This window comes from Lissotriton vulgaris, chromosome 9, assembly GCF_964263255.1.
Source record: "Lissotriton vulgaris chromosome 9, aLisVul1.2, whole genome shotgun sequence".
Classification (NCBI taxonomy): domain Eukaryota; kingdom Metazoa; phylum Chordata; class Amphibia; order Caudata; family Salamandridae; genus Lissotriton; species Lissotriton vulgaris.
The window spans coordinates 652,331,913-652,476,091 of record NC_141697.1 but is presented as its reverse complement, the minus strand read 5'-3'; the positions used below and the strand labels follow the sequence as shown (position 1 = coordinate 652,476,091).

At 47.0% G+C, this 144,179-nt stretch overlaps 1 protein-coding gene across 1 annotated transcript; it reads left to right on the top strand.

Moving 5' to 3' along the window:
- The first annotated feature begins 58,516 nt into the window (after window positions 1-58,516).
- On the top strand, window positions 58,517-115,546 carry PPP1R14B (protein phosphatase 1 regulatory inhibitor subunit 14B). Its single transcript, XM_086938354.1, has 4 exons — window positions 58,517-59,537; window positions 109,575-109,658; window positions 110,082-110,114; window positions 115,071-115,546. The coding sequence occupies exons 1-4, from the start codon at window positions 59,322-59,324 to the stop codon at window positions 115,137-115,139; spliced, it is 402 nt and encodes a 133-aa protein (XP_086794480.1). The 5' UTR covers window positions 58,517-59,321; the 3' UTR covers window positions 115,140-115,546.
- Window positions 115,547-144,179: the final 28,633 nt, after the last annotated feature.

Sequence of the window (144,179 nt, the reverse complement as noted above, 5' to 3'; positions counted from 1 at the left end):
TCTTCGCTTTATTGAGTGATTCGTTCGGTGCTTATCTGTCGTAGATATATTTTCACCTATGTCAATAGTTGACTCAGTGGTTTTGGGATGGCTCCCACGTGTCGGGTCCATCCCGATCTCACGTGCTACCCTGGGACTTGAGGTACAACGCCATGGCAGGTCAGCAGGCATTAGGGTGCCAGAGAATACAGGGGATGTGGTTGGTCCGGTTGGTTTTATCCGGCATTTTAGTAAAGGCAGTGGTTGTATCTCCCCGTTATGGCTTAAAGTGTCAGGCCACTAGGTGACATAGCTCTCCTGGTTTCTCAACCTGTCCGAATGTTACCTGGTTTCCATGCCCAAAGGTTGGGGGTATAATGCTCGCTGGACAGCATTTTAGTACAGCTGCTCAAGGGAGTGTAGCAGCAGAAGGCATGGTGGATGTAGTTTTGGGGGTCCACCAGGGATCGCGTTCTGGGTGTGCGAGCTGGAGTTGCGCGGCGAGGAAGGTGGTTTCCGGACCATCCTCCTGGTGATGTACCTTCAAGAGTGAGCTCAATAGCATCAAAACAGGAGCTTGCACAGTCTTAGCATTTCAAACTGAAGCAGGGTCAATGTCCAAACACCACTCAAATTGTTGGGTTTGTCCCGGAGTGCTTTGTTCCCTGTTGCTCCTACAGGTAGTAAGACCTGGGCAAGGTTCTCGCGTTGGTTGGCTACATGGTAGTGCGGTGTAAGTCAGCTTTACAGTTGCTCCTGTATCCAACTTTGGAGAATAAACGTTCACTCCCCCCCCCCCAACTTAAAGCACGCACCCTATAAACTTTGTGGGAATTGAACCTGGCATAATAAAACATGATTCCTTGTGCAATACCCGTACTTGTTCTCAGGAAAGACGTCCAGTGGGAACAGGGCTTGGCACGCACCGACTGTGAGTCTGCTTCAGGAGGAGGGCCTTGGTCATTGGGATGTGTAGGCCAGTTCTAGGTATTCCGCTGGGACCACAACATGTGTATTTGGGCGGAGGGGCCTGTGGGTATCCTTGCTTATTTACCCTGGCTTGCACAGCGTAAGCCATACCCTTATCCAGAATTGCGGTGGAGAGATGACTTTGCGGTTACTGCCACTGTGGAGCTTTTGATGTTTAGTTATCGTGTCACGGCAAATATTGACGGTCGGCTGGGGAAGCTAAGGCGTGCGTGATGTCGCCTGGGCGCACATTGATTATTAACATCTTCTCGATTGGTAATGCATGGCCTTCTCCAGGAGGCGCGAGGGCTCTGCCGTTTAAACACAGCATTTGGAAGGTTTGAGGTTAGGATTGCATACTCGTGATCAACAGCACATGCAGTAGTTTTATCAGCTGCCCTTGGGAGAAACTTATTGGGGAGCCCCTGTTTAGAGCAGCCTTGAATTTGATACAGTCCAGCTCTTTCATGCCCACTTTAGGAAAGTAACTGTCAACGCACGGACTACCTCTTCCAATTTCTAAATGTGTTTTCTACCACAAGCAAGTTCCAAGCGTGTTTTCAAAGGGTAACACAGCAACAGCTCACTAATAATTAAATAATAGGTGAGCGGAGCGCTGCGGGTCGGTAGTGCGACCGTTGGTGTTTGAATTTGCTCTCACAGTTTGAGAAGAATAAAAAGAAACTTATACTTGGTAGGCACCAATTTATAAGGAATGTGTACCTCCAGCCAAGGTCACATGACTGCAGATTATGGGAAGGCAGGTAAAGACAGCACCTAATTTGAGGTTCCCTCTTAGCAAGAGCTTTTGCACCGTGTTGAGTACAGTATTTATTGGGTGCTCTGTGCTCACAATCCTTCTAAAAATATGGTGCTGGTTAGAACCGGATGCATCTGAGCGCTTTACATGAGTAGCAGACCATAGTTGCAGGTTACATCGTTACAAAGGACACAGTATCAGAGCACAGAGACATAGCTACATATTCGGTCGAGGCAAACAATAAGGACATTGCTAAAGGGAAAGAATAGCCATGGCAAGCGATTCAGGCAGATACTACAGAGATGTGCGAACCATGTTGACAACATTTAGCTGCTACAGTAGTTTAGCTCCAAAATGTCTGGTTGAGGCCGCTAAGCACTGGCAAGTGGCTTCAGCTATGAGGGAAGCACCGCCCCTTTAGCCTGGGCAGTATGGCGACTGTGGGAGTTGACACCAGTAAGTGCACTGTACTTAAGAGGTTGGGGGCACAAGGGGCAGCGGCGTAGTAAGGAACACCAGGCATTCCCAGTATTCTAGAATGGGCAGGTAGCGGTCATCCTGTTCCCCCTCCTTCGTTCCCACTGACTTGTCGGCTCCCTGATACACATTGGGGGGGACCCAGACCTCATCCAGGGTTGCTTGGCCTAACTTTGAGGGACAGGTCCAAACATGTCACAATTACTGAATGGGTAGGAGTTTTCATTGTCTGGGCAGAGTTACAGGCCAAAGAATGGCGGCATGGCCCCTGGGTTTTGCGGGCGGCTGGATTGTTGTCAAGCATCTCGATATTTCCGCAAGCTTGCGCAGGCCGTTATGATCGCCAAGTTTGGGGCAGGTTAGCATCTGCTGATTCCCTGCCCCTGTGTGTGCTGCTGCCGCCGCCGACCGGATGCGCTTCAGACATCATCTCCTCAGATTGCGTTTCCCCCCGCCTCTTCCTATCCCTTAAGGAAACCCTGTGTTACGAATAAGCCGTTCTTTGCTGAAAGGGGAAAAGACATTCTACTCGATTATACGCCCTTTGCTTTTCCCTATCTTTAAAGGAAACCCTGCGTCGCGAGACAGCCGCATCTCTGAAGTCTCTCTTGAAAGTGGAAAAGGTCCCTCTCCTGGCCTTGTGTCTTCTGTCTGCCGGAAGGCGTCGTGCGTGCACTCCAGCACATGTAATTTTTTATGAAAAACTGAACCCAATCTACGGAGCTGTCCTCTGTTTTACCAGGGAACCATCAACTTCTTCGCATTGGCGTCTACAGCTGATTCAGTCTTTTTACCTATCTTCTGGCGAAACATTCTTATTTTCCTACAGATGTTTAAAGACCTTGATGCCCTGATTCACTCGGGTTAAACTGATATAACTAACCTTGAACGAGAAGATTCCTCTACTTGAAACTAGTTTAGCTCAGTAGTAACAGATCATCCACCCCCTTGTGGTTCCACTTGCTCCACCACACTTTGCCCTGATGAAGGTGTAGCCCCGGACGGGGCCGCACACCGAAACGAGCGTTGGCGTCTGTTCCTATCCTGGAACTCACAGAACCAACCAGGATACCCAACCAGCGGTCTCCATTCCACCAAAGACCATCCCTGCATAAGTGTTGTGTGATGTGTGAATGTCTAAGTATGTGTGTAGTTGGTATGATAGTGTGGAGTAAGAACCACTGTTAATTTTGTTTTGCTGCTCTTTCTTATATTTATGTATATATTTATTCATTGGATTGTTTCAACCTATTTATAAGAAAAATGAACTTTAAAATAAAAAATTATTTCAATAAATCGGAGCCAATGTATTTCTGAAGTGTCCCTCGTGGGTTCTGGGTACATCACATAATATAGTGGACCTCGTTGAGGCCATCTATTAGACCATACAGGGCAGGTTCCCCTCTCTTGTCTGATCTTTATTGTCCCCGTCGGCCTGCCTTTAATTGATGTGGGGTCCCCCTCTGGTTTGCAGGTTAGCATCCCGCCTTACATTTTAGCATAGTAGTTCACAGAACATGGGAAACAGTTTCCCAAATCTGGCACCAGAACAGAAGGTTATTCAGGGCCAACCTGCCTGTTGGGTCCCTTGTGCAGGGAAGACTCAAGGCAGTGCCTGGTCAGTTTAATGTAGTTTGTGGATGTGTGTTGTAGGATGTGGCTTGGGGCCAACTGAGTGTAGGATCATGTCCAAAGTCCTTGGGTCCATTCAGCATTCCTTCAATCCAAGCAGGGCGGGTAGTGATACACAGTAGCAGCGAGTGGGTAACATATACCGTCCATTCAGCAACAGCGGGCCCCGGGGGCTCGCGCGCTTCACAAAAACCCAGAGCTGCAACTGGGAAAGTGCCAAGTGGCAACAACCAGTAAATAGGTTTAAGATGTGTCTCTATGGCTTACAGCTGTGTGAGGCCAGTCTCGATTTGGTGGTACACCCAGGTGGAAATTGGGTGTTTTTTCAAGGTTCCCATGAGCACTGCGGTATGGGAGCACACCAAGTGACGGCAGGGCATCCTGTGCTGCCGTCCCAGGGAACGGGGAAATAAGGTGTCAAGCACGAAAGACTTGGTAATAGAGCATTTGGCACTTCCAGTGTGCAACTATAATTTATTTCAGCTGGGCTGGTTATTTTCCACCTCTGGAGCTGCTCAGTGTGGGCAGGTGAAGGCCCCGCACCCCAATTTGTGAACATGCTAGGGTGGGGGGTGAATAGGACTTAGTCACTCCTTAATGTTAAGCGCCATCTGACTGGCACTGAGCACCCTTTAATTCAGACATGTTGTGAGCCGGTATGCCTAGGGGTATTCCCCAGAGAGGGAGCTGAGCTGGTGATCCCCATAAGGACTTAAGGGATGCCAGGCAAGGGCAGGAGTGCCCTCCCCCCTTGCTCATTGTCACATACTTATAGTTTTGGACATTCAGGTGCGGCATGATTTAGTAGGCAAAAGGACAGTGCAAATGCTAAAGTATAATCCTTCTCGCCCCACCAGCGATGGTAAGCAGGCGTGTGGGAGCGGTTGTGAGAAGTTGGCCTGGTATATGATGCTCACTAGTTCTAGTGATCACCTTGTACCATGCCAAGCAACCCTTATGATGATTGGTTGTAAGTCAACCTTATAGACCAGCTATCCTAGTGGTAGCGTGGACAAAGCAGTCTTAGGCTAAACTCTGTAAGGCATGTGAAGCAAGCTGTTTTACCATACAAAATCCCCTTGAATGTCAAATGAAAGGACACCACACAGATATATATTGAAAATATATATATATTTATTGACTACAAATATCCCCTATACTCTTTATGAGCACAGAAGCAAATGCGTTAAAACAAAACACAGTTTAAATATACAAAAGTTGCACAATATGGATGAGCCCTAGGGGCCACCTAAACCATGTACTAAAATAGTGGTATAAGAACCACCAATCGGAAAGGAAGTAGACCTAGGGCCTTGGGAATCGCTGGAGCTGATCGGGACTAGCAGTGACTAAGTCGGGAAAGGCCCGCGGGACTCGGGTGCAGCGCTCAAAGTGCACGCATACACCAATGCAATGTCAATGGTGCGTAAAAGTTACAAAGTTAGTGTTTAAGGAACCTTCCGAGTGACCTAGAAGGACAGAACTTTAGACCTAGACACTAGAGGTGTGTACCAGTGTGGGAACACCGGCGTTGCTGAGTTACCTCACCCACAGGAAGCGGGTGCACAGGTGCGAAGTAATGTCGGGTTTCGTCACGCAGGTCGATGGTGCCTGAAGATGAAGATGCTGCAGGCGGCTCGATGTGAAGAGTTCCGGTGGATCCAAGGGTGGATCTGAAGTGGTGAAGACCTGAAAGCAGAGGGGACAATGTTCAAAGTCACTAGCCAGTGACTACCGTGGAACCAGATTGGAACCAGGCGATGTTGGGTGCAAACAGGCGATGAGGTGTAGTTTCTCTCTGCAGCCACGTGGACACGAAAAGATCGAGGACGTCCAGGAGTCGATCACAAGCTGTCCCCTGAAGGCTCTAGTTGATGGCGGTGTCAGCAACTTGATTGGAGCAAACAGGCCTTGGCTAATGCAAGCCACGCAGGAAGTGAAGAAAGCTTATCACTCGGACCAGCAAGGTCAGAGCGGGTGCTCCTTTTTACAGGAGCGAGGGCAAGTCTGGAGCAACCAGACCCGCAGTGTAAATTGTAGGTTTCGTCGCCAAGATGGCCACTGACCACGGGGCAAGTGGCCAGGATGGTGCGTCGAGTGGCACAATGCAAAAGGGCCCCACGCAGATCGTGGAGATGCTGGGGGGCTGAACTTCGGTGCAAATGCTGCTCGGTTGTGGGGCTTCTCAAACCTCAAAGCACAGCGTCGAGGGTGCCTCAGATGCTGCGCAGTCAGCGTCTCAGGGGTCTTTCAAGATGCCCGGTCCCACGTCTCTCGGTGCCTCCACGGGTCCCTTCTTTGCAGGGACTGTGGATCCGGCTGTGAGAAGTCTGGGAGTCTGGGTCTCGTCAGGCTCTGGGCTCGGGCTCCAGCAGGAGGCGGCGGCAAAGCAGACGTCGACTTGCTGGATGGTGCCTGTGTTCACAGGGTGGCCACTCCTTGGCCACAAGGGAGATGCTCTTCAGTCTTCTGTGCAGCAGAATGTCGAAGTCCGGAGTCTTCTTAGTTTCAAGTTGATTTCAGGATGATCTGAGGTGCTTTGGCACTGCTCCCACTCTTATTCCCAATCTGAGGGGTGGATAACCTGCTAGGTCCCTGCTCTGGGTGGGACCAGGAAGGGGGGCGGTTACACCCCCTTTCCTTTGTCCAGCTCCGCGCCAGGACTGGGGCTGGAAAGCCCCAGCACCGGTTTGGACTGGCTTATGCACGAGGACACCTTTTGTGCCCAGGCATGTCTGATTCTATTCAGCCCTGTCCTACCCAATACACAAAAACCTGTCTGAGGTGGTGCTCGCACCTCCCAAGGCAAGAAACCCTTTTTCCAAGCCTCTCTCGCTGGAAGGACCCAGCAGCAGGAGGTCAGACTTGTGTCTGTGGTGGCAGCATCCATTTTGTGATGCTGAGGCTCTGGTTAACTTTATCCGGGGTTCAGGTTATGTACATGTCGTGTCCCTCTAGAAGGGTGGAATGCTATCCCCGTCGACAGGACTGTCGAGGGGATAGTATTCCAAATCGTATGACACCTTACTCGACATGTTTTGATAAAGCCAAACCAAAGTTAGCATATAACCGCGAGGATTATAATGCACTTAAGAGTATATGGTATGGCAATATCCCGGAACAGCTAAGGGAGTTGTTCCCGACAGCTGCAGACAGGCTCAGCTCATGCTAGAGCACCATCTCACATAAAACCATGCACTCTGCCTCCAGGATTGTTGAGGCCTGCCATAGGAGTGACTTATAGGTTACTATGTGTCCAGTTAGGTTAGATATAGGTATACTATATCTAAGCAAGAGGTGATTACACCAACTTACCCCAGCTGAGTGATCAGCCAGTTGTGTCAAATATGGAGGCCAGGCCAGGGGTGGCACAATACATGCTGCAGCCCCTGGTAGGCCTTGGCTGCACCTATGCCCTGGGTACCTATGGTACACTGTTACATGGGCCTATAAGGTGAACCAGTTCCAATTATGTATGCACCTAAGGTACATGGAGTCCATTTTAAGTAGAGAGCAATTAGCCTGGGGGCCTGAATAACAGGATCACAGGCCAACTAAGTCAAAAACCAGCTAAACACCAGGTAAAAGGTTTGGGGGTAACCATAGTCAGATATCCACCTTCCTACAGCGGTCAGCTAACAAGTGGTCTGATGTTCCTGCGAGGTGGGGCACAGGTTTGCAGGACACACAGTGCTAGTGGGATGGCAGCTAGGTGAGATCAGCAAATTCATGGGGCCAGGGGTGCCATAGGGTCTGCATCCGCCCCGCCCGGCTTGGGACAGAGTCATGTGAAGCAGTGGAACTTTCCCCAGGAGAATTAGTTCTTGGCACAAGTTCACTTGCCTGAAAGGCCTCCGCCTGGAGTTCTGGCGGTCTAAATTCAAGGGTGACTGGGATATAGATCGGGTCTCCTGCCCAATTTTGGCAGGGGGCCTGTTTATGAGAAGTTGCAGGTGAGAAAGGAGCTGTTTTGGTGGGGGGCCCTGTCAGCGACGGTGGCCGCTGCCAGAGATGTGGCGGAGTTACAGGGCGACCTGGAAGCATTTGGGTACAGAAGAGTACCTCTGCACGGCACATAGGGGTGCCAGAGCCCAGGAGCCTCATGAGAGGTTCCTAGAAACCGTGTTGGCGCCCCGTTTGTTCTTCAGACGGTTGTGAGCCTGAACAACCGGGGGCTTGCCTAGCTACGCTACGCCCTGAAAGGGGCGTGAGTAATAAGTGTCACGTTATCTGGCAGGAGGATCACCAGAAGGGGCAGCACAAATGGGGTTCGCCCCAGTGCTGCTTGGCTCATCAGGCGGGCAGGTGGCGAGTATGGTGCCTGGCCTTGGAATGCCCGTAAGATAACCCACCATATTACATAACGTTGTATGTAATAAACCTGCAGCAGTTTTCCCAATAGCAATTTGTGTGGTGTGTATTTATTTGCATGCATGCTAGGTGTTTGGGGGTGGGGAGTGTCGCCATGATGGTACTATGCGGCTGCCCGAGGCCACCGCAGGAGGCCACTCAAGAGGGCGGCCCTGTAGTACCATCGGGCAGCCCACACCCCTCCTTTTCTCCCTAAGGGGCAGGGACTCCAGGAGAGTCCCCTCCTGGGCGCGGACAGGGCTGCGTCATGTCCGGTGCGGTAGGCGGGGTGAGGTGTATATATGCCCCCTTCACCACGCTGACGACCTCTTTGTCGTCACACTGGACACGCGCCGCCGCTGCCTCGCGGGACACGCCGTCTCCCACCCTACCACTTACCTGGCGTGGTCGGGAGTAGGAAGCATGGTGAAAATGTTTTAATCTTGTTCCTTTTTTCTTTGCAGGCAGAGTTACAGGGCGATCTGGAAGCATTTGGGTACAGAAGAGTACCTCTGCACGGCACATAGGGGTGCCAGAGCCAGAGCTTAGGAGCCTCATGAGAGGTTCCTGGAAACCGTGTCACACCCCGTTTGTTCTTCGGACGATTGTGCGCCTGAACAACAAAGGGCTTGCCTTGCTACGCTCCGCCCTGAAAGGGGCGTGAATAAGTGTCACGTGACCCGGGAAGAGGATCACCAGAAGGGGCATCACAAATGGGGTTCGCCTTAGTGCTGCTTGGCTCATCAGGCGGGCAGGTGGCGAGTATGCTGCCTGCCCTTGGATCGCCCGTAAGGTAACCCACCATATTACATAACGTTGTATGTAATAAACCTGCAGCAGTTTTTCTCAATAACATTTTGTGTGGTGTGTATTTATTTGCATGCATGCTAGGTGCTTGGGGGTGGGGAGTATCGCCATGATAGTACTGTCATCACCGTTGGTAGAAAGATTCTTTTTTTAGGTCTAGCCAGACATGAACATCAGTTCACCAAATAGCTAAGGGTAGCGTAAGTGACATCACATGCCCTTTGACCTTCAGTTACACACGTACACAATCACACGCACATTCACACTTACACAAACTCTTTGTCTTATGTAAACACACAATCACCCGCAAGCACGCACACAACATACATTTTATTTAAAAAAATATATTTTTTTACAACATATATTTTAAAGCATTTTTTACTTACCTCAGCTGCCAAGGAAGGTTATATTCCAAATAATAGTACTCCATTTTGTATTACATTAATAGTGAATAATTATACATTATTCAATATTAGTGTAATAAAAAAATTGAGAGAAAACAAAGAGAGTGGAGCCCCAACCTACATGCATAAGGACGAGCTGCCACTGTGTTCCAGGCACTGATTTTGTCACCTCTAAGGCCAGGGTGTGGAAACTAGCTGAAATCGCTGTTGGAATCAGCTGAAGCCATTTTGTTTGTGGCAGCCATTTTAGTTAGCCATGTGCTCGCCATGTGCTTTCTCCCTCATCACTGTTGCCTGCCCTTGTATTCTGCTTGAGTCATCAGTTACAGTTAACTCCTTCAGCACTGAGCGAGAGCACTGCACATGCTCAGAAAGGCCTGTAGCTGCCAGAATGCACCTGCACTTGAAGTAACTGTCAGGCTATTTTAACTAATGTCAGCAATGTTGTAACTCCTCCCACTCTGTTGACTAAGCGATTCTTATGTATCCTTATATGTAACTGGTTATTTGTGTGCATACTTGTACTGCCTCTTTTTGAGTCTCCATGCTTACTCAGCGGAAAATAGAGTATAAAAGGCCCTCGGTTTCTGTACTCCTTAGACTGCCTCATACAGTGGCCTGTGGGTACCGTATTGACGCAGTCTCCCTCATGTGAGGTTAATAAGTGTATTCTCTTTAATATTACAGCTTCCATGCCAATCTCTTCTTTGTTGGTTTAATGACCGGTGCATCAGTGAGCCCCTAAAAAGGCTTTTTATTCCACAAGGGGTCGCAAACCACCGGAGTCCAATCCTATTGTTGATCAAAATAAACATGTTTCTGTCAGTAACATTCCCATCTTGGCAGATACAGCTCCAGTGCTGGCCACGTGACTGCCTGAACAACATCTTAACCCACCCACATCACCACTTCTCACAAGGTTTGCTTGGAGCACTGGGTCAGTTTGACTCAGCGGCCAGAGTGGCTGACTCTGGAGTGCAGGAATCACGGTTTGATCCCCAGCGCCAGAGGCGCTCAGCTCAGCATCATGTGACTCTGGGCAATAGCTTAGCTAATCTCCCCCTTGGCCCCAAGCGCCTCAAGACCTTTACGGGTGATTAGTTTGTGCTTTACAAATACAGAGTTTTTTCAGTTTGGGGTATTTAAAATGGTCGCTCTGCATTTCGTCACTTTTTTCACGTTTACCCGACTCTTCTTACCAGGTGCGAGGACTGCGCTTACTGCAGCTGAAGACACACCCGTGTGACTCTGGGCAATAGCTCACTTAATCTCCCCAACGGCCCCCAGCGCCTTGAGACCCTTACGGGTGATTAGTTTGCACTTTACAAATACCAGGTCTTTCAGTTTTGGGTATTCAAGATGGTCACTCTGCGTTTACTCACTTTTTGCACTTTTACCCGACTCTTCTTACCAGAGGACTGCACTCACTGCAGCTGAAGACGGAACCCACTGGACGGAACACAGTGCACACAATGGGCGCTCGCGCTCTCAAATAGACCAAAGCAACAAGCACTAGGAGTCAGAGAGTGCTCACAGCTCTGCCGAGGATGGCACAATGCAGTCACAGGATAATGGGAATGTCCACAACCCCAACGCAGGTGGACCAGCAGCTCAGAAGTGATTACGGATGGACAAGTTTGCTACCACATGACAGGCGCAACGCCCATATGGCTCAAAGGTCTTCAGCCCCCCCGTTGTGTGTGTCAGCCCAGGCTTAGACAGCTTCCCGGGCACACACACAAACAGTCCTTGAGCTGCTGTGGGCTGGCTGGTCTGGCGTCTTATTGCAGTCGCACCCGAGTACTTCACAGGTCTTTAAAAGAGCATTTACGGGGGCGTGGCCAAGATGGCGGGGTGAGTGGACGCACTTGTCGTGAGCTCCGCTGGCCCTGGGCCCTTAAATCGCTAAAACTGCGCTGATCTCCCCCCCAGGTCGCTGCAATTAGCGGCGCAAAAGAGAAGAACCCCAGTGTAGCTGCCAAGGGGACACAGACGCCTGTAGCTGCACTTGGACGGTACCAGACCCGGAGCCGTTGCCGGGAGCAGGAGAGGCCCGGGACGCGAGCCGGAGGTGGAGCCAGAACTTGCCCCGTGGCGGCCGTACACCCCCGGAGGTGAAGTGGCAAAGGTGCGAGCCTCGGAGCCGGGCGATACGCGAGGCCGAGGCTTGGGCCTACGCTTCGGGCCCCGGAGGCGCTGGAGGACGCTGTAGATCTGTGGCGACCCATCAGCAGTGCGCATCGGGTGCTGCACCACCGAAGACGCGAGTGCCCTACGGTGTGTCGAGGCCCCTGGGGAGGCTGTGACGCCGCTGTGGGAGGGTCCTCACACGAGGCTGAGGCTGCAGCCTACACCTCCCGGAGCGCCCCTACGGAGGACTGGAGGCCGGGAAACCTTGCTGCCTGCTGCGGAGGGGCTCGGCCGTTTGCCCGATCTTGGAGACGGCTCTTACCGCACGGGGGGAGATCGACATCGCCATAACTGTAAAGCAGGTTTGGGGGTCCGAGGGGGGGGGGGGGGGCGGGGAAGTGCGTGGTGGCTGGACGTCCACTTTTGTGACTTTCCACAGGCTTGTCCGTTGAGGACCGGACTGGGACAATGGGTTCTTGGGGTTCTTTGGAGGTCCGAGGGGGTTGGGGTTGTTGAGACAGTTCCAGTTGTGGGTTGGGACTGGGGTCAGTTGGGAAGGAGGGGGGAAAGTTTGGTGGGACCGGGAGTGGGGGGGGGTTGGGAAGGGGGGTGGGACCCGGGAGTTGGAGGGGTGGGGGGTGGGCCGTCCAGTGTACAACGGGGTTCCTAGTCATACAGGCCATATGCATGCTTCTTGGTTTGCTCAGACATGAATGCTGCACACACATCTATGCTTTTCTCTTCGCTCTGCTGCCTCTGATGGAGTGTGGAGCTCCTGTACTCCCCGCCCTGCTGGTACGGGCCTCTATGTTTTCCGTTACGTTCCTTCATATGCCCCCGGACAAATGTAAAATGGTTACCCTGAATGTTCGTGGTTTGAATAATCCTGTTAAGAGACGGGCAGTGCTCTCTCTTCTGGAGAGTACCCATGCAGACGTATGCCTACTCCAGGAGACACATCTGCTGCCGCAGGACACACATAGGCTACGCTCTTACAAGTTCTCGTCACAGTTCTTCTGTGCATCCCACGGCTAGAGACTATTGTACTATTCCCACGCGCACAAGAGGTATGCGAGGCTGGACCACCTCTAAGTCACTTCCCCGGTACGAGCGCTGGCCTCGGGGTCAGAAATAGGTGTGCTATCTCTATCGGATCATGCCCCGGTTGAGGCCACGCTGTGCCTACCTCCGGTGGTTTCCCCTCCCAGGACGTGGCGCCTCCGCGACACATTGTTGCATAGGAAGGAAGTGGTGGACCGCATTGAGGAAGCGACCCGGGAATATCTAACCCACAATGACAACTCCGACACCAGCCAGGCCACGCAATGGGCGGCCCTGAAAGCCGTCATCCGAGGGGAATTTTTGGCGATCTCTGCGGCCGACAATAGGGAGCGACAAGCCAAGAGAAGAACTCACAGATAGGGTTCGCGAGCTTGAGCAGATCCACCGGAGGACAGGGGCCCCCAGGATTTGGCGGCAGCTCAAGGAAGCGAGGAAGCTCCTGGCGGCTTTGGACCTCGACCGGGCGGAATATGCTGCCCTTTTACAACGGGGGGGACCGTTGCGGCAAACTGCTAGCTAATAGGCTCAGGGTGACTCGCCAGAACCAGTTGGTGAAGGAGATCTCTGACCCGGCGGGAGCGGTGGTAACGGAGGACACCCACATTGCGGCCGCCTTCTGCAGGTTCTACGCGGATCTTTACGCGGGAGAGCCTCCGGATGAGACGGCTATGACCACCTATCTGGATTCGGTCACCTTGCCCTCTTTGGATCCCTCACAGGCGGAATACTTAAATCGGGCTATTGGGGTAGAGAGGTGATTTCCGCTATTGCCAGACTCAAACATGGCAAAGCACCGGGCCCGGATGGATACACTGCGCTCTACTATAAAACGTTTTGCACGACGTTAGCCCCTGTCCTTACCCGCTTCTTTAATTCATTTGCTGAACCGGGAGCCATTCCACCTGATCTTCTGCGGGCTTCTATCACAGTCATCCCCAAGCCTGGAAAAGACCCTACGCGTTGTGGATCTTACAGGCCGATCTCTCTTTTGAATATTGATCTGAAGCAGTAGACGGGGATCCTGGCGGCACGTTTAGCCCCTTACTTGCCCGGTCTTATTAATCCTGACCACGCTGGTTTTGTCCCAGGGAGACAGACTGTGGACAATACGAAACGGATCGTCCACCTGCTGGAGAAGGCCTCCCGGATCCCGGGGGAACGAATGATGTTAGCGGTGGACGCAGAGAAGGCATTTGACCGAGTACACTGGCCCTATTTGGAACGGGTCCTAGTGAAAGCAGGTGTAGGGGAAAAGTTCCACTCCATGATTTTTAATTGTTATAATCGACCGTCGGCAGTCGTCCGCGTAAATGGGTATACCTCTGGGGCCTTTGACATCGAACGGGGCACTCGGCAGGGGTGCCCGCTTTCGCCCCTGCTCTTTGCTCTTTATATGGAGCCTTTCGCACAGCGGGTGCGCGACAACCAGGTGGTGACGGGAATACGGATGGGAGGGTTCACACACGCTATCAGCCTTTATGCTGACGATGTCATCTTATCGATTGCTGAACGCCGGCCGGCCTTGCCGGCCTGTATAGAGGAGCTGGACTCCTTTGGCACGGTCGCAGGGTTCAAAATGAACATGGGAAAGTCGGTGGCTCTTGATATCTCCCTCGAGCCGGCTACTAGGACCTATTTGCAACATCTGTTCCCCATGCTTTGGTCGTCGGGGCTGTACCCTATCTAGGGATCCAGATTGCTCCCACATTACCGGCTATGGTGTCGGCCAACTACCTGGCCCTAGGTGCCAAGATCAGGGAGGAACTGGGCCGGTGGAACCGTGGAACCTTCTCTTTGTTGGGCAGGATTGCCGCCATCAAAATGACAGTCTTGCCCCAGGTGCTTTATCTGTTCCGGGCCCTACCGCTCCAACCGCCGGTCGGGTGGATTCCACAACTACAGGCAGATGTCTTGCGCTTTGTCTGGCAGGGTAAGAAACCCAGAATGCGCAGAGCTCTCTCGCTACTGGCTCCTGAGGCGGGGGGTTTGGGAATACCTGACTTCCGTAAATACTTCCAGGCAGCGCAGTTGTGTTATTTTGTGGAGTGGAGTCGGTGGAAGTCCGATAAGCATTGGCTCTTCCAAGATCAGGCGGTGGCGGGAAGACCCTTGCAGGAAATCCCATTCTTGTGTCGACCTCACCGGCCCAGGAACTTATACGCCTCTTTTATTACACGGGTGCCCCTGAGGGTGTGGGATGCTACTAACACCCCATATGGCCTTACCACGTTCCCGTCGCCACTCACTCCGTTGGTAGACAACACAGACTTCACCCCGGGAATGGAGAAGGGGGCGTTTACAAACTGGAGACAGGCGGGGTGTAGAGCCCTGTGTCATTTGTATGGCCCTGAGGGGGTGGTCCCCTTCCTGCAGTTTCGCCAGGAGTTCTCACTCCCGGAGACCGAGCGGCACCGCTATATGCAAGCTCGCCACTGGGCCCTTCAGCCGCAGGTAAGAGAGTCATCTGACCGGCTTTTTCTTCCATTCGAAAGGTGGTTGCTGTCACGAAAGTCGGATTCGAAACTGATCACGGATCTTTATAAATTACTGCAATCACCCTCGACACACCTTTACCACCCGGGGAGGGAACGCTGGGAACGGGAGCTAGGGAGGACGTTGAGCCCTAAGGAATGGGAGCATATATCTTATAGAGCAAGGCATTCTGCGTACCACATGGGCCTCACTGATACATTCACCAAGATCTCCACCTATTGGTACTACACACCAGAACGGGTCCACGAGTTTGATAGTAGCAAGAAGGATACATGTTGGAGAGGGTGCGGACACCGGGGCACACTCACACACATTCTATGGGATTGCCCATTACTGGAGCCTTATTGGAAGGAAGTGTTGGATGAAATTGACTCTCATTTTAGCATTGAATTACCACGTTTCCCCGCTTACACCCTGCTGGGGCTCCCGAATGGACTGATGTATCCCCTTAGATCCCGTAGAGGCAGGCAGATAGCTATAGCTTTAGGGTCTGCAGTACAAAACATTTTGATTTATTGGCACACCGCTACGATACCCTCCATCACAGGTTGGCTCCATAGGCTAAGGCATGTATTAGGCATGGAGAAATTGTCTCTTACAGTGGCGGGTGATATAGAGCAATTTAATGAGCTTTGGCAACCCTTTCATTCCTTGTTGCTTTCCGAATTTAAGGAGCTCACCTGCCCTAAGTACCTTCACCTTCTGCGGCTTACGAGCCCTGTCACTCCTGCCCAGTGACCTGTTGGGGGTTTCATTCTCTCTGTAGGAGGTAGCTTTTGATGCACATTCTGGCTAGGGCTGTGCACTGGACGTTGGGTGGGGACGGGGGGAGGGGGGGTTGGGAATGGGTGTTGGGATGTTGGGGGGAGGTTTTTTTTCCAATAGAAATGTCACTTCATGCTGCGATAGTTCACATCATGTATCGCTCTGATGGCATAGCCCACTAGAACTGCACTCTCTGACTCATTGCTGGGGACCGGGACTACCCGCCCTGTTATGGCGCCCTTTTGATGTTGTGTATTTGTCCCAGTGTGTTGTGCTGAATAAAATACTTTAAACCTAAAAGAGCATTTACTTGATAAAGAGGCTTTTTTGTTATTTCACCTATTCTAGAGCCCCTGCATCTCCACTCTACCTATTTCTTAAAGTTGCAAATTACTTTTACTGCCACAGTGTGAGAATGCATTTCCTGAAAAGTAACATTAGGCTTTGTTTTTTTGCAGTCTTTTACAGCTCAAACTCCACCCGAAGGTATTGAGGATCTTTGCAGGAGCACCAGTTACATTATACAAGGACACATTGCTGGAAGTATTAGCTCCCCCCGAAACGTGGCTCTACATTGCTGAAAGTATTTGCCCCTCCCCCCCCCCCCCCCCACTGCCCCAATGAAATTTGGCTCTAGTTGCACCTCTGTCACATGATAGGCAATAGACAGCATTCACTGAGTACAATCACCATTGGCCATAGACCCAGGAGGGCGGGCCAAGTCGGCTCCAGCTGGCACACAGACAGTCCGTCCGAGCAGTGCTCCAACATTTGAACCTCCCTTCAGCAGTTTTTGTGAAATTTGAGCTATTTTATGTGCTTTCTTCACACCATTTACACAGGCCTAGTCTTGGTAGAGACTTCTTCAGCAGCTCTTCTCTCAACAAAGATCAGGCATTACACATAGCCCTCTTATTTCCATGCTCTTCCTCTTCTTCCAGAGGTCTAGATATATGATTGCATCGATACCTGTGCTTACATGCCTGTGTCTTGAACACAGGTGTCACTGTGCTGCTCTAACTCTACGCAAGTAACAACAGAAAGAAAGGACTCGTTCTTCGTTGACTCTCCCTGGGAGCTGTAGTAGAGCAGTCAAGGGCCTGCTCATGTGAGGTGACGTGAAGACAGGGCTTTAAGTGAGCTGGGTCCTGCCGGTTCTCAGCACCGGCATTTCTAAAAAGCAGGTGCTAAGACGGGTCCGTACCGAGCTCTCCATGTTTGCCCTCACCCTCGGGGTGAAAAAAAAATCATAACTCTGCAGCAGGGCAACCCTTTACTACCATTAATGTGACTTCAACAAGACTCGTTCTAGTTCTTTCAAACAGAGTCTCATCAGGTCAGAACTGAAGCATTTCTAATATTATGTACAACAAAGCCATAGTTATTGCTTATTTATTTTATGTAACTAACAACCATTGACAAAGCCAATAGTCCTGGATTAGTGTAGGTGTAATGTTACTTGTTGTATTATATATCTGGATGCAATGACAGAAGCATCAAAATACCAGCCGGGCGACAAACTATGCTAAGCACAGATTTTTAGCATACATGTTTTAAGCCACGCCCTTAACTGCATCGGCCACGCCCCTTTGAGAGATCCCCGTCCCCAGTTTTTTCATCCCACTTAAAGCCCTGTGTGAAGGGTTATATGAGATGATTCAATGCAAATGTCACCAAAGGTAATAATTATGCTTGTCTAGGGATAGTAATCTTCAAACATATATATTTCATAACATGTTAGTTTATTAGAGCATTTAAGGTTAAACACAACAAGGAATATTAGAGTGTTCCAGGCCTAACCCTTACAAAGATATGAACACAATCAAGTTTGCCACAAGTGCTGAGCAACCGCTCCAATAGAAATGAATGAGATCAATGTTACACATGGGCAAAGATAGTCTCCCTCTCTTCCGGCAGCTGTGTATGTACCAAGCATTGGCAAAGCCAACAGGTCTTTCTTTAATATGTTAACGTATGCAAGCAGCATCTGTGCAACTTTGTTGGCATAATAAGGCCAGGCCTATTGGCTTTGTCAAAGCTTGTTTATCAGTGTGTAAGGAGTGCTCCACTAGGAAAAGTCGGTCACCTGACTAAAACATTTGAAAAGTGTACTTCAGTGAAAAAGCACAAAACAACAATTTAATATGTGATGGTTCTGTGTATTTTTAGATGTTAAATAGTTACTCACAGAGTGCAAAGCAAGCATAACATAAGAGTTGGAATGATACCCCACAAGCCAACAGCATGAGATATGAGACTGAGAAAGACTCCAGGGTGGAGCTGTCAGAGCTACTTGCAGTTCCGCATGAGCGATGTATGAATGACACATCCCTACACCCCACCAATCACTCACGGCACCCAACAATGTCAAAGTGCCAGCAGTAAACCAGGGGAAGAAGGGAAAACAACAGAGGGAGTGTCGACCAACGTTCACAGTTCAAGCTTAGGATTCAGTGGTTAGAGGATACCCTAAAAGGAAAGAAAAAGAGTGTAAATATCTGACAAGAAGTGTAAAGGCGGAAGTCTGTATGAATATGCAAATATGATATCTCTCACTTAACTACCTCCTTGGCAAAGCATACAATTTACAAAAAAGTATACAGTGTAACATTGATTGTGCAGAAATATCATCACATGGACATAATATCAAATTTTTTGACCAAGAGTTTACCTCTAGGAATGTAGCCAGTCAAAGAAAGTCCCCCCACGAAAACGTGTAAGTTGCATGCGTGAATTACAACTTTGCGTCTGTATCAAATATGGCTGAATCCCCTGTCCTTGGAGCATCAAGTGATTCTCCATGACTGAGGTCTTACTTTTCTCTATCAGCCAGCGTTTATTTTCTAGAAAAAGAATGCACATTTCTTTCAACTTCTTCCTTGATACAGTTACTAGGCAGCTTGGGGAATCAAAATATTTCTGGGTAACCAATGTCATAAAGTACTTTCTTTACATACATAATCCAGGAGATCCTTGTAACCCCCTGGAGATGAAGGCAATCCTTAATTATATCTCCATTAATGATTTCCCTTCTTCATTTAGTCCTCGCTCAACTGGGTGGCTGATGTATCAAGTGCGTCTATATCAATATTGTGGATATTCTCTGGAAGAACTTCAGCAAAGCATTACATTTGCTTAAACTAAATAGGACTGAGAACTAGAACTAAAACACTACACATAGACTTTCCTTAAGTTGTGTACTAAAGAAATGTAATGATGTCACTTTATTTGCAGGGGCTGAGATTAAAGACAACAAACAGATCTTCAAAGAGAAGGGCAACTCTTTTAGATAAGCATAATCCCCTTATGTATTCTAGATGAGTCTTAGAAACACTTTATATATGATTGTGGTAAGGTTGAGTGTTTGTTTCAATGTTCCTTTTCTTTTTCTCTTTCTTAATGTATTAGAGTTCGAGGGGGAATTAACAAAAAAGTCTGGCTCACCGTCGCAACCCAGGATCAGGATGAAGACATCAGGAACTCACCTCAGTGACCGGGATCGTCAGAGATAATGCTGTCACCGATCATCCGGACAGTAACCACCGCAACCAGGATTGTTAGGCAGTTACCACCGCCGCCGGGATCATAAGGAGAATCATCGTCGCGACCGGGATCGTCCGGAGTCACCACAGCCGACGGGATTGTAAGGAAAGTCCCCACCGCCGGCCGAGAGCATCAGGAAAGCCAGGTAAGTATTGGAGAGGCTCTATTGAAGCAGATGCCATGCCTTTGTTAGGGAGGTTATAGGAAAGACAGGAAGGAACCCATAGACCACGTTGGGATGGGTGTATCATGTAAGCAAAAACAATTCCCAACAGGTATTATTTAAAAGACGGTTTCAATTGAGTATGCCACAGGCATTACTGAGAACAGAAAACAAGGAGTCAAAAGTTTTGAAGGCGGGGTGGTATTATTCACCAAGGACAAAGGGGCATTCAATATGCATTTACAGTTAAGACAGCACTGTAAAGATTAGATCTTGTGACAACCCAGTGGCACTTGGTGCAAGGTGCTATATACAGTTTTAAGTGAGGTAAAAAGTGCAAGTGCTTTTAAAACAGCATAAGTGGCGCATAAATGAAAGTATATACATCAATTAAAGCTTCAATTACAAAACAAGTTACAATCACTTGGAAAAACAATTATTTTCTGGTAAGAGCTTTAAGTGCGATATGCGTCATATGATTCAGGCTGTGTGGTCGACGGCGTTTCGATCCCCTTGGGTTGGGATCGTCATCAGGACGGGGTTGTCGATGAGTACAGTGCTGTGGACAAAGGAGGAGTAGTGAGCGGGGCAATCTGTAGGGGCGGGGGGAGGGGGGTGAGGGGTGGAGGAACATGCGTTCGGACTGAATCGCATCAGGTATAACGTGAAAAGGGGAGGGTGACTGTAGTGGTGGCCAGAAAGGGAGGGAGAGTGCAATTTGGGGGTGGCTAGTGTGGAGGGTTGGCAAGGAATCCAAGGAACCTCTCAGTGGAATGGTGATCCACGCATAAGAAATTGGGGTGTACACTTACAAGCAGCCAAGCAAGGATGCGTGGCTGGCGGCACACGGCGGTTGTTAAGGCCAGTTGCTGGAGATAAAAATACTAACATTAGTACAGAAACCGCAAGTGTATTTGGTGATTACGAGGGAGGGTCTAGAAATGTCAATACCTGGTAGTGGTACGTCCTAGGACTGCTCACGTAGTTGGGCAGCATCTGGGTAAAGGAAGAGAGCGAGCGGTCAGTCAGCTAATTATAGCTCCGTGATCGAGCAGGCATTTACTCCTGCGCGGGATCTAGGCGTGCAGTCTCTGGGAGAGGCTCTTACCTGAATGAAGGAAGGGCACAGAAGGCAAGAGCTCATCTGGCGTGGCTATTCGGCAATGAATGCGGGAACAGACCGCGTCTTCCCTGTGTCCTGGAATATATCCAGGCTGCCGCGAGGGGGAGGCGGAGTTAGGACGCATGCCAGGGGCGGGGTGTGTAGGGGAGGTGTCGCAAGGCGATTGGCGAGTGTGGGAGCGGGGGGCGGGAATTGGAAAGGCTGGGGAGGGGAAGAAGGGCGAGGGCTTCGGTTCCTAAGGAGACCGAAGTAAACAGGAAATGGCAGTATCAGAACGTAATGAAGACGGGCGGCCGCGCTAGGGGAAACACAGAGAGAGATGTCCAACCAATTGGAGGCATGTGTAATAGTCACATGCCTGTAGTGACGTTGTGGACAACATCTTGGGCCAAAGGATACAAGTAAAAGTATTACAATAGTTACCACAATACAATAAGCATAATAATACTACTGCACTGTAAGATGAGAGCGGATCACAATCGAGCATGTATTTGACATGGAAAAAAGGGGAGTTGGAGGTATAAAACCGGATGGTTAGCTTACAGGACGGCAATAAGGCTTGGGAGGTACATTGGGACCATTCTATAGTCCTGGTCTGGATTAAGGATCATTTTAACAGCAGTACAAATGTCATACATATGGTGTGAAATGAAGGACAGGGAGTAAGGGAGAGAATTAGATGGAGATGGTACTGGTCCATTCATCAAGGGTGTTGAGCCCGTGGTTAACCGAGTCAACCCTGGCGATCCATTTGCATTCGGCTCTGTTGAGCAGAGCAGTCATGTTACCCCCTACTAATCTGGAATGGCACAGCTAACTCTTTACAGCCGTGCATTGATTGGTTAAACTCTTCCCAGGAACACCTTAAATTCACACATGAAACGAAGTCAAATGACCTACACTTCCTGGATGTCACGATACATGCGGAGGAAGGCAAAATTGGAACTGTGCTCTATCGCAAGCCAACTGAACGGAACACGTTGCTGCACTATTCGAGCAACCACCCCAGAGGTCTACGCGATGGTCTCCCTTTTGGCCAATTCCTCCGCATCCGGAGGAATTGTAAGTGGCGTAAGGATTATTTCAGGGAGGCGGACATCCTAGTCTCCAAATTGATCAACAGAGGTTATCCACGACGTCTGGTGAAACAGGCTAAGAAACGGGCATGGTATAACCACCGGGAGGACTTACTAAGGCCAAACCAAAACAAAAAAACTTTGAAAAGGATCCCTTTTGTCTCAGTCTTCAGCCCGGACAGTAACAGAGTTGCTAAAATAATTAAAAAGAACTGGACTGTGCTACGATCAGAAGAACAATTCAACGCACCTCCCTTGTTCTCTTACCAGAGAGGGAGCAACATCGCTAACCACCTTGTCCGTGCCATCACCTGGCCGACCACCAGCACTGAGAAAAACACCATCACAGCAGCATGGGGCATGCCCCCTGTCATTGGACATTTCAAATGCCAGTCTTGCAGTGTATGTGAATTGACACTTAACACTAAAGAATTTAAATTCAGGGGACAAACACACCAGCTCACTCATCAAACCAATTGCAAAACTCAAAACGTGATTTATGCTATCCGATGCCCGTGTGACCTGATCTACATCGGCCAGACAACGCAAATGGTGAAACAGCGGATCATACAACATAAAAGCAGAATCAACTGCAAGGTACTCACAGCACCTCTGGTCTCACACTTCATTGAGCATTCTCATAAGGACACGGACCTCAGATGGCAGGTCATTGAGAAACCTACCCTACCCTTCAGAGGGGGTAACATGACTGCTCTGCTCAACAGAGCCGAATGCAAATGGATCGCCAGGGTTGACTCGGTTAACCACGGGCTCAACACCCTTGATGAATGGACCAGTACCATCTCCATCTAATTCTCTCCCTTACTCCCTGTCCTTCATTTCACGCCATGCTACATACACCATATGTATGACATTTGTACTGCTGTTAAAATGATCCTTAATCCAGACCAGGACTATAGAATGGTCCCAATGTACCTCCCAAGCCTTATTGCCGTCCTTCATTCAGGTAAGAGCCTCTCCCAGAGACTGCACGCCTAGATCCCGCGCAGGAGTAAATGCCTGCTCGATCACGGAGCTATAATTAGCTGACTGACCGCTCGCTCTCTTCCTTTACCCAGACGCTGCCCAACTACGTGAGCAGTCCTAGGACGTACCACTACCAGGTATTGACATTTCTAGACCCTCCGTCGTAATCACCAAATACACTTGCGGTTTCTGTACTAATGTTAGTATTTTTATCTCCAGCAACTGGCCTTAACAACCGCCGTGTGCCGCCAGCCACGCATCCTTGCTTGGCTGCTTGTAAGTGTACACCCCAATTTCTTATGCGTGGATCACCATTCCACTGAGAGGTTCCTTGGACTCCTTGCCAACCCTCCACACTAGTCACCCCCAAATTGCACTCTCCCTCCCTTTCTGGCCACCACTACAGTCACCCTCCCCTTTTCACGTTATACCTGATGCGATTCAGTCCGAACGCATGTTCCTCCACCCCTCACCCCCCTCCCCCCGCCCCTACAGATTGCCCCGCTCACTACTCCTCCTTTGTCCACAGCACTGTACTCATCGACAACCCCGTCCTGATGACGATCCCAACCCAAGGGGATCGAAACGCCGTCGACCACACAGCCTGAATCATATGACGCATATCGCACTTAAAGCTCTTACCAGAAAATAATTGTTTTTCCAAGTGATTGTAACTTGTTTTGTAATTGAAGCTTTAATTGATGTATATACTTTCATTTATGCGCCACTTATGCTGTTTTAAAAGCACTTGCACTTTTTACCTCACTTAAAACTGTATATAGCACCTTGCACCAAGTGCCACTGGGTTGTCATGAGGTAATATAAATTTTATGGTCATGTTGTGTTCCCTAGCGAGTACCCCACCGACTCCATGTACGAGTTAAAAGTGCATGTAACTTCCCTCCTGTACCAGCTATGAAGACGCAAATACATTTGCGTCCAACGTTAACTTGTCCTCTTTCAGACCCACCATGAATGGGTTTGATGGTCCGTTCCTAAGTATGCTATGCCAACGTCTTTTTGAAGTGTACTCCTACGTTTTTCAGCCTGGCTGAAAGTAGGCCCTGAATCTCTGCCACCGAGCCTCTTTTCTGGCTTCTGACTGCGAGGGCCTCTGCCCAAGCAGCCCCCGTACCCGTGAACTCTGACTTACTTCTAGCGCGGCCCTCCGTGCTCAGCTCAGCCTGCTGCCTGCCAAGATTGACTATAACCTTCGAGTTATCTGTTTTCCTCCCCGAAGATACATTCCGGCCTGCTAGCTTCAGTAAACATCCTTCCTCAGCTACAGGGCTAAAGGGCCGACCTGTCTTTATGCAAGTAATTCATAGCCTCTGTTGCCATGCTTCCATGGAAGGCCCCATGCCCCCACGCTTCTCATACAGACACTCAGGCGCTTATACACGCACTCACAGCAAGTATAGAATAGCTTCTGCTCTAGAGACCTTTCTGCCCAGATAGCTTAGTTCCTAAACATCAGATATCGGATATGATAGAAGCACAAGTTGATCTGACATGCCAGACTTCTGTCTCTTTCCGCCAGTGTAAATGTCAAGTCCCCTGCACCCCGTCTATCACACGTCATGCAGCTGCGCGCGCATCCAAGCTTCCGATTTCCGCTGACATTGCAACATTCTGTTAGCACCACCCCTTGGTGCCACCCACTTGCGTCACCTATCAGTGACGTTTCTAGCACACACGCCTAGTTTACGCCTCTTGATGATGTACTAGCACCACGTGTATACTGTTATCTTGTCTTCTCTCAGCTGTTACGCCTCTTACATTGAACATTATGATGTAAATCAAGTATATAAGCTATGTATTGTCAATAAACGGCGGCGCGCTCATCTATCCCTTCTGACATCCTGTGTGGTGGTCAGAACATGATATCCTGATTCCTTTATGAGGAATAAAACCCTTAGAAACTCTTACACCACGGACTCTGTTTTCCTTCTTTCCGATTGAGTTATTATTGATTAAGTACTTACCTGCATAGAAATTAAGAGAGTAAATTAATTATTTACATCATTTTGGCGCCCGAATAGGGACCCCTCCCCCACCTCACGCGCCGGAAGGTGCGTTGCAGTCCGTGTCCCCTGCCATCAGTTAGACGGACAACACGTGTACTGGCAGGATTTCCTGCATCCCCCTCTGACACACGGAAGGTGACGAAGACTGCGATCAGTGCCCAGACGAGGCGGTGAGGAGTGCGGAGGATCCCGACCAGAGCCCAGCCGAAGGAAGCAAGGTCCGAGGTGTGAAGAGGCCCACCAGTTTTCCGAAGTTTTCCGAAGTTTTCCGAAGTTTTCCGAAGTTTTCCGAAGTTCCGAGTCGAGTCCAGTCGAGTTTTCCGAGGCCTTCTGTTTTCCGTGCTTCCCGGTGAGTACCATTGCTGGGTCGTATCTAGACGGGTTTGGGTACGCAAGTCCGGTCTGCACTGTTTTTAGGCAGTGTATCTGTACTGTTTAGCAGTATATAAAGTATTCCGAATTTCTGCACTGTTACAGCAGTGTATCTGTATCGTTGAGCGGTACATTCAGAGTAGGGGGAAGTTAGCTATGTCTTTAAATGTTTCATGTGATTAATGTCGTGGTATGAATGTGATTGTTCTTGTGTATTATTGTGTTTTTTTTGTTTAAATAGTTACAGGCGAAATTAAGTATTAAGGATCAAGCATTTCAGTATCAAGTAGGCACAATGCCGTTTTTTAACAAATTAAAGCAGATAGGAACTAGGAAAGGGATGTTAGAGGAAGAGATTCCAATCCCCCCTAGGGACACTCCGGGTAATTTCATGTATAATAAGCATGGCATAGACGCCATCTTGTATCTAGAGTTATGGACAGATTATACCAAGCACCTAGAGGAAAGATACCGATGGCCAGTTAACGGAACATGGGATGCCGAGTGCATCATAAAGGTAGAAGAAATATTACGGAAAAAGAAAGCTAGACAATCTCAGAAGGACGCCATAGAATTTTGGCGTAAGGAATCACGTAAGCGTGCTGATAGAGCACTCCGTAGAGAAGACAGGCTTAAAGAATCAGAAAAGGCCCAAGAAAACGAATTAGTTACTGAGGGAATTCGAGTAAAAGTAGAACAAATAGATCGTATCCTAAATGGCAAAGTGAACAACATGTATCTTTTGGCCGATGGTACCCCTGACGCCATTTCAGAAATACCGAAAAATTTGCCGTCACCATTAGTTCCAACTAAAGTAATGCATAAGACTACTAAAGACATATTCCTAAATTCATATCTCGAAGATGTAGCGCCAGCTTACACCAATCTGCCTGTTCGTGCCCTGCCTACTGACAGGGCCGGGGGTGGTACTGCCCCCCAAGATCACTCTCAGCCGACACCGAAAAAGACTAGTCCCGTTCCGCCAGCTCCGCCACTTCCCTCACCTAAAACTGATCTACCGAAACCACTTCAATCAGATCCTACTAAAAGACAAATTCAGATACTGACTACACACAGAGATAATGCCCAAGTTTCCGCTTCAGGAGGTGCGACCGCGGGTCTCCAGACCCCGCCACCGACTCACAGATTAAATCTCAGAGGTATGCAGAGTCCTTTTACGCACAGATCCCCCCGTTCTTCTAATTCATCCCGTCTTGATGCACTAAAAGAAAATATGTCAGTTTGTAGATATGATCCAGAACCTGGACAGGACGACTTAATGATATTAGCGTCTTTACGGTTAAGATCTGCTACTGATAGTTTGTTATGTTATGCAGGAATGAAGGAGCACCTAGATAGAATATATGAGTTCGTTCAAACGGGAAAGGACCCCGACAGTATTAAGGATGCCCTGGAGAAACAGAAAGTTACCATGCAAGCACTGATACTACGATTTTTCATAAATTGTCTAATAAGAGAACGAGACAGGCCCGGAACAGAGCAGAGTGAATTGGATGCATTGAACAAGTGGGGTCAAAATATAGCCGATGGAAAACATGACAGACAAAATTGCATAGAGGCCATGTATAAAAAGATTAAGAAAGCAGTGATAGCAGTACACGAGAAAGAGAAAGAAAAGGCTCCCTCCGAGGAGGAAGAAGAATCTGAAGAACTAGAACCGACTACAAGCACTATAGCATATGTAGGTAAGGGAACTTATCTTAGGAAGGGTATCCGTCCAGAAAGCAAGAGAGTTTTCTTCTCTGCCTTAACGAATCCGAATTCTGCTGAACATCAGTTCCAGGAAACTGATAAACGGCTTCGAGATCGAGTTGGGTACCATGTACTCAATTCTATGGATGAACAAGAATTAGCCCGATCAGCGGTATCATGGGCCGAAAATGCAGACATATATAATGATGACACCGTAGCACAGACATTTCTGAACCTCTCCCCCGACGAACAGAAATTAGCAGGTATATATATGATTCAGCACCTTCTCATTAAGTACAGAAAACATTATTCCGATCCAGGTCCCTTACATGAGACACTAGAAGCGCTACTGATGGATAGATGGAGAGGCCTAAGCACTAAATTAGTTCAAATAATTCTAGAACAACGACGCAGATATGACACCTTTGTAAGTCCTGAATATGTTCCCGCCCCACCTCCAGAAAGGAAAATGTACCATATGCAGTGCGGGGGTGGTATTGAAAGTCAGAACCCCTTGCGAGAAGTGCACCCTGTTATGGGTGAGGATAAAATTTTGAAACGCGTGTATGTACACACGCCTCTAACTAAATTAGAACTGTTAGAAATGAAGAAATTAGTACCGTGCCATGATAAAGACCCTGCAGGTTTTCATAGAGAGCTCAAAGACATGTTACTGATGGGGGACGCCCGTTCCGAAAAAGATCACTGATATTGATTGTAACATGTTGACAGATTACCTTGCCTCCTTGATGTCTGCACTCCAATCATGTCGTTCACAGGTTGCCGCAGCCTTCCCTGACAACACCGATGTAAAGGCGCATGAGGTCCGCCCAGGTGACCTGGTAGTCGTCCGGAATTTCGACCGGAAAAATCCGCTGGAGCCCCGCTGGAAGTCTCCAAAGACCGTTCTGCTTACCACTAGGACCGCCGTGAAAATCGAGGGGAGAAAGGGGTGGGTCCACACGAGTCACATCAAACTATGCAATGAACTAAAAAACGGACTGAAACAGGACTCTGACTCGTCCACCCCCACCAAAGACTGTGTTGAAGCACAAGACGTTACTGTGCCTAAAAGAGAAAAGACTCCTCAAGAACTTTACCGAATGAAGCTTCGATCTAGCAAGTCAGACAGTTTAATTGTTTAAGTCCTCCCTTAGGTGAATCGGTTAAATAGTTTCTGACATGTATCCCCTAGATCGAGTTAGAGAGAGAGAGGAAAAGAAAAGAACATATTGCAAATCACTTCGTAGTCACTGCATAGTGACACTAATAATCATGTTTATTCTGAGTATTCTAATTATTATTGCCAGCATTCTGCTTCCTATGTACTGGCCTATTTTCAGGCGTGAACAATCTGCTTACAATGTCTCTGCTGAACACACTTTTAGTGAACTTCCTGCACATGAACTCTCTTACAGACTTGCGCTGCGCAACAATACATTCATTAGTATGTTACACCATTCCCATCAGACAAATAATGCTACAGACTGTTGGATATGTGGCCGACTCCCTCCCTACCAGAATTACAAGGGAGCTCTGCCCCTCTTTCCGTACCCATTCACTCACAATGGCTCCTGTGGAGCATGGTTTAAAATAATTAATTCTTTAGATCCTGATATTGCTGTTTTCGATGGGGGCTGGGTTTGGGGAAACTTGAACTTAGTCCTGCTCAACGTCTGTTATCCTGATCAAGAAGGACTTCCCACTCGAATAGGAACTGATCTAGAAAATGAAGTATATGGATTAGGTAATTACACAATTAGCCTTATGATCCTCACTGTTGAATCTGAAACTGCTCCAGTTCTGCCCCATATGTTAGTACTACCAGTCACAGGTGAATTATGTGTTAGCAAGAAAGGTTCAGTACACGTAGGTCATAGTAAATGCACTACTGTGGTCGAGTTCAGTGACCATGGTAAATCGTCCTTTAAAGCTATCAGTCATTCCTACTTTGTTTGTGGTCATACCGCATACATACGTTTGCCTCCAGATTGGGATGGTACCTGTTACATTGCCTTCCTTCTGCCACCTGTTTTCCTAGCTCCTCCTGATTACCATAGAAATACGAATCTAGCACCGAATAGACCCAAAAGAGATATTCCCCTTGTCGACTACACAGAAACGGCATGGGAACAGTACACTGATTTCAATAAAGGATTCTTTTTCTTCCTAGGACCTGTCCAAAACAGTAAATTAATACGCAGATTAACGAGAACACTCGAAGCAGTAGTGAACGAAACTGCCTCCGCTCTAGGTAACTTAACAGAGGAGCAGTCTGCTATACGGACTGTTGTCCTTCAAAATCGTCTTGTGATTGACGTCATCTTGGCAGATAGAGGTGGAGCTTGTAAGGTCATCGGGTCAAGTTGCTGTGTTTTCATTCCACAAAACGCACCATCTGTCTATCAAGCTATCACCCGTTTACATAAAATTGCAAATCAGATACATCAGAATCCAGGCACCTGGACTTGGTCCGGTTGGTTCTGGACTACGTTGACAGCTTGGGGATGGAAGATCTTATCGTTCCTAGGCATTGGCCTTGTTATAGTATTTAGTTGTTGCCTATGCCTGCAGTGTGGGCCAGCGATATGTGGACTGTGTGCCACATCCTGCATTGAGCATTCCAGTTGCCTCTCAAACAGTCAAAGAAAGAAAGACGAACATATAATGTTACAAGAACAAACTGATCGATTTATGAGGATCGATATATCATGAAGGGTCCGTAGGGAACAAGGAGGGAATGAGGTAATATAAATTTTATGGTCATGTTGTGTTCCCTAGCGAGTACCCCACCGACTCCATGTACGAGTTAAAAGTGCATGTAACTTCCCTCCTGTACCAGCTATGAAGACGCAAATACATTTGCGTCCAACGTTAACTTGTCCTCTTTCAGACCCACCATGAATGGGTTTGATGGTCCGTTCCTAAGTATGCTATGCCAACGTCTTTTTGAAGTGTACTCCTACGTTTTTCAGCCTGGCTGAAAGTAGGCCCTGAATCTCTGCCACCGAGCCTCTTTTCTGGCTTCTGACTGCGAGGGCCTCTGCCCAAGCAGCCCCCGTACCCGTGAACTCTGACTTACTTCTAGCGCGGCCCTCCGTGCTCAGCTCAGCCTGCTGCCTGCCAAGATTGACTATAACCTTCGAGTTATCTGTTTTCCTCCCCGAAGATACATTCCGGCCTGCTAGCTTCAGTAAACATCCTTCCTCAGCTACAGGGCTAAAGGGCCGACCTGTCTTTATGCAAGTAATTCATAGCCTCTGTTGCCATGCTTCCATGGAAGGCCCCATGCCCCCACGCTTCTCATACAGACACTCAGGCGCTTATACACGCACTCACAGCAAGTATAGAATAGCTTCTGCTCTAGAGACCTTTCTGCCCAGATAGCTTAGTTCCTAAACATCAGATATCGGATATGATAGAAGCACAAGTTGATCTGACATGCCAGACTTCTGTCTCTTTCCGCCAGTGTAAATGTCAAGTCCCCTGCACCCCGTCTATCACACGTCATGCAGCTGCGCGCGCATCCAAGCTTCCGATTTCCGCTGACATTGCAACATTCTGTTAGCACCACCCCTTGGTGCCACCCACTTGCGTCACCTATCAGTGACGTTTCTAGCACACACGCCTAGTTTACGCCTCTTGATGATGTACTAGCACCACGTGTATACTGTTATCTTGTCTTCTCTCAGCTGTTACGCCTCTTACATTGAACATTATGATGTAAATCAAGTATATAAGCTATGTATTGTCAATAAACGGCGGCGCGCTCATCTATCCCTTCTGACATCCTGTGTGGTGGTCAGAACATGATATCCTGATTCCTTTATGAGGAATAAAACCCTTAGAAACTCTTACACCACGGACTCTGTTTTCCTTCTTTCCGATTGAGTTATTATTGATTAAGTACTTACCTGCATAGAAATTAAGAGAGTAAATTAATTATTTACATCAGTCACAAGATCTAATCTTTACAGTGCTGTCTTAACTGTAAATGCATATTGAATGCCCCTTTGTCCTTGGTGAATAATACCACCCCGCCTTCAAAACTTTTGACTCCTTGTTTTCTGTTCTCAGTAATGCCTGTGGCATACTCAATTGAAACCGTCTTTTAAATAATACCTGTTGGGAATTGTTTTTGCTTATTTGTTAGGGAGGAGCACACATACTCCAAATTTTCACACTTTTTGATAAAATTTTAACTGTCGGAGACAGATGGATTAATGATGCTAACGTACATATTGAAGCCCTGCAGAAGGCCTTGTCAGACAAAACGGGTTGGCTACTGTTTGCTGATGTGATTTTTGGAAGATTAAACAGGACAAACAAAGATTTATTGAAAGAAGAAACTCTCTTCATATGCATTTGTTCTGACTCAGGGTCAATAACCAATAATATTGCTCTCTTGTCTAACATCGAAACTTATGCATGGAATAGTTGCATTTCGACAGATGTCACTACAAATTTTTGGGTGCTGAATCATTACTCTGTTAGTGTGTTTTGGAATGTTCTTTTCATTTAGGAGTATAGAAGGGTTGTACTCCGGGTTCGTTGCACCACCAAGAACAATTGTATTTCTTTTCTCAATACCTTGTTGGCCAGTGCGGTACATTAGTGCCTTGATCCTTCTCTTTCCTTTATGCTAAGTATTGAAGAGGGTTTGAAGGAGAACCATATGACGCCGAGGAGCAGCAGGATTCAGGTGTCTTGAACCGGGAGACAATAGTTTGTTGATAGGAAGCAGAGGAGGTCGTCCTCCAGCAATACTAGAACGCAGAGTGGTCTGCGTCGGGAGCGAGGTCTTTTTATACCTCGTTGCTGTACGCGATGGGGCAAGTGCGACATGAGCCAAAAAGTATACATTAAAGATTTGCTAACAATAAGTAATACACCACTGCACTGTTAAAAAAGTCCTAAAAGTAAATGGTGCAATGTTAACCTATGGAAAAGGGTCAGCACCTTAGATACACTTTGATCTGTTCTTGATACTGCAGGCTTTTACAATAGGACTGTACAGGACAGACCTGGGAACGTGAAAATATTGTTCATGTGGTTCAGTATTTTATCTCTCACTTAACTACCTCATGATTTCCCTTCTTCATTTAGTCTTCACTCAACTCGGTGGCTGATGTATCAAGTGCGTCTATATTAGTATTGTGGATATTCTCTGGAAGAACTTCAGCAAAGCATTACATTCGCTTAAACTAAATAGGACTGAGAACTAGAACTAAAACACTACACATAGACTTTCCATAATCCCCTTATGTATTCTAGATGAGTTTTAGAAACACTTTATATAGGATTGTGGTAAGGTTGAGGGTTTGTTTCAATGTTCCTTTTCTTTTTCTCTATCTTAATGTATTAGAGTTCATGGGCATTAACAAAAAAGTCTGGCTCACCGTCGCAACCCAGGATCAGGATGAAGACATCTGGAACTCACCTCAGCGACCGGGATCGTCAGAGATAATGCCTTCACTGATCATCCGGACAGTAACCACCGCAACCAGGATTGTTAGGCAGGTAAGTAAATTCAAATTCAAATTCAAAAACTGCTTTATTCGATTTCGATTAAAAATCCATAAAAGCACAGTAAAAAAAGAACAAGTCATAAAATAAAACATTTTTACCATTAAAAGGTACATAGACATTACCATAAATCCTAGCGTGATTGTTATTTCCTCCTGAGGCGGAAGCCGGGAGGCTGTGTTGTGTTGTTTATTTTAATTTGTTGCCTGCCTTATTGCATTTTAAAACTCCTGCACTGCCCTTACCTGACACTCGGCATTATTTTAATTATCGCAACACTGATACCTCATACGCTGACAGCAGCGCCACTACCTTTCCATCTGGTCCACAGCTGATTTGAAAGCGTGGTACCCCTTGATCCTTTCTTGTGCCCCTCGGAGACCCGGACTTGCACCAGCCGATTCAGGGCTGAGACAGCGGGTTCCCGGGCGGGGCGAAATCGGTAGCGGCCATCTTTGTGTGGGGAAGCGTCTCCATGCACCCTGACGGACACTATAAAAGGAAGAGGCATGACTCCGCGCAGTGGACGTGCTTCGCGGGCGCGCCGGATCTGTGCCGAAGTCGTGCCAGAGTCCTGCCCGTCTGCGCCCGTCCGCGACGAGACTAGAAAAAAAGGTTAGGGGTTCTGCCCACCTCACCCTCCCGTACCTGAGCAGGAGACATCCAAAGATGAAAAAGTAGAGAGAAATGGTACTGAAGGGATCAATCCATTTTTTAATTATCAAACAAGAAACAATTAATTATCTTGTGATAAACAGATTAAATCAAAGAAGAATATATCAAAGTTCATATACACAAATATGGGCGGACAGCCAAAAAAGGCCCAACAAAAACACAATTTATATACAACACATCACATGTACATTATATACAAATATACACAACATATACAATATCAAAGTAACTTATATGTACCCTCAGGACAAAAGAATATATACAATTATATATATACACACCAAATTACATATGTACCTCCTCAACAGTCTAGTGGAGTATACAACTACAAGGTAGTCCCAAACGAAAAAGGCACCAGGAGGTTAACGCATATACCCAGCTTATATTTACATAGGTGCATCAATGAGTAAATCAAATCTTTCTTTGATTTAAATAAGGGACTCCGTTTAAAGCCAAAGGTGTCGACGCAGTCGCAGTCGCGTTTCAGCCAGATGATATAGGCTTCATCAGGACATGGGTACTCTAATCTTCAAAGCCCTGGCCCAGTCTAGGGAAGATCTTAAATGGCCAACCCACACTACCACCCACAAAGGGTGGGGTAGTTGCCACCATCTCGGCTCAAATCTCGTGAAATCTTATTTTCTTCAATGTGTCCGCCCAGCACGAAATGAAGGAGATGAAAACAGTAAATGTTTGCAAAGTGGCTCAAGTCACACAGTCTTCTTCACAGGGGGCTACAGCCACGCGTGGAACAGACGTCGGCTATGGCGTTTCTCAAAGCGACGAGACTGCGGCCGTGGCCACTCTCCATGCTGAGTCTGCTATACATTCCTTACTAAGGTATGATAGGATTACTTTACTTAATCTAAGGGCACACCATTGTGATTTTTTCAATAACATTCCTTCTGCCTTTACTACTCGCTCTTTTCCGTGTATTCCCTGTAAAGCTGACCATGCAGATAGCATTCCGCGGACTTTCTCCCCGCCTCAAACCTCCTCTCAATGTCCTCTAACTCGTCAGAAAAATACTTCCATCAAAGCAGGTCTTATTAACTGTCGTTCTCTTGTCAAACACTGGTTGGACATAGCTCAATCCCTTATGGACAACAATTGGGATATTCTCTTTTTAACAGAGACTTGGTTAGGGGATGAAACAAATCCCGCCTAGTCTCTGGTTATCCCTCCAGAGTATCATATTTCTTGTGCTAATAGACAAACTTCTACACGAGATGGAGGAGTTGCCATCGTTTATAGATCTTCTTGGACTTTTGCTTCCTTTCCTTATACACAGATAGAAGCCATAGAAGCTCTTGCTTTCTCCATTCAATTAGCTGCTAATTCTACTTTTACAGGGTTATTAGTCTATCGCCCCCCCCCAAATCTAAAACTGCTTTCCTTCCAGACTTCCTGGACTATGTCCTCCAGGCTAGTCTTCAATACGCTAATTTCACCTTACTTGGTGACTTTAATCTTCATGTGGAAGGCATACTTGATCCAATAAGCACTCATTTTTTGAATACACTGTCTGCTGGCGGATTAAATCCTTTGATTTCTTGGCCTACGCGTAAAGCGGGTCATACCCTTGACCTTATATGTTCCAATCATGTTGGTCTTATGACAGATGTCCCTTATCCTGTGATCTGGTCTGATCATTATTTTGTCCCTTTTTTGATTTTGTTACCCCATCAGGTGAGACCTCAAGTTTTAGCTAAAACTATGGGACGTAACTGGAGCAAGATTAGTCCAGAAAGCTTAAGAGTGCAACTGGCTTCGCAGATCCCCAGCGAGGCTACTGATTTAGACTCCAGGCTGACTAATTTCAATGGCTGGATAACTTCGGCTATAGATTCAATCGCCCCAATCAGGCCGATTAAAACATATCCTTCTGTCCCATCCTCGCCATGGTATTCAGACGAACTCCGAAAATGTAAGTCTGCTTCTAAATCTCTGGAGAGACATTGGAGACTTTCATACTCTATGGAAAGTAAATTGGAATATAAATCTGCCTTGAAAAATTACAGGAAAAGGATTTTAGAACACAAAATAGCTTATTTAGAGGAGAGAATCAATAATGCCCAAGGCTCTACCAGGGAAATTTTTAATACTGTCAGACCCTTTACAAATCCTTCTGTCCTCACACGTCAGTCACAGGTATCTCAATCACTTTGTAATCGTCTGTCAGACTTTTTTGAGGAGAAAATAGCCACTATTTATGATTCTTTCCCCTGCAAAAACCTTACCAATACAGTGGATAACCCCATAGTCCTTTCACAACCCCGTCCTGCTCCTTCTCAGATCTTCTCAGAGTTCGCTAAAATTTCCCTTGATCGATCACTTGCTTAACTCTCCAGTTGTAGATCTGGCTCGCTAATAGACCCCTGGCCGGCCAAACAGTACAAAGCCCTTGCCCCTATACTCAATCCAGCTCTGAATAGTATTTGGAATGATTCCTTGAGTACCGGCGTCTTTCCGGACTCGTGGAAACACGCGTGCATTATTCCTATTCTGAAAAAGGCTGACGCTGATTCTTATGAGCCAGCCAATTACAGGCCCATTTCTCTGTTACCAGCACCAGCAAAGATACTAGAAAAACTGGTACAACAGCAGTTAGCGAAGTTTCTGTAAACACAAGGCTTACTCCATAATTCACAGCGTGGATTTAGACAGGGCCACAGTACAGAATCGGCATTGATCGAGATGGCGGACGCAGTTCGATGGAAATTAGATACAGGAGCGAGGGCGGTGTTGGTGCTGCTGGACTTATCAGCAGCATTCAACACCGTCTCTCACCCTATTCTCCTCAACCGTCTCCACTCGATAGGTATTCAAGGCCAGGCCTTGAAATGGGTGTCATCTTTCCTGTCCAATCGCACCCAGACAGTGTTTACTCCCCCTTTCACCTCACATAGTCGCCCGCTCAAATGGGGAGTCCCTCAGGGCTCTTCCCTGAGTCCCCTTCTTTTTAATGTTTATTTTACCCCTTTGGCCGAGCTGATCGCCCAGTTGGGAATCAAAGCGACATCATACGCGGATGACATCCAACTGCTCTTTTCATATGAAAACATCTCAGATACCACATTTGATCCATTAAAAGATTGCCTGCGTAAAGTTGCATGTTGGATGGATAACAACTGTCTCCGACTGAACGCGGGAAAGACAGAGGTTCTTTTTTTTCATCAATCATCCCCGCTGGACTCCAACTTGTGGTGGCCACATGATTTAAGCTCACCCCCTACTCCCAAAGAATCTGTAAAGAATCTCGGAGTCAGATGGGACTCTGCTCTCTCTTTTCACAATCAAGTTCAAACAGTCTCTGACGCCTGTTTCTCCAAAATAAGGATGGTAAAAAAACTGATTAACTTTCTACCCAGCAATTCAAGGAGAACAATAGTCCAAGCATTAATCACATCGCACTTGGATTATTCCAATGGCCTGTATGTTGGACTTGCTGTAGGCCTCTGCCAGCGGCTTCAAATTGTACAAAATGCTGCAGTCCGATTAGTATGCGGGATTTCTCTTAGAGAACATATTTCCCCCCATCGCCGCTCTCTCCATTGGCTACCTATACAGCCTGAATTCAAGGCACTTTTACTGGCCCACAGGGCAATTAAAGGGAAGGGCTCGGCATATCTTTCCTCCTGCCTCCACCCATACAAAAATACCATATCTCTGCGATCAGGCTCCAAAAATCTCCTCACTATCCCGAGATTTAAAAAGACACGATCAGGAGGTAAAACTTTCCAAATCTATGCCACATCTCATTGGAATAAACTCCCGCAGTCAATTCGATTAATTCAGGAGGAACTCCCCTTTCGTAGGGCATTGAAAACTCACCTCTTTTGCTAAATCCTTATGGAGCAAGAATCATCTTATCCGCTGGAGCGCCGGGACACCCCGTTGGGATAGCTGCGCGCTATAAAAGTGACACAAATAAATAAAATAAATAAATCATGATAATACAGTAAAAACAAAGCAGCTCATTTTGGATACATAAACTTTTTTTTGCAGTAACTCAGAAGTATTATTATAGATCAGTTCATTGTAATCCTATATCTGATTATAGTTTTTTAAAAAGACGACATAAGGAACATAACCAATTCACCCTCCAACATTTGTAACCTCAAAAGTGCTGTTCTACATTGTCCGAGTCCCCACTTTCTCAAGATCGGAATTAAAAATCATAAAATTTACAAAAAAGTATACAGTGTAACATTGATTGTGCAGAAATGTCATCACATGCACTGGCATTTCTTGCTGCCTTCTCTTCGTAGTTGGAGAAATACATGAAGGGGCCTTAAATTAAAGCTGTATATTGATTCTGGTAATCACGGTTGAGGTTTACTTAGTGCCCTGTTTTTTCTGAGCCCTAGTTAGCATGAGATACTGTTATGTCCACTGGGAGGCTCTGCCGGTAAATATATTGATTAGGGAAAGAAAGTAGGATTTGTACATACAATTCTGTATACTGATACCAAAGGCACTGGCGTGGAGTATGCAGCAGATGTCAGTGAAGGCAGGGAGGTGCACAGTGATGAAAGGTCAAAGATATGAGGAGGTGGTCCAAGGTCATTGGCCCAACCCTACTCAACACCACAGTGTGATGTTTTGGAGCTCTGGGGTCCTTAAGATGTGTTTAGTAAAAAACGATGAGATGCACATTAGCACATATCCCACAGGCCAGCTCTCAGGCAAAAAAGTTATTTTTTGTTGTTGCAAAGGTGTCTCTAGTTTCTCAGAGAATAATATATTCTTACAAACTCTCAGGTGAAGAGAAGATGACTTGTTATGGATGTGTGTGCATTCTAGCCAGCTAGCCCCAGATAGAGAAAAACAACTCCTTTTTTAGGCATTGCAAATTTTAAAGATGCTCTGAACAGTAGGTCATATGTCAATAGTCAGAAGTAAAAGAACCATTGCATAAATGCAGGACAGAACATCTGCCATTCAGAGGTAGAGATGGTCCACATGGGGAGTCTATTATCTAATAAACTGAACTTTTGAGAAAGCAGATTCAAATTAATGAAGGACGCAGCTGCCCTGTTAGCTACACCAAAGTAATATCCTCGTAGGGAAATAGTCCACTGAGACAACTGTGACTGTTTCCCTTCATGGCTACAGGTATTTACCCAGTGTAGAGCCAGCAACTCAGCATTACAGCCACCAACCTGGCAGCCTCCCCACAAAGAGAAGGGCAAAATTACTAACCTAAAGAAAACAAGGTGCACTTAAGAGTGGAAAAAGCACAAAAGTTAGTCAGAAAAAATGTACCCAAGTTACTGCAAAAGATTACAATCTAGCGACATAAGAAACTTTATTACTATACTTCAAGTAAGGTACAAAGTTTGTAGAGCAATTCATTAAAGGTCAATGTCAAGTAAAGTCAATGACTACCACCTTGAGGGCTATCCTTGTAAATGTAAATGTAAATGTATAGGCATTTATATAGCGCACTACTTACCCGGAGGGTCCCAAGGCGCTTCGACCGCTGCGAAACCCTTCCTGGCTTCCCTGAGAGATGGTCCCTTAATGGGTATCTCCAGGGTGAGACCAGGCATCCCCGGCGGTCTGGTGGGGCCGTTAGTGAAGATGAGGCAAGCTAATGCCCAGAGTTGCCGAGTGTGATCGCTGATCAGAGTGGGCACTGAGGCGAGAGAATTATCGAGTCCGCTGACCCTGGTCCAGAAACCTGCCGCGCCGGGAATCGAACCCTGGTGCCGGGCCGTCCTCTGCTCTCGGGTCTGCCGCCTCTAACCAGTGAGCCACACTACTTCACAGGCTACAGACCATCTGTCAGCTTTCGTTTCAAGATGGTCCAGCATTTACTAATATTTTAATGCCGTGAAACACGGTTGACTCCACTGAGTGGAAGTTCTAGGGGTGTAGGAGAGGGTGTATATTTCCTTTCTCAATAGTCTATGCCGGATCTCCCTTTGTTTCAAACCTACCTCTCCACCAGCTTGTTTTTCCAAGAATAAGCAGCCGTGATATGGTTCTTATAAAGCATTCACTTTCATTGCGAACCGTAGAATTTCTTATAGACACATCAGATAATGGAGGTTTCAACTAATTTCCACGAGGACAGAATCCGACCACAATATTAACTTAAAAATCTGGCTTTTGATTGAATTACTATGAAGCTTCTTATTTTTGTATGATACAATTCTTTATTGGAATTGTCATTATACATGAAAACAACTGTGATGCAATACAATCCAACAATAATATATTATAAAGCTTCTGAATTTTACACCTCTGTTTAGGTCTGGCTGTTTACCTTGAAAACCTGGAACCTGATACTTCATTTATTCAACGTAGTACCATAAGATGTACAGCGAAAGAGGGTTTTGAGTCGGTCACATTGAAGATACCAATAAAGCCATTGGCTTCCATGTATTTTTCGTGGTTTGCCATTGCTTTGATAGACTGTCCATCGAGGCCTAGGCTTATTGAGGCTATTACATTGTATCCTTTGCATTCACATTAGTTTTCTTTGATGGGGTCTCAAGTACATTTTTGTTAGACCACCAATGCATGACATGTCATGTAACTTGCAATTCCAAGCCAGTCTTTTCTTTGATGACTTTGTTGGCGCAAGATTTTATTGCGTTTATTGGCTTTCCTGTTTAGGAATAGTGGGTTGTTTGGAAACCTTACCCTGTCCAAAACTCACAGTGCTATTCACCAATCACCATTGTGCACACATTTAATGTACTTTGCTGCCATGATAACATGTTGTTGGATTTACTTTTTTTTCAAGAAAATAAATACATGCACACACATTGGCTCTCTTAAAGATACATTGAAAATAATGGTCCTGTGTAAAAAGTATGGTCATGCAACATTTTGATTAGTGTGTCTGTTAAGTTCACCACTCACAAGGCAAACTTCAAGTGAGGTTAGCTACTGCAGAACAGGTGTACTGATCATGTTACCCTGCCTTTCCACAGGCTTGAAAAACAGGTTAGACTTCCTTTGGAAGTGGAAGGAGGCTTGCGGGGCTCGACAGCTGTGGGCTGTAGTTTTCAGGGAAGGACAGTAGAAACCCATGGAAAAACGAACACTAGAAGACCAACAGAAAATGAGCATTGCATTGACAAAGTCAATAGGTCACTTCCCTGGAACCTATCATCTTTGCCAATGGCTCTTCTCGAGGCTGTGGCGTGGGGGGGGGGGGGGGGGGGGGGTGCTGTTTCTGTATGCTGTGCAACAGTTGTAAAAACAATTATATGATCGCCCTTTTCTTTGTTTTTTATTTAGTGATCGAAGATGGCAGATGACACTAGGATCGTTAAATAAAGAAATTATGTCTGTTTTGCAAGAAAGGGCAACATTTAAAAAGTGACAGCAGGGATGGGGGTGTTGGACCTGACATCATTGGAGTGGCATTCTGCCATTTCAACCTGGCAAAACCACCCTTTTTCGAGGTGTAAATCGAGGCCACCCCTAAGGTAAGCCCTAAGAGGGTAGGGTGTAGGGTGCTTAGCATTTAAAACGAGTGACCTGTGAGTTTAAATGCTACATGTCCAGTCAGTGAAAAACTCATTAGGTAGCTTTTCACAGTTGTAAGGCCTATCACTCCCACTTACTAACTCTGGGTTATCTTGTTACTTTTAATAAGTGATAACTTTGGATTGGGAGCAGATAGAAATATGCTGTATACAGTCACATGAATTGTAATTTAAAATCCTCTTTAACGTCAAAGTTGAATTTTAGGTGACAATGCAGAAAGAGCCTTTTTTACAAAGTTGGCCTTTTCTTGTTCCAACCTTTTAAGTCAGTGTCCTGTGTCACATGACTGTGAACGGCTCTGCAGTTGAGGTTGGTGTACGGTTTCTACACAGTAATGGAAAGGGGGCTTAGGTGGGGACAGTATGTGCATTCCTGACAGGGGAGGGGCTGTCCCCAGCCCCACCTACACTTCAAAGGACATTGCCTCCTGAACACACAAAGGGGCCTGACTCCCGGCCTAACCTGCCTTTTGGCACCCCATACAATTTAAAGCTTGACAGGGGAAGGGGAAGAATGTTCCACAACCAGATATGGCAGTAAGACAGGGAGTTCCCCCACAAAAAGGCAAGCACCAGGAATATATTTTGCACCTCCGAACCCACTCATCATAACACTCATGGACCTGTCGATGTTATTGAAAAATGCCCACCCTGCCGCCAGAGGACTGCCCTTCTGCTTGAAGAACTGCATTGTTGTCTGGGGAGGAAGACTGGATCTGCTTACCTTTATCCCAAGCGGACTAGAGTGACTCCAATGGTCAGTTGGCTAGCCTCCTGTGTGAGCTACAGGGACACAATAAGCTTCAGAGGCCTCCCTACAATTGCTCAGGTGACCTGCTGCAAGGGAACCTTCCTGAGCCCTGCTGGCCCCTTGCTAGAGGGCCTCCATATCCCAAGGAAGTGCCTCCTCAGGTTCTGGACCAATGGATGGCATAAGAGTGCACTCCTCCTAAAGAAAAGGTGAAATCCTGAAGTTTTCCCTTCTTGCGACTGCAAACGAGCCTATTCTCACTGAAACTCTGCCGCCCGCAATGACTGCCAGAGTGAAGCTCCAGTGAACCCTACTCTTCATGCCAACACTGGCAGTCTGCTGCGACCTGCATTTAGAGCTACTACAATGACAGCTGTGACAACCTCCAACGCGAAGCTACAGCAGTGACTGTTCACATCAGACTGGCTCTTTGCACTACACCGACAACCATCCATGATGTAATTCGATAAGCTCAGCACATACCTCTATATTGTCTGTTCATAATATATATCATGAATTAATTAGTCACAGGTTCAATCTTATTCACAGACATGAACAAATTCCCCCAAAGAAATTGTATGAAGCTTCAAATTTGTGCATGAAAATATTTGTCATCTTCTTTATTCAATTTTTTGACAGACGATCATTCAATTAAAATGCAGTACAAAATCATAGCCATCATTGCCGACGCGGCGCGTTTCGTCTCCACGAGACTTCTTCAAGGCTTTTTGTAATTAAATCTGCTTCCTGATCTAATCCACAAAAAAAGGGTAGACAAACAGCGAGAAGAGCTTCGGTAGTGAAATATAGTGTTCCTGTTATGATTTATATCGTTATGTTTTATAGAGGCCAAAATATTGCCTGTTGATGGTTTTGCGAAAGTCCTCCCAACGGGGCACAGTAACTCCTACTTTCTTATTCAAAGCAGTGTTCAGTGTCGCCTCCAAATCTGTAAATGCAGCGGTACCAGTTTTGCTTTAATTAATGGAAGTATATATATACCAGTGCAAGTCTCTAGTGCCTTGACCTTTTTTCTGTGTGATATAACCATCCATGATGCTCGACCTCCTCTTTTCCCTACAGCATCGACCATCCGCAACCCTCAGCCTCCTCCTCGTGGCCTCCTGCACCACAAATGGAACTCTTTGTGCCGACGTAGGTAGTAATTTTTAAGCAGGTCTAACCTGGTCCCTGTACCCGACCCGCATTTCATTGAGGTCTGCCTGAACCTGTAACTTTTCCCCCTGTCTAGCATGACCACATGACCGCAAGTGGCGCTTTGTGGACATGTATTAGTAAACAAGAAAGGAGTACCACCTCAAGGGATTACTTAGAGGTGTATAGGTGACGGGCCTTTTTCCTCCTGGATAACTAATATGTTTCTAAACCGGAGGCTACCCTCCCTCCATCCCGTGATGCCTTAAGACCCCCCGTGAGGAGTCTTTTTTTATATTTTCTTCATACCCTATTTTAAGGTTTTCGAAGCATCAGCCTACTACAGATTTTTGTAGATAAGGCTCAGGAATCTAGGGCTGGCAGGGTGTTAGTGTACTCTGACCCCCCATTTTCCTTTCGGTCCTGAAGAAAACCCAGCTAACTGCTATGTATGGGTTGAAACATGTAGACCTTGCACATACTGATACACACAGTCATAACTCACTGTAATTGTATCGCAACACGTTTTTATTTAATGTCCAGTAATCTTAAAATAAAATCCATTTGTCATAGATATACCAGGACATTTTTTAACATTTTTTCTGCACCACTCACAAGAACCCGCTCCACTGTATTCCAGGTGTTGCAGCACACCCTGTTGGCACTCGGCCTTCTGGGTGGCCCCGATGATGAAGCATGTCACCACTAGGTGGTGAGTGAGGGGTTTATTATAACCTAAGGAAGACTCCTGTCTCCATTTGTCCAGCTTCATCATCTGTCCTCATTCAGATCACCTTTCGAGGAATCCCTTGAGGTGGTACTCCTTTCTTGTTTACTAATACTAGTCCAGGGGACCAGGAGTACTCTCCATTCACACCCTTGTGTGAACAAGCTTCCCTTACTCTCTTTTTGTTTAAGTGTGCTTTGTGGACATGACCGCAAGTGGCGCTTTGTGCATTTAGGCACTATTTTCACCCAAAAAAAATCTAAGTATCTCCAGTTCTACTGATTGGCTTTTTATTTTTCTGGTATCATTTTATTTATTGAAACTTACTCTATTTTCCTAATTTGGGGGCTGATTAGGATGGAGGATTTTCCGCATCCTCCGGGCCGGCGGAAGCCACCGCCGGCCCGGAGGATGCGGAAAATACTCTGCGGACCCACCAGGACCCACCGCCACATTAGGATGGCTGGTGGGTCATGGTTTCCGTCCGCAGCTTTTCCGCCGCGGTTGACTTACAACCGCGGCGGAAAAGCACTAATACGGTGACGGTGTCTGAGAGACACCGTCAGCCAGATTAGGATGTGCTCGGAAACATGCTTTTCCGCGGCGGCTTTTCCGCCGTGGAAAAGCATGTGTAACTTCACTGCGGGGGCCCATTGCGGGCCCCCTAGGTGAAGGGGGTGTTGGGGGTGCACTTGGGGGGTACCTAAGGTACCCCCCTGCATTTGTATGCAGAAAGGGGCAGGCACCGTGCGGTGCCTGCCACTTTCAACATACAAATGCAATGCATGCATTTTTAACATTGCTGCGGGTGCAGCTTGAAGCTCCACCCGCCGCAATGTTAAAAATAGAGGATGTGACCGCCACCCTGGTGGTCACATCCTAATCTGCACAGAGGGAACGCCGCAGCCCATGCGGACGTTCGCTCCTACTCAGGGGTCGCTGACGGACTCAAGTCCGTCTGCGATCCTAATGACCCCCTTGGTTTGGGGTTTTTCTTGTGTTGTATTTTCACTTTATTACTGATTGTGTGCTGCATAAATACTTCACGCATTACCTCTAAGTTCAGCCTTACTGCTTTTGTGTCAAACTCCCAGAGCACTGGTTAATTTGGTGACATTTTTGGTTCATCCTGATAAGGATTGTGGCTGTTGCTTGAGAAGGGTTTCACCCCCTCAACCAATATCCCAGTTTATCACATTGGTGTTCAGTGGTGGGTTTCAGTACTTGTGTTTCTGTAGTGCCATTAGGTGATTTTGTGTAAGACTAAAATCTCATATAAATAACTTGATACCAGATGTCACCTCTTTTAGAAATCTCCTTTAGTTTTTCTCTCAATTGGTCATTTTCTCAAATTTAATTCCAGCCTCACCTTTTTGCACTTGAGACTTTTTGTTGTTGTGCCTGCGATATATTGTCAGAATGATAATGGATCTCAACTACCTATTATGCAACATTATGAGGGAGCTGTAAGCTTTCTGTAATGAGAGTTGCTGGTTTCATGAAGAAGGGGTCCACTAAGCAGCACCTTCGGGCAGCCCTGTACACTTTTGAGGCAGTGCACTGGTGGAAGGCTTCAATACAGGACCAAGAGGGTGATGTCCCTGAGAATGAGGATTGGGAAATTGACTTGGTAATGGCTAAAAAGAGGGGAGAGGAGGGCCCACCTAGATGTGGTCCCCTGCTGGATCCCATGCAGAAGTATATAAAACAGTGATGGATGGAATGCTTGAAATAATCTCATCCACTGGTAATCACTCGGGCCGCAACCCCATCCATTGTTATTTTGCACATCATGCCACCTCAGTGACTTGGGACCTCGTCAGAGAAGAATGAAATTCCAGAACCGTCTATGAGGAGGGAGGGGGAAACTCCAGAAGCTACTTCCACTTAAAAGCTGGTACCAGGTATAAAATGTGGACCTTCAGACCCACTTTTCAGTTCACTCCTGGACCTGCAGAAGACTATAGAAGGACTCCTATATACTTCAGAGGACTGCCTTGTGCTTGGGGCCTGCCTTCTTTCTCAGAGGATTGCCCTGCTGCTACCAGAGGACTGCCCTGGTGCTTAAGGCCTTTCTTGTTCTACAGAGGACTGCCCTGCTGCTTGAAGGAGAGAGGACTATCTCTTTGAACCCAGAACTACCAGAGTGACTTCAAGGGTCATTTGGCTGACTTCCTGTTCTGATCTAGAAGGACACAACAAGCTCCAGCTACCTCCTGAGACTGACCAGCTGACCTGCTGCACCTAACCCTGCCTGGCAATGCAACTGGACCTGCCTGAGCGCTGCTGGCCTCTGCTGGAGTGAGTTTCTAGACCCTTGGCTGGCATCAGTTGAGCTCTTCCTGTGAAATACTGAAGTTTTGAACTCTGAGCCCCGGACTCTGAGAAGGTAACTTTTTCTTTGGGGCATAACTGGTCCCTGTATCTGGCCAGCACTCAATCGCAGTTGGCCTGAACTTATGACTTTGTCCATGTCTAGAGCAACCAGATACCCATAGTTAGCAATTTCTATTTTTTGGTATTATTTTTACACAAACCTTTAAAAGTGCATATCTCCAGTTCTACTGATTGGGTTTTTGTCATTTTGGTCTTATTTTATTAATTAAATGTTACTCTACTTTTCTACATTGGTGTGGGATATCTCGTGTTGTGTTTCCACTTTATTACTGTTTGCGTACTGCATAAATAATTAACACAGTGCCTCTAAGTTAGGCCTGGCTGCTTTTGTGCCAAGCTACCAAAGGGTTTTTCTCTGTGAACTTGGTGACTTTTGTGGTGTAGCCCAGCAAAGATTGTGGTTGTTGCTTGAGAAAGGTTTCATCCCATTAACCAATAACCCAATTTGTCACAGGCCAGTAATAAGGCCCTAGTTGCCCCACTAATGCAGTCCCGACTGATTTCACTAGGTCTGCATGGTCTTTGCCCCCTCCCATCTGAGGGTTGTGACCGTCCCTACTGAGTCACATCCTAATAGTTTTAGGCTTCACCAGTGGCTCCCAAGAACTTAGTCTCCTTGTCAAGGATATGCCAGGGAGCATCAAGGATATCCAGTGACTTTGAAAACCCGGCAGGCAAGGGAGGAGAGCATTATGTCATAATTTATTTATCCGTTTTTATAAAGCGCAAACATTACTCGAAGGTGTCAGAGCGCTTTACAATAGAACTAGTTAGATTAAATAAGGACTTCAGAGTACATGAATAACATAAAATATACAAACAGATAAACTCTAATCTCACATAAGAATTATAGTAAGTACAAAAATCTACTACAGATACTAGTGGTTAGAAAATAAATATATAGAAATTACATCAAGATGAAATTTTTAGAAGCGTTTAGGGTTGGACAATTATATAATTTACATCATCATCAATTAACTTTATTTCGATCTCTGTGGATCATAAAAGTATAAACAAAACAAAGTTACAGAGCATGAGCTTCTCGCCGTCCTTCAGCCAGGCCTCAGGGTACTGTTGAACTCACAGGCGCTGATCTTGGGTCTGGAGGGATCCCTGAACTGGTGATGGCCGTAGTGGTGAAAGGGGGTGGTGGTGGCCAGAGGCGACATGCAGGATTCCGGGGCTGATCTTGGCCTTGTGGTAGGCTCTAGTTGTGGAAAGGAGAAGGATGCTCAGGGCAGGCGGATCGGTGCCACGAAGTCAAGTCTCCCGCTGGGCTTAAGCACGCACAGCCCCACTGTGTCCCGACCTCTAAGCCACAGGGTCTGTCCTTGAGACACACCTGGGAGAGGGGGGGCACTCTTGTTACTCCATCAGGCTCCAGGCCTCTGGTGGAAGCAGGCCTCCAGTGCCAATGGGTTTCACTCGGCTGAGATTCGCAGCCCTCCTCCACCATCTTGAGGGCCGCACGCGTCTCCATGGCCATTGGCCCCTGACTGCCAAAATCAACGCTGTTCGTTGCTCTGGACACAGCATTCAGCACTGGGGGGGTCCAGAGTGGTTCCATCGGAGATCACCGGTGCTCCACGGGCCCTTATCACCTGCAGGATGTCAACAGAAGGGGGACTCCGGCGGGAGCTCACCCTGTGAACCACCCACCGGAGCACCGGAATCAGTCCCCTTAAGCCTGACACTGCAAGCAAATTGAACCTGCATCAAATTATCCCTTCTTCAGAACAGCCAGCTATAGCTGGCCCCATCGCTTCTGCTCCTGCAGTCAGCAAATGGTTGTAGTTCTGCAGTGAGGGGGATCAAAGAGGTCACCCATGGTTGGGCCTAGATTTGGCTGCCCGGTCCGCGGTGTGAAATTATGTAGCAGCAATATCACTGCAAGGGCACCTCAGCGATGTCAATCAGTGAGCTCGATAACTGTTTGGAATACTTACCTACTAAAGGGGGACCCTTACTCATCAGCGGTGTAAGCATGAGGTGGCTACGAGATCTGTCTAAGCCGTGGGGCCAGCTTAGATTCCTGGTCAGCTTGTGTCCCCAGAAGGGATCCGCCTCATCCGACAGGCCTCCATCAGCGTCGGGGGGTGCTGCAGTAGCTTGTGGGGGCAATTCTGCAGCAATTCAACAGGATTAATAGTCTCAACTGGGTGGTTCTCTCCAGAGCCTTGCAATAGTGCATCTCACTCCTTTGTGAGTTGGGCCATCCCCCGCCAAAACAAGAGGATAGTAAAGAGGCTTTACTTGAGGAAAGGACAAACACAAGATGGAAGAAGATGGGCATGGTATGCATTTGAATAGGGCGCAAATAATAAGAGTGACAAAGCCAGACAATGGTTAAGCTTTGGTCCCACCTTAAGGTATTGATACACCCTCAATAAGTCCTTTTCAACAGACAACTGTACTGTGTGGTAGGATCGCCTAAAAATAGACACTGAGACATACACAGTTGCCCAAACAGCAACTGAAATGGTCAAAGTAATTGATAGTGAATTTGACACTATCTACAGACCAAACACCCAGTAAGAACATGACACTACAACATTAGATACCAAGGGACAACTAGATATTAACAGTCATCTAAAAATGAACGTATGCTCTCAAATACCCCAAAAACAACAAACAGTACCAACCTTAACTACTACATTACAACTCCTCTCTTCACCTCATCATCCATCTAGTGCTTATGTTACGCTGGTGGTGAAAACCAGGACTCATATTTGGAGACCGGGACTAATTTTTTGTCATCAGACTAGGCCCTCAAAAGCTGCATAGAAAGAAAGAAGGTGGAAGTGAAAGATGGGAAAACAGTAACAAAGGGAGGAAGTTGGTATAAAGACAAACCAGCCAGAGGAAGATAAAGAGAAGAAAGTAAAGTGTCATGGAACAAAGAGGCATGACATGGAATCAAGACCATTCAGCACCACTGATAGCGGGCCCTCAAGGACAACTTTAGTCCCCAATACAGAATGTTTTTTTTTACAAAATAAGCACTGCATCAACCTTCAATGATAAATATTGTGATTATGAGTGCTGTGGCCTACAGAAGGGGGGATGGGACCCATGAAGAACATGCATTGGCAAAGCCAATAGATCTTGCCTAAGTAAGAGCTACTGGCTTTACCAATATCTTTTAGCCATGTTGTAAAGCAGTGGGTCTGAAGTGCAGCATGGCTAAATGTTTTGGAAAAAGCAACATGACGTGGCTAGCACTGGCCACGTCATATACATTTTCTTTTCTTATGGCAAGTGGGTGGGTGGGGAAACAGACAACGGAAGGGTGGAAGGTGGGAGAGAAGACGAATCATGGCGGTTGGTGGTGCAACAGACACAAGAGGGGGTGGGAGGTAAAAGGGAAGAAGCAAAATGGACAATAGGAGGGTGGGCTGTGGGAGGCAAGATGCAACATGGACAATGGGAACGTGGGAGGTGGGAGCGAAGAAGCATCAAGGACAACAGGGGAAGGAAGAACCCACGCAGAAAAAAGAACAAGCATTGGAAATGCAATAGGTCTCGCATTAGAAAAGTTGGAGCTATTGGTCTTGTAAATGACAAATATTTTATTTATTTGTTAGTTTTTAAAATAGCTAAATTGATATCTTTGTCATTTACAATGCCAATAGTTATAACTTTCGCGAATGTGACACCTATAGCACTTGGAATGCAACATGTTTTGTATTTACGTGACTTAGATGGCAGCTCTGGTCGTTAGGCCACATCTCTAGAGAGCAGGAGAGTGCAGCAGGGGAGAGAAGCACAGCAAGGGGTGTCGGAGGATAGGGGGGGCAGCTGGGGTTCTTGGTGCTGGCTTCACTGGCCCGGGACCGTGGGGGTCGGTCCTAGGCTAGCTTGTGGGTTGGTGATGGGCGGAGTAGGGGCAAGGGGTCTTGTGCTGCACGCAGGCAAGGACATCGCGGGGTGGCAAGTAATTGTGAAAGTTACCGTTTGAAGGGAAGGACGAGGCGGATATTACATGTGTAGCAACATCATATTGTTGGAGGTCGCTGGTTGGTGAAGAGGCACGCAAGGTATACTGGAGGGATTAGGCATATATTTGTGAGTACGGAGCTGGTGGGGGCTCCCAGCAGAGGCGACCAGTAAATGGAGCGATTAAGGCATAGAATGTTATTAAGAGCGGTCCCAGTGAAATGTACGGGTGGTTGGGCTCGGGGTGATAGCAGGGTGCAAAAGAGAAACTGTGGTAGAAGGAAAGGGCGCCAAAGGGATTGGGGGGATGGGGCACCAACGCAGGCAGCCACAGAAGACCCGGCGTAAGGGGTAAGTGGTAGGAAAAAGGGGTCGGCAGAGTAAAGGAATTGGTAAGACAAGGAGAATAGGGAGGGCGCATCAGCTGCGGGGTGCGAAGGTTAGGGGCTCTGCTGGGAGGGAGGGGGGGCTCCGGGAGGGACGAAGGGGTGGGGGGGGCAGGACAGGCAGCGATACGAAAGGAATGGAGGAAGCTCGGGCATAGAGGGGTCCAGCGGGCATAGAGGGGCCCAGCGAGGCTACCAAAGAGCAGAGGCATGCCTGGCATACACAGGCCGGTAGAGAGTGACCGACGAGAGCACAAGCAGTGGGCCGGAAAGTGAAGGGTGCGGGGCATCGGAGAACCTCGAGGAGGGAAGGCAGATAAGGGGAGGGGGGAGGAGAAATGCGACACGGCGGGCAGGGGAGGGGGCGAGGGGGGAGGAGAAATGCGACGTGCGTGTGAGGGAAATGGCTGATGACATGGGGGAGTGCGCTGAAACTTTCGAGAGGATCGAGTGCTCAGGCAGTTTTGAGCAAAAAGTACGGGAAGACGGAGGGCATTTCTGTGGGGAGGGGGGAGGAGAAATGCGACACGGCGGGCAGGGGAGGGGGCGGAGCGGGGAGAGGGAACAGACGGAGGGAAGCCAGATAAGGGGAGGGGGGAGGAGAAATGCGACACGGCGGGCAGGGGAGGGGGCGGAGCGGGGGCCTGGAGTGCGAGGGGTTTTAACATATGGCTGGGGAGTTGCAAAGACCGTAAGACGGCGGGCAGGGGAGGGGGCGGCGCGGGGAGAGGGGAGAGGTGCGACACGGCAGGCAGGGGAGGAGAGTAGGAGGAGGAGGGGGGAGGAGAGTAGGGGAGACACGGCCTAGCGGCCGTGCAATCAAGAAGTGAGGGGGCGGAGCTGGGGGAGGCAGTGAGAGAGAGAGTAGGCAAGGCAGGCGGCTGGGGGCATGTGCACGCGCTTTTAAGCTCAATGCGCATGCGCATTGAGCTTAAATTTCTCGTGCACTGCAAGGAATCGCCACGATTCCTTGCAAGTTGGTTAAAGAGTGGATAAGCCCCCATAGTCTCGCAAGCTCGATGCGCATGCGCATCGACAGGCGAGACCTAAAAATAGTACCTGAATCACAGCTCGAGGGCAGTATTCAAAATGAAGCAATCAGTACTTGTTCTGTGCTTCATATGAAAGAAGAAGTGAAATTAGAATGTGCTGGCCAATTTGGAGGCCGCAAATAAGAGTGACATTGAATTAAACAAATGGCAAGCAATGGGCGGGCTCCAAACCACTTGTAGTTAACAATATCTCTCACAAACAACAGTGCATGAGGGCTGTCTTAGGCGAGTCCTTAAAATGAGTCACAAATGACCACCCACAAGATGGAGATCTAAGAATTACTAATGGGTTGTGGCACAGCCAGCCACCTAGAGGAAGAAGACCAACGAATAATTAACAGGATGAGGAACAGCTAACCACCAATATGATGGTGAACTACGAATCATTAACAGACTGTGAAACTGCTAGCCAGCAAGAGGATGGGATACTAGGAATCACTAACAGGATGCAGAGTAGCTAGCCACCAGCAGGATGGGGAACTAAAGATGAGTAACAGGATGGCTCTTTAGGTCACAGACTACCAGAGAGCACAGCTGTCTGGTTTGCGAAAGACATCTTGAGGACATTCAGAAAGTTGACCTAGGAATGCCTTTTGTGTGTTTCTTACCATTGGCTTTGTGGTTTGTAGCTCAAATTGTCTGGCTTTCTATTTGCTGGCGTTATTTGCTTTAGGCTGTCCAGCTCTAGTTTGTCCCACCCATTGCCCAAACCTTGTTTACTGTAGTCTTACACAAATGTGCTTCCTGTAAACAGGCCTTTAAGTTTGTTCTTATCTTGTCACATTTGCTGTGCATTCAAGAACAGGGGTCAAATAACAGGCTGTGTCTTCCAGGGAGTTTGGTGTTTTTTTTTCTTTCTCTAACTTCAAAGTGAGAGGATTTGTGTGACAATCATGCTGGCTACTGGGGATCTGGTTGATGATGGCTGTACAATGTTATTTTTTTTCTAGCACACATCAAAATGTAAATGTCTGTAAATGAACTGTGCTGATGATCAATACATGGGGTGATGAACAGTGGCGTAGCAAGGGAAGATGCGGGAAGACGGACCGCCAAGGGTGGCGCCGGCACCCCCCCGCACTTACCTGCGAGCGTCGCAGGGCTAATCACCAGCACCGCCCCCTCTCCCTCCTCGCCGCTCTTCGATTCGCCCGCAGTGTCGGAAAACGCAGGGTCTGCCACGGGCAGCTGAAGGTCTAGCTACGCCCCTGGTGATGATATTTCCACACATTAGTGCGCTATATACTTTTATCAGTAAAACTGTATGTGAGTGCAAATGTAATGGTCATTTCAACTGTTGTCTGTAATGGCAGTATGCTACCATACCAGGCATACTCCACATTAGCCCACTCCACTCTACTCTGCACTACTCAATGCCACTGCACTCTATTCTTTACCACTCCACACTCCGCCACTCCACTCCACTCCACGTTGCATCACTGTATTCTTCTCCGCACCACTCCACTCTACGTCTCTCTACTCTACACCACTCCACTCTACTCTATACCAATGCACTCTACCCCACACTACTCTACTATGCACCACTGTCCTTTACACCACTCCACGCCATTTAACTCTATGCCAACCAACATTAATAACACTGCACTCCATGCCACTTCATTCTGCGCACTCTACTCTGCACCACTCCACTGCACCCCAGTGTACTTGATGTCAAACCCCTCTACACCACTCTAATCTACTCTACACCACTGCACACTACTCTGAAACAATCTATTCTGCACCACTGCGCTCTACTCTGATACAATCTACGTTATGCCACTGCACTGTACACCACTTAGCTCAAAACCAATGCACTTGAAGCCACAATTCTCTGTGCCACTGCGCTCTATGCCACTATAATTTATGCCACTGCGCCATTATACTCTGTAACTGCACTCTATGCCACCCTATTCGACTGTGCACCAATGCTCTCTATGCCAATGCACTCTACACCACTCTACTATACACCACTGCACTCCATGACAGTGTACTCTGCCACACTGCACTCTTCTCTGTCACTTTACTTGATGTCACTCTTACCACTCTACACTGCATCACTCCACTTTACGCCAATCCACTCCAAGCCACTCCGCACAACTGCACTCTACGACAGTCTACTTTATACCACTGCACTCTATGCCACTTCACTTTACTCTAAAAAGATCTACTCTATGCCACGCCACACCACTCTACTCTGTGCCACTGAACTCCACGCAACTGAACTCCACGCCATTCTAGTCTGCATTGCTCCCCTCTATGCAAATGCACTCTACACCAATCCGTTCTAATCTACTCTGCACCATTGCACTCTACTCCATACTACTGCACTCTACGCTGAAACAATCTACTCTATGCTACTGCATTCCAAGCAACCCTCTTCCACTCTGCACTACTCCACTCAGCACTATTGCACTCTGTGCCACTATACTCTACTCTATGCCACTGAACTCAACACCACTCTACTCTACACCATTGCACTCTGTGCCACTGTACACTTCACATGCACTGTACAATGTATGCCATTACACTCTACAACAGACTACTCTGCAGCATTGCACTCTCTGCCACTGAACTTTACTCTGCTTCACTCTACTCTATGCTGCTATATTCTGCATCACTCTACTCTGTGCCAGTCTACTGCGCTTTATGCCAATACACTCTCCGCCACTCTAATCTACTGTGCACTACTGTACTTTGACACTACGCCACTTCGCTCTATGCCTCTCAACTCTACACCACCATACTCTATGCCAGTGCACTCTACCCCACTCTACTATGCACCACTGCACTCTCCTCCACTGCACTCTACACCACTCCAGTCTAGGCCGCTCCAGTCTGCAACACTCCACTCAATGCAAGTGCACTCTACACCACTACTCCATACCCCACCACTTTACCCTGCACCACTCCACTCTACGCCACGCCACTTCACTCTACTCTGAAACAATCTACTCTATGCCACTGCACTTGATGCCACTACAATCCGTGCTGCACCACTCTACTCTATGCCGCTCTATGTCACCGAGCTCAATGTTCCTAATCTATGCCCCTGCACTCTATACTCTACCCTGAACCACTCCACTTCACTCCACTCTGAAACAATTTACTCTATGCCACTGCACGCTACGACACTCTACTAAACTCTGCACCAATACACTCTACGCCACTGCACTCTGTGCTGTGGCACTCTACACCACACCACTCTACTCTAAACCACTGCACTCTTTGCCAAGTCATTCTACACCACTTTACTCAAAGCTAATGCAGCCTACGCCACAGTGTCTATGCAAACCACTTTGCACCACTGCACTTTAAGCCACAATACTCTACAACAGTCTACTTTAGGCCACTGCACTCTACACCACTGCATGATACGTCACTCTACACCATTGAGCTCTACAGCACTGCACTCTACGCCATTCTATTCTACTCTGTGCCAATGTACGCCATGTCACTACTGTTTGCACCACTCTACTCTGACACTGCACTCTGACACTGCGCTTGACAACACTCTACTCTGCATGGCTGTACTCTATGCCACTGCACTCTATGCCATTGCACTCTATGCCACTCTACGCCACTGCACCAGTCTACTTCCTGCCAGTGCACTCTACGCCACTATCCTCTGCATCACTCCACTCTATACCACTGCACTCTTCCCTTGCACTCTCCCCTGCAACGCTCCACTCTATGCCACTCTACTCTGCATCACTTCACTCTTCGACACTCCACACTATGCCACTCTGTCACTGCACTCTACACCAATGCTCTCTAAACCATTTTACTCAAAACCAATACACGCTTTGCCACTGCAGTCTATGCCAACCTACTCTGCACCACTGCAGTGTACACCACTATAGTTTACACCACTGCACTCTATGCCACTCTACACCAATGCACTCTACACCACTGCACTCTACAACACTCTACTCTGCAGAAAAGCACTCTCTACCACTGAACTCAATGGCACTCTACTCTATGCCACTCTACTCTGCGCCACTACACTCTACTCTGTACCACTCTACTGTACTCTGCGCCAATGCCCGAAAGCCACTCTAATCTACTGTGCACCACTGCACTCTATGACACTGCACTCTATGCCACTTCACTCTATGCCTCTCTATTATACTCTTCACCACTCTACTTTATGCCACTGCACTCTACCCCACTCTACTATACAACACTGCACTCTACGCCAATCCAGTCTAGGCCACTCCAGTCTGTACCACACCACTCTACGCCACTCCACTCTGCAACACTGCACCCAAGGCCACTACTCTATACCACTCCCCTCTACCCTGCACCATTCCACTCTACCACGCACCACTTCACACCACACCACTTCCCTCTACTCTAAAACAATCTACTGTATGTCACTGAACTCTATGCCACTCTACTCTACACCACTGCAATTAACGCAAAACCACTCTTCTCTACAGCACTCTATTATATACCACTGCGGCCTACGCCGCTACTATATGCCACTCCACTCTACTCTGCACCACTATACCCTGCACCACTCCACTCTACTCTGAAACAATCTACTCTATGCCACTGCACTAAATGCCACTGCACTCTATGACACTCTAGGCCACTGCCCTCTACGCCTCTGCAGTCTCCACTATGCCACTGTACTCTAAACCACTGCACTCTACGTCGATGCCAATGCACTCTACACCATTTTACTCAAAATCAATGAACTCTATACCACTGCACCTATGCCAACTACTTTGCACCATTGCACTTTACACCACTATACTCTGCAACATTCTACTCTATGTCACTGCACACTATGTCGCACTACACAATTGCACTCTACGTCACTGCACTTTCTGCCACTCTTTTCTACTCTGCGTCACTGCTCTCTCCACCACTCCACTCTCACCACTCTATGACCATGCACTCTATGAGCCTGCACACGGCAACCATGCACTCTACTCTGCATAACTGCACTCTATGTCACTGCACTATACTCTGCACCACTCAACTCTACTTTACTCTACTAAACTTTAAGCCACTGCACTCTATGCCCATGCATTCTGTGCCTCTGGATTCTATGCCTCTTCACTACTCCACTCTACCCTGCAGTACTCCACTCTATGTCACTACACTCTACACCCCTCTATGTCACTCTGTGCCATCCACACCACTGAACTTTACACCACTGCAATCTACTCTGCACTGCTCTACCCTTCGCTACTCTACGTCACTGCACTATACACCAATGCACTCTAAATCAATTCACTCAAACACCAATGCAGTCTAAACCACTTTACTCAAAACTAATGCACTCTACGCTCCTGCACTCTTTTCTAATTTACTCTGCACACTGTACTTTGTGCCACTTCACTCTACGCTACTCTACTCCACTTTACATCACTCTGCTCTATGATCCTAGACTACATAAACTCTGCTCCATTGACACACAATTCCACTCTATGCTATTCTACAACACTATTCCACTCTACCAATTCCCTCTATGCCACTTTACTACACTTTATTCTATGACATACTAGTCCACTCTGCTGCACTCCACCCTATTACAATCTACTCCACTCTACGGCACTCTACGCAACACCCTCTACGCCACTCCATCCACTTAACTTTGACACTGTGCTCCACTCTATGTCCTTCTACTCTATGACGCTCTACTCCCTCCACGACACTCTACAACACTGTACGTTACTCCATGACACTCCACTCCTTTCCACATCACTCAACTAACACTCCACTCTACTCCACTTTATGGCACTCCTCTCCACACCACTCTTCTTTACCCCACTAACTTCTAGCCATGCTGAACAGCAGCCACGCTTGTGTACAACATGGCTAAAACATATTGGCATGGCCAATAGTTCTTGCATAGCCGCGACATATTGACATTGGTAAATCTTGTTTTAATAGCTAACAGGATTATGAACTGAGAGCCATTAGCAGGATAAGCAACAAGTAACAACTTGACATGAAATTACGAACCAACACATGGTGATTAAGAAACTGCCTGGAGGATGAGGAACTAGAAACCACAAACAGGAAGCGCCAGGATGGAACAACAAGGGGTAGGGGAATGAAATCTATGAACAGGAGAGACAATGATGAACCGCCAAAAGGTGATGTAAGGAGGAAATATAACGGGGGCAGCCAGGAACCAACAAGCAGAGAGGGGGGTAAGACGCATTTAGCAGACCCAGAAATACAAACCAGTAACAAAATGAATAATGAAACAGAATGTGAATTTAGAAAACACAAAGTGGGAAAGTAGGATTCCAAACACTGTGGGAAACTAGGAACCACTGGCAGTGTGGGATACTGGGAACCACTGGTATTGTGGGAGACTAGGATTCCCAACATTGTGGGAAACTAGGAACAACGGGCAGTGTGGAAAACTAGGATTCCCAACACAGTGGGAAACTAGGAACAACGGGCAGTGTGGAAAACTAGGAACCACTGGCAGTGTGGAAAACTGGGAACCACTGGTAGTGTGGGAAACTGGGAACCACTGGTAGTGTGGGAAACTGGGAACCACTGGTAGTGTGGGAAAATGGGAACCACTGGTAGTGTGGGAAACTGGGAACCACTGGTAGTGTGGGAAACAGACTATCAAGAGGGTGTTTAATTAGGAACTCTGTATAAAACTAGGAAACACAAACATGTTGGGAATCTAGGAAGCTTCACCAGGGTGGAAAACTAGGAACGAATCTGAGTTTGAAACTCGGAACCACTAATATTGTAGAAAACAGGAATCATCAACATGATTGGAAACTCATAACGGATAGGCAGCAAACTAGGATATGAGAGGGAGACTTACATAAAGCAAACTGGGAAGTGGACGGGGAACCAGCATTCTAAATTCCGACCCATAAAGCAGGATGGGAAACTGGAAACTTCAACGAGAAAAGAGAGACATGAAACACCAAACGATAGGCATGTGTAAATCGTGAACATCAAGTAAAGTAGGAGACGCACAAGAATGATATTAGGGAGCGGATAAGAAATGGGGAACTGTGCACCACAGCTGAATAGGGAAATGGGAATCTCCTGCGGCTGGAGTGGTTTCATACTCACCCTCCAAGCATGGCTCTAGTTTCCCATAACAATGCGTCATTCACCCAGTCCTCGGGTTGTACTTTGCATTCTGGGACCTGTAGTCCTGATTTTCTATTGAGATTAAACAAGTCTACATGTACCGAGGGTAAAGCAAAATCCTGGTGTGACATATTTACAGGTGGGAATGGGAAATGTGTGAACTTGCTTTCAGGGGGCACCCAGATTAATTCAGCAGATGTATCTGTGCAACTTTGAGGGGCGGTGGGGGCTTTCCCTGAATTGTGCAAAACCAGTCACAACCCTAGCGCCCCCGCCGAGGAACTGGGCATGCGGAGGCCGTGGAGAACCGGCTCGGGCCTGTCAGACGGACAGACAGATACCTTCAGTGTGCTACCGTAGACGGGGGAGGGGAGGAACGGCACGAGACAGGGACAGGAAGCCATGGAGGGAGGAGAGAGTGTGGGAGGTGGAGTCAAGAAGGGGGAGGGCTGTGGGAGACTGTCATGAATGGGTGGAGAGAGGGAGGGTCTGAGAGACCGGCTCGGGGACAAAGAGGAGAGGGAGAGACAGCCGCCGCTGGGTGCACACGAGGCGGAGAGACATACAGGGGTGAAGCACGGAAAGCTATCGGCAGCAGAGACATACGGAGGCTGTGCAGGAGGGACGGCAAAAGACAACCCGTGCAAAAATTCAAGAGTGCAACACTGCCTGCGGGAAATCCCCAGACACTACAATAGACAGCCAAAATAAGATACTCTCCGAAAAGGCAAGAGACAGGACCAAGAGACACAGGGAACTCACCAGGGCACACTGCCCCAGCAAGATCCAACCAGCAGGAAAAAAACTGAGTCAGCGAGAGCACGCGGGGTCTATTGACCGGGGCATCCTAGGTGAACAAGAGAGAGACACAAAGAGACGGCGCCGCGAGAGAACCGCTGGCCGTAAGAGGGGCTATAGACAGACACAGGCAGTCACCTGAGGAGCCCCACAGACACAGGGGGTGAGAGACAGAGCAGCGAGTTGAACTTGGACACCTTCGAGAGGAAATCCTCTTCTTCATTCATAATTAATAAGTATTTGTAAATAACCTGGCGCCAGGAAAACAGAAAGCCAGAGGTGAGACTGGACATAGCTGCTCAGCCACGCGTGTCCTCGTTGTTTGGTCCCCTCAGAGGTGACAATCTTTTCAGCACTCTTTTCTCCGGGAGTGACAGCTCCGCAGCACTCAAGTGCCCCGACAGTTGACTGGCCTCTTTACAGCGCTGTCATCCTCGCTTGTCTTGAAGCCCTGACCTCTGGAAGTGACCGTCTCTCCGGAGTCTACCGTCCATGGCGACTGTCAGCAGCCCCGAGGGCGGGCCCCACTCGCCCCGCGTGTACTTCCAGAGCCCCTCGGGGCCCCGGGCGGCTGGGGAGGACCCCGAGGAGATCCCTGTCCGGCGGCAGGGGAAGGTGACGGTCAAGTACGACCGGAAGGAGCTGCGTAAGCGACTCAACCTAGAGGAGTGGATCCTGGAGCAACTCGTCCAGCTGTACGACTGTGAGGTAAGAGGACACCCCCCCCCCCCCCCACCCCCCGAGGTAACCCCAGCACCACCTTTAGGGTCCCGCTTACCTTGCAGCAAGGTAAGAGAAAGCACCCGACAAATAGGCACCCACACTTCGGCAGCAATCCAACCACAACCAATATATTTCAGCAACTAGACCGTAATAAGCCATGAACCAAAGTGCACCAGGGAGACCATGGCCCTTGTGGACCAATAACAGCCAGCACCGAAGGGGTCCAAGCATCCAGGCACAGAGGGCAAGGACAGGCGTGAGAATCACCCCACGTATACCTACCCCGGCCTTTCCCAACAGGAAATCATGAGCCACCGCTTAAAATCCCAGCAACCAGACAGGTGGAGGCAACACCCCCCCAACTTCCCTTAAACAGTGCTTGAAATGGAGAAAAAAGTAGTGCAGGTACTCTGTACCAGAGTACCTGCTTGTTTATGAGAAGTGCCTGTAATCTCCAATTTAAAGTATTATATTTTTCTTGAGAAGTGCCGTTGCTTCCCTTTAAAAAAAATAGTGCCGGTACTCAGTACCGGCTCATTTAAAGCACTGCCCTTAACTAGACCAATTATATGTCATCATCATGAACTACATGGAAGCAAGGAGCCCGTCACGTTGGGCCATGCAACCCTGCATGGCTCACGGGTGTGTGGTGTGGGTGTCTTAATGGGGCCATGTGCTCGAGACGACTCCCCGTGCTCAAGTTACTTGTGTGCTGTCTGTTACTCGTGTGCTGTCCCTCGCACTCCTGGCTCTCTGGTCTGCAATGTATGTGACCCCTTCTGGGAATCACACGGTCGCACCTCGACCTTGTGACCCCGATGCATTGTATGAAGAAAAGGCAGTGTGTCCGTTTCTGGAGCTCTGCGGGCCAGGGGTCAGGCACATGTCTGTGAGGATGACTCTACAACACACACGCCAGAGCCGGAAGGCCAGCGGGCACCGGAAGTGGGTTGGGGGCTGAAGACAGGCATCCTGTCCAGCAGCTGTCCTGGACGTTTCGCAAACACAAAACACTTGGGTGTCCCTGCACAGATCTCGGGCGTTTTATCACATGGAGATGCGGGGGGCAGGCAAGGGGGCTGTAATCCAATATAACATGGTAACTCTCCCCCCCCCCTTCCCCCTAAAAACACGTTTGCCTCCTTGGAAATATTTAAATAATAAATCAAGCATTTTTTAAAACGTCTTCTTACATCCGCCCATTGTGTTTAACTAGATGGTTCTCGCCTCTAAATTTGTCACGTGGGACAAGCTAGCATCTGTTTCTTTTCAGGAGATGTCAAACTCATTTCTTCGACATACAAGAAATAAAGTAAAAGTGGAGGGAGGTGCCGAAAGAGGAGGTTGTGGAGGATGTGAGCGGCAGGGCGATCGATGCGACGGGGGAGGCCTAGAGGTGGAGAGAGAGGGAGCACAAGATAACGAGTAGGGATTTCCAAAAGGAAGGGGCTCTGGAAGTGACTTCATCCCGTCTCTGTTGAGCTCACATCCTGCTGTTGAAGCTTTTCAGCCGCTGCTCCCACGTGCTGCCCTTCCCGCAGCCTGCCCGGGCATGCGCACTCGCGTCGCCATCATTTTCCCAGACCTCGCTCGGCCCGCTCTCCCGGCGTGATGCCCAGGAATGGGGTAAGAAGCCCTCGGGGATGGGAGCTCCGCTTCCTGCCAATGAGGGCCCGAGGAAACCCATCCGACTATGTCACCGTGTTTAGGGAGTCGTGGCAACCACGCCCTCTTGTGCTTGCCACACATTCCCAGGCAGAAACCATCCCTAAAACCACAGGGACATGGGAGCCTGAGCGCCAGCGATGCAAGATTCAAGCTGGTGACCACACCACGGTGGTTTAGGGGGCGGACGAGGGACCCGTGTAACTCTAGAGACCATACTTTATTTGTGGGTTCGGGGTAGATGCGTTGCAGACCAGGTGGTTTCCTGGAAGGCGAGGATGGACTTTACAATTTACAGACATGGGGAAAGCCGGAGGCCATGCTGGAAGGTGGCCCATGTCTACCCCCGAATTATACCTTCACTGGGAATCACCTTTTAAATAGCAGTAAATACAATGACACCACTTTTTTTTTTTTTATACTGACCCCCCTCAAAACAAACATTTCTAAACTCTTCCCTCTGACTCGTCCCCTCAAAAACCACGTCTTACTCATCCAAAAGCCTCCTTCTACTGCTATGACCTAAAAAAAAAAAATCCTTTCCTCTTCTATCTCTTCACTATTCTTTTCAATCAAAATAACAGACTAACATGTTCACATCTCAAATTCCTTATTCCACCATATTCATTCACCACTAATCCTTTATAGGTTCCAGAGTAGCATGCTACTCGCCAATAAAGCCTTATGAATGAATGAAAGCGTTTTTGTAACGCGCAAACTTAGCCCCGAAGGGCGTCAAGGCTTATAACACCCCATCAGGGTTACCAGCGCTATATGAATGCAAAACTTTTTCCCATTTCTACCCCTCCCCAACCCTTCTCATTCCAAATAACTGACTAACCTATCCACAACTCAAATTACTTTCATGTTTCACCATACTAATTCAACACTTAATCCTTATGGGTTCCAGAGTAGCGTGCTACTTGCCAATAAAGCACTTCAAAACCACATCAAGGGGTAGCAAGCGCTTTATAAATACAAACTTCTATCCTGCAACCTACCCTTCTCTATCGAAATAACTGAATAACATATCCACCACTCAAATTACTTCATATTTCACTATACTAATTTTCAACACTAATCCTTTATGGGTTCCGGAATAGCGTCCTACTTTCAGAAAAGCACTTTAACACCCATCGGGGGGTAACAGGTGCTACATGAATGCAAACCTTTCTTCCCCTTTTACCTCTCCGCTATCCTTCTCACTTTAAATAACTAACATCCACCTCTCAAATTACTTTCATATTTCACCATACTAATTCAGCGCTAATCCTTAATGGCCTCTAAGTAATTTCGCCTCTAAGTAAGTAAATGCTTTATTGTACAGTTAATAAAAACCATTACAAATAGCGATTAGTAATAAAAGAAAATGATCAGTTAAAAGAAAACAGTAAAAAAGGTCGGTCTGATACCATTAAAAATGGGACAATGATCATCCAGCATTAAATACAGGTAAATTCCTGTTTTAGATACAAAATTGTGTGTATGTCCGGGCGGTTGTTTTCGACAAGCGAGTTTTTCTATATCCTCCGCTCCCCTTCTGACCGGCTTCTCCTAGAGTGTTTGTACTTCATGGGGAAGGTAATTTTAATGTTCTTGGTCAGTATGGGTCTCTTACCCGGTCTGAGGACTGGAGGCGGATGATGTTATATAGGTGATGTCAATGTCCGCTTGTGCTCTCGTCATTTTAAGCCTGGTGTCTGCCAATCGTAGGTATTTTACCAGTCGGCAGGCCATTTGCACTTCGTCTCCTCTAAAACAGCTCAAGACTGCTTCTCTGCAGGACCTGATTCCTTTGTTTATAAACAAGGGTCTCAATAGGTTCTTCCGGTCTTGCTGCATCTCTTTGCAGATGGTTATGAGGTGTGTGATATTTTCCTCATGCATTCCGCACAGGCGGCATTTTGCTGGTTTTGATGGTCGCAGCCACGGGGCCATGTGGCCCGCTGCTGGTAACACTCCTAGTCGTAGTTTTAAAAAGGATTCTTTTGTTGTTTTGGAGAAACTGCTCACTAGGTACGCCTGAGGGGTAAGTTTGTTGTATGTTTGCACAGTCAGCCAGCCATGTGCTCTCTTGGCTAATGAGGCTTTGTCTTGCAAGAGGGATTCTTTCTTGACTATTTTATTAATAGTTTTTTTGAAACCTGACGGGCTCCCTTGAAGGTCCCATAGCTGCCTTGCCCCAAGATGATTGATGGCATCCTCCAGGAAATGTCTTGCAGGACAGTCATTTTTGCTTTGTAGATCTTTCCAGAGGAGAGCGTTAAGAGTATTTTCTTCTCCTCTGCTTATCTTGTGCCAGGTCTTAAGGTAAGTTCCCTTTCGTGCAAGTTCTTCTTTGGCCAACCCAAATTCTAGGCGGATCTGCGCCGGTGATGTGTATTTCGGAAGACCGAACATGATCCGCATTGCTTTTGAGACTACTCTGTTCAGGGTTCCCGTATCCCTCCCTCTCATTGCTTCACTTCCATATGTGATTGATGGAATCAGCTTGGCTTGGATCACTTGTAGGAGCGGAGCAAGGTTTGGGCCAACGATTTTGTTTTTGAGGTTCCTAAGTGATGCTGCTATCATTAGGCCTCTCCTCTTGATCTCCTCCAGTTGTGGTTTGAAGCTACCCCTTTCGTCTATTATAACTCCCAGGTAGCAATATTTGTTTGTGATTTCCAATTTGTTCAATCCTTAATGGGTTTCCGGAGTAGCGTGCTTCAACACCCCATCAGGGGTAACAAGTGCTATATAAATACAAACCTTTTTTTCCTCTTGTATCCTTCTGCTATCCTTCTGAATCTAAATAACTGACTAACCTATCCACCACTTAAAATTTACTTGCATGTTTCACTCTACTTATTCAACACTAATCCTCTATGGGTCCTGAAGTAGCTTTCTAATCGCAGAAAAAGCATTTTAAGGCCTCGTCAGGGGTAGTAAACGCTATATATATGCAATTACAATACAATGAAATAACATACATACACTTGAAAAGCATGTTTACTTACACTTGGTGAAAGCCATTTCCTCTGTCCCTGTTCAAAGGAATACAGGGGCGCTTTTTTACGGGGATCACTCTCCTTATCCCTTTACATGTCCTTGAAGTGCTCAGACTAAATCTAAATATTGATTTCTCACAACCAAATGGTATCATTCTGCAGTACGCTACTGAGTCTGACAGGAGAAATCCAGCGCAGGCCTCATAACCTGAACAGTGATGGCCGCAGTCGTCACCCTGGCGCAGATCACACAGGGTGTCTGCAAGCCATTATTATTTCTTAAAACGGTCTCTGTGGTTGTCTGCAGATAAGCTGCGACAAAGATCGCCTTAAAGGGCGTGCAGTGTATCGGTCACTGGAAAGACGAGTGGTTCCAAAAATGTACAAAAGTAGCAAGGATACTTTCTGTGACCTCAACATGAGCAAAGTCTGCGAGTGGGCGGGAAGAGCTGTCATTCAGCTCACAAATAAAGGTGAAAAGTCTGTGTAAGTGTCGAACTGCTAGCCTAGGAGAGTTTGTGAGGGAAGAACCGGGCCCATTTATGTTAGTTTCAGTAGCTATAAGTAGTGCAGTATGTGCATTGGCACCGGTGCCTGGGGATGGGTGGGTAGATGGGTGTGTGGTCTTCTGCACGGCTGCACCTAATCTGTGGATGTGTATTTACTGTCGAACTAGTGGCACAGCACTATTTTCAGGGCTTCAAGTGGGGTGAAAAAACAAGGAGGGGTCCCTCAAAGGGGCGTGGCCGAGCTAAATGAGGGCTAGGCTTAAAAAACAGGTAAACTGAAAATCTGTGCTTGGCATAGTGTGCCACCGACTGGTATTTTGTCAATTGATGTTAGTTGCACAAGACAAACCAGCAACAACTATGACTTCGTTGCATATAATATTGAAAAAGCTTCAGTTCTGAAATGAGACTGTGGAAGAACTATAACGAGTCACTTTGAAGTTACGTCACAGGAAGTGAAGAGTGGTACTGCTGCATAGTTAAGCAGTGGCGGATGGTAAGTAACGGTGGCGGGGTTAGAAAGAAAAAAAAAAGAAACTTGATTGCCGGTCACCAGCCACTGCCTCTGTCTGACGCAGGAAGCTCCCAGACTCCCCTAGCCAATCACGATGCTGCATTACAGTAGCGCTGTGGTTGGTCTGAGTGCTGTGGTTCAGCCCTCAGAGAGGGATTGGGAGGCTGACCATGTTCTCCACCCAGGCTATGCAAAACAGCCAGTGGAGAGCATGCAAAGTGTGCATGACCAGTGGTTAATTTGTACAACAAAGTGCCGGGGCTCTCCTGAGGAGGCAGCGCTAACAGGAGAAATGTGATGGTGCAAACTGCCTCCTGACTAGAGCCCCAGCACTTATTATTTTGGAAAGGACTTGGCCTAATGGCTAGAGCTGCCGATTTTGGAGCTGAGGAATAGAGTTCGATTCTCGGCGTGCCTCAACATCCTGAGATTCTGTTAAAAATGACTTGCCTTCCAAATGAGTGTGTCCTTAACTGGTGCTATAAGCACTGGTGCTATAAGCACCGGTGCTATAAGCACCGGTGCTGAGCATTAGGTTCTGGTGCTGAGCACTGGAAAGCACCTGCTCAAATTAAGCACGGCGCATGGCTGTTTGGCCGGCCCAAGACAGCCGGTCAAGCCATCCTGTACACCATTCCTCCCCCTGGCTCCTGCTCTGGCCAGCCCAGCCCCTAAGCAGAAACCAAAAATAAAATGTTAACATTCCATTAATGAAAAGGGTTAGTAAGGGCGCACTACGTGTTTGTTTTGGTTGTATGGCGCTCCGAGGTATCACTCTCTGAAAAGTGTGCCAAAATAACTCTAATGGTTGCACCCCCATAGATATGGGGTGTGTCCCCCGGGCTCCAATGAATCCTTCTGCTGAGAAGGCTACTGTAGGATCATCAATAATATACACAATAGTTTTTCTTGTTTGAAACTTGGTTTTTATTCCATCTTGTTATCTTCACAAAGATATAAAGTTCATGGTTTTTCACTGTTTCAGGAGTAGACCTTTAAACATTCCCAATGCATTTCGGCAATGAATATGCCTTCTTCCAGGGGATCTCTCGTACAAATGTTTGTTACGTCCCGTATTCCTCAGAGGAATGTTGGCGAGGAGCTGTTGTTCTGGGATGCAGATCGAAGGTGGATGGTGGGCTGGCATCTGAGTTCTTGGATATGAGCTCGAGGACTGAAGAGAAGCACCCACAAAATGTGTTTGTAACGTCTGGCATTAGCCAAGACCTTTTGATTTTACTAAAACAATGTATGTAATTTACTTACTAACAAAAGTGGTCTGCCACCCCTCTTCATCTGTTGGCCTGTTACTGGCATTCACATTAATCTTCCTCCCATTACAGGGAGTAGCATGGCGCCGTGGTTCAGCCCACTTCAGTCTTTGGCAAACTTCACATTGAGTGACGGCATTCTGCTCTCTCACAAAAACCATATCCTTACAGTGCCAGGGACTACTACAGCAATGTGTGCTTTTTGAGACCTGAAATATTTTTGCTTTTGATATTATCCATGGCCCTGCATCTCGCGCAAGAATATTTTACAATCATCACGACAAAAAAAGTATTGGTAAAGCCAAAAGGCTGACAGCCAATGCCCCAGACCTATTGGCTTTGCCAATCTTCTTTTTTCTTATGAGCCTGGGTCAGTGTACATAGCTGCTCCACTACCTCTGGCAGAATTTGTGGTTCAGCTTTTTCAAGTAGCTCTATGGTCTATCTGCTAAGTGCCTGCTGGTAATGTTACTCCTTCTTGTGGTTTGGCGTGCAGGGATATTTACTTTTCTGCTTGTAATGTAAAACTGCAAGTTTCAGAATGCAAAGTACTATTTCCCAGTTTGTCTGAACTGTCTGAGAACAACGCCATTGGGAACCTTGGCTGTTGATTTTGGTGCACAACACACTAGGTCTGGAGCCTAGAGTTTCTGAATCTGTACCCTGATATGTCCCTTTTCTTGAGGACTGGATTCCCAACAGTCTATTGTCCAAGCCCTCTTTCCACCACTGGTGTAAACCGATTCTCTGGCTATCTGCAGATGTAGCCTTCACAAACCTCTTCCTCTAAACACCCCTTTCCTGCTGCTGGCCACCCTTGCAAATAGCCTTCAGCCATTGTAGGAAAGTAAGATCTGCTTCTTATGGTTACCCCACTTTTTGCTCGATTTTCACTGTTTTTGACTAGTCTGACTGGGATCCTGCTAATCAGGGCCCCATTCTATAAGCTTCTCCTTTAAATTACCATACATGTACTTTGGTACACTTCAGATTGTATACTTGGGTACCCTTATCAGTCCCTAGTATATGGTACCTTTGTACCCAGGGCATAGGTACCCCTGCGGCCTCCCACGGGCTGAAGCATGTATTATGCCACCCGTGAGAGGCCATGCAAAATGGAACTATAGGCCTGCCATTGCAACCTGTGTAAGCTGGTGCTTGCACCACTTACTTTAGAAAAAGGTTCACTATATATATTGATCACTACACTTAAAACTTATAAGTCACCCTGTAGCAGGCCTTAACAGTCCTGAAGGCAGGGTGCTGGGTTTTATGTGAGAGGGTGCTCCTGAATGAGCAGAGTCTCTCGTTAACCTTTGGAGACCATTCTCCCGGGTTGTCTACAACTGAGCTGGACATATAGGTACAGGTGCATTATAACCTCACTGTAAATGCTATTTCAAAACTGCTGCATAGAAACATATTGTGTTTGGTATCAAACACCTTGGAATCATGGAAGTATGATTCCACCCTTCTGAAGCGAGCTTCGTGGGATCACTGGTCTATTCGGTGCCAGCCTTCGCGACCCTGACAGCACAAAATGGATGCTGCTGACAAGAGACTCATTTTTGCCGTCCTCCTGCTGCTGAGCCAAGCTCGAGCAGAGGAAGGCAGCACAATAGGCATCCTGTCACAGGGAGGTGTGATCACCTCCCAGACAGGGTTTAGTGTATTGGGGCTGGGTGGGTGCACTCTGAGAGTGCCTGAAAGTCTGCACCTGGGGCACATTTGGTGTCCCTGTGCATAGTCAAGCTCAAACCAGTTCTGGGAGCCATTGACTCCTGCTCTGGTACGCAACTGGACAAAGGACATGGGTGTAACCACCCCTCTGTCCTGCCCCTCCCCCAGGATGGTTCCCTGAATCTGTCCAACCCTCTCCCGTGGGTACAAAAGGGCTTACCTGGCTGTAAGACTTTAGATTTTATGTGGACATGATTCTACAAGAAGAAACCACTGACGTTCGACCGTCTGGACACTCTGGACTTTGCTGCACCTCGACTGGGCTCGACTTCGTCCCCCTTTCCATCCGAAGCTTAGTTTGTGCCCTTGCTCCCTACAGGCTCAGTGCAGGACCTATGGTGCACTAAAAACAACTGAAGAATCTCCCTTGGAGTGAAGTAGTCACTCCCCTGCTCTCGCAGGCACCTTAACGCAACTGACCAGTCTGCTGCTCCTTAGCTCCTGCGGACTCCAGAGATTTCAGCAACACACGAGGTGGGTTTCTGAAGGTCCCTGAGGTTGATCTGCCCTCCCAGCAAGTTTGAGGCTAGTATCCCTCGGGGGGACTGCATAACCCAAACCCCTGTGCACCGCATCCATTTTCAGCTGCATATGCTTGTTGGCGATTCCCGAGTTTGTGCATTAGACTCCGTGTAGTCCGGACCCTGTACAGTATTTGCACCAAAGAACTCCAGCTTCCTCGCACCAAGTGCTTCGTGGGCTGGTGCTTTGCAATCTTGTGCGAGGTCCCCTCGCGACACCTGGTCCTTCGGCCTGTGGGTCCCCCTGAGGGTCATCTTGATTTCTCTTGGGCTTTCCTGGTTGTTCCCGGCATGCCCTGACTCCCCATTGCTTGATGAGTCCCCTGGACCTTGCTGGTCCACACGTAACCTGTTTGACCTTCCTGCGTGGGTTGCTGTTGCCAAGGCTTGTTGGTGCTCTAGCCGGACACTGACCCCTCAGCACTTGACATCCTTCTTGAGACAGCTCGCGTCTGGCTCCTGGTCCTTGATGTCTCCTGGTCCTCGTGGCTACAGAGTCCAGCATCCCTTCTTTGCACTTGAAGCACCCGACATCGGTGGGCATTTGTGTACCGAGCCCCTAGTCACTCTGAAGTGACCCAGACTCTGACCCTTCAGCTTTCAGGTTCCTTCCATCCAAAATACTGACTTGGATTCCACTGGTCCCTTTTCACCTTCACGGCAGCAGTACTTCTTCACAGCCCTCCATTGAGAACAGCGGTTTCCGACACCACTTCAGACCTATGCACCTGGCTCTTATGGGATAGGTAACTCGGGTACTACATTATCCATGGGTGGGGTGGCTCTCTAACCTCTTAAGTTCCAAAGGGTTTGCTCGAAGTCCTTCTATAAGGGTCCTTAAACTTTAACTTTCCAACCGTGACTTTCCCATAGAGTTGTACGGAGCACACAGTCGTGTTTCCTCACTGCACCCGTCCTCCGTGGGGTCACTGTGTCATCACCTTGGGGTCCCAGCGATTCTACATGCACTAGGCACTGTCTCTAGTCAAGTCGTGATTTTTATCCCACTATTTTAGTATATGGTTTGGTCTCCCCTCTGGAGCCCACTGTGTATTGTGCTACTTACAACTGTTCTATTGATCTCGTATTGTGTGCTTTATGTTCTATCCTCGTGTAGAGGATATTGTGTGCTTTATGTTCTATCCTCGTGTAGAGGATAGTAGAGTGTTATATTAATAAATACATATTTTGATATAACTACTGTGTGGTTCTCCTTCATTTAGTCATTCGGGAGGTGATATTCTGGTAAAACAAGCTGCTTTACATTCCTTCAAGGTTAAGCCTGAAGGCTGCTCTCCACAGCTACCACTAGGCTAGCTTTCTAAATGTTATCTTTGACCTCCTAGATCATAAGGGTCCTTTGTACTGGTGCAAGGTGCTCACTTTAATTAGTGGACAGCATATACCAGGCCAACTCCCCACAGCCATGTATCGCAAAAGATTGGTGTGTCTCTGCGACAACCAGTTTCCAGTCTTTGCTATTCCTTTTACAATAAACTAATCTGGTACACCCTTCCAAGTTGCTGCAGCTGAAAAAAGCCAGGACTGTACCTCTGAAGACTGCATTATCTATGCATTGGAATTGATCTCATCTGAAACCTCAATTGTGGACAATGTTTTCCTGCAAATTAATAGGGGGGGTGACAGAAGCGGAAGAATGGTTCACTCTTTCCAAATAAAATACCATGCAAATCAAAAATGAGTGAACCACAACAGTCTTGATACCAGGGTCACACACAGATTATCTGGGAAACCCTCAACCACTATTTCCAACCAGCAGTGGATATAATCTCCAATGCAATGGAGTGATATAGTGGGTAGCATCCTCATCGGGTCTCCCACCTGGGTACTGAATTCTCCTGGTGAGTAACGCCTCTACCAGGAGGGAGATTGTTTGGATGACCATAATAGTGAGATCCGGGCAAAAGGATAACATTACCTCCTATACCTGTGTAAGTGATTTTAATGTGAAAGACTGGGTAGGGATAAGATGAAAAGCAAAGCTGTTCTTCTGACGTATTACCAATCCTAGCATTTGGAACCCCCCCCCCCCCCCCCTCATAAGTCAGCCCCTAACCTCTTGACGATTCCACCCCGCTTTGCAGTCAAGTCACATCTCGTTAGAACATATATGTCCTGCTGCAGCATCATGTGGTTTAGCTAGACCGAAACCTGTCGGCCACAGGGCCTTTGACAATGGAGGCCTTCAGTTAAATATACAGCTTCCGGTCCCGTGGTGACATGAAACTAATTAGTTTACACTGTGACATATTTAGCTCTGTGGCTTTCCTTTTTTGCACGATATGAGCCAGACAAAACCTGGGGGTCTGTTATGTTTGAAATGAGAACTCGGCTAGGGGTCTCTGTCTTTTGTCAAATTGTACAGAAGTTTGACTGTGCGTTGAAAAACTTTGACTGTTTGAAGGAAAGGCACGGTTCATGTAATGTACATTGCAGACCGTTTGATTGAAAAGCGCAATCTTTGTCAGGTGATTTAAATACACTTAGTTCTTTGACTGCTTTAAAAATAAAAGGGTGCTGTTTTAGTATTTTAAAACTTTGTGTTTGAAAGGTTTTGCCTGTAAAGCGCTTCATACATTGTATAAGAAAGTGTGCTTTCGATTCGGTGTTTGTGAAAAATGTATTCCTTCGGAGTGTTGTAAAAGTAATTTGTAAGATGTTTTTCTTTAAAGCGTCTTATAACTTATGATTGAAAGGCATATATAGTTAGGTGCTTTATATATGACTTAAAGATTCCCTCTGTAAAGTGCTATATAAATGCCATGTTAATGGTGCTGTGCCTGCTCATTGAAGCAGCTTGACCGCTTGTGCAAACGTCAGTGTATCAACGGCTTGTGGAAGGTGCGGTCTGTGAAAGGCTATGCAGAGTGCGCAAATGAAATATGTATTAAAGTGCCATGGATATGGCTTTATAACATTATTTCAGTGTTTATGGTTCTTTATTAAAGTGCACTGAACAGTTGGTGTGAAACGCGCGAAGTCTGTAAAGTGCTTTGGTGACAGCCTGTCTATATAAAGGCGCCTGGTTGACAGTGCTTTGGAGAGAGAGTCTGTATGTTAGGCACTATGTAGTGTCTGTGAAAGGCTCTGCAGCTAATTTGCACTTACGGCGGAGTGTCCTTAATGCGTTTAGAAACACTTTTATTAAAACAGTTTGGTGTGTTAAGTGTTTTAAACCCAGATTGTGTAACATAGACGGTCCCCATAAAGTGCACTGTGCAGTTTATGTCATGTTATGTTATTGGTCTCTTATATAGCGCATGACTCACCCAGGGGCATCTCAGCGCTTACTTAGGTAAAAACCGAAAGAAGAACTGAAGTATCAGCGCCTAAGCGAGTTAAAATAGGAAGGCCTTGAGTTGTTTCCTAAAAACCAGATAAGAGTGTTATTCACTATGTTAGTAAAGTGGTTGGAGGACAGTTTGTATAAAAAGGCACTATGTTTTCAAAGTACTTTAGAGAGACTACCTATTCTTGCTGAGGCGCTGAGCCTTTGAAGTGCTTAATATATTATATATATGAAAGGTGCTGTCTAGGCTCGGAGTAAGCGTAGGTGAAAGGCGTCGAGTCCTGAAAGAGCTATAAATACAGCTTCATTAAGTATTTCTTTTACCTGTAAAGTGCTTTATGTACACTTTGCATGGCAGACACTTTACTTTTAAAGTGTTTTCTAGAGTTTGCATAGAAAACGCTGCGTCCGTGGGTTGTTTGGGAGGATTTTCCATGAAAGGAAACGAATCTGTAATTTGCTTATGAGAACGCGTGAAAGGCACAGTGTCTCAGAAGTGCTTCCGTTATAGGTCTAGAATGCTTAAAGAAACGTCACGTGGGTGCATTGAATCTTAAAGTGCTTTAAATAGTTTGAATAGAAGGTGTTGTAGCTTTGGAAACATTTGTGAGTAACTCTAAAGTACTCTGCAGACAGTTTGTGACTGTGCGTCTCTAAACTCTGTCCAAGTGAAAATAGCTGTGTTTAAAGTGCTTTCTTTATACGGCTTCATGTGAGGCGTGTCTTCAGAGCGCTTCAAAGTCAGTTTTTCTGTGAACAAGGTTCTGTCTCTAGTTCTTTACTCCCACTTAGGATGAAATAAAGGCACTGCGTCAAACAGTTGAAGACGGTGACGGTTTACATTACAAACACGTTGACAGTAAAGTGTTTTATAGACGGCCTCCCATCAAATCTCCGTGTCGTTAAAGTGTTCAAAAACTCATTTCCGATAAGTGCGTCCCGGTCACAGCTGTTTTTTGAGGTGTTAGACATAAGTTTATGGGCCAAGAGCCGCGGTGGGCGCCATCCAGTTGTCTCCGGTGCTTTACAGGCAGGCCGGCAGCTGCGGACTCCTGTGCCAACACGTTCGGTAGCAGCAGTGAGGGCAGTGGGCGAGAGAGACAACGAGACAAAAGATAGGGGTGGGTGTTAGGTCACCATTGCATTTTCTGTGTTTCTTTTACATTTAAAGACCCGTTAAAAAAAAAATTAAGTGTTGTAAAAAATAGAATAGCAATGTACAGGAAAACGGTAAGAACATCCGACTCCCTTCTCGTTCCCAACCGTTTCCTCTCTCTCCCCCCATTCTCCACCCCGTCCCACAGTTCGTTTGGGAAATCCATGCACGAGGCCACTCCCGCCCTCTTCCCCCACCGCCTCAACAAGACCACCTGTTTAGCTCGTGAGCTTGAGCACGTGCCTTTCCCTTGGCCCATTCAGGGTCACATGTTGGAGACTTTCTTTCGCGTGGGGGTCTCCTGCTCACATTCCCTGACCCCGGCCCCCCACTTGTTGTTTGTTGGCAGGGGGCGCGCGGTCGGGGCGACGCCCCCTTGCAGTTGTGAAAGCCCCCTAGCCCCCGTGTTTCAGAAGGAGCCTCCCCTCCCAGTTGGTTTTGGGCTCTTCAGACACGATTGACGCAACCGCCTCGGAGAGTCCTATTGGCCTACAGCAGGGGACGTCGGTGCTGGAAACGGTCACATCATAGGACGTTGAAAAGGCTAGATACTACTGCACTTTTGTTTCCGTAGGACTTCATTATGTTTTTATTTTTTGTAAAAGTCTAGATAAAATGAATTTCGTATTTTTAACAGATTTTTCCTAGAACGAGACTCCAAAAGACCAAACGAATTATGTGGGATAAACGAGAACTGGTGATTAATAGAATATAGTATATTGCTTCGGGGGCTATAGACTATCCCATTAAACATCCGCTAATGTATACAGATTCAATTTGGAAAAATATGCAACCTGTCCTAAAAGTGTCTTGCAGGGATCCTCCAAGTAAAAACCATCCATCCACAGGATTTGTCAGAGGGGGTGACCAACATCAAAACTCTTGACTACAATAGGTGTGCCCTGTAACACTTATGGTAACACAAGACCTTTCTACAGACTTGAGTAAGTATTTAGTACACAGTTATATTTTAGAGTCATTTGGAGATCATAACCCCCTTGTAGCATCTTTTATCCTTTCTCTGTCAAAGGTCACCTTCCCACAGAAGCCTCCACCCGTTCTCACCCAAGGGGGCTTAGCCTTTCATGGAGCCTTTGGAATCCTTCCCAGTTTCGTGCTTTTTTTTTCAACTTGGAAAATGTCTTGGCACCCTCTTAGGTTTTCTTTCTTGCGAGGGAAAGAGTGAATATATAATAGAATCATCTGAGGGCTTATGTGGCGCTACTAAAAGCTATTAAGACTCCTATGGATGCTGCTTGTTGGTTTGACTCTTCATGCTCTTGCTTCTCTTGTCCCTCCTCCGCTGCTCGGAAAATTAGTGCCTATGAAGCCCTTAACTACCACCATACCTGAATGGGAAACTAGTTTTTATCCTCGAAGGAACTCTAGCAATACGGAAGAGTTCAGCAGGCAAACTTCCCAGGGTTGTATGGCGTTACAACACATGCGTTTACAATGTAATTTTTTACCCTGTCTTGCTGTCGGGGTTGCGCTAGATGTTGGAATAGAATAATTTACTATTCCAACTCCGGTCTGCAACAGTAGGGAAGGTGTTGGGAGTTAAATCCAACACCTTATACCCCCTCTACTGCAAGCTGTTTTTGTTGTAATGGCGTGCAGGGTAAAAGCATGTGTTGTAACGCATGCAGTGTAACAGTTTTTTCCCACCTCCCGGTCCTAACTGGGTGCCTGTGGACCTCCCTAAAATGTAACATACATCTATGAGCCCCTCTGATGACAAATGTCTTTAGCAACCCAGATCATAAACAACTGCCAGCATCCTGGTCGGCTTCGGTTATTGGTCATGTCTTTATAAAGGGCAGTCTCTCTGATCCCAGATGTTATCAGCCCATCTCCGTTATTGATACCTCTGTTAAAGTTATTGGCAGTCATATATCACAGAATGTGTGATTGGGCCCACGAAAACCGCTTTCCTAATCCCTGCCAATACAGATTTAGGGAGTGGCTGGCTACTGTGGAGCAGTAACTTAACCTCCATCTGGTCGCAGGCAAAAACACCAAGCCCTGCCCACTGCACCAGGCATTTATTGACATATCAACAGTGTTTGACTGTGTTAATTGGTCCAAGTCATGGAAGTCCCTACTCGCTCTGGGGTTAGATGAGGCACTAGTTAGTTTTCTATACACTCTCCATAAGATGTCACCTGTGGGGATCTTTCAGTAATGTTCCAATCTTACAGGGTGTGTGCGGCAGGAGTGTTCTCGCCCCACCTATGTTTATAGTAAATATCAAAAAGTTAAACCCCACCCTTGGCAGGGCAAGTCCAATCATTCCAAAGATAGAGGGTTCCCCATTGCCTGCATTGTTATATGCCGATGATGCAGTTTTGATGTTCGGTATGCTGAATGCTTTGTCTTCTTGTTACTAATATTGATCAGTTTATGGCTGATCTTGACTTGGTTATGAACTACTTGAAATCCTGTATTATGGCCTGTGATCCGAAAAAACAACTGAGTTTCCTCTTTTCTGTTGATCATACTCTGTTTGAAAGGACCAATATGTTGTCTTATTCAGGGATAATGTTTGATTGCTTGGGAGCCTGGCCTTCTAATAACCTAAATTCTAGCATAAAGCTTTCTTTTTTTTTTTTTTTTTAAATTTTTGAAAACCTTTATTCAAGATCACAGCACACAGCTATTTAGCCCAACATCCCGGAGGCAGGGCAGCCAAATACGAAGGAGATCAATAGTGTGCAACATCTGAACATAATCAGCAAAGGTTAATTTTTATAAGAGAAAGATAACAACTGGCGCCTGTGGGCGCGAAAGTGGCAGTAAACAAAAAGTGTGTGACGCTGGGTGTCCGGGGACGGGCAGGGAGTAGGGCAGTACAGCTTATCAGAAAAGGAAAGTCGCAGGATGGGAAAGAGGAAAAAGGGGGAGGGTTTCAGGAGAAAGAAACAATTCAAAGCTCAGTTGGCGTCACAGGTCAGGGCAATGCTGCCTCTTGTTGATCAATCGGTTCGGGTGGCTGGCACACATCCCCCCTGTATTCATTCCACGCCCCCCAGACCTTCATCCAATTCCTTGGCCTCCCCCTGGCTACATAGACCGTCTTTTCCCTGAACATACACCAATCCATATTGGCCTTCCACTGCACCAGCAGGGGGGCCGTGGTAGCGCCCCACCGCTGTGCTATGTCCCTCTTCGCCACCATGTTCCCCAGGGTAACCCACCTAGTCTGCGCGACATTATGATCTGACGGTTCCCAAACATTCAGGAGGCACCGACGGGCCTCCGCACGGGAAGCCACGCCAGTAACCTCCGACATCACGCGGTGGATCCTCCTCCAATAGGAGGCGATCACCGGGCAGTCCCAGAGGATATGAAGGAAGGTGGCCTGGGCCCCACACCCTCTGCGGCAAAGACCATCTGGGGAGAAGCCCATGCGCATCAACCGGGGCCCAGTCATATACACCCGGTGGAGGATCTTAAACTGCACGAGACGAAGTCGGGAAGAAATGGCAACCTCCTTAGGAGAGGAAACCGCACTCTGCCAGTCCTCTTCGTCCAGTTCAAGGCCATCCGCCACCCACTGATCCTTCAAGCCAAGAAGGAGATCCGTACGCACATTGATCAGCTTCTTGTATGCAAGGGAGATCGCGCTGTCTGGCACATGCCCATCTAGGATCCTATCCTCCAGCGGGGAACTTTCCGGAATGATTCCATCCGGCGGGGAGGCCGAGAGTAGCGCATGTCTCAACTGTGCGTAGCGGAAGAACTCCGTCGCGCCCAGTTGGTACTCAGTCTGTAACTGGGAGAAGGTCTTGATCAAACCCCTGGAAACCATGTCCTCAACCCTGCTGATGCCAATGATGTCCCACTTGTCAAAACCTTTGGTGTGCCACAGCCTACCCAGGATGTCGGAGTCAAAGAGGGGAGTGAATTTCGTAAGCCTGCCCTGCCATCCCTGCGCCTTGGTAACCGTTTTCCAGATGCGAACCGCCGTGCGGGTGGGGCCAGTTAGTTTACGGTCAAAAGACCTGGAGTACAGGGCACGATAATAGTTCCCGCCGCCCATCAGCCATCTGTCCATGGCATATCCAGGACTCTCCACTGGGCCGTAAAAACCATGGTTAAGGGCAGCGAGCTGCGACGACCAATAGTACCGGCGAACATCCGGGAGGGCTATGCCCCCATCATACCATGGGAGCGTGAGTTTGTGGAGGGCCACACGGGGGCGGCCCTCCCAAAGGAGGTTACGAAGAAGGCTTTCAATGTCGCGGAAGTATCGAGCCGGGACCGGGTCCTGCGCATTCTGCAGAGCATAGAGAAACCTGGGAAGTGCCATCATCTTAAAAAGGGCAGCACGGCCCAGGAGAGAGAGTGGCAGGTGGCGCCAGCTCTCAACATCACGTCGCAGCCGCTGAAGAGGAGGGAGCAGATTATTATCATACCGGAGTTTGGCGTTGCCGGATATGAAAATGCCCAAATATTTGAAGCCGCGCGTCGCAATCTGGATGCCGCAGCCCCCTGGGAGGCGCGGGGTATCCCCTTTGAGAACATATAGGGACGATTTGGCCCAGTTGATAACCAGGCCAGAGTAACGCCCAAACAGTTTGATGACATCGCAAGCCACAATAAGGGATCTACCCGGCGAAGACAGGTATAACAGGATGTCGTCCGCATATAGGGAGACCCTGTCCTCAAATCCGGGGGCCCATTCAATACCTCTCAGGTCGGGATGGGAACGCAGCTGTGCCGCAAGGGGTTCAAGAGCCAGAGCAAACAACAGGGGGGACAAGGGACACCCCTGCCTTGTGCCACGGCGCAAAGGGAAAGGCGCCGACAGGCGACCATTGACCGTGACATTGGCCATTGGGTCCGCATAAAGGAGTTTCACCCAACCGATGAAGACTGGTCCAAATCCGAATTTATCCAGAACCGCCCATAAGTAAGGCCATTCTAGCGAATCGAAGGCCATGGTGGCGTCCAGGGACGCCAACACCGCTGGTTCTTTGAGAGTGTGGGCCCGGGCCATAACCCCATGAAGGCGGCGCAAATTCAGGGCGGTGTTGCGGTGGGGAATAAATCCAGATTGATCGGGGTGCACGAGGTCACTAATAACGCCAATTAACCGGTTAGCCAGCAATTTGGCGAGGACTTTGGGTTCCACATTAAGGAGGGAAATAGGGCGGTAGGAGCGACATACGTCCCGTGGTTTACCTTCCTTATGGATGACCACAATGGTAGCCAGTCGTTGGTCCAGGGGAAGGGAGCCCTTTTCAAAGGATGCGAGAAACATCTTGCGGAGATGCGGCGAAACCGCATCCGACCGAATTTTGTACAGCTCTACTGGAAGTCCATTGGGCCCAGAAGCCTTGCCCGAATTAAGGGAGCGGATAGCAAGGTCAATCTCGTCCGCGGTAATGTCCCTGTCCAGGTCATCCCTTTCCTCTTCGGAGAGACTGGGGAGGTCGATGCCAGCAAGGAAGGTCGACGTTTCCTCCTCCGAGAACTCCGAGGCAGACTCATAGACTCCGCGGAAATAGTCCGCGAAGGAGTCCACAATGGCGCTGGGATCAGTCAGTATCGTACCGTCCCCACTAAGGAGCTCCGGAACTACCCGGCTGGCCATCTCCCTCTTATCGAGCCATGCCAACAGTTTCCCGGCTTTATCACCCACATCATAGATGCGGCCTTGCTGTTCCTTGGCCAGGACAAGAGCGGCATCAGTGGCCAGAGCTTGGTACTCCGCCTGTTTCAACGAGAGATTGTGGAGGGCCAAAGGGTCCGGGTCAGAGCGCAGCTGGGTCTCAAGGTGTAACACCTCCCGTTCGATAGCCAGCAGAGCCAAGTCCCTCTCACGGCGGGTGGCCGCAATGAGTGCCTGGGCTTCCCCACGGAGCACCGTCTTAAACGCCTCCCACAATGTGACGGCCGACTCCACCGAGTCCACATTTTCGGCAAAGTAAAGGTCGATAGACTTGGCCAAGAGGGTACGGGTCTTAAAATCGCGAAAATACCAAGGATTGACCGCCGCGGGGCGGGCCGACAGAGTCACGCCAAAGTCAAATGAGACCCATAACGGGGAATGATCAGAGATGCCCCGGGCCAGGAAGCGGGCCTCAGACACAGCTAGTGCGTCCGAGGCCAGCGTAAGAACATAGTCAATCCGCGAGAGGCTCCCGTGCGCGCCCGACAAGAAAGAGAATTGGCGAAGCGTGGGGTGCAGAAGCCGCCACGTATCCACCAGCCCAGTAGAGTCTAGAAAGGACGGCAGCCACATCTGCGGTCCACGCAGGTCGCGAGGCGGCTGGCGATCAAGGTGGCCAGAGCAAACCGAATTAAAGTCGCCCCCCACTATCAAACGACCAACCGGCATAGACAAAATGGCACCACCAAGGTCCCTAAAAGTGCTGGACTGGAGCCCTGGGGGGACGTACACAGACAACAACGTGAGGGAACGCCCTTCCCATCTCCCGGACACTGCGGCGTACCTCCCCCTGTCGTCTAGCAGGGTGGTCCCTATCTCTAAGGGAAGGGATGAGCGGACAAGAATCCCCGCCCCCCTGGAGCCGGAAGAGAACCCCGAGTGAGCCACCATTTTGTAACCCCTACGATTCAGGGCTTTACACGCATTGCCCACCAAATGCGTCTCCTGCAGAAGCACCACATCCGGCATATGCCGTTTAATCAGTTGAATAACTACCCCTCTCTTGATACGATCCCCCAACCCGTTAACGTTCCAACTAAGAATCTTCAACACCCTACCCCTCATCCCTCCGCCGCCCACCCCACCCATCTCCCCAAGACACCCGCATCAATAAAAGTCCAGGATCACCAATGTCCGTATGCCACAAAAAAGAAAAGAAAAGAAACACACAACAAACCAGAACTGTGCCCAACCAACCCCCCACCCTGCACCCCTGCGTTAGACTAAAAAGCCCTCCCAACCTGCAGTGTGCCTGTCGCCCCATTTAACTATTCTACCAAAGACCCAGAGGAGGAAGGAATCTCCGTGGAACCGTCCCGCCACCCACCATATGAATAAAGGAGAGAATAATCACATCAAAACAGTAGTCCGACGGTCATTCGAGGCAAGGGCAGCCCCGGCTCCCAGTTCATTCCTGCTGATCTGCTCCGCCCGAGGCTCCTCCGACATCTGCCTCCCGCTCTTCCCGTTCCGGTGTTACAGTGTCCAGCCACTCGCTCACATTGTCCGGGTAGTCAAAAAAGTATGTTCGGCCCTTGTATTCCACTCGGAGCTTCGCTGGAAATTGCATCGAGTATTTGAAACCCATGTCTCTGAGACGTCTCTTGACTCCTGCGTAGCTCAGCCTTTGGCGTTGCACCTGCCTGGTGAAATCAGGGTAAAAATGCACCTCCGCGTTCTGGTAGTGCAGTGGCCCATGCGATCTGGACGCCTGGAGGATCGCATCTCGATCCCTGAAATTAAGAAGGCGCGCCACAATGGGTCGTGGCGTCGCCCCCGTTTTAGGTGGACCACCCGGCACACGGTGGGCCCGCTCCACCGAAAAGAAGTTGCTCAGTCCAGAGGGCGCCAAATGGGCCTTGACCAGGTCTTCCACAAAGAGGTCCGCCGCTCGATCCTCGGCCCCTTCCGGGACCCCCACTATGCGGACGTTCTGCCGCCTGGCTCGCCCCTCAAAATCCTCCAGCCGTTTCGAGAACTGATCGGCAGCCGATCGTAGGTTCCGGACCTCCGTTTGCAGTTCAGAGACATCTGAGGTCAGACTCGTGGTTTTAATGTCCAGAGCTCGCACACGGTCATTCGTCTTGCCCAAGTCCGTCCTGATCAGAGCAATATCAATGGCCATGGAATCCACCTTGTGAGACATGGTCTCGTGCTGATGTTGTGCGTCAGCACGGAAGCTGGTGATGGCCCCCATAATGTCCACCAGAGTAGGTTCCGAACCATCCGGCAGGGCAGTAGCTGGGGTCCCCTTGGAAACCGCACCCGACGTAGGTGGCGATTTGAGGTTAACATACCGCTCCATGCGGTTGTTTTGCGTCTGTGGTTTGCCACGATTACCCTTAGTAGATGTCTTATCCGAGTCGCCTCTGCCCGCCATGTTGGGTCCCAGAGAACAAAGGACCGGAGGTCTCAGGTCAGGGTCCACAGCCAGGAGTCAAGCAGATCGGGAAAAATCCCACTCAGGCCGACCCGGGAAAGGCCAGATCGCACCGTCTGCACCCAGGAGTTGGCAGACAGGGCCACCTCCGTGCGGTCGAGCGAAGCGGCGAAGTGACGAAGTCCGGAAGGACAATGGCACCGTCACGGAGCGGAGTTCAGCTCGGTGTAACTTCACTCAGGAGCCTCCGATTCGGAATCCGATTGCAGCCCCCGCCTCAGCAGGCCGCCAGCCATACAATGCCACCAACGTGGACCAGGATTTTAAGCAGGATAATTGCGGTGGATCGGACGGTCCACGGAGCTCCGAGCTTACGCGGCCATCTTGGTCGCCCGCGAAGCTCCTCCTCCCGCATAAAGCTTTCTTGATCGGTGGGGGCCCTATTCAACATATTAAGGCCACCCCATGGCAACTCACACCTTTTCTTGAGATGTATAAGGCCAAGCTCATTTCCACTGCTACATATGGGGCAGGGGTCTGGGGTTTTCCCAACTGCTCATCTATTCGGGACGACTGGGAATCGCTTTTGCAGGTGGCTTCTTTTTGTACCCCATTCGTCATCTCACTATATTTGTCTCCAAGAACTAGGGCTCCACTATATTGAAGATTATATAACATGGGACCCAATTGCCTTGTGGCTCTCATTTTTTGGCTTACCCTGAACCAATCTCAATTTAAGATTGCCTGTCGTGTGACTAGGGCTTTAGAACACCGTGGTTTGCAACACGCTTGTAGGGCTCCAACGATAATCGCTGTTTCATAATCCCACACTTGCTAATGGAGAAGATAAAAGAAAAGGTTAAACAAAATGTTTTACTAAACCTGCTACTTTCTCAGGAAGATGTGGGGCGTGGATAATCTTGGGTATTAGCAAAGGTTTGTTTGTAAGGTATGGTTAGCATCTCTACTGCTAGGGCATTGGGAAAGTTCAATGCTGTATCAATAGAGGGCGGGGACACTTTTTAATATGCCTTTTCTGCTGGGGTTTCATAACTATACCCCCACGAGTACATGCCTCCGCGACAGCTGGTTTCTCCAGACCTAATTAAACTTTTTCAGTTTTTGCGAAATGTATTCCGTTTTTAGTAGTATCATTTTAATTTGTTACTGCGGAAGTTTAAATTCTGCATGTGCAGAGTAGCACCAAGGATTTTGCTGTTTTCTAGGAGATGGGGATGTCTGCTTTAGTGTGGGGTCCTTTATGAAAATAGCCATACACTATTGATGTCCGGACATGTCCTTACTGCATACTAATATGACTGTTACAGCTCAGGAATTAGGGTGTGTGTGTGTATATACACATATATTTTTTACTCTGTATGTTGACATTTTATAGTAGCACAGTTATCTTAATTGATGAATCTATATGGTACTTATTCTAATGTAATTATGACTGTTTTAATTTTTTGGGTTTTTACGGATGTCTGACATTGAAATAAATGTTTGATGAAAACCTTTCTATAGGTTTAAACAGTGTAGTAACCGTTAAACATGCAAAGGCCTCTTGTCTGTACAACACCTCATAAGAGGGACCAATGCTTAATTTGTAGTAAAATAAATGTAGGGTAGGGGCAAAAGGTCTCTTAGATGGGCACTTCCACAGCTGAGGTGGCCCAGCCCCACTACTAATGCCATCCACTGTACCAGGGGCTCCACCAACTGGTGTTAGTACAAGACATGTCTGCAAGGCTGGTGACCTTTCAAAGTGGTTGGCAACTAATAACTGCATCAGATAGAATTGTGTAAGCGAAGTGATCATGCCCGAGTCTTTTAGTAGCTCTGGTAAAAAAACTTTCTCAACCCAACGACTTAAAAAAAAAAAATGTAGCATATGGTGAATTAACCCCTTGCACGCTGATGACTGAACCGCTCCGTCATCAGCTGCGGGTGCGCTGTGCTGATGACGGAGCAGTTCCGTCATGGCCCGCTCGCCGCTCATGCGCAGCACGAATTCCGCGCCTGCGCTGAACGTTCTATTGAGCGGGGCGGGTGTTGGACAGGCCTCGTGAAGGGGCCGCTCCCTCCCCGCATAATAAGGCCCGAACACCGGCTCTCCCGGTGTCACCAGAAGAACCACCCCGGCAACCCAAAGAAGCAACCCGCAACCTGTCCCCAACGGGACGCCTGCTCCCGAACACCCCGACATCGGCCGGCCCGGGCCGCCATCAGCAGCATTGCCCCGGCCCAGCCGCCATCTTGGACACTGCACCACGAGGCCGCGTGGCCTCAGCTCGACCCCAACCCTGGGCCTGGCCAGGCCCCGACATCGAGGCACCACCATCCACCCAGGAGGTGAACGGACCACTTGGCAGGTCAATGGGAGAGAGGAGTGTCGATGGCTCTCCCCCGCCAGGTGCCGATCGCCCCCAGCCTCCCCGGGCGCTGGCTCCACCCCCCTGCTGGGTGTCTGGACTCCCTCATCCCGGACCTCCCGACCTCCAAGCGCGAGGGTCCGGACATCAAAGGAGGCCAGACCTATAACTGGGGCAGCTCCAGAGCAGGAAGGCAGTTGTATCCTGGAGTCGAGAGACACCTTGAAGAGCTCATCCTTGATGGACTGCTGGCGCTGCCACAGCCCTGCCTTGTGAATCATTGTTCCTGCCTGCTGGCGCTGCCGCAGCCCTCTGCAATCTACATCTTCGTCGGGACCTGCTGGCGCTGCCGCGGCCCATCCTTGTGAACCATCGTTCCTGCCTGCTGCCGCGGCCCTCTGCAACCTACACCTTCGTCGGGACCTGCTGGCGCTGCCGCGGCCCATCCTTGTGAACCATCGTTCCTGCCTGCTGGCGCTGCCGCGGCCCTCTGCAGCTTACACCTTCGTCGGGACCTGCTGCCGCGGCCCACCCTTGTGTGAACCATCGCCTTGCCTGCCGGCGCTGCCGCGGCCCGACCTTCCAGAACTCCGAGCTCGAGGATTGTGAGCTACCCATCTTGCCACCCCCGTACCAGACCGGTACCAAGACTGTCCTGCTACCCTTTCCCCTTCAGAGACTAGAATTGAGAGGACCCTCGTGTCCCGACCTCACTGTATCGCTGATAACCTTGCTTCAAGAACCGTATATAAAGAGTGTTGACCTCATCCTTGTGTGGTGTCCATCTGTGGGGGGGGAAGTTACTTGTCTGTACGATCGCTGGAGACGGCCCTCACCGGAGGCCTCTCCCCCCTGTCCTCGGCCGACCCTCCGGGTCCCCGTCTAACAGCGGGCCATGACGGAACCGCTCCGTCATCAGCACAGCTCAACCGAGGCTGGTGACGGAGCGGTTCCGTCACCAGCATGCGGCCGCCCCGCCCCCTTAGCACTGCGGCGGAATAGCCACTGCAGTGAAGGGGTTAAGCAGCAAATGTTTACATACATTTTCTAACAATCCAGAGGTTGTGAAGGACACTAATGAAATAGTTCAGTACTTTTGTATCGTGGTGGGCATACTTTACCATCCCCAGGGGTTAACTGACCCAAAGCTCCCCCTCCCCTACAAAAAGAAGTCCTTGAAAGCTAGTCAAAGCAGTAGATATTTCAGCACAATTTACCGAAAAAAAGGACTGAATCTCTATATATGTTGCAGGCAGTAATATGATTAGAACTTTCACCTGGTCTATTATCATTTATCAAAATGCATCTAGCTAGGTTGACCAGACAGTCCTGGTTTTTGAAGGACTGTCCCGGCTTCCCGACACTTTCTCCTAAAGCACAGAAGCATTGGTAATGCATCGGTTTCGCCTATATAATCAATAAAGAGCTATTTTCATCAATCTTTATCTGAGAGAAGAAAATAGCTCCCTCACTGGATTGGAGAGGATGTGGCGCAGCGGCTAGACCTGCTAACTCAATAGCTCGGGATCCCAGTTTGAGTCTCGGCGGCGCCACACAACATCCTGTGATTCTTTGCAAATAACGTAATCTCTTTGGGTAATACATTTTTATTAATATGCTGCAACAGTAAAGGCAAAACTTTATGAAAATATAGTTTCACCAAAGCGAATGTTAACAGTATGTTGGTGGCAGGAAACTGATAAGAGAAGCAGATAAAGTTCAAGCATTGGTAAATGCAGGAAAAATGCTACAGCTAAAAAAATGGAGGAATGGTAAGTGGCACGCACTGGAACCAATGAGCAGCCAGGATAGAGAAGAGGCGAGATGCAAGTCCCTTTTTTAAGTTTATATTATCTATATCAATATCAGAATACTTTATTCGGCATAAAAGAATACCATAAAAGTGCAGATAAAATACATCGTAGTATAAAAAACTAAGCATACAGATAAAGATACATGTACAATCCATCCACAGATGAAGACCACCTCTCGTATAAAATTCATCTTTAGGGTCATTAAAAGGTTGACATGATTAGAATATATCATGGTGGGTTAAAAATCATATAAAATCAACAACATGTATGTGTGTTCTTATATAGTGCTCAACTTACCCTTGGGCATCTCGGCGCTTGCATTGGGAACCCGTCCTGCCTTTTTTCCCCTGTGAGATGACCCGTACTGGGCATCCCCAGGGTGAAAGCCAGGCATCCCGCCGCAGGGGGGCCGTCGTGGAGATTAAGCAAGCTATTGCCCAGAGTTGCAGAGTGTGAACCCGTGATTCGAGTAGGCACCGAAGTGAGAATTATCGAGTCCGTGGACACTTGGGCTCAGACCCTGCCGCGCCGGGTATTGAACCCTGGTCTGACCTCTGCTTCAGGGTATGCCTCCTCTAACCAGTGAGCCACACTTATCCAACATAAAATACATGCGTGATCAATTCCACCATGATTAAAATTGCCCTCCCCTCATCCAGTTTATTATTAGGGTCTTTAACAGTCTGGCACTACAAGCCACATTTATTCACCAGATACCTCTTGTGTTTCTAAGCCTGAGGGCTGCCCTTAAAAAATTCACAGTACAGAACAGGGTTAATGCATCCGTGGACAATTTCAAAAACAGGGCCACCTTTGCATGTTTGAATCTGCCCTTCTTTAGAATACTTTTTGAAAACAAACTCCTTGAGCATTAATAAAAGGGACATAATAAAACAAAGTGAAGGGTATCCTGTGGAGACCGATGGTCGCAGCTGCATGGACCCTTCAGCTCTATAGACAAAGTGTATCCTGCTGGGTCAGATAGTACATGGTGTAAAAGATTGAGCCTAAAACGTGTCATAATAAATCTGACATGGGCGTGTGAAAATAAGATAAATAGGGTTCAATACCCAGACATGATTTAGTCTGGAGATGTGCTCGGACTGATGGCTTGACCAGCTCCCTATCTTCCCTAAGGGATGTAACATGCTTCTGGAATCGATCCTTCACCAAGGCCTTGTCCTTGATTAACATTTTTGTGGGCTTATTAAAAATGTCTGCACATCCCATGCCGCTAAGAGTCTCCTTAACGTACTTAAGCCATGGGATATTCAGCCCCCGTTACACAGGCAAGGCAATCTTTTTTTTTTTTTTTTTTTTTTTTTTTTTTTTTTTTTTTTTATAATCTGCTTACTAAGTGAGGCCTCTGGGTTTGTCCAAATCTTGACCCAACAGGTTAGGGGTTTAACTTCCAACCTGTCTCTGACATAACTGACCCCAAGTTCTTCATGTATAATGTGGGACGGTGTACTCTGGGGCACTTTAGGTAATCGCCGAAGATACTTATTTTCTTCGGTTTGTAAGTGATGTGTGTCAATAAAACCCCATACCTAACTTCCATAGAGGATTTTAGCACAGCACATAAAACTATATAGTCTCAGAATTTGCTCCGGGGACCAATAACCCAGCCTTCGTGCAAAATTCATAATCGACCCGGAGCAACTAACTAATGTGCGGCACTTTTCTTCTAATAAAGCTTTAAAAGTGAGGCGTGTATCAAATACAATCTCCAGATATGAGCATGAATGCACCTTTTCCAAGTGATGAGAGCCAATCAAATATTCATATAAGTTTATATTAAAAACAATAGATTTCTCAAGCACTGCAGGAGCGCTGGGCAGGATAAATCTAAAAATGTCCCGGTTTTTAAGGGAGGGTCGGGTGAACCTGCACATTAATCAGTGTTGTGCAAGTTTACATTTCAACAGCCCTCTTAGAAACCAGGGGCAGAAGTTCATTTGTTTACACCCTTGCTGTGCTGCCTCGCATTATTCAATCAGCACAGCAGGAGTTGATGAGGTGTGAATCAAGGCTGCAGAGCCAGGCCGGACCCTGGAGCTCTCCATAGGCAGGGGAGGAAATGTAAGAAAAAACAGATTCTATATACGATGCCCTGAGACATAATAGCACATTTAGTCCTACTTCTATGTCCGTGTCCGTCCCGTTTTTTCATCTGAAAATCTGCTCACCCTACATCTAGCCTTTTCAGTTAATTTCTGGGAATCTACTTGGAAGGGCAGGGTGGAGAAATCCTGTGTTCTACAGATCTATGTTGCCGTAAACCGCAGCCCTGGACCAATCCTGCTGCACAGCTTCTATCCGGTTCCGTAAAGATGACTGGATTGAAGAGCAGGCAGGTGACACCCATCTTCCACGCTCTGGTTGCTGACTGTCTTGGCTGAATCATGTCCCTGCTCGGTAAGCACAAGGGGAAGGAACCCATTGACCTCTCACAAGGGAGGATTTGGGGGCACAGAAGAGGACATAGAGTGCAAACCTTAGTCATCCTTGGTGTTTAAGCCAGCAAGCAGCGCCACTTTGCCTGTTCAGACTTAAAGGCCCAGGGTGTATATTAAATATAGACAAAACCACACATTCCAGAATGCAAAGTGCTGCTGCTTTAAAGGTCTATCAAAGTGCCCTGCCTCCCTGGCGGTATACTCGATGTTCAGCCGCCTGCAAGCCACACCACTCCCATTTCACTGCTGCCTCTGATTAGGACCCGGATCCCCAGCATGCTCCCCGCTCCCTCCTGATAACCTGATACTCACATTAAATCATCAACAGAGATTTGCGTGGGTGTAAAACGGCCATGTTTATTATTTGACATTTCATAAACATGACAATGCATTTCAAATTCATTATTCATAGTTATATCAACATAATTTTATTATTAACTTTCCCTATCTTCTTCAGCAAGATTCTAATCCTCCAGCACTAAGGGGCCATCCAGCTCGCATCTTCCCTGCCGAGCATCCACGCAAGGTGCAACGCACCTGCGCCCATGAGGATTGGGCCCCAAACCTCTGATCCTTGTCCGTTCTCACCAGGGGCCCGCCCTCAGACCACCAGGCTGCCCAGGGACCCAGGAGGCTCGTAACCTGTCGCCCTAGCCTCTCCAGCCGGGGTCATATTTTCCACCGGAGAGCTTACCGTCTTCCCCCCATCTCTCAGTGCTGGCCTAGGGAGTACGCAAGGTGGACTTCCGTCCATTCCGTCGGCAATTTTACTGTTCCAAGGTCTTTCTACCGCAATACGCCCCTCTAAACTACTGAGCTAAAGGGACGGGTGGGTGGGAGTTAAACTAGAAAAAGGCGGGAAGTGGGGGAGGACGCTTCCGCGACCAGCAACCGGTCCGGGGTAACAGAGGGCGAAGAGACTGAGGTCACTGCCCCAGGGACCTAAATAGGTCCCCTGTCCCCGCCCTCTGCCCCACCGGAAACACGTCACCGGATACTCCGGAAGGACTTGCGCAGCCGGCCACCCCATTGGGCTGACCAGCCGCCAGGAACTCTAGACGAGGTAGGGGCGGGGGCCGGGGGGCCGGGTTCTAAGTGCGCGCACGTTTAGGCTTGCGCTTGTCATTCTCAGAGGTTTCCACATGTGCAGATTGTAAGACACCAACCCACACGCACAGTGCCATTCTTCCAAAAAGGAAAACAAATTTAATTGTTTCTCTTCTACACAGCTCCAAAAAGCTTTCAGATGTTTTTAGGTTGTACACTTGCTTGACCTGCTGAAATTGGTGAGGAAACTCGGGAGGGGGCAGTGGCTGTCTGAGGCTGAACCCTAAATAATTTACCAATTAAAAATGCGTTTTTTTTTTTGTCCAGTAAAAAAAATAGACATTCCTGTCACAACACCACCACAAAGCAAATATGGGGTTTAAATTTGCCAGACTAAGAGGCACCAATACATTCCATAGCGTTTAGGGCCAGGGGAAAAAAGCCATCTTAAAAAAAAAAAAAAAGTCCGGCCCTGGAGGCCAGGTCCCCAAAACGCATCTGGCTTGTATTCTCACCATATTACTAATTTAAACCACTGCTGGCAAGAAAGTTTGGACTACGGCTAGTCTTTCGTAAGCCCCCGGACCCTGGGGGATTTTATTGAAAAAACTTTTGTTCGGATATTTGGGGGTTTGCTACCCCGCCGTGGTCCGCTGCCATCAAGTGGCTGGGAAATCCTGTGAATTTATGGACATATATGTCCATAAGTTCACAGGATTTCCCTGGACTTATGGACTTGAGAGATATACTCCTAAAAAGGGGTTCCACTTACCTGATATATCCATACATTTTCAGTGTAAAGGCATTGCGTGGTAAATGATAAGTTGTAAACGCTTTTTCCTCTTCAAATTCATATTTCCGACCCATGCGTAAAGAAGGGTTTTACGCATGGGTCAGAATATTACGAATCACTCTCAATTAGGCTCCATGTATATAGTCTCTGTATCCTGTCTCTGCACTCACATGTCCCACACATAGGGCCTGATTCCGATGCGGTTAGGAAGGCCTCCTTGGACTCTGATGCTTGTCATGAGACGTGAGTCTGCTATTATCTATAAGCTACCATGATGTCCTTTGAAAAGTCTTCAATATAATATTATTGTGACAAGAATCCATGTTAAAAAAAAAAATACATTTACGAATACAGGCAGTTGATACTCTAAATATTGGAGTATTTAATTGATGAAGCGAATTAAAGAACCACTGAACTGGTTACTGTGGTATACAGTGATTCTGTCTCGGATGGTATCTCGGAGTGAGTGAGGAAGCGGGCTAGGATTAACCTAAATGTTGGTATCCTTACCACTCCCCTACCTCCTCACATTTTTAGGCATGAGAAGGCGGCACAGTATTGTGTATTATTGGAGCTGTATTGCAATTGCATTTATATAGCACTTCCTACCCCTGACCAGGCATCCTCAGTGGTTGGCCCCGCCGAAATTTGAACCTGGGACCAGATGATTTACACAGATAAACATCTCAGAATTATTCTACATTTATTAATACATGGGAGCATGAAACTTGTGTAAAGCGGCAGTCTCTAATTTCCTTATTACAGGTAATGTCTGACTCATGTAGTCACCTGCAATAAAGAAATGCCATAGTTGCTCAACTGTGATATTTTGTTTTTCCCATTCTGATTTACGTTACACTGATTCTGATGTCTCTTTGCTAATATTACTTACTGCTTTTGCTAGTGTATTAACGTTGCAGTACAGATTTTACTTTTATTAGGATTGTCTACAATGTAAAAGAAAAGTACTATTTAAGCAGTTTATGGGAAAGGTGATGCCGTGACAATGTATTATTAGGAATAAAATACCCTCTACTGACAGTAAAGGGGTATTGCAAGTCACCTCAGTTCTGTGACCTCCAAAAGGAACTCTCCCTTTGGCCCTGTTCATCTATACAGCCATGCAACTCCTTAGTGAGTTGCAGTATCCATATAATGTATGGTGGTGGTACGTTATGCCATATATTATCTTGTTTTGCTACTGGAGCCGGAGCATTGTTATGTTAACACCTCCTGCCTGCATGTGTTGCAATGTGCTTATGCAGCTCACTGAGCCATCCATCCACATGTACAAGAGCAGAGAGAAAAGCATGCACTCTTGAGAATAGACTTGCTACTGTGTGAAGGACGCAGCACAGTTTATACTGGGGAGAACTATGAGACTGACCGCCGTGTAGAGCTGATGACCTTGTGTTTCACCAACCAGATGCTTGTGCTGAGAAGAGACTGCTGAACTTTTGCTTGGGCTGCATGAGGGCCTAGAGGAACAAAATCTGTTCCTAACACAATGTGAAGTAGTCTTGTCTTGCCTTTTATTGAAGATGATGCTGTAGAGGTAAGTTCCCTGAACCAAGTAGCAGGAGCTAAAGTTTGTTTCTCTAAGAAAGTGCAATGAGGTATGTCGGGAGAGACAATTCCATGAGGAATGTGGTATGCATCTAGTCACTTCACTCTATTACAACAAGCGTTGGCAGAGCCCTTCAGTCTGCCTTTGGCTGTTAGCCTTTGACTGCCAATTCTTGTTGTTTGGGTTTGTCATGTCTTGTGCAGGCTCATTGTCATTTTACCTAGGTTAGCATGAGCATGTTGCAGACTTCTCTCTTCTCTTTGCACATTACTATACAAACGTATTTTGCTATGCGCCACACTGTACTTTCACACAGAAACCACTGTTTTCGTTTTCTGTTCTTTCCTGGGAATTAGTCTGCACACCGTAGACCAGGTCAAACAGTGCCCCTTGTTGTTTTGTTCTGGTCAGGCTTCAGCACCTAGACAAAACACAGTGCCCCTTGTTGTTTTGTTCTGGTCAGGCTTCAGCACCTAGACAAAACACACAAATGCAGCTGTTGTTGAGAACATGTTGTTTGTCATAAGGCTATGTAAAGAATACGTAACCACACACTTGGAGAGGGATCTTTACAGGGAAGAGATCGTGACAGCACCTGAGATGTAGAACTTTCATCTGTGCATGCTAAGGTATAGGGTCTGCAGCAAAAACCCAGAGATCTTCTGATCTATAATCACTTTGCTTCTGTAGGGGGTGAGGGGCGTTAAGCCACCCTGTCTTGTGTAATGACAGTTCCTTTTATGATTTCTGGACTAATTACTATGCTGACCATATTTGTGTCAGGCATTTTCTTACTCATTGTGGCACATATACTGCATACTAGATCACAATAGTTAAAATATGCATTTAAAACTTGTCTTGTGTCTGTTAGATCTTATTGTGGACTAGTACGAGTGTGAGAGCGAAAGGGTGTGTCCTGCAACTGCGATTCCTGGGAGGGTCATGAGTGTTATGTTCTGGGGTGTCTAATAACTTGTTCCTCCTATGAGTGAGTAGGAGGGCAAGTGACATCCTATAGGTAGTCTGTCCCGAGCTCATGGGTACTCTGGTGGTAGGATGGCTCAGTCCCTACCTACTATGGTTCTATGATCCCAAGCATAGTTCTGTAACTCAGCAGAATCCTTACAACAGGTTTTAAAAAAAATATTTTTTGTAAATCTCTATTGTTGAAGGAGCTTGGCAAAGAATTTTTTGGTTTCAAAATGCACTCATTGCTTTAGTAGTCCCTGGCTTGAAAAGGACTACTTTTCATATGAAAGAGCAGAATGCTGTCACTGCCAGTGAAATTAGCCAATGTATGTAGTCGGCTGACCCATTGTCCGTTGCTGTATTCTGTAGTGGGGGATACATGTATGACAACGCCTCAAAGTAACTATAATTTGACTGCTTCATCCAGTAACACTCTGCTGCGTTGCATTTCATTATTGTTCCATAAAAACCTAAATACAAATTTTCATTGGACAATAGTGAAGTGCAATGTGACCTAGATTGTGACTTGATGTCACACTTAGTAATGACAAAGCATACAATCTAGTGGTATGCTCATTACTAAGATGTAGCAAGAGATCTTGTTTCCAGTGGCCTAGCAAGGGGAGGGGGGCAAACCTCCCCGGGCGGGAGGAGTTTGGGGGGTGGTCTCCCTCCCCCGCCGCTCTTTCATATGGCTGCCGCAGGGTGGCAAATACAAGGGCCACAACAGGTGGCCGAAGGTCTAGCTTCGTCACTGCTTGTTCCCACGGCCGACTTGTACTGGTGGTTTCCAATGAACCATTTGAAGCTAACCATATCCCACAGCAAATCCTCTACTCCCAGGGTTTATCAGAGGTGGGAGTCCACATCAAACCCCTTGCTGAATATGGTGATATGTGAGATTGCATGTAATGAAATACCATTCTACAGGCTCTGTGCAATAACTATCTAGCCTTAAAGTCTTCTTGCTTTTAGTATATGGTTATCACTGTGAATGTCAGTCTATTGCTTTGTAATAGTTCATAATAGCAAATCAGTCTTCTTGCTGACCAGTTACCATAACCAACTCGGGCCTACAGTATAGAGTTGTAACGTTCCCACCAGTCAAAACGTGCTGTACGTGCACTCTTTTTACTTCTCACCTATGAGGGGCCTTCAGCTGTCTATTGTCGAAAGACCGGTCGTTCACAATACCAATACTTCAAGTGGGCTTTGGGTCAACTTATTTCTCCAGGATTGTCTTTCTTGCCCTTCTTGTTTGCTTCTTAGTCAATGGCTTTCTTTCACAGCTTCTTTGCCATTCTTTGGATTGGATACTTGTATCCTTCCACTGCCTACATACAGGGAACTACTTTTTTATTTCAACACTTTGCGTGTGTCTGTGTTTCAATGCAGTTTTTGCATTAAAGATGGTCCAAGCCTCAAAAGCCATACTGAAAGAGTGAAGTTTATCAGATATTCGGTCTGGTTCCAAACGGAATGGACATGAAATGTTTTTAAGGTCAAGTCTGAAAGGGGGGGGGGGGCGGGACTCAAAGTAAAAGGACACATTTATAAAAATAGGATTACCTGCTACCAGAGAAAGCATAATAATGATCCCACAGGTTAAATTCATGTTGAATTTTTTTTAATATTGCAAAACGTTATTGTGATAGTTTTCTTCTTGAGTTATTACTATTGTGGAGCCATTTTCGAAGGTGCTCCAAATGTACCGCATTTATTCATACCGAAAATGTTTTGTTAAGGGAGGAATACTGAAGTCAAATGTGCTTCTAAGGCAAGGATCAGGGAGCACATGATATACACAGTGCCTTAAAGAAAAGCTGCTGGCATAGTAAAAACCTATTTTTAAGATTAACGTATGTTACTTTATGGTTTGGCTTTTTAAGCATCACTTGTGGCTTTCAGATGCTGAGAATTTCAGAAGCCACAAAAAATAAGTGACCATGTGCAGTACCTGGAATTGCCAGTTTTGCGACTGGATGATAGCAAGAGGTTTGCTAGCAACAGGTTTTAGGGACTGTTTAACTGCTACACAGTGTTCTTTAGATGACACCTGTTGTCTTTTTATTGCTAGGGACTTGTAGAAATCAAGTTCTGTCTTGTTTCGTCTGTGCTCTCGTCTCATCAGTGCAACCAGTCATGTATTTTAGGGCGCCCCTCTCGCACTGGTAGCCCCTCCAAAGACGCCTTGCATTCAGCAGGTCTCTGCTGTGTGTAAACGAACACAGGGCATTGCAAATGTTTCATGGCAGGGCGAAACAGTTTAAAATGTTCATTTAATTTGTTGCTAATTGCCAAAATATATTTCTTGTTTCAAAGTAGCAATACAAGTCAATTTAATTAACACTTGCAACACAGTAAATAAAAACCATATATCGAAAATAAAACTTTGTTTCGATAAGACATGTAACTGCAGATTGATTGTAGGTTTCCAGATCTTGCCTACATCCGTGAAACACCATGTTGTGTCAGTTGTCTTTGCCTGCTTCGCTTGACCAAATGTAATTTTAAAGGGGCCATCCCAGAGAAGGCCAGGACTTCACGAGCAAGGTAATTAAAGACTCATCTCCCAGAGGAAGCAGTGTTACTTTCCATGGAGCGGCCAAGGGTTGAATGGGCATCAACATTTCACTGCTTTCTGCTCCAAAGTGTGAGACCAGGGTGGATTCAGGCCTGATGTTTCACCCACTTTTTCCCGTAGTGTTTCCAGTTCTGTTGGCATTGGTAACCCTGGGAACAGAAAGATGCCCTTCGGGTAAAACTATGCAGAAATTCCTTTATTTGCAACATTCTATGCATGTTTTCCTTAGGAGTTAGGCTGCTTTTGTTTTAAAGGGGTTGCTGGGGACACTCAAAACGACACGAAGCCTAAATGTCCCCTGAACCAGTTGAAGATATGTCTAGCTGGCCAGGTAGCCATCTAGGCATATATGCACTTTTTTCTCAGGAGTAAAATGCAGCACTGCCAAGGGACTGCACAACTGGGCATAACTCGCACAGATATGGACTCGAAGAGCATACCAAAATTGCTAGTCTCATCTGGATTTACCATTTTTCTTTCCCTCCTGTTCTTGACACACAAGCCCATCCTGGCTTCAAGCATTGCCACTCCTTCCACTTTGGTTTTCTATAGGCAATTGTTTGTATCTACCTATACAGGTAGCTAGGAGGCCGTAATATGCATTAGCTTCTCAGTGACTATACGTTTCCCATATTGTGGTGGTAGGTGCTAGATGTACACTATTGCAGACATGCCGCTTCCCATACTGTAGCAGTCACTCTGCTGTCGTCTTTCGCGCATGCCCAGATGTGTGCTCATCCCCACTAATTCTCCGTGACTGCTCAGATCTGCCACTCATGACTCAGCAATCTGAAAGGCATGCTCAGGTTTGCCCCATCGCTTCGCAATCTACCAGGGTGTGAGACTCTTGTGCAATTAAGAACGGATGATTACAAACAGGTGACAGGCACATTCGCTGCAAAGCAGCCACCCACATGCCATGATCCTCGTGACTTTACGTTTTGTTTTTTTTTAAACTCAGTTTTTGGAAGGGCATGGAGTCTGGAGTATTCCGTCATTCACTGAGAGGCCAATGCTGACATCTCACTTAACGGGATTGCCCGTTTTTGGATCCATATAATTTTGCCACTCTCCAGCAATTTGCACAAAACCTGTCAGAAACAGCATGCGTTTCTCCGCCATTAAAGTAGTCCAATTTGGTTCAGGTTGCTCAAACCAGTAAAAATGTATAAGGGAGGGGCACAAAAACGTGACTTTTCTAAAAGAACTTGTTTCATCCATGTTTGTTTTTGTTTGTTGTAGATGTAAGCAAATGTGTGTGTGTGTGTGTGTGTTCAGTGCGCCATGCACCAGTGAGATAGATCCGGATATGCTCACGATTCTCAGAATATAGTATTTTTAAATTTTATTTTTATTGATTTTCAGAGAGAACCAAAAAACTTGTTGCATACAATGCATGCAGTGCGTTAATACTCGTGTCAGTATCACAAGTGAGCAGCAAACCTAATATATCATAACCTATGGTGGCACCACGCAGTACTGCGCGATCCACCAACAATTAAGACCAACCACCTACATGAGCTAGGAATGTGGGCGAGCTATACAAATACAACAGCGGATGGATCATAAAGCACTTGGGTGCAGTATAAAGTTGCGCAAATATTTTCAAGGTCAATAATCGTGTCTCTGTCCAGTTCAGGGCAGTCTGTCTTGGGTATGGGGTTTATCTGGAGTAGGACAGTGTTCCAGAGGATTCTGTTGGAGGAGTCTTAGGAGCCATATTGAGGGCCCTTCAGCCGGCACCAAATGATGCAGTTTCAATTTCCACAAAAACGTTTCAGGTGCATGTGAGGACTTTCAGGGAACAGCTGTTGCTTGCTTAGCCATGACTAATGTTAATCTAAAAAAAAAAAAAAAGAATCTCCAATCATTGTGGCATGTTTGGGTCTTGGATTTAGGGCCGGAAGGCAGATTTTAGGATTTAATAAGAGTTGTCTATTTTAGTATTCGCCCCTATGGTAGCCTTCTTTTGTGCTGCCTGGCTGCAGTTAGTTCTATGGACAGAGTATGTGTGTCTGGTTGTGAAAAACGCGCTGTGTTAGTTTGTGTGTATGAGCCTGTCTGGGTGCATGAGCCTGTCTGGGTGCAGAGGCAGGTGACCTCTTACCTAGTTTTCACCATATGTCTGCTGTCACCCCTAGTTTCTCTGTAATGCTGGACTGCCCAAGAAAGTGGGCTTGAGACCCAGTTGCTGAGTTTTTAATTAAAACAGTCCAAAGCTCACCACCCAAACAGGTGCATGGGTCATACCCCAAGTTTTGATGGTGAGATATTATAGGACCGATGCCAAATCTCATGACCAGCATTGGTCTGCTAGTCGATGTCCAAAGGGACATGGTTTATAGAAGGAACAGGTTGTGCATCACAATTGATACCACAGTCCCATATCTAAGAGAACATGCTGGGATGGGTTGAGCACAACTTCATACGTAGTTGCGGGTTGCGGCCAACATTTCTGGTCCCCGGCAGCACTCACAGGCCTAGCGGTCTCCACGGTTGCACAAGTTGGTGCAGGTAACTGATGTTTACGGTAGAAGGTGCCAATCGGTAATTTAAATGGCAATATGCCCAGGACTGTAAGGGCAGGAGACCACTACCACCGCTCCGTTGTGAACACCGTCCTTTTTCAGGGGAAGCCCATAGACTTCTTAGGCCTCAAAGGTGATTTCTCCCTCTGAAGAAAATGGAACTTGAACGGAAACAGTTGTTTCCTATCCCGCACTCGGAGTTGTACTTCCAGACAGGAGGGTTTATTTATTTTTTAACAGACCTGGCATAGAATCTCTTACCCTCGTAGGGGATAAATACATGTATATGTGCAACGCCCATTGGGCTCAAAGGGCTTCCCCTGAAATTTGGCTCTAGTTGAGCCTCTGTCTGTGTGTGTGTGTGTGTGTATATATGTATGTATATATTATATAATAGGCCCTGCACAGTGCCAGAATTAGTACATACATTTGGTATTTTATGCCCATTCATATTTGTTAACTGCTAATCTCGTATAAATCATGTGAAAAAGGCTGGTAAGCGTAAAACAGAGCACTCTGCAGTAATGAATACTATGCAGGATATAAACCTCGAACACTGTTCCTCACACATACTGACCCAGTTATTCTAATATTCTCTATTTCCCATAAGGCATCCTATTATTATGCTGTTTGTTGTGGAGTCTTGTAATACCGCAGCATACTGTTGCCCACCAGAGGCTCCTCGGTTAAGAGTCCCTACACACAGCATGAACAGCATTTGCTTTCTCTGTAATTGTATAATTCGGGAGAGATGATATCATTTTCTCCTTGGTATTTCCATGCAGAAGGTATGGGCTGAATACTTGCCACTGGTTCCCCTAATAGTTTTCAAATTTTGCCTAGGGTGCCTTAGCGCTCAAATGCACCCATACACTCAAACTCAGACTCTCCCTTCACGCATTTGCACACATTCACACTATTACAATAACTGACCCTGATTCACTGCTAATGGTGTACAGGGGCTCTGATTTGACCTCCTGGGAGTACAGGCATCATGCTTAAATAGTGCAGCAGGTGCACTGCACGTGTTGCACCATTGATGGCTACCCCTGACTCACTCTAACTCTCACACTGCTTTACTCGCTTTCCTAGCTTTTCCTTATTTCTACTCGACTCTACTCTCACTCACTTATTGGTTCTCACTCTCATTGACACTCAAACACATTAAATTAACACTCGCTGCCACTCAATCTCATTGTCTCTTCAGCACTTACACGCACACTTTCACTCACACATAACACGGAGAAACAACTTTTTTTTACTTAACTTTCTTTTCTGGCAACTCCGAAGTTCCATGGCGGCAGCAGGACAGGAATCTAGCACTGAACATGGGAACCAACAAGCCATGATTCCTAACTGGGGAGCCAGCTGGAGCAGCAGGGCCAGGCTCAGAGGAAAATCCACCTCAAGCCTCTCCCAGCCTCTTAATGGGACTTGAGGCACAGCCCTATCAGAAGGTGGACAGGTCCAGCGGTCCTCCCCTGCTGTTCTGTGTGGCTCATCAATGGCCTCAAGGATGCACAACACACTGCCTGGCCACCCCAGTAGGGATTCTGGGTCTGGCAGCTTCATTTAAGTCCTCAAAACTCCCTCTGGGACTATTTTCAAAAGTTGTTTCATTCTCCAGTTGGCAGATGGTTCATGCCTTTTTCTTGCTTTTGGTGCCCTTTGAACCCCCCCCCCCCCCACACACACACACCTCTCTTCCCTCACCAGGGTGGTGGGGGTGGCATATCAGGCCTCCTTGAGAGCCCTTACAGAGGTGCGATCCTTTGTTCGGGCCTTGGCTGGGTTTCTTCTCAAGCCCCTCTATGACCCGCGGATGTGGCCATCACACCGTACACTCTGACAGAGCCCCGTTTTAGCAGTGATGCCAGATCACAAGTTCTAAAAACAAGCATTTGCAATGCAATGGTCTCGGCATCATTAAAGGTAGAGCTATTGGCATTGCTCATGACATTTTTTTTTCTTTAAATCACAAATAATCGGCATTGTCATTAACATTGCCAATACACAGCACTCTGCACTCAACAGCACACAATGCTCTGCACACTCACTCTGCACACAATGCTCTGCACACAATGCTCTGCACACTCACTCTGCACACTCACTCTGCACACTCACTCTGCACACTCACTCTGCACACTCACTCTGCACACTCACTCTGCACACTCACTCTGCACTCACTACTCTGCACTCACTACTCTGCACTCACTACTCTGCACACACTACTCTGCACACACTACTCTGCACACACTACTCTGCACTCACTACTCTGCACACTCACTACTCTGCACACTCACTACTCTGCACACTCACTACTCTGCACACTCACTACTCTGCACACTCACTACTCTGCACACTCACTACTCTGCACACTCACTACTCTGCACACACTACTCTGCACTCACTACTCTGCACTCACTACTCTGCACTCACTACTCTGCACTCACTACTCTGCACACTCACTACTCTGCACACTCACTACTCTGCACACTCACTACTCTGCACACTCACTACTCTGCACACTCACTACTCTGCACACTCACTACTCTGCACTCACTACTCTGCACTCACTACTCTGCACTCACTACTCTGCACACTCACTACTCTGCACACTCACTACTCTGCACACTCACTACTCTGCACACTCACTACTCTGCACCCTCACTACTCTGCACCCTCACTACTCTGCACCCTCACTACTCTGCACCCTCACTACTCTGCACCCTCACTACTCTGCACCCTCACTACTCTGCACCCTCACTACTCTGCACACTCACTACTCTGCACACTCACTGCTCTGCACCCTCACTGCTCTGCACCCTCACTGCTCTGCACCCTCACTGCTCTGCACCCTCACTGCTCTGCACCCTCACTGCTCTGCACCCTCACTGCTCTGCACCCTCACTGCTCTGCACCCTCACTGCTCTGCACCCTCACTGCTCTGCACACTCACTGCTCTGCACTCACTGCTCTGCACTCACTACTCTGCACTCACTACTCTGCACTCACTACTCTGCACTCACTACTCTGCACTCACTACTCACTACTCTGCACTCACTACTCACTACTCTCCACTCACTACTCTGCGCTTCTGTGCAACACTGTAAGACCCCAATAATAGCAAAAGTTTTCGCTTGCACGAAAAACTGTTCCCGTTTTGTCAATGCTTGTTTATTTCTTTGTTTCCTTTTGTTTATGGCCCTCTGTCTGCTCACTGACACTTTCTTTCACAAAAGTAAGAGCGTGCCTGGTTCCATACACGAGGTAATGTCAAACAGCCGACAAATAGTGCCACAATTGTCCTTGACTATGCTCCTCAAAAAATTTAATTTATTTTATAGTGTTCGCTATTACAACATGTAGCCGTGAGGCTAAAGGCGGTTCGATTTTATCTATAGAAGGGCTTGAGCGAGTCTTTAAGGGCCAAAAGTCTTGAAGATAGGATGTGAAAGTTGTCACTTGTGACTCCACACACGACATTTGCTGGTAGATAGCAGTGGGTGCTGCTAGCAGCCATGAAGCCCTCAGTCCCTTCCTTGCAGGGCTTTAGCGAGCGTATGTGGCCAGGAGAGCAGGAGTGCTGCTGCATCGACTCCGGCGTGCGTGTAGCGGTTCATAAATACTGGTAATAAAGGGGAGCATTTGAAGAGGTAAAGAAGCAGCCACCTCACCTATGTGCTTGAAACAGGCAGCATTGTGGTCGAAGCAAGCATTCCCACACAGCTAACACCCACGGATCAGAGCAAAGTGTTTCAGTTATTAAACTTGCATTTCAGTAAAACACAATCAAAAGGCTTTAATGTACATTGTACAATGTCAATAGGTGTGTCTCAAAATAAAATAAGGTAGAAAAAACAATTACTATTACAATTTGGTGCATTACAATTAATAGACAGCTGTATTAAAAAATAAATTAGGCAAGCTGCCTTGTAAATACTGGCAATGTAACATGCATTAGTTAAATAGCAATGTCGTTAACATTTTCTGTAAAAAGTATGTGAACAGAATGTGAAACATATTATGCGACTGCTAAAAAAAACAAGCCTACTCATTTCGCGGCCGCCCCGGAAGTCAGGCACGGTCGCCTGTGACGGGGGCGGGGCCACGTTCACACCGGAAGAGGAGGCAGGCGGAGTCGTAGCGTCTCGCGGCCCGGGGTTCCTGGGAGCGGTGTAAAGCCCCGGGGCCGCGCCAGCAGGAGGTTGGGCGCCGCGTGCTGAGGTAAAGTAAGTTCCAAAAGGCTGGAGCGCGATTGGTGCACTTGTGTGTATGCTCGTGTGTGCGTGTGTGTATGTATGTGTGCGACGGTGACGGCGGGGGAGGGGGGGGGCTCGGTGCACTTGTGTGTGTGCGCGCGTGTGTGTATGAGTCAGGGGTGGTGTCTCTGTATGTATGTATGTGCGTGCGTGCATGGGCGCGTGTGTGTGTGTATGCGCATGCGTGTGTGGTGCTTGCGCTTCCCAGGAGACAGCGCCTGGCCACAGCGCGCGTTCCAGTTACAAATCGCCTGGAAGGATGCGCGTGGCCAGGACTGTCTCCTGGGAATGATAGTCGCTGACAAAAGATCTCGGCGGAGACGCGCTTCCGCGCGTTGACGCCGAGACCTAAAAAAGTGGGGGGACTAACTTAGTTAAGTAGTATGCAAGTGACCTCACAGCACATGACATCAAATGTGGCAGGACAAGAATTGACTTAACAGGAAGTGGCATCAAAAGCCACGACTTTACAGGAAGTTGCCTCCTAAGAAGTGACATCAGATCTTAAGCCCTCACATATATGGTCAGCAGGTCTCATGAGTACATTTGAGCGTGTTTTAAGTATACATGCAAACCATCCTGATTTAGGCAGACGATTCACACTTTTGTAAGCTACACATAAACCAATGTTGCCTTTTGTCTGCATAAAGCTTATTTTACCCAAGAATTGAACAAACTAACTCTACCACCAGCCTACTCAAACAGGCATAATATTCCATATGCAGCACATTCCCATGTAGATGTGGTTGCTTTAGCTGCCTGCGCTCTCCACAGGTGAGACCACTCTCCTATGAGAAGTATTCTTACTCTGCCTTACCCACCTGCACTCATTTTAGGAGATTGGGCTCATTTTTCGGCAACAGACCATGACCCAAAGCATGAGTTAGACAGAAAAGTGAAGAAAGGAGAGTGATAAGAACATGATGATTGCTGAAAAGGGATAAAAAAAAAAGAAAATGCAAGATTAAGCAATGATGCCAACCTTGGCATTCAGCAATAGGACCCTAAGAAAAGTTTGAGGATCGGCATTTGTTTTTACAAATTACACTCTGCCCCCCAAAATGTCACCTCCACATTTAGCAGCAGGCATCTCTCATGTTCTTGTTAGAATAACTATATATAAACCTTCCTCACATATACAGAGCAACCTGATACCTCACCTTGTATACAGTACCCCCAGAATGCCCACACAAAGAATGGACCATAAATTTCAAAGTAAGAGGTATCTGCTCCACGTCAAAATGAGCGTAAGCGGCACAGTATCCAAGGATGAAAAGGAAATGGTGACAAAGGTAACTCGCAAGAAAAAGGAACAAGCAATTCCAGTCCCAACTAGCACTTTCCAGAAAATATTGGCCTTCCGAAGGAAATATTACTAGTGTGCATTGAAAAACTACCCTAGTGGGGAAATGTAGGAACAGCCAGAGACACCACAAACTATTGCCAGTAATCCTAATCTACACCAGACTATACTCGCTAATAAGACCTCTCCGTATTCTAGACATGTTACACTGCCAACATGGTGAATCATAGATGGCCTACTTGTTTACAGTAACACTGACCTGTGGGCTCACCTATTCACTGTACCCTCATCCTGAAGGAGCCACTCCTAGCTAACACACATGATCTTTCATTTCATAGATAGCATAACTCTGAATTACGTCAGTCTCCCAAAACTAAGAGCATCACAACAACAAAGCTAACCTTTGCAACATCGCTGCAGTAAAGTGTGAGAAGGGCAAAAAACAAAACCACTCTTACCTTGGCTGGGAAACAACTTGGCAAAATTTAACATCGCCATATCCAGTGCTCTCGAATTTCCAGAGTTACAAAAATTCAACTTGCCTTCCTATTAAGGAAAACCGCTCTTCAACATGTAGTGATTTGAAATTGGTAAATAAAGCACACAATTAAAACCTTTTGGAAATCATTTTTTGTTGTCGTGTGACGGGTTTAGATACTTCTGCACAACACTCAAATAACTGGGTCATGGAGGAGCAAGCAGGATTATGCCAGGCAGTCCCTATTTGAAGAGAAAAGTGCACAGTTGTGGCATCTGCCCACCACCCACGCTTCAACCTAATTTGCCAAGAATTTCAGACAAAGTATTAAACTTTGATGTAAAATAGGAGAAATAAAGATATGTCCATCTGATGGCTGAAATGAACCATGTGAAAGCAGAAAACCGGGGATCAATCCCAGCTTCTCAGCTTGACAAAATTCTGTGATCTGAGGAAAATCTCCCTTATGTTTGATTTAATAGGCTGTAATGTTGTACCAGATATAATAAGAAACTAGGATGCAGGGCTAGGAGGATCCAAATGCGTACACAGCTGGGAAGAGACCTATGATAAAAGTTTGATTACAAGGTCCACCTGCCTCCTTACCCTCATGGAGCTCTAAATAGGACGGTACTAAAGAAATGTGAACAGAGCCACCAAATGGGTCAGTATGTATGGCATGTATATGTGGACTGGAAGTTTTACAATTGAATGCAAACAAATGTGATGTTAATGGAATCCTTGTGAAGTCTTGATGAAAGCCAACTTGCCCGGTGAGGCATTGGAATGATGGCTGAAACATGTTGACCCAGGGTTACAGAGGATACTAATTTCCTTAGTTCATCCCCACCTATTTTTAACTCCGTCTGGGTGCCCTTTGAAAATAAAATGAAGCCTCAGGACACCCTAGACGTTTTTAAATGTACCCACTAACCAAAGGGCTTCCTTGGCCTCCAAGGTTCCTAGATACATTAGCCATCTGGATGAGGACTCTATGATGAAGCATGCCACTTGTAATTCCAGTGGGTGAGAGCCCTTTTTCATACCATATGGTGACCCCCTTGGGCTGGTATCGAGAGATGTGCTAAGCACGGTAGAGGTTCATTCCTGTTTCTCTGTGACTAGTTGCTTGTGAAGGTGTGAAAATCCTGCATCACTTCTCAGTCACTCCCGATTACGAATCCAAAAAACATATATAATGCATTTGACTCTTGGCTATTTGACACTTGGCTTTCAAGTGGTTTCTGCCTTACAGCCACACCCTAACCTCGCGCACCAATAATTAAAGAAAAACCATTAACCTTTGATGGGAAATAGGAGAAATAAAGAGATGTCCATTTAGTGGCTGAATTGCGCAAAGTGAATGCAGAAAACCTGCGTGCTGCCCATTATCTCTGTATGGCGGGTGGGGGCTGAGGTGGCTAATGAGGGCTGTCGTTCTGGTGCAATGCTCTATTGAGAAGAGGGATGTTGCACTGTGCATAACTGTAATCTGAAGGGGCTGTTTTCCTTTATACGCTTTCACAAAGCCCCTATGCCAGGCGCGGGCCGTGGTGACAGTGAGAGGGCGGTCGCTCTGGCGCAGCGTGCAGCTTAGGAGAAGCAAGCCATTGGTCTTAGAGCAACAATTCAACTACCCAACAATCCAAGAGGACCCAAGACCTGCTGCCGGATTCATGGAGGCTTACTACATAGGCAGAGGAGCTTGTGGACACCTGCTGCTTCTACCGTAGCATCCGTCTTCTGCTTAGTACCAAGCTGCAGATGCAAGATGGGACACTCTGTTCCTCCATTCCAGCGAAGCGGATCAGCCTGAAAACTGTACCACTAATACTGGGCTTGCTCTGACTGACACTACAGAGCGGAGGCACTGTGACTTTCTCAAAGCCATCATGGAACTTCTTAGGCTTGAACTCACTAGCTGGGCCTAGCTGAAATGCTGCCTCCCATAAATAGGGAATAACCTTGATTCTTTTACAGAAAAGTGGAAATGGAGAGCTGATCCATGGAAAGCTAGTGTGCCTGCCTTTAGAAGACTGCATATAATAATACAAGGGTGGATGTACGGGAACACCAATGCACCACCCATGTAAAACCTCCCTTAGGCACCAGTGCAGTGGGCTGCCTTGTGTATTTTCTTTCTCAAAGCCACGCAAAAACTATCCAATGAGGCTATTACCTCTTTGTACGTGTGCTGTAAAACGCTGCATAGATGCAAAGCTGAAATTACAAGGAGAAATTGATATGTTTCTCCTTGTTACGCTAGCCCCAGGTAGACTCACAAGTTTGGTGCAAACCTATACTATACTATACTATACTATGTCACTCGTTCATTGTCTATCGCTCACTTGTCTTATTTCTGTTCTTTATATATTTTGTTCCCACTGTAAAGCGCTCTGATACCTTCGGGTCTTGACAGCGCTATAGAAAACTTCTAAAATAACATTTTCGAAGTCTTTGTAAATAAGTTTGCTTTAAAATAAATCGATGCATGCAAAGGAATGCCCTAACACCACCCATGTAATGCCTGCCTGACGTACGGTAACGCAACGCATGGCAAGGCAATGTGCTGCAAACCCATTCAAACGGGACTTGTGTGGGACTGTAAATCCCTCTATGGATTTTGCGTCCGGGTTGTACCTGAAAATTGAATTAACCCGGATGCAAAATCGGGCCCTCGACTTATACAGTGATTTGTATTTTTAAACTCTGCTGCAAAGAAAGTGGCTAGAAGAAGAAAAGTGACAGTTAAATATGTTCTATTTAATTGGTTGCAAAGACTGTATTTTATAATATCTTATGGGGTTAAGGCACCTGCTGCAGGGATCTGTGTGTTCCCAGTACATCTGAGTGATCAATAATTGTAATAACTCTGGAGGTTAATGCACTTGCTGGAAAGATCTGTGTTTGGCTAGCCTCAGTTTTGACTCAAAATAGCATGTGTGTCGCCTGCAAAGCACATCATGTAATATGCAAATGACAGATTTTATATTTTTTAGATAGGTAAGTGGGTTACTGCTTTGAACACAGAGATCCTTATGTTACTTGCAGTTGCATTTTTTTTTTTTAGAGTTTTTTTTTATACAGCGCGAACTAGACCTGAAGGTATCGGAGTGCTTAACATGAGCACCAGTTTTGTTACACAAGGACACATTCATTTTTGTTAGGCACAGGGAGATTAAGTGATTTGCCCAGAATCACAGGATGTTGAGCGTTGTTGCCGAGACTCGAACCGGGTTTCCCAGCTTCGAGGTCGACCGCGCTAGCCATAAGGCTAGATCCTTGTAACATACATTGTAATCCTTCTAATGTAGCACAGTGAGTTATGGAACATATGTGACTTCTACACCGTGCAAACTTCCACTGTTTTATGAACACAGCCTATACATTGCTTAACAAACCTATTTGATTTATTGTATATGTAATATGTACGTGTGTAACATGCTCTGACACCCTGCATTGGGATGAGTTACAATATATAAGAAAAAAAAAAGTAGTACTTAAATTATTTCAACGCTTCTTCAGGGGTAGTAGGTGCTAAATAAAGCCTATTTATTTTGTGTAAATACTGGGAAAGACCAACACATCTGACATTCTTGCAGTGCAGGCATATCTAGTAAAAAGACTGAACAAAGTGAAACGCTGCCTCTCTTAAGTATGTGTGAAGTGCAAACAAGATGTGACCCTTTGTTTTCGCTCCGCTGCATTTGCATCAAGGTGTGAGTCTCCTGATTCTCCCAGCCAGGAGACTTGAACAAAAGGAAGCCTGATGACCCGTCAAATTCGGCCTTTGTTATGAGCCCAGTAGGAGTCTGAAATAAGGAAGCTGCCTGCATGTTGTTGGGAATCGAAAGCAGACAATGTGCAGGTGCTGCTGAATGTGTCTCTGCGTTTGTAAATTACATCGGGACGAGTTCAGCAAGTTATTCAGTGGGGCTCAACTTCTTGACAGGGTGTACAGTGTTCACCCTGTGGAAATAGTGGGTGGACACCGTCCACCCACGTGTACCCCCGACTTGTGCCCTGAGTTTATATACTGTGCTGCCTGTGCGGTGACAGTTTGAACCTTCTCTGACATACTCACTTCACACAAACACTTCCCAAAGAGTCCACTCTATTCACACCCTCCCCGCCCATCCACAGACCGCTTTAATGGTTAAGCGCCCTTTCACTTCAGCTTCATGCCTAGAGGGCAGTACAGAACACAATAATAGTTCAACTTGGTTATCACAAACGACGTCTAAACACTACATCGAAGCTCTCCAATGTCAGTCCTGGATGTCCAGATCCATGCCAGATTTTTAAGAAAACTACATTTATCTAAATGTGGATATGCTAAAAATCTGGCCCTCCAAGCCCGACAGTGGGGAACCCTGCACTACATAAATGGGCCACATTTTCAATCATTCCACTCCCAAGGAGTAGCGTACTATTCGCTCGAAAATAAATGCACTTCGATGCCTCGTCGAGGGTACGATGTTGTATAAATGTTATTGCAGTTCAATACAGGGAGTGCATTTTCGTGTCCTTGGTGGAGGAAAAACATTATCAGACATTCCTGCACTGATGTGTTTTTCCAAGCCTTGTGGAAAGTGGCTTACCCTGGGTGAAGGATAAAGCATTTGTTTTTAATTGTGCAGTTACACTCTAAACATAGAAGAAACACCATGTTTAAAGTGTAAGGCAAGCCTATTTCCAGTGCTATGAGTTGCGTTTTTCTGGTTATGTTTGTAGCGCATGTGTGAGCGCAGGCCCAAGCCTAAAGTCTTCCTGCTTGTGCCATAAACATAGTCTTTCTTTTTATCACATGGACCATAATTACTGCAAAGACCTATCAATAATATGCGCTTAAAGTCTAAAGCACTAAAAGAAATACAAACAAGTGGGTTTTTAAATGCAGCACTGGTTTACGTATGAGTTTCCCCCAACAGGCCTTTATAAAATAATGTATCGGCGCTCTTGAGGTCTGTTTACTTACTATTTTTTTTTAATTGCTGAATAAATCCCTGAACAGTGCAGCAACCATTTAGGAGTTAGGTAGATGAACGAATGTAAAATGGCTGCCACATTGCTGTTGGTCCGCTTGCCTTTCCTTAAAAATGGCTACTGAAATGGGCATGGACTATTTCACGGATGCATACATAGATCACTAGCTAAGCCCACCAATAGTAGTCCAAGCTACAAAGAGCAATAAAAGAAACCTTAAATCTGCTCGCTGTTCAGCACGGTCCTTGTGAAGTTCTTAGTATTGTATTGTAATTGTATTTATATAGCACGTACTACCCCTGACGAGGCATCAAAGTGCTTTTTTGGCGAGTAGCACGCTACTCCGGAACCCATAAATGATTAGTGTTGAATTAGTTATTTGGATTCAGAATGATAGCGGAAGGATAGAAGAGGGGAAAACAGGTTTGTGTTTATATAGAGCTTGTTACCCCTGGTGGGGTGTTGAAGCGCTTTTTCGCGAGTAGCACACTACTCCGGAAACCCATAAAGGATTAGTGGTGAATTAGTATAGTGAATATGAAAGTTATTTGAGTTGTGGATATGTTGGTGATATCTTGCGAAAGCTGCAGTTTTTTCGCAAACCGATTATATAACGCAGAGGTCGACCCACATTTGAGGTTCTAGATGGCTGACTGACTAACCTTAAGACGCGTTAGAATAAGACAATGTGTCTCATGCTGAACGTTTATCATGCCCAGTAGCACATCTATGCACTGAGATGATACCTATCTGCACATACTTAACAGAGCTAATTTAAAATTAAATAACCAATAAGCATCATTTTAGGAATGGAGGCACTCCCTAAAACCATGTTTGGACCCAGCAGAGCTCCTTACACAGCTGGTAGAGAGGAGGCCAATGCAAGTAAATAGACACAAACCCTGGAGCGTTCATTTCTGGGGGTCTCAGGATGGGCCCAACCCATACACAACAGAACCGATAGTAAACCGATCTCTGGGCCAGTGTTCAACCCAGTAGAGCTAATGACCTGATGGAATGGATAGAAGTGGTCCAAGCAAACACGCAGTAACAGAGAAGAATTCATTACACATTCATGTGGACTTTGCCAGCCATTAACAGTTTCTTTTTTTTTTTTTTACTCGTAGGAGGAAGAGATTCCGGAACTGGAAATTGACGTGGACGAGCTCTTGGATATGGAGCACGATGAAGACAGGAGCTCCCGGGTCAAAGTGAGTAGAGTGTGTGACTAGTGCTGAGTGGCGGCTGCAAGAGGTTTGAGTGGCGGCTGCAAGAGGTTTGAGTGGCGGCTATGAGGGGTGATGAGCAGCGAGTGGAGATACGTGCATGGCACATGAAGGTCAATGGGGTGGGTGGAGCCTGAGTGGAGATCTTAAGAGCTGGGGAGACTTAGGGAGTGGTAGTCACGAGGTGAGCGGGTAAGACTTTGAGCCAAGGTGCGTGAGTACAGATCACAAGGACGTGGTGCATATGGAGTTCATGAAAGGGTGAGTTGCGGCTGCGAGGATCAGTTAGTGGAGGCTCCAACCAGAGTTGAATGAAGCCAACGGTGACCCTAGAACCTGCAGATTTGATCAGTTTCCAAGATTGAAAGTGGGCGAATATTTGTAACTATTTTATTCTCTTATTTTCAGGAGCTCTTGGTGGAGTGCTTTAAACCCACTGAGGTAAGTGCATCTGCTCCTTTGCGTTTTAGGGGGAGGAGAAGTGACAATTTCGGGGCGACTCCAGGGCAGAGGTGCATCAGCAGAATCCTATGTGGGTACATACACTGAAAAGTAATTAAGGGGCATACACTGTAATTATTTGGGGTGCACTAGCAGAGCTCTTTGTGGGCCCTCGTTTAGTGGGGGTGCTGCAGGGAAGGATTGAGGTACCCTTGCATAACTTCGTAGGCCGCTGACCGAGATTATAATAAGGTGCAGTGCAGGCGGGATCAAGGTGCTTTAGCAGACTTGTGTGTGAGCCAAGCCACAGAATGGTAGAAGGTGCGTGACAGGGGTTGAAGGGCATTAGCAGAGCTGTGCTATGATTTAATATCAGCGTCTATTTGCAGCCTACCTCACATGGGCCTGTGTGGCCTGTCATGGCAGCTGCCACCAGCTCTTCCCGCCCCCTTGTGGTGGAGCAGTCTCAGGGGGCGGGTGTGGCAGGGCAACGGTTGCCATGGCTCCCTCGGCTCCGGCTGGCACCAGGCAGTCCTCTCCGCGCCCCCTCCTGTATTCACCACCTCCCTCCTCACAACTGGGTTATTACTGCATCTCTAATAATTAGGTGTAGTCTTGACATGCACTGTTACGAAGGGTTATGGGGAAGCATAGGGAATCCGATCTTTTAAAATCGGTCCTTTCCTTCGCCACAATCGAAAGTCAACTCGCCCAACCCTCCATTATTTAGCAAACCGTGCTGCCCAGCTTTTACATCCTGCAGTGAAGGCGTGTGCAGTAGGCAATAATGTCAGGACCTGTTCATTTTCCTAAAGTTGCATGTCGAATATGCCTTCGGCCAGCAATTTTCCTCCATTGTGTCGTTCAGTTTTCTCTGGCTACTGCAGCGTACAGCCTGGGGTAGTGTATCAACCCACCTCCGCCTTTGGCGAACTACCCTGTGAGTGATGGCATTCCACTCTTTCACAAGAAGCACACCCACACAATTAAGTTCTTTTCTGCGCTAGGAACAACTTTAGCAATTTGTGTTTTTGAGATTCATTTTTTTTTCCCTTTAGCTACAGTGTGTTTTTTTGTTTTTTTTTTTTACATTTATTAAAGATGACAAGGGTCCTTGAGGTTCCCCACAAACTAAAATGTTGCAAAAACAATTGCAAAGCCAAAAGGATGCAGGGCAGCGCCAGACCTGCTGGCGTTGCCAATGTTGATTCTATTTATCATCGCCAGTAGGTAGTTCTAGTTAGAATCTATTTGTTTTTTATATATATATATATATATATATATATATATATATATTATAATAAAAAAAAATTAAGCTGTTTATTTTTTCTTTTTCTTCTTAAGAACAGCATCTTGGCCCGGCCCTACAGACAAAATGTATCCAGTTGTAAATGATGCATTCAACCTAGGCTCAACAATTTAAATCGGTTACCCCTCAGTTGGCAGTCACTACTCGTGCCGTCCAAGTCTTGTTTCATGAAAAAGCTCTTAAAATTAAAAAAAGTTTACCCACTTTTTTTTAAACTGTTTTTTTAAAAAGAATATGTAGTTTACTCTGTTGATGGCTTACATAGCAGTTGCTTACATAGAACTGGGGCTGCAGCAGGCTTCAGATGAAAAATAGATCTGTGATACTTCTAATTACGTTGGGCGTATGTTAGATGTATATTGCAGTGCAAGCAGTGTTCAGATGACAAAAAGGACTCCGGTACCACAGTTTACTTTACTTGATGCCTTATGCTCTGAATGTAAAGGAAGATTCAAGGATTGGTTTCATATGCAAGAAATAATGGCTAAAACTAAAAGTCGCGTGAGGCCAGGTTTCAGGTTACAAATAGCATGGCAGCCCACTTGTTCACTTACCATCTTCCCAACACCAAATTTGCATTTGGCTACATAATTTTCACTGCACGGTTCTGAAATCAAAATTACTCATGGTAACCAATCTAAAAGTTCATTTAAAATCCAAAACTGTATTTTGACATGCCAAAATTCGATACAGTTGTATCAAATTTAAATGTATTTTGATATTTGTAAAACTCTGCATGTAATTTTTGGGATATCAAGAACATTTGGGATTTTGGCAAAAGCTACGTGGAGTAATTTTGATTTCAGAAAAGGTAGTGAAGATTATGGAGCCAAATAACAATTTTGTATCGGAGGGGGTGAGGGTGTTAGCAGGGAACGTTACCATAATTTAATTTCACCAGCACTGTAGTAACTATTGTGAATATGTACTGCGTCTTTTTGAGTAGAGTAGTTTGAAATGGATATGAATAATGTTCTCATTGGTTTACACTATGGATGTGCTACTGTAGTGAGAGCAAATTTCAAATGACAAATAGGACTGCAGATCTTCAGTTAACTAACTTCGCGCACAATCTCTAGTTGTGTTTTGCTGGTGAAGCGAGGGCAGTGATGGAGAAGGAGATTGTAGTACCCTTTGGAAATCTAGTTTTTGAACAGGGACGGGCTTGTATCCATGTCCAATGTGTGCAAACACTGTGCGATTCAAGAGCATTCCTCTTGCAGGAGCAATCTTTGCGCCTTCATCTTCTCAAAGCTTCAGGAAACTCTCCATGTAGGGCACACTGAGGTAAAAGTATTACACATGTGCAAAAAGGTTAGATGGAATTGAAGTCTTTTATCATCCTAGGGAAAAAAATAAAAACCCTGCGTAGAGCCAGGTAGTATCCACATGTATTCATAAAACACTGCGTCGCATTGCACACCACATTCTTCCGCCTTGTGCCTAACGCACACTTGTTACATCTTGCGTCTCTTTCACCTGGGGCAGGGCCCTTTCCTCCATCTGATTGTGTATTCCAGAAGGGTTCAACACATACTATGGAGTGGTAGCATAATTTAAAAAAGAGTCTGCAACAAGAGGCCTTGCAGCTGTTGATTCGCAAAAAGCCTTATGCAATGCCCTTCCAGCCCTTGGTTCGCTCACAGTGTCCTGCCTCTAGAAACGGGCCAGACGCCATCTTTAATCTCCCTGAAAGGCAGGAGGACTGTCCCATCGCCGATGCCAGGCATGGCGGGGTGAGGGCTGCGCAGTGGGCAGTAACCTCAAGCACCTGCTCTCGAGCTGTAGAACAGCTCACTCTGGAAAATTCCATTCTCCACATTCACTCAAGCTCCTACAAATGCCACCATCCGGAAGCAGCAGTCCCCGTCAATCACCCTCGAGCTCAACCCTTACCTCATCCTTCCTCCCTGATAGAGAGACCATGTTTGTCTTCCTTCAGGGCCTCTGGACTCCTGGCTCTCCCTGGGCACCGCAGACCCTTGCATATGCTGCAGTGATAGGGTGACCAGAATTTTAAAGCCAAAAACCGGGATATTTCCCAAAAATAGGACTACAATTTTACTTCACCGAGCGCACAGAATGGCAGTTCTCCTTAGCAGGGAAGTACAGAAGAAAAATAAAATGCCATTTTTAAAGCCAGTAGCATGCCTGTTAATTTAATTGCTTTCTTATAACAGCTGCCTACCATCCCTACTTTGCAAAACATAAAAAGATGCCTCCTACCGTTTTCAGTCGACCGTCTCTGAAAACCAGGACATGAACTAAATTTCCTTAAATCTGCTGGGACAGCTGGTGAAAAATCGGTTCTATCCTGGCAAATCCAGGATGCCTTGACACCGTATGCAGTGATCCTGCACACTGCACTCACTCTTTCACACTTGTACAGGTGGTAGGTAGCTCCACGTGGTGCACAGGACGCACAAAACGCGGGCAGCCACATTTATTTTTAATTTGTATTGTTAATTGTGGTGTGCGCTAATTTAGTAGTCCATGCACAAGTTTCTTGTGTTGTAAATCTCTGTAGCATCTCATACTAAGCTTTGCCAGTATTTCTACCAGTGATGCTGGGACGATTTTTAGAGTGGCGCGCTGGCATATGTATCCTCACGAAAACCAGAGGGGATATTTGAAAGTCACACAAAAATTAAGGCCAATGAGAAACCTTTGCAGGGCCTTAATTGGGCCTTTCCTAGCTAAACTCTTTAAAGTTTTAAGGGGTGCAGTAGCACCTCCTGCAACCCTATTTCCAGCGCCACTGATGTCAATACTTAGTCCTGCCATTAATGCAGCATTGGGTTGCATTGAATTTCCCGGTTTTATGTCAGTGTTTCATCTTAAAGCATACACCAGGGGCCATATTACGCATGGGGCACATTTTCCAAGTTTACGCTGGGTGCAACTTTCTAAGGGTGCACCCAGCGCAATCCAGGAAAATGCTCCCCGTATGGTGAATGCGCTACCCCCATGGCAGAGCATTCAAGTGAAAAACGGAGCGGCTCTATTTTCACAGTTCAGGCAGCACCCACCTGCACTTTTAATGGGGAATAGAGATCCCCTTGCAGGCGGGTGCAGTCAGTGACTGCATCCACCCACAAGGGGATGTCTGGGGCGATGCAGAGGGATGCTCTCACCTCTTAACTGGCGCACTGTCCATGCTCCTCCTGACCGCTTCTACGCCTCTGCGCCCGCATCTGTAATAGGGCAAGGGTGCAGAGGCAAAGGGATTCCCTCATTTGCATGGGGCACGCCACCAGGCAAATAACAGAACACCCCCTCTAGATAGTGCTGATGCTTTATGTGCGCCAGTGCTATTGGTATTACAGAAGGGGCGGCACAACCATTGTGGCCCCTTCTGTAATACCAAAGTACCCTGGGGCAGGCGCATGATATGTTTAGCAAAGGTAATGGTTTCGTATGACCTACTGGACTGTGACATCCCAGGTCACTTTACTTGAAGTTGTGGTTCAGGAAAGATGGAATGACAAACCTCAACACAAAATGTGTGCATGCGAGTCAAGATACTCCTACATGGTTAGGTGCACCCCCACCCAACAAGTCGTAGTTATGTACACATTAATAATGATCTGGGATGGGCTTATCTCTGAGATGTCCCTTCCAGGTTTAAATTTATCTTCTCGTTTCAGACCTTCGTGAACGACCTGCTGGACAAGATCAGGGGCATGCAGAAGCTCAGCACGCCACAAAAGAAGTGACCGATCAACCGGGGGGAAGACTGACACGCCAGGGGTGGATTGCAGCCATGATGGGAAAGATCTCTCGCCCAACGTAATGTCCGAGAAGGTGCTCATTTCAGTGGATCCACCGTGCGTGGTGGTGGGGCAGCAGCGTGCAGCTCCTTCACAAAGCCTGCCAAAATCAAAGAGACAATTAGACTGATCCACATCCGGGTTAGTGTTTTGATAATGGCCTGGCATCCTGTCTGGAGGGGGGGGGGTCTGGAAACCTCTACCCCTAGACCTCGTTTTTTAAGCAGGTTTTCGCTCCATGTTCTTTTTTAATTTTATGGGGTGTTTTTTAGGAACTTTTTTAGCTAAGTTAAGGGTGCATTTTATTTTTATTCAATGGATTGAATTGTGAAATAAAACATTTTTTAGAGGTGCTGCTGGCTATGGTTTGTGGATGCGTGTAGTGTGAAAAAAGAAAATCTTTTGGGGTTAAGCAGGATGGTGGTCCCATATCCCAACGGACTACAGTCGCCTTTTACCTCTCCATTCAGGAAGTAAAGCCCATCACCATCCGAGGGGAAGTTCAGAGGAATGATCCGCACTGCATAGAAACACTGAGCCACTTGGGGTGAGAGCTAGAGATATGCAGGTGTATAAGATCCCACATGGCACCAAGTGGCCAGACGATATTTGGTGTGTGCAACCATAACCCATCGTGGCGGGTAACGTTACAGCACTGTAATACTGACCCAAAGGAGTTAGTCTTACATGTAGATCAGGCTTGCTAATGGCATATGGCGCTATAACCCCTGGTATGAAGTGCATTAGTGGCACCTATAGGATATTCATAGGAAGTCATGCCCAGCACAGATGCACTCTGAGCTGTTTCTGTTGTGTACATAGGGGTTTCTCATAATGGGACTGTGTTTGAGATTTCCCGGCAATCACAGCAGTGTACCCAACCAAAAAGATTTTATGAGGCACACACGAGGGGATGGGGATGAAGAGGAGTACTGAGATATTTCAGGGCTGTTAGGAGTGCCTGTGTGGTGGAGGACAATATTCCCAAAAATAAACATTTTTAAAGCTCAAAACCCATCTGCGCATTGAGGTATCAGTATGTTGTGCAAAAGTGGTTAAAAAAATGGTAATAAGTAGATCAATGAGTTCAGCGCATGTCGTCGAAACGGAGATGCCTGTAGGTTATAGACTTCAGTCCCATTGAGATAGCTTGCGATTTTTGGTTTAAAGCAAGTTTTATTGATTTTGAATACGTGAAAATGATGAACAGTACAGATTACCTCGCCTACATCCACCGGCCGATGAGGGCAGGAGAAGCTGAGAAAGAGACAAAAATATGAGTTGAAGATAGTGAGATACAACAAGCATTGGCATAGCCAATAGGTGTCTCCTTTGGAATCATATAAGTGTTTAGTTATCCAGCACAGTATCCTTGGTGCAACAACATAAACTGTTGCATGACTAAACACTTATAAGTTCCCAAAGGCGAGACATATTGGTTATGCCAATGCTTGTTGTGTTTCTTAAGGACTGGCATACTCGCTGCTCTGTGTGTGTTGCTGATCAGCAGATCATGGTTCAACACGGGGGCAACGTCTTTGGGCTGGTTGTCTTGAGATTCACCAAGTCGCTTTGGACTGCGCCCCTCCAGACCACAGAGCCATGGCCTGGGTCCCAGGACCTTTCACACAGCCTAGGCCTCAGTGATCAAGCACAGCTGCTTCTGCGTGCTGGGCTCAAAGAAGTCAATACCAGTGAAAACTGCAGTTTAGTTAATTTGGGCATGGGCGCATGACTGTAAAACCATGCAGGGGATAGTCCTGCCCCCTGTACAAGGTTGAGAGAGCAACACTGTCCCTCAGTTATTGGACATAGCATGGTTGGCGGCTGCAGTGAATGCTAACAAGTACAGAAACACTGGTTTCACTGAAGAACCAGTTAATCTGTAGAACTACAGTAAAAGCCACAAAGGCCTTAAATATGTCAGACCAATGCTAAATTGATGCCGTTGTTAACGGTGGGGCCCACCAACACCTATTTTTGGGCACAGGCACATTTCTTTTCTCTTCAGACTTTGAGCTGCAACAAGAGAGAAAATCACAAAAGGGGGAAAGGAAGAGAAGGAAGAGAAAGGCGAAAAACAATGACAAAGGAGGGATGAAAAAGAAAGCGCAGGAGTGAGTTGGGGGGGGTAAGGAGTGTCTGGTGGTGGATTAAAGATGCATGAGGGTTAATCAAGACTACGCAGCCATGCTATTTAGCACCACAACCTTCTACAGTGCCGTTGATAGCTGAGCAAACGTTTGGGCTCTGGCACTTCTACAAATTAAGCACTCATTAAACCATGACCTACACTACACGTGGGTCTGGATTCTGGTCCTTCAGAATAGCAGCAAACCGATCAATGCCGAGGTACAAACCAAATACTGCCAAACAAGCTACCTCGTGTGCACGGTGACTCTGCTTTGGGGACAGCAGGTCGAGCGTCTCACATTAAAGGTTCCCCTTTTGAAACAGCAAGCTACATGGGGCTTGCCACTGCCTCATGTTTACTTGTACATGCTGGATGTTATAAAGCTGCTGTTCAAAAGCTGACAGGAGCGTTTACAAAAGCAGGAAAACAATCTCTTTACAAGACATCCACACTGGTTTACAAGCTGAAATTAATTTATTTAACCCTGCCTTCTACACTGTACAGCGCCTCGCACATTTATGGGGTTGAAGCATTGCTCTGCTAATATTTGCCGATACTCGGGCCATTGTGTTATTCAAGGCCAATAATAAAAATGTCTTCTCATAAAAATGAGCGATATGTTGAGGGGCCTGCCAAATATTAGAAATAGAGCTATGCCCACGGTGATAGTGTGTTCTCTTAAAAGAATCTCTGGAAGGGGGGGGGGAGAAATGTTAAGTCCTTGTCACAGCATCTTCTCCCCCTTTCTCATTTATCTTATCTTTGTGCATTCCATTGTTGGTTCCGTCGCATCAGCTTTCAGTGTTCTCATTTCTCAAATAAGTCATTAAATGTAGCTTTGTTTTGGGGTAGCCAATAAGCGAAACCCGTTTATGTGGCCTGAAAGAAGTCCGCTGGCTGCAGTTTTAACACCGTTTGTGCGACCCAGACGTGAAGAGAATACAAGCACAACCCTTTGCATCAGTAATTTAGGAAAATCTCAATGCAGACAGTCAACAATACTATTGAGAAAACTAGAGTAATTGTGTGCATGTAAATCATCTCCTTCATGAAAGGGAAAACATGCACACTGCTCTTTGTCTCTTATGGTCCAGTGCGACATACGTCCCTACCTGTCATTTGAAGTTTTACTAATTTGGAGTAACATTTTTAAATCAATACACATTTTTTTTATATGTAAAACAGGATAAAGTGGGCAGGAACACTTTAAGATTTAAAATAATAGATTTTGGAAACCAAACTTGCAGCAGCTTTCTAAATGAAACATTAGCCAAGGTTAATTTAACTGAACGGAAAAACACAATTACATTTAATACAAAGAAACAATCGTTTGATAGAGAAGTTGATGTGTTCCGCACTTATTTACGTATATAAATATACGCAATATTTGCAGAGACTCTGGCCACAGTGTTCTACAAGGCCAATAATGAAAATGTCTTCTAATAAAAATGAGCGATGCAAAATAAAGGGCCAGCGAAAATACACAGCCCGCAAGTGGTCCACGCTTGAGAGAGAGGGGGAGCAGGAGATGAGCCAGCGAGTGTGCTTAGGAGAGCAGTCTGCTCGCTTTCAAGCACTGCACTCGTGGTGCGCCACTGCTCGCTCCCCCAAGGTGGATGCCGTCACAAGCACGAGTGTGTGCTTGAAAATTAGCAGAGCGACGGCTAAAGGCCCTCCTATGAAGCGCATGCACTCTGCGTAGGCGAGACCTAAAAACGGGGAGGCGGGCAGGGTATGTTTGGATGGCTGGGTTAGGCTGTTGACACGAGGGTCACAGTGCACCATCTTACATATAGTGACATATGGTTGTACATGAGTGGTGGGAAGTGTGAGGGGGCTGACAAGGCAGGAAGTGGATCTACTGGTAAGAGGTGTAGTAAGCACAGGGAGGCGGGGCATGTTAGTTTCCTGAATTCTTTCCCTAAGTGTCTGCTGCAGGGACCCCTTGTTATGTCAAACTGTGGTAGCTGATTCTCTGAAGCGACTTATTAGGCATGGAAAAACTCAGTCTCAGAGCCTGTGGAGCAAGTTTCTATGGTGTGGTACCTTATCCATACCCCATCTGATGAGGAGAGTTTGCTTGGCTGCACACAAGGCCAGTGTTCTCGCCCGCCCTCTTGCAGACCCCAGAGGGTAAGCCAAGGCGCTGGGAGGCTCAAAATCACATAACCCTGGAACCTAGGGAGTGTGGTTCTATAAATCTCATCCACGGTGTCTAATATGCCTTGAAAATGAGCTTATATGAGAGGGCAATTCCAAAAGAGATGAAGAGATGCATCAAGGTACCTATGCCCCCACATCCACTCCAACACGGTGCCCCCCCCCCCCCCACTTCCAGTGTGTAGTTCGTTCAGGAGTGTAGTAGCAGTAATGTACTAGTTGAAGCACTGTCCCCTTGCCCTGCGGCACTATGTGCCGTAGTGTTAGCTCGCTTCTGGTTGTCTGACCATTCTTTGGCGTGATTTGCCTCGCATTCTAAGTTGAGCCGATGATTTTGTAAGAGTCTAAGGTGCTTTAAAAAATTTGTATATATTCGATATAAGTCTTTTATTGGAGTGTATGGTGGTGATCCATTTTTGAATGGCAAGCGAGGTCTACATGCATGTGGCCGTAGTGACGGTTGCATAACCCTGTACCTTCCTGATTTTGATGGAAGTCTATTATTCCATTATGATTAAAAAAATCGCATAGCATCTTACAATCTGCGTATTGCCACGCTATGTAGGCTGTGCCCCAGGATACTGGTGGGAAATCTGGGTTTCCCTATTTTGGAGTTGGTGGCAAAATCCGGTAGACAATTTCTTTAAAAGTTGCACGTTATCCCAAGTGCCCATTGTAGCCTGGAGCAATGGGGAAATGTACATCCCTGGGGCCGGTGGGGTTTGGGGAGCCAAGGGATTTTCCATATGTGGATACTGGAGATTGTCTGGTTGATAAAAGCTCAATGCTTTTCTGTGACTGGTCTAGCCACTTTACAAGGCAACGAAGCTTCACCGCATGATAGTAGTGCTTAGGATGGGAAAGCCCCTGACCGCCATCCGCGGGGAACAAATATGTCAGGCGCTTAGCAATAGAAGTCTTTACCTGCCCATATGTAATGTTCGATTAAGTGTTGCAGTTTGAGAATGTGAGGAAAGGGGCATCAGGGGTAGGGATTGCAAAACATATAATATCATGGGGAGGACAGCCATCTTGACTGCCTGTAATCTCCCTAGCCAAGGCAACGTATGGTCTTTCCATTTCTGTAGTTTTGCGCGGGTGTTTGCCAGTAGAAGGCTTATCATGGGGTAAATATGGAGGCCTATATAAACCCACCCATGTGTGGCCCACATGAAGAGAAAAAATAACCCACAGCGTCTTGTTCTACTGTGGGACAGTAAGGTTAAGGAGTTGTGACTTTTTGGAGTTAATCTTGAACCTGGGCACCTTCCCAAAGGCCTCTGGTCCCTGCAAGAGGGCTGGCAAGGAGCCGGAGCGGTCCAATAGTGGCACCATGACATCGTCTGCGTATAATGCCAATTTGTGTTCCTTGCCACCCATCATAATGCTGGTTTTTTAGGGGTTTGCCCTCACCTGTCCTGCACATGGCTCCATGTATAATGCGAATAGAAGTTGTGACAGAGGGCACCCCTGCCTCGTACTTTGAGCGATTTCGAAGGGCTGGGACATTAGGCATTAGGCCATTAATTTGAACAGCTGCCTGGGGTCTTGAGTAACTACACCATATCCATTGTCTGATGCGTTGCCCTAATCCTATAGTCCGGAGGATAGCATGGAGATAAAGCCAGTGAACCTGGTTGAGTGCCTTTTTTTGCATCAATTAAGAACAGAAGTACCGGTATTCTAGAGCTCTGGACCTTATCCACAATGTAGCACAAACGTTTTGTGTAATCACTACAGTCATGCTCCAAGACTAATCTCGACTGATCGAGATCTATGAGGCCTTGCATCATGTGGGCCAAGCGTGAGGCTAGAACGGTGGTAAAGATCTTCGTGTCTACACTTACTAGTGATATGGGCTTATAGGCGGAGCATTTGGTGGGTACTTTGCCTGGTTTGTGTATGGCTGTGATGGTGGCTAGCCTCACCTGTGTCGCTTGTAAAAATCTGGTGGATAGCCATTCTGTCACTGGGCCTTGCCTGATTGGAGGCTGCCACTACTTTGTCAGTGTGGTTATCTGTCTCCAAGCTAAGGGCATGATGTCCTTCTAAGCAATCTATCTGGCTTGTTTAATAGTAGGCATTGATATCTCGCTCTGGTAGGTCCTCAGCCAAGTGCAGATCGGTGTAAAAACCTTGGAATGCGTGTGCAATTTGTTTGTCACGCTGTGGGCCCTTGATTTCTGCCACCTTCTTACTGTTCACCTGTTCTCAGTCTGTGAGCCAATAAGCGCCCTGTATATTCCCTCCTTCATAATATTTCTGTTTGGGCCACAAGAGGGTATACTCTGTGTAGTATTTGCCCAAGGAATGAACATGTAGAAGGTTGAATACTGAGTTTATTCAGCTCAAGAGAAATACAGCGACATGAGGCAGGAACAGAAATCAACTGCCAAAACACTTACATTCTGAGATAAAGCCTGGAACATCAAGAAGTGAAGGTTCTACATACAGGTGCCTGAGAGGCACAACACTGAGAATACTACATTATCCTCTTTTCTATACAACGAAAGATAAAACCAAGATAGGGAAAAGAAAGAACAAGAAGAAGAAGAGAGAACACAGGCGAAAAAGAAAAGAAACATGGAAAGGAAAAGTAGCAGGGCATAACTGAGAACAAAACATAACTTAAGAGGTTATCTGAACCTGGCAGGAATCCTACAGACTCTAAGACTCCTGCGAGGCTCTGGCACAAAAGTTACATCAATATTACTACTATTACTTCCATTCCCATCTTTAGCAACAGAACCTAAACTACCATCGTAGGAAACAGAACTGGGACTTGACGAAAGGTGATTAGAGGAATCATCATCTCTACCGACCTTAACAATTTTACAAATGTTCCACCAATTCTTGTTATTCACCCGCACTGCATTACCACAAACCTTACCAACCACTAATGGCTGGGAGAATTTGCTCCTCCCCTTGGTGACATGAACAGGATTTTTAATGCGAACATCATCACCAGCACAAATATTGTGAGGAACAGATCTTTTCCTTTCATCAAAATATTTTTTTTGCTTATTCTGAGCATCAGAAACATTTTCCCCTCACAAAACCATCAATGCCATCCATCACATTCATCTTCACCCATTTAGACATCCAACCTGGACAAATTTTCGTAGAAGGTTTCCTTCCCCTAAAAGTTCAAAGGGAGAAGCCCCAGTTGAAGAATGCGCAGTGGTACGGTAAAACCAGAACGTGGAACGCACAGCATTCTCAACCACGCACTTGCTGGCAATGGCCCACTGGACACAGTTATTGAGCACACAATTCATCCTTTCAACAAAGCCATTGGCCTGGGGGTGATAGAGGGAACTCTTTTTATGAGTAACACCACCCTGTTTAAGGAAACATTCAAATTCAGAACTAACAAACTGCACACCATTGTCCATCATGACAACCGAAGGAAAACCCTCTCTCAAGAAGATGTCTTTCAAAAAAAGAATAACATTAGCAGAGGAAGGTTCACTGATAAAATGAATCTCCGGCCATTTGGAGTAATAATCAATGGCAACGATAGCAAAACGAGAACAAGAGGGGAAAAGATAGAAAGGACCAACTAAATCAACTCCAATCCTTTCCCATGCTCTTTCCAGAAATTGAATAGGTTCCAAAGGGGGAGACCTAACCCTGTGACTTTTGTCTGAAGACTTGCAAATGACACCATTATCAACCAAGGTATCAACACAAACATCCATTTGCGGCCACCAAAACACATCCCTCAACCTACGCTTCGTGAAAGTTTTCCCTAAATGTCCTTCATGTGCACCATCAACCAGACGTTTCCGCAAGCTCTCAGGAGGAATAAGCCTTCCACACCGCATAAGAACACCATCTTCGACAGTGAGTTCATCAGCAACTTTAACATATGTTTGGAAAAGTCCAGAAACATTCTTTTCTTTTGGCCAACCAGATTTCAAATAATTTACAACTTGAAGAAGTACCTCATCCTTTAACAACTCCTTTTTCCACTCGACTTCATTGATAGCACACATCCCTTCAAGATCCAAAGCGGCAACAAAACAATCCTCTAGATCATCTTCCTTTTCAAAATCACAATCGTTATCAGTTATAGGAAAACGTGAAAAATAATCTGCCCTGACATTCTTCGAACCAGGCAGATAAATAACCTCAAAGTCATATTGTAGTAGCTTCGTAGACAACCTAGCAATCCTAGGGGTATGCTCCTTAATCTTCTCACCAGACAAAATAGAGACAAGAGGATTATGATCCGTACGAATTATAAAATGACTACTCCAAAGATAAGGGTTGAACTTCCTGACCGCCCACCAGCAAGCTAAAAGCTCCTTCTCAATGACAGAGAAGTTCACCTCGGCTCCACGCAAAACCCTCGAAGCATATGCAATGGTATTGTCAATTTGGCCATTCCTTTGAGTGAGTACAGCCCCAAGACCAAAACCACTCGCATCCACAGTCACAACACATTCTTTGTTAGGGTCAAAAGGTTTAAGCACACTGTCGCCCTTTAACTGTAATTTAATCCACTTGAATACTACACTCTGCCCTATCCATATCCAGTGCTCTAAGCTTTTTCCTCGCTATGTGAAGTTGGTGGTGTGTCTAAAGGGAACCTGTCGGTTTGGGTAGCCCCTCTAGCTCTTTCCTCTAAGAAGTCCTTTTATTCCGGTTTTGCATCCTTGAAACTAGCAGCAATGGCGATGAAGTGGACTCGTAATATCGCCTTTAAAGTGTCCCACAAAAGCATCACTAGTGTGTCTGGGTTGTCATTTGTTTCCAGAAAGGACGCAATCGCCTATGGTATCGCTGTGACTACAGCTGTGTTCCTTAAGGAGTTTAGGATTCAGTCGCCACATGCGGCTCTGGTGGGGAAGGTAGGGTACGCTAAACTCAATGTGTATAGGTGAGTGGTCTGATAGGGTGGCTACCCTAATGTCTGTGTCCTGGACCGAGGTGCCCAATCGATGTGTAGCTAGGAAAAGGTCTATACGTGCGTATGTCTGGTGAGCTGCCGAAAAAAGGTATAGGAATTTTCTGTCAGGTGGTTCTTGCACCAAACGTCAGTGAGACAGTGTTCAGCACGCTGACGAATGCCCTGGGGTGACGATGTGCCAGTGTGACCAACTCTCTGTATCGACCGATCTAGCGTGGCATCCCCCACCAAGTTAAAATCCCCCCCCCCAATAAGACATCTGTATCTGTGGTCTCCATCGCTCGACCTAGGGCCACCAAGTTAAAGGGTTCCTGATGGTCATGTGGGTGTAAATGGTGGCGAGAGTGAATGTGTATGACCCAATGGCTATATGGAGGGAAAGAAGGCATTCCCGGATTTCAGCCTCGGTGTGGAGCACTCTACCTGCAAAGTGAATGGCCATAAGGACTACTACCCCTGCTATCTTCCCAACTCCAGCGGGAAAAAAACAGACGATCAAACCAGCACGATCTCATACGTCACCAGTCTGTCTAAAGCAGGTGAGTTTCCTGTAGCAGCCATATATCAAATCTAGACTTGCGTAACATGGATAAGAGTGCCACTTGTTTTGCCGGCACATGGAGGCCCCTCCCAGTATAGCTAAGTATCTTAACCAGTAGTCAGCTGGGGAAGGGGAGAAGGGGGTGGAGTATGGAGTGGGGAACCTGTGGCCATTATTCCCATCACCATAGGTATTGTATAAATCCAATGGGATCAGAAGATAGTATAGTGTGAATAGAGAAAAAAATAAGAAGGTATAGACTTCTAGTACCGAACTGAAACACTTTGACACTTCCCTCTCTGGTTTGCCTAGAATATAGTAAGTAGGGTCCATTGTACCAGCGCCGAGATTGGAGATACATCGGTTCACCGGGGTCGCAAGCCCCACTGTCCTACAAACACGTTCTGGGCCTGACATCGTAACGGGTCCCCAAACCAATACGAATGGTAAAACATTTTTGGCAGGTGTACATCCCCCATGGGGACTGCTAGCGTTTCTGGCTCATCAGGGCATACTTAGGTTACTGATTGCCTCTCCAGGCGTCTCCTGGAGTTGTCACAGCAGGTTTTCTCTCTCTTAATGACTTTCGGTGTCGTTCGGCTTGGTTGTCTTCTGTTTCGACCTCAGAGAGCGTTGTGAGTACTTCGTAGGAGGAGTCTTCCTTTGCGTCCTCCATAGTGTGGACGGACCGGGTCTCGTTGTCCCACACAGAGGTGAGACGAAATGGATGGCCCCATTGGTAGCGGATTCCCCTCTTTTGCAGGAGTTCTGTGAGCAGTTTCAATTGTCAGCATCTTTGCAATGTAATGGGAGACAGGTCCTGGTAAAGCTATATCTTAGTGCCTACAAACTCCTACTGCCTTCATGATAGTTTCTGCATGTAATAACAGAGGCTTGTAAGGATATCCCGAGGCATTCCCGGAGAGCTGGCAGGTCGACCTGCCTTGTGCATGCGATCCAGTATTATAGCTTGTATTGCAAGGTCGGGCACTAAATGATGAGTCTTCAGACGTAGTCCTTAAGGTTATTTGTGGCAGTCTGCAGGGGGACTAATGCGAATGTTGGCCCTCCTAGACGTTCAAGGTCTTCCACTTGGTACTGTAATTCAGCATTCTTGTCCTGGAGTTCTCGACGGTGGGCGTCGTTCTTCATCTAGGGATTTACTAGTATGTTCTGGGGTGTCAACCCTGTGTTCCAGCTCACCCGTGTCTCTCCTGAGAACCTTAAACTTGTCTGCTATATCCTGTGTAAGGGTTGCAAAGTCCAAGCTCAACGTGCCAAAGAGGGCCTCTAGGAATGACCTGGTGACTAGTGCTTCCTCCTCCTCTTAATCTACTACTACGGCTTTGGTGGGCGCAAGCGAGGCGACCTTCCTGGCCAAGTGTTTAGCGAGTAGGTCTTTTATGGATCCATCCTTTTTAGAGTTGCCAGTTCTCACCCAGGCTGATAGATCCTCCCGGTACACAGCTGACATGGGACTCCTCTAATTTGGCAGTGCCTGTGTCTATCCATTCCGCCGTGCCACATAGCCTGAGACTGTAGGTAATATAAATGCTGGAACCCCCTCTGATTTGGGTTCCTCAGGGAAGGTGCCAGTCATCCACTCAAGTTCCAGTCCCCTGTAGGGCTGTCTATCGCCAGGCTACAGTTGGGACTTGGGTATCGGAGAATTCCAGCTCTGGTACCGACTCTGCAGCCTCCCGTCTCTCCCTGTCCCTCAAGTGTAGGCTCCTGTTTGGTGGCTCTGTCCGTATGGGGATACGTGCATGCATAGACCTGTCCGGCCTCCTCCTGGCTGTGTCGCTCGCTGCTGCCGGTAAATAGAATTACTCTCCCTGAGTCGCCCAGCTCAATGCCCCGTGGCCTAGCTTCCCTCAGGCAGGCCCCATGCTCCCTCTATGCGTTTGGAGCACTCGTGCCTGGGTGCTCGCGTGTAGTCCGTCACAACTAGGGCACAGGAGAAACGTCCTATATTTCCCCGGGCAGGCCTGCATTGCTCCGTCGGCCTCTCTCACCTGGCTTCTGAGGCAGATGACTCTGGTTGGCTCCCAAAGTGCCCGGGGGTCCGCTCTCCCCTTTCCTCACCCCGATCAGGACCCAGGCCGTTCAGCTACTGCCTGCAGCCAGTCTTCTCGGTCTGGGCAACCTCTACGCCATCTTGCACTGTCTGAGGTTACACCAGGCCTCCACCGCTTCTTCGTCGCCCGTGCTGAGCATTCAGCAGTGTCACTCAGCCCAGGCAGTCCCCACGGTTCTGGGTGCCTACCTAGCAGGTATTTAGGGCTCGAGGAACACCACTGTTGCTGCAAGGTTTATAGCGGAGCTCACAGTGTGCTACCGCTCAGTCACCATTTTGGCCATGCTCCAGTAGCTTCCAATTTTGAGTGTCTGTTGCAGTCCTCTCTGAGTAGCCATGAGGTCATAGTTGCATTAAATTACTGAAATGGGCTAATGCACCTGCAGTACAAAGCGAGGGCAAGGACCGTAGGCAAAAAGTGCATGTGTTTCTGTGAGTAACAAAGTTGTTCTTACTTTATTTTTAGTTTTGTTGGGGTTTTTTATATAGTGTGAAAGACAAGCTGAGCACTAGACTAAGAAAACGTTTGTCAGTAGGAGTGTTGGGACAGGAATGCGCACTTAATGGTAAACTGGCATGTACCCCTGCACTGAGTGCCCAAATGTACCTGAAAATGATATCCTGACCATTTTCTTGGGCGTAGCGCAGATGCCTAGGCCTGTTCTAGTAACGAAGTTCCAGAACTTGTTTTGTAACCTGCAGCAGTGCACGAAGGGTGCCTTTATAGCAGGCTTATGACTACTGCCCATTGCCTGCTAAGTCACACAAAGCTTTAGTGGCAGCATACCAATTTTTTTATGGATTATTATTGTGACCAGATCTTTTTCTTTGTAGAAGGGAGAGTGCAGTGCAGCCTACTGACTACTCGTGTACATTTCAGCTGTTACATCAATCCAAAGTCCTTACACAGACTTTCTGTGTATAAGCAGTGACTTTGTGGCACATATACGCTTGACCCTGTGTAATGAGTCTCACTACTGGGACCCTTGGATTAGCATGGCACAAGACTGAGGTTGGAGACAGCTCCTCCAGACAGTGGAAATATGCTGACTGCATTCCTAATGCCGGAGTGTGGAAATCTAAAGTCAATGGGGAGCTTGCTAGCAAAAGACTGCTGATTGGTTGCTCCATGGCTCTCCCATGTGGTGGTAGGATTGAAGGATGAGACCGCATATTCAGTTGTTCTAGTTAAGGAAGTTTTTAGGCAGGGCCTGCCTCATTGCTGTTCCTGACTACTGCTTTAGGAGTTATGATGACAGCCAGATGTAGAGAGCTCAAACTTCATTATGACCCTGTTTTGGATTCTTTTGCTTGGCTACCTGCTGCGAGTCATCACTTTCCACAACAGCTATGTTTGAGGAACTGCCCAAAAATTTATTTTGAAAGAGAACCAACCGAAACTGGTTCTGAAGCCTTACAAAGCAGATTGCCATTTGCTGTCTGGAAATGTGTATAAAAGTGGATTGATTTGCCTTGCCTCGGTACTGTGTGTAAAAGTAGGATGCAACCCACCACACTTTGATACAGTTCCATGTTTTGCAGCATGAATCTGTTCTGGATTTACATGCAACGCAGGATTCTGCCATCTATGGTTGGGTCCAGAAATGCAGATTTTAGTCCCTTCTCTCCCGCTCTTATTTATATATATTTCTTTTTTTGTGAGCATCAGCAACCATTTGATGGTAGGTCACTCCTTGCATGACGTCAGACATATGCTCCGAAGCTCCTCCAGTGTGGTTTGCATCTCCAGGTTATTTTTTTCTGTCATTGGGGCTGGTGTACTGACTGTCTTTGAGGAAGATCACAAAGACACTAAAGAAAACCTAAAATCTTCAAAGAGTTTGTAAAGGTAAAATCAATCATGTGGGCCTGAGTTTGAGCAAGGGGGCGGAGCACACCCAATTTAGATTTTGCTTAACTGCCACCACAAGTTTGCATAGAAGGACGCTCATGACGTTTACAACTTTTCTTTCAAAGTATTGCAAGTGCGCTGTGATTACTGAGTTCCAGCCAAAGACCCTGAAGACAAGGGCTAAGAGCAGAGGGGCACACTATGCGGTGGTGGAATCTCTGCACAAACGTGGGTAACTCAAAGTTCTGGGCTTGCCAAGGAACTATAGAAACCCCAAATTAAATTAACTGGCTAAAAGCGAAGGCTCATTGCTGAAGAAATCACTGAGGTCGAGCAAGAGAAAACACTGAAAACAGCTAAGGAGGCCGACACTGAGAAATGCAGGTAATATACCAAGGGCACACCACAGCCATGTTGAAGTCTTCGGGCTCTAAGCATGTGAATGCTGCCTCGAATCAGAAAGTAAAAGTAATCAAAGGGAAGCAAAAAGGCATCCCCGCATGTCCAGACCAAAACACACAGTAAGAGGCAAGCTCTGAGACAGGGCCTTGACTCCAAAAGTGCTCATGAGTGTGGGAGGGGGGGGCAGACCACAGAGATAAGGAGGTTTCGACACCAAAGTTGACCTTCGCTGTCTTTCTTGTTCAACAAAAGTTCCTTCATGTCAAAGAAAACCAGCATTTGCAATGCAATAGGTCTGCATTACTGATAATTTGAGGTATTGGTGTTGCAAATATTAATGCACCGCCAATAGCTCATACTTTCAGTAATGGAAGACCTAGTGCAGTGCAAATGCTTGCGTAGTGAGCTGGGAACCAGCATTGTATCTCTCAGTGCAGTACCACAAGCTCCTCCTAGAGGTCCCTAGTGAGCAAGGCACCAGCACTGCATTTCAAGGTGCAGTACCGCAAACTACTCCTAGAGGGCCCTAGTGAGCAAGGCACCAGCACTCTATGTCTAGGTGCAGTACTGCAAGCTGCTCCTAGAGGTCCCTAGTGAGGAAGGCACCAGCACTGCATGTCTAGGTGCAGTACCGCAAGCTGCTCTTAGGGTTCCCTAGTGAGCAAGGAACCAGCACTGCCTGTCTACAAAGTTGGAGTTCTTGGCATTATAAATGGCAATGTTTTTACCTAGCCATTTTGCAGAGTGCAGCACCATATGTGGTCAAAAGGGTACCTCTTTTGGTCACTTATGGGACTGTCCCCTGCAGAAGATATGGTGAATCTACCCTACCCATAATGCATTGCATGCAAGACAGCTATTTGAATGTACTCGTAGTACTATGTCCATATATACAATTAGAAGCTTTGAAATGTGACAAAATAATTATTACATTAATTTTGGATTAGGCTGTGCTCTGTGTGGAGCGGATGAAGGGAAATTTGTAGACGGTATCATATAAATGTGAGATGTTCTAGTGAGTGAAGTAACCACTGCCAGCCTAGCTTAGTACAAAGTGTGTGTCCTGCCTATAGCCTTTTAACAAAATAGTGCCTTGAGGCTGTAATTAAAACCTAGGAAGTAACAACACATGTAACAGTGGTTGTCCTCATGGGAGGTTACAAGAAGAGACAAGGCGGGACTAAGGATGGACTACTAAGCATATTGACCAATGAAAAGCCACCAATTTCAAAGGACAGGAGCCAATTAAAAAGAATGGCGGAAAGTGGTTGGAGCTTTATGCCCATATTCTGAATACAGTATGTCTCAAAGAGACGGCGCAAGCGCTACCTAGGCGAGACCTAAAAATGGCACCTTGAAGCTGAAATGGATCCTCTGCTGAGGAGGAAGTAGTTTGATAATTCCTTGAAACCCTATGAATCTCTCTCAAGCCGTCAAGGGAAAAGGTCAGTGAACAAGATGCCACTGAGCTGGAGCATCAGACAACCACAGGAAGAATCTTCGTGTAAGAAGAGGATTCCGAGGAGGGCCAATTTGAGCAGGAAGCCTTCTAAGGAGTAGAGACTATGGAGAAGTTTTGAGATTTATACACTGATTCTCCTGAACGGGTTGATTCTTATCAATCTAAGCATTCACCACCGGATGGCATTGAAGTATATAATGTCTTAATAAAGAAAGCAGTAGACACTTGGGAGACCTTCAGAGAGCCAGCTGGATGGTGGTGACCTCAAGGGGAAAAAAAAGAAGTAGCAGCACTCTAGCTGAGACCTACTTTAAATCAAGGGCACTGAAAAGAACCAATGCACCAACCCAATGCAACCCCTGTAGCAGGCCCCATCTTCATAAGAAGAGCAAGCCTGTGGACACGGTGGGCCCCAAGATAGAAATATCAGTGGTGGCACAGTAGCACACTGCCGACTCTAACGCACTGATAAATAGGTATTCCCACCAACATTGGGATGGAATTGAGGGCCTCATACAACATCTTCCTGAAGAATATAGGAAGAGAGTGTAAACTGTCATTCAACACATGCCTAAAGTCCTCACTCAAAGCAGTGGACACAGCTGGCAGGTAGCTGTGTGCCTGCACCACTCTTGAGAAGATGCTCCTGGTAAAGAGTGTCGGGGTTTAAGCAGAAGGTGGAAGCCTACGTACTAAATGTCTTTCAATGGGAGAGTCTCTTCAGCAACAGTCGATGTACTACAACACACGTGGAAAGATTACACCGCAATGAGGGCTCTGTAGTTCAGAGGTCCTTTTCAGTGGGTGAATGACATCTAGGAAGATAACACACACAAGGAGTGTTTCACACCCTTCCATGTCTTACCTGTCCGTCCCACCGCCAAGTGGTGCACCATCGCAGTGGCAGTATACTTCCCCATCAAGACACCTTTTAGGGGAGACCAAGTAAGAAGAACTACACTGCGAGAGTCCTGAACCATTCATCAAATGACTTTCCAACAAGAACCCTCTTACACAAAACACCTGTAGGGGGGGGCAGGATCGGAGGCTTGACTGAAGAGTGGTGAAAATAAACTCTGTCCGATGGATATTGAACACGCTGACCCATACTAGACCTAAGGCATTGGACAGGTTTATTCAAAATGACACTGCTTGAAAAGAGGTGAATATGTAGTGACTGACACCTCAGGAATGTCTACCTGCACGAACCAATGAACAGCAGACACAGGAAGTTGCCATGGTTCAACATAGACCAGGTACATTACCAGCTCCGAGTTCTGCCCTTAAGGGGAAAAGCCAGTGGAGTGGCTTTTATCCCCAAATGCCTCGCTGTTGTAGCAGAACACTACTTGAGACAGGGAATATATGTTTACTCATTCTTTGATGATTGGCTATTAATGGTGAAATCACCCGAACAGTGCCAGGATAATATACAGACAGTGAAAAGGGCACTCCACAAACAAATCTTCAAGAGCTGTAATGGCCATGAGGTTAAACATACCTGAGGTGCAGTACACAGAAGTGGACCGGTTAATCAGACAGCCAAATGCCTCACAAGAGTGGGAGCTAAAGCAACAGTCGGTGGAGAAACCCTTTTTGAAATGGGGCACATCAGTCCTAAAACTATTCGCAACTCGGGTAAAAACAACATTGCAAAGCTTCCAATCCAGATATTCACACCACTAATAAATAGGAAATGTCCAATTTTTAGAACTGGACTGCTTTGGATGACTGACTCCATTCCTGGTGCACCTTCATTTTCATGAAAATCAATTTTTAGAACAGTCAAAAGCATTTTCCTGCACCCTTCTCCCAATTCTGTTGATACCACTTGTGATACAGACCAATGCAAGCAAGCACACTTGACTAATCTTGATAATACTCGTATGGGACAGGAAAACTTGTTTTTTTATACCAAGTGGAGACGGCACAGAACCGGATTAGAAGGCTGCCAGCTCATCAGAACTTGTTGACCATTCAAAGAGGCCAGAACAAAACATCCGTCACTCACTACACTGAGCCTGGCAGGGTACCTCCCAATGACCTAGATTTCAGACATGTAAGCCTATCCGTAAGAGCTAGGGAGGTACTTAAAGCCAGACAGAAGTGCTGGACCGCAAAGTGGAGCAGATTCAAACAACGGTATGAAAGGAAAGGGCATAGTAAAGCAGGGCACTAGACACTACAATAGTCGGGTACCTCCCACACCTAGTATGGAGAGTCTCTTGTACATCTATCTTAAGGTACGTCCGCTAGCCATAGTGGCATATACACTGGGAATCAAAGGAAGAAGTGTTTTTGAACATACCAGTCATCAAAAGATTCCTGGAAGGAGCAATGAGAATAGCATCCCTGGGATCAGCTCCAACCCCATATGGAACCTCATCCTATGCTTATACACCTCATGAAACCGCCTGGTGACCCTCTGCATAACGTAGGACTCAAAAACATAGCTCTTAAAACAGCCATCTAAATTGACATTGCGTCTCTACAGAGAGTTAGTGAACTGATGGCACTCACAATATAAGAACCTCACCTGCAAATACACCAGGGCAGAGTGGTGAAGAGAACAAGCCTACAACAGTGATATCACACTAAAGTAATTATCGCTAGATGGACAGTCCAGACATGCTTCATGACATTAGGAGTAACAATGGGAGAAAAACCAAGTGTTCACTCTACAAAAAAAGGGGAGTAAAACTCACTTTCCATGCTAACGCACCCATAAATGAATCTGCATTGCAGCCACATGGTATTTTGTAAACACCTTCACAAAACATTACTAAATGGGCTTTCAAGCTAACACGAAGGTACTGGTGGGAGAAAGGGTACTAAAATGCCTTTTTGCACATACTCATCTCAACCCTGACTCCCAAGGGAAGAGAATATTACTACAAAATCAACGCAAAGCATGTGAATCCAGATGAGATTCATGTCGCAAAATGTAAAGGTTACTTACCTGTAGGGATAGTTTTGTAGCTTGAAGAATATTTGGGATTCACATGCAATCCTCCCTCTGCCTCAGAGTTAGGTCAATTTGTCAAGAGGGCGTTAGAATTTAAAGGTATAGGTAAAAAGGAAGCTATAAATACGAGGAAGTCATCCAAGGGGAATAAAGAGGCTGAAGATGGCAACCACGCCGAGGTTCTTGCAGAGCATTCGTGTGATGTCCTGCAAGGTGGAACTTGACACAAAATGGTTAAACAACGCTCACAAAAAAAGCGAAGGGATTAAGAGAAATTTCTAGATCCCACCGTTATATGGTGAATTAATGTATAGATGTGAATCCAGAAAATTCTTAAAGCTGCAAAGCTACTCCTACAGGTAAGTAATCATTTCGTTCTTCATGACCAAAAAAGGCACTGCCCGGCCAAGTACTCTAAGGACTGCTGTGAGACTGTCTTCCAAAGCTGAAGGGACTTCACCTGAAGTCTGCTCTTTCTGCTGGATAAGGTGAGGGTCTGCTGAGATCCTAGTAACCTGCTTGCCTGCTGAAAGAGGGTAGGAGTGTTCCTGACTGTTGGAAGCCGGAGCCCCCGTCCCGCACCACTGTCGCCAAGTGCGAGACCCCGGACTTCCCACTCAACGTTAGGCCAAGTAAGGACACCGTTTCAGATAGCCCTGCTCACCCCCTTAGTAGCTTGGCACGGGCAGCCAGGCCTATCTCCAAGGCATGAATGTTCAGTATGTGCAACCACACTCACAGCAACCCACTAGTGACACCACAAATGGACTCCACACGAGTTTGATAAAACGAGTATAAACGTTATATAGAAAGACATACGATCAGACAATGCTACAAAGCCAACAAATAATAACGGGTAATATTCGTTTCGGCTGGCTGGAAGGTTGAAATCCCAACCACCGCTTTCCATGTGCTATGCTGGTCGTAATGCTAGAATTACACACGTTGCAATGGTCAAACAATGGTGCACTGCATAATGATGCAATCCTGCGCTTGGCACAGCAGAAATAATACAATGTGCAACGATACACCCCGGTACCTTGCAATGGGAGAAATAATGCAATGTGTACCGCTACAATCATGTACTGTGCAATGAAGGAATAATGCAATGCGTCGCACCTCAACCACGTACTTTGCAATGAAGAAATAATGCCATGCGTGCCGCTACAATCATGTTCTTTGCAATGGAGAAATAATGCAATGTGCTACAATCGTGTAGTTAGTTCTGCAGAAATAATGTCAGGCGTCATAAGACAGTCTGGCAGTTTGTTAGCAGCAATATTGGCAAGGTGTATTACGACAGTCGGCCTCTTCGATAAGTTGCCCCCACACGTATCAACGATCATAAAGTACAGCTTTTCTCTCGGGCCCCAGTACTGCCACTCCTTGGATCAGTATGGGCCCCAATGTGGGCCAAAGCAAATGCTCCCTTCGCTAGAAGCACTGAGAGGCCGAGAGAGTGTCCCTCCGTGCCCGCATCCTGCCCAGGTAGTGATTCACATTACCTGGGGGCGCAACCCCACTCTCCTCTCCTCCTTCAGCGAACTGGGCCTTTAGTGTAGAACTTTCTCAAGGGGCCTCAGCGGCTTGGCCTGGCAGCTCTGCTCCTCCGGGGCTACCGGTCAAGGCTGTGATTGTTCGGAAGGTCTCAGGCAGCCGCAGGGCACACATACCCCATACGATTACGTTACTCCGGGTGCACGTTCACCACAGCTCCGGGTCTCCTGTGGCACGAAGCCACACACACAACGCTGATGAGACTTCACATCGACTTCGAGTGCATGTTTACCAGGCACTCCGTCCTGCAGTCTCAGTTGGCAACAAGACACACACCCCGCGCTGCAGAGACTCACTTTCTTCCTGTGCACACGATGATCAGCCGATCATCTCCACAGTCCCAGGTTGCACCAAAGCACTCACACTGCTTCACTGAGACTTACTCGAACTCCGGTGTCCTGACATCCAGGCGCTCTTCACCAATGCCTTCGGCTGCACCACGACATGCTCCCCGTGTCTGAGCCTCACTGCTGCTCCGGTGCACTCAATGATCAGGCACTCCTCACCAGCTCCTCCGGTGAACCCCGACATGCTCTCTGCGCATCCGAGACTCACTCCACTTCCGATGCACACGTTTGCCAGGTACTCCTCACCAACACCGCTTGTGCACCACAACACGCACACTGCGCGTCCGAGACGCTCTTCACCTCTGATGCACACGCGGACCAGGCTCTTCTTCACCAACGCCTGTGGTGCATCACAACACGCACTATGAGCATCAGAGTCTCACTTCACCCTCGGTGCACATGCCGACCAGGCGCTCTTCACTAACGCCTGCGGTGCACCATGACATGCACCCAGTGCGTCCGAGACTCACTTCACCTACGGTGCACACGTTGACCAGGCACTCCTCACCAACGCCTTCTGTGCACCACAACACGCACCCAGCGCATCCATGTCTCACTTCTCCTCTGTGTGTCCAAGATCACAGGGCACACCTTCCAAGGGTCTCAAGCTGCCACAACACGTGCTCACAGCGTCGCTTGAAACTTCTCCAGAAACTTTTATGTTCCTGTGTTTCCAAACGGGGAGCCAGCTCACCTCGGGCCCTTGGGGTAACAAGACACAGCACAAAGCACAGTCTTCTTCAAACAGGGGGTCGCAGCGCACACAGTACTGTCCCAACACCCCCTTCCTTGGTAAAACAGCAGACCAGCCTCAGATCACAAAGCAAGCGTTTATCCTTCCCCGCAGTCTCTTCAGTTGTTTCTTCCTTCACAGAGGTTCCTCTTGACCACCAAATGGGTCCAAGCCTTTTCAGTCTCAATCCATTTCTATTCCAATGTTCAGGGGCCTCAACTCTCATAGTTATACCCCTAAATGTCTGAAGTTCGTTGTGCTCAGGTGTCCCTGACCCCTGCCTAAATCAGTTCTGGGTGTTTCCCTCCCAGTGTCACCTTTCTCCCTTTGATACTGGGGGTCTGGATCCTTAATCACTCAGCAGGAGATGGGTCAATTGTTTTATAGCAGCAGCCCAGGCCTATTCACCTCCCGGTATTCTTCTCCCCCCTACTCTCCAGATGCAGGCCAGCTTGGTGCCATCTCAACCCCTCCCTGGGTCAAGACCTCTCCCAGCTCCTCTTACCCAACCGATCCAGACAGTCCATCCACATTCAGCAGAGAGACACAGAAATGCTTAAAGCCCAAAACTCAGCCACTTTCTAAAAGAGTGGTTTCTGAACACACCGTGACAAAACCACTTTTATAGAAAGATGTGTTATGAAACTGTGAGTTCATACATACTAAATTCCACCTCTCCATTTTAAATCTATGGGAAACTAGGCTAACAAACACAATACCCACCCTCCCCCGTTCTGTCCTATGGGCAGGATGGCCTTTCACCATGTAAAAAACGAAATGGAGTGTTTTTCATCAGGACAGAGCACACACCTCAGTATATGTCCTGCCTTTTACTTGCACTGCACCCTGCCCAGGGGTTACCCGGGACCTACCACAGGGATGCCCACTGTGTTTCAAAAGGGAAAGTAAGGCCTGACAAGCTGTTGCACTTGTCAGGACAACATGCTAACTTAGCAAACTGCGCGCAGGCCCTACGCTGCAGGCCTGAGTTCCCTTTTTCGCGCACCCTGGCATTACTAGCCCTGGCATACACAGTGCACATCACTAGGGACTTTACTAGTAAGCCACACATACCAATCATGGCCAACCAATTACCATTACACTTTACACAGGGAACACTTGTACTTTGACACTGATCAGCAGTGGCAAAGTACCCAAAGCATCTAAAAGCAAAGGAGATAGAGGCAAAAAGTCATGGGTAATCACGCCAAGATATGCCAGGTCCAACACTGACCTTGCAGGCTGACTGTCCAGGAGGAGAAGCCAAGCATGTTCTCGATGTGAGGAACAACCACAGGATGCAAGCAACTACAAGGGAGTGAAGCCAGGCGTGACCCACATATGATGGGGGGGGGGGGGGGGGGGTGCCTCCAATCTCCCTGAGTGGTTCTTTCCAAGAACTATGCTAAGACTTGAAACTGCCAAGCGCTGTGCGTGTTTGGCATCGTTGTAATGTGCCTAAGAGACTGGTGCTGCCAACGCCCAATAAATAGATTCCTCATTGCTGCCAAGGCGACGCACTGATAACCCCGAAGGCCGCAATTGCTGAAGTCACCCACCTGATAACTGGTCTGGAGCCAACCGGTCATCCAAACATGGCATCTGCACCCAGCCCGTGGTGACCACTGCTACTAAATACAAGTATCACCTTTAGACCCGCCGTCTATATCTTGCCCACCCATGAGTTACAAGTGAGTTCAGAACCGCGGCCCTTGCAATTCAAGATCCGCTGGAGCGGCATCCCTGCCCGGCACTGCTAAAACTGCAACTATACACTGTAGCTAACTGCGGGGCCTAAACTGTGAGTGGAATGAAACTGTAATAGCAGAAATAATTCTACCATACAAACATAATGATGTTATACTACGTGAGCGTGACGTGGTGAGAGTGAAATGGACTGCTGTACGCATGTGACGTTTGGAGCACAGGTGTCTCATCAATGCCTTGTTCCGTGTTATACGACAGGTTCTACAAACTGTATTCTGAGTTTTTATTCTTTCCTTCAACGGCACCCTCAGGCAGCACTTCCCACAATTTAAAATTACGAACTTTTCCTAAAATATTTGAGGAAGATTTAACATTACCAAAATATGGCTGGACTGGTGTTACAGTAGTAAATAAGCCTACTGAACTACTTTGTGGAAAGTTTCATTTTCACTATATGGTCTAGGGCTGGAGTTAGAATACTAAGCATGCCTACACAAGGTCATCAAAACCCTTTGCTGCCAGGAGGACACAGTTCAAGGCAAGAAACTCAAACTCTGTGAGTGGCGGAAGGTATCAAAAATGTGTAAGAAAGGCAAAACGCCAAAAGGGTGTAGCACTTCACTGAAGATCGCAAACAGGGTTACAACTCTTTGTCCAAGAACCCTAATTGCCGTTTGCAATATTACATTAAGCTGAGTGATTGAACTGCTTTATTTTACCAAAAGGTAAGCACTGGGCCCACAATATGTTCTGTGTCTGTTGGCTCTTGCTGCCCACACTATGTCCCTGAGAAGCCTGTGAATGCTCAATGTCACTGCTAAGAGGTCAAGTGCTGAAAGGGTGCACTTGGCCAAAATCCAAAGTGGGAAGGACACCAGTGGCAAACCTCAACCACTACATTTGGCACCCAGTAGCCCCTGCCTGCCAGAACTGCCCCCTACCAGCGTGCAGGGTTAGTGCTTTAAAGTTTCCGAATCCAGTCTGTTGCCTGGGGAATATTCACAAGGAGTGGAATCTGGTTTTCTGATAGATACTTCTAACCCCAATGTTTCTTGAGTTGGGAAGTAGCGTGCATGAGACTATCATTAACAGCTTGCCTGTGCCTCAGGCTCACTTTGCAACCACTGAAAAGGTGCTTTCCAACATTTGGAAAATGGATGGTTAACTAAATTATGGGACATAAAATTCACATTTGTTAAATGCAATGGATTCTCTTGCCAGGACAGTTGGGGAAAAAGCAGCAGCTACATTGTGAACTTTAACAGCTTTGAACTTCTCTACTTTCCCCAATAAAAACATAAATATAAGGAGAATTGCATGTACTTATGCTACTCCTGCCACCTACTCTCTTTACAAAAACACACTAGCAGATCAAATAGGGCTCAACTTAGAGATCTATTGGCTTTGCCAATACTTACTGGCGATGCTGTATGGCATCCAAAAAAGCATTTTTATCTGATGGCCAAAAGAAGAAAAATGCATAATTATGCAGCTGTTACTGGCAGCCGCATCATTTTGTAGGGATGGGGAGGGAGGGAAAAGCAGCACGCACAGGAGAGAGCAACACGTGGGGTGAGAAGCGCAAGAGAGTTCGAGCAACACAACGTGCAGGAGATTCTGGTAGTAGGAGAAGGAGAGAGAGAACCACACAAGGGAGAGACCAATAAAAGGGCTGCTATTTGTCAGAGGAGAATCCCATGTGTGATAGAGCTGGAAAACACATGCACTCAGGAAGGGCTTAACCAAAAATAAAAAGTAGTCCCCTAAAAGTGAGCAGTGGAAGAATACAATCAAACCAATTGAAAGGATGGTTAAGAGTGGATCCTATGCTCCAGCAGAGTGAACAACATAAGGTGGGCCTATTGAGACAAGGAAATACATTAAATAAGAGGCAAGCAAATGAGTGACAATAAAGCCAACCAATGATATGCAATGGGTGGGCTGTAGGCCCGATTAAGTTCTTGGGGGCATATCAGCAAGGCCAGGCGATAATTATCGCTAAGCGCACTTAGCGCTAGGATAATTATCGCCTCCAACTGCTGGTTCCTATCGCAGAGATAGCGTACTATCAGCAACGCATATCTCCAATGCGATAGGAATCCAAGCGTCGGCTGGAAAACAGTGTGATACCTTGCTGATAGGGCAGGGTGTTCTTAGCCATATAATCCACCTCCCATTAGATTACATGGCTAAGTCTGAAAATTAGCAGACATAAAAAAAGCAGCGGTAACCGTGGTTAGCGCTGCTTTTTTTGTCTCTAAGAGGGTTAGCGTGAAGCGTGATAATAGGAGAAACGTCGCTTAGCACATTTCTCCTATTATTTTGCTCTGGAATGCCCACTTTGTATCTCATTAGAGATGCAAAGGGAAGCGTAGTGGAAAAGAGTGCTAACATGTGATTTTGCATGTTAGCACCCTGTTGTTGATAGGGGGATATTTTTTATCTCTGCTTCTTCGGCTTTTAAAGCCAAAAAAGCGGAGATAAAGCCCTTGATAATATGCCCCTAGGAAACCTACAAGAAAATAGGTATTTTGCTACCAGGCAGTTTCTGCTGTGACGGGTGATCCCTAAAAATTAGAGTTGACCAATGTTTCCTGTGTTCTCCTCTTTATAGCAAAGATCTTTTAACGTTCAGGGCAGAAAATGGAAGAAGCCCAAATATAAGGGTTTCTCAGCAGGAGGAGTCTATGTGGGTCACAGCCTGGCAGTGCCAAGCCATGCAGAGCTCAAAAAAGGGCCTAATGGGCCCTCTAGTTCTCTCCTTCTCCAGCTGAAAGGGGGAAAAAAGTGCCAACCTGCCACACGCTAAAGCTGCAACGTAAAATCACTTAAGCCCGCTCTATGACAAAGGGATGAAGCTAAAGTAGTCTACCATTGATGTTCCAGTACTGAATGTACTGTTTCGTTCCTGTCGACTTCCAGGGTTTATGCTGGACTCTCCAAGGGTGGCAATCGTGAGCGATTAACATGGTGCCTACTTTTAAATGTACCAGTGTTAGTTAAATTGTTTACGGCGCAGACTAATCGTCGTACATAATAAACTGTTAATTACAAATCTTGTTGTTTGCACATTTTGAATCTCTTGTAAGGCCATTTGTGAATTTGTCAGGTACAGGTATTATTTCACATGTATTAGGCCAGGACTTTTGTAAGTTTCATAGATAAGCTTCGTAGGCCACGCCTCTTTTAATGCCTTCCCATCTTTTTCATCCCACTTTAAGCACCGCTGAGCAGCATTTCATTAGACCCACCCGATTTCTATACTTCTTAACTATCCTCCTCCCCTTACCCCGGCGTTTTGACGAAGGAAGGTGGGGTTGGCGCAAACACCCAGGTGCGTGTTTCTCAGTCTGCTAATTTCAGGGGTAAGGAAACAGAGAGCAAGCCACACACCTGGCCTGGAGCCTCAGAACCTAATAACAGACTCAAGAATGTACTTCTCGCTGAGCTGTCCTATTGCTATTTAAACCTTTGACCTTTCATTTTACATCTCAAATCTCCAGAACAGGTGCATTGACAAATGAGCTAGCTGACTGGCATCTCCAGAGCATGTGCATTAACAAATGAGCTAGCTGACTGGCATCTCCAGAGCAGATGCATTACCAAATGAGCTATCTGACTGTGATTGCCAGCTGTGGCTTGTAGTCTACATACAGATGTTTGAGGCAGTATACTTATCCACTGAGCTACCTTTCACGGACTAGATCCTACCGCGTGCAGTTTCCATCTCTGGATCCGGTGCCTATTCCACCAGTCTAGGTTACAGAACATGTTCTTGCAGGCGGGCAAGCTACCGTCATCAAGTTGGTTATACCGTGGAGAGTGAAACAGGAAGGTTTGATAAAAAACAATGCGACTGACGCACGAGAGGAGGGAACCAGAAATGAACACCAGAGGTAAGGTGATACTACAATCTGTGAGTCTGGGGAGGGGCCTGTGAGAGGGCGGGGCTTTGTGCAGAGCACAGCCCGAGGCACTTTAACTCACCAACTTCCCACTCCTGCAAAAACACAACTTGTGAGGCTGCCACTGATGTCCTAGGGAAGTTTCACAACCCCTATTGGGCGTGGGCTGCGCACAGCCTCTAACAATTGGGTGGAAGCCTGCTCGCTGCAGGAGTTTCCCAGTCAATTCTGTTCACACTGTGTGACATTGGCTGCTCGCCGGGCGACCGTCTGAAGGGAGCCAATATTGTGTGCGTTGGAAGGTCTGTAGGGTGGATGTTTAATTTTATTTATTTATTTGTGGGTTTATACCGCGCTTGAATCGACTCCCAGAGGAGTATCTCTGCGCACAACGCCAGTGACAGGTGGAAGAGGAGAGTAACAATCTAATTGAAATACTAAGACTGGAACAGGAAAGTTTTCAGCCTCTTCCTGAAGGTAAGATGGTCAATACACTGCCTAAGCGAGATGGAAAGTTTATTCCATAGTGCTGGGCCAACAACAGACAAGGCTTTGCCACCCTGTCTTGCCTTTTTTACAGTAGGTACTCGGAGAAGAAGCTGGTTAATGGACCTAAGGGTACGGGCAGGGTTGTAGGGAATGAATTTTTCAGCCAGATACGAAGGACCCAGGCCATGTAAACCCTTATGGACCATGCAGCCAGTCTTGAACTTGACCCTTTGACGGATTGAGAGCCAGTGTAATTTTTCTAAAAGGGGTTGTGAAGAGGATCTGGGAGGAGCATTTAGGACCAGCCTTGCAGCGATGTTCTGTACTACTTGAAGTCTGCTGAGTACTCCGTCGGTCGCCGATGCCAACAGCCCGTTGCAGTAATCCAGGCGACTAAGCACCAGGGCCATCACCAGAGTTTTCCTGGTCATATCTGGGAGTAGGGGGAACACTTTACGGAGTAGTCCGATTACATGAAAACAGGACCCTACTACGTTATTTACATGCTCCTTTAAAGATAGATCCTGGTCCAATCGTACCCCCAGGTTCTTCACCACCTGTTTGGGACTGGGAACAGGACCTAGATCAGAAGGCCACCAATCCGGGGTCCATAGCATTTTGGCTTCCCCAAAGAGCATGACCTCAGTCTTTCCCACATTACACTGTAGGAAGTTCGAGTTCATCCACTGAGAGACTGCCTTCATGCCATCGGAGAAGGATTTTTTACCGCGGGAGTGAGGGATTTAAATGGGAAAAGGAGCTGAGTGTCATCAGCATATGACACTGGAATAAAGCCAAAAGCTCTCATGATCCTGGCCAGGTGTTACCTGCTGGTGCTCGTAAGACCGCTTAGTAGGTTAATGCACTTACTACACGTGTGTGAGAGATTTAACGTTTTGCAGCGTGATTCTTTCTGGATTCACTATGCTGTGCATTATTCCGCGGTCTAGTGGTTGGGTTCGGAATCGTAATCTTTTCTTTTTTTTTTTTTTTTTTTTTTAGTAGCCCAGGTGGGCGTCGACGTCCCACCTTTTGGTGTCCTTCCGTGACGTCGGCACGCATCCTGCGGAAGCTCCCACCCTTGAACGCCATCTTCAGATTCTTTTTTCCGCCGTTCGGTCTGGATCGTTCCCGAGAGGCTCCAGAGTTTTGGACGGGAAAAGACACGGAAGAGTTGAATTTTGCAGGAAAAGACTAAGAAGACGACGAGGAAGAACATATATAAGCTGGGACGACGAAAAAGAAGGAGAACTTCGACGTCCAACCGAGAATGCGCATACAGGGGGCCCTCTGAGCACGAGAAATGGACAACACCCCTTTCAAATTCTGCCGTAACTGCCACCACAAGTACGCGCAGAAGACCAGCACCCGGGTTGCAACCTCTGCTTACCGGTCGACCACGAGAGCAAAGACTGCAACGCTTGCTCTGCCTTCACACCGAAGTCTCTCCGCGTCGGAGAGCGACAGAGAAGGGCCAACTACACCATGCAGCGGAAGGGCCAACCACCGTCCCTTCGAGACCTGGGACTCTCGACCGACAAAGAAGACCACGTCGCCGTCAACAAAGGAAACGAGGTCCGTTTCGACGTCGACGTCCAAATACACGGCAAAGAGACCAGCCGAACAGTCCGACACCGAACAGGCCGCCGAAGTGGAAAGGAAGAAAAGACGGCTCAAGGTCGAAATGGATAGCATCCTACAAAGAAAGAAGGAGTTCGACGAACGACTCAAACAGTTCAT

Coding starts and splice junctions, on each gene's coding strand:
- PPP1R14B (XM_086938354.1), top strand. CDS start 59,322: ATGGCGACTGTCAGCAGCCCCGAGGGCGGGCCCCACTCGCCCCGCGTG. Junction 59,538..109,574: donor TCCAGCTGTACGACTGTGAG/GTAAGAGGACAC, acceptor TTTTACTCGTAG/GAGGAAGAGATTCCGGAACT. Junction 110,115..115,070: donor AGTGCTTTAAACCCACTGAG/GTAAGTGCATCT, acceptor TTCTCGTTTCAG/ACCTTCGTGAACGACCTGCT.